The sequence below is a fragment of the Podarcis muralis genome, chromosome 10, assembly GCF_964188315.1.
Source record: "Podarcis muralis chromosome 10, rPodMur119.hap1.1, whole genome shotgun sequence".
In the NCBI taxonomy this organism is placed as follows: Eukaryota; Metazoa; Chordata; class Lepidosauria; order Squamata; family Lacertidae; genus Podarcis; species Podarcis muralis.
This window is the reverse complement of record NC_135664.1, coordinates 30,810,111-30,933,176: the sequence shown is the minus strand read 5'-3', so window position 1 is coordinate 30,933,176 and position 123,066 is coordinate 30,810,111. Positions and strand designations below refer to the sequence as shown.

The following is a 123,066-nucleotide window of genomic DNA, read 5'->3' as shown; positions in this document are numbered from 1 at the left end:
CTCCGCTAACCCAGAAATAGTGCTTCAGGTTAAGAACTTTGCTTCAGGATGAGAACAGAACTCGTGCTCCGTTGGCGCAGCTGCAGCAGGTGGCCCCATTAGCTAAAGTGGTGCTTCAGGTTAAGAACAGTTTCAGGGTAAGAACAGACCTCCGCAACGAATTAAGTACTTAACCCGAGGTACCACTCTAAAGCAACCTGGTGGGATGGAGGGAAGGAAAGTTAGATTCTGGTGCTGATCAGAGTAGAGGTGCTGGGAGAGGAGTCCTTAAGCCTCCTGTCTGTACTCCCTTCCTGATTGTCATTTCTGCACTCTGCTTTTAGCCCTGATGGGAATAATAATAAAAAAAGGCAAGTTGCTGAACCAAGGTGTTTTTCCTCATGTGGGTGGAATTTAATAGTTACTTATTATAGGGGAGGGAATTAATTTACACTAGGGAAATTATATTGGAGCGTTAACCCGCCAGACTGCTTCAAGAGAGCAAATCACAAGCCTCATAGGGCTATTTTAGCCCATTGTCATTTGTGTAAGCCCGGGCTGGGGAATTGGTGACAGGGTAAGGTAAAGGTAAAGGTACCCCTGCCCGTACGGGCCAGTCTTGACAGACTCTGGGGTTGTGCGCCCATCTCACTCTATAGGCCGGGGGCCAGCGCTGTCCGGAGACACTTCCGGGTCACGTGGCCAGCGTGACAAGCTGCATCTGGCGAGCCAGCGCAGCACACGGAACGCCGTTTACCTTCCCGCTGGTAAGCGGTCCCTATTTATCTACTTGCACCCAGGGGTGCTTTCGAACTGCTAGGTTGGCAGGCGCTGGGACCAAGCAGCGGGAGCACACCCCGCCGCGGGGATTCGAACCACCGACCTTTCGACCGGCAAGCCCTAGGCGCTGAGGCTTTTACCCACAGCGCCACCCGCGTCCCGGTGACAGGGTGGTAGTTGCTAAATACTATTAGGTCCAAGGTGGCTTTTCCCCCAGGCGTGGCCACACTGTCACCTCTTCCAAGGTGCTTAGAGCCACCTACTCATGCGATGACTCATTCACCACACCCTGAACCCCCCCAGTCTTGCTACCTTGAATCAGCCATGAAGGTCGAGCATCCAAGCGCCATGTTATTGGGTGCAAATTCACAAATACTCTTGTCAATGCCACCAGGCTGCAGAGCTGAAGCTGGTCCTACAATGCATGGCTTGACGGGGCATTAGAAAGCTCACTCAAGACGGCATCGATCATGGCATCTTGCTTGCGGTGGAGATGACTGATTTTTGTCCTCAAAGCGCCCAACTCTTTGAGGTTTCTGAGGTGTCCTGGTCTCCCTCCCTCAATGTAAGGCTCGACAGCTTATGGATCACGCTTAATAATTCCATGGGCCGATTTATCGAGGGCAGAATGCAAACCGTGAAGTAGGTCCTCTTCTGCCAGCCTGGTCTTGACACAGGGATAGATCAAGAAAGCAATCTTCCGACTGAAGTGTTACTGTTGTTAATCAGAAATATTGGACCGTCGTAGTAAATGGGGAAATTATGAATGCTCACTTTCGGAGAGCTGGTCTGCTCAGGATTTTTTTCTTACGGTATCACTCAACCAGTACTTGCTGTAGAAGGTAATGATATTCAATTGGTTACTATGGTAATGATGCACTAGTTGCCATGGTGCGCAAGTACTGTATATATATATATCTATTTATCAATTTATTTGAAGGCAGCAAACGGCGGGCAATTTTTCATTGTAATCAAATATGCCATAGGTAGTCTAGGCATAAAATGTAGAAATGTACCAATTGCACAAAGAAATGGAGGGACCCCAGAGATAAATTCAACACTTCTTGGCACTCCACATTTACAGAGTTGCTAAATATGGGTGTTTCCCCCCCCCCCAACTTTGTGGAAATTCAACCCTTCCTCCCTGTCCCTTTGTCTAAAATATTCATTCATCTTCACTAGTGCCTGTTGCGACTGGGGTGGGGGCAGAAGTCAGCAGTAGATGGAGCAAGCTAATTCTATTTTTTAAAATAAAAATTGTTTTTTTAATTTGTTTTGTAAAAGAGTTTTAAATTGTTTTTAATTTGTTTTGACATTATGTTTCCCCTTCCCGTCCCACTCCCCGGAGCACAGACTCCTATGAGAAAGCGTTGTTCAAAAGTTTCAAATTTATCTAATGCTCCTGCTGCCTTGCAAGATATCTTTGTGAGAAGTGAAGGCTAAGGAATATACCTTAGGGAGTGGAGTCCCCAAGAAGGCTGGATGGTGCCTTGTATGCCTCCTTCCAGTAACTCCTGCAGCCAAGCTCTAGTGCCAGATACATTGCTCTGCTTTCCTTTGGACCACATCAGCAAGGCAGAGTGGGAGGTCTTGTCGTCTGGGTAGCCTAGGACCTCCATATGCACTGCAGAGGCTTGCATCCCTGAGAGATCACTAGTGCAACCCCCTGCAATGAATCTCAGTTAAAGCATCCATGACAGATGGCCATCCAAGCTCTGCTTAAAAACCTCCAAGGAACTGTCAGTTTCCCCCCAAAAGTTTATTTGGGATCTCCTTTCTTGTAACTTGAAGCCATTGCTTCAAGTCCTACCATCCAGAGCAGGAGAAAACAAGCTTGCCCCACCTTCTGTGTGATAGCCCTTAAGAACTGTGACAATTCTATGATTTTATGATCACCATGGAGAAACGCTTCTCGTTTTTTTGTGGCCCAGCTTCTTGGCCAATAGGATCGTGGTACCCCAAGAAGGGAGAAGTCAGGTCAAAGCATCACTCCTCTCTCCCTTAACCAGGATTTGACCCCAGGTCATGGCAGTTATATGCTGAATCCTCACTACCTTGGACAACTGAACAAGCTTCTCAGGCCTCAGCTTATCATCTCCATAGAATGAGTCAGTTGGCATGTGCTGTGTTATTTGTGATGGCAAGATATCCCAAGCAGACTTTCCAAAGTTTGCTCCAAGTTAAGTAGATGTAAATCAGCTGAGCAGGGATATATTTTCCTTTAACAAAACCACTTCAGAGGGATTCCTTATTCATACCCTACCTAACATTTCCCTGACGCTGTTGCATCCATAATAAGGAACATTTGTATTAGTTAAATATTGAAGCAGGTTTCTTGTTAAGGTACAAAAAGGGATGTGATGGAGATAAAACAAGACAGGCAGGAGATAAAAGGGTTGTGCCTTTGCGACATCAAGATTTACCATTGAACAGTAGGGTGGATATGCAGCTACCTCCCTTTGTAACTCTGTCATGTTGAAGAGGTTATTTCTGGAGACACAGCTCCATGCAAAATGCATGATTTGGCATCAATGTTATATAAAAAGAAATGCAAAGAATGCAATGCAGTGCATGGAGTTTTCTCTCTTAGCATTCTGTATCTCCTTCATGCATATGTTTTCCTGCATTATTTCCTTCCAGAAGATGCAAATAATTCAAACTTGGTATATTCCTGTTCAGTTCTTATTGCCCCCTTCATACTGGAGTTTTATTGCAGCTGCATATTCGTAACACAATAATAGTGCTTTAGTTAGTGGTGGATTTATTCTGCTGAGTTTGTACTGTGCTTCTTCTCCAATGATACCACATTATTGCTGTCCTGAGAGGCTATGGCTCAACCAAAGCGGGACAAAATAAACCAGTACACTTGTGCTATAAAAAAAAGTTATGGGATTTCAGCATGAAGTTACAGGATATGCTACGACTGACACAGCGGAACCACTCCAAAACTTGCTGTCACAAGCAGGGTTGAAAGTGGGATTGTGTGTAACCACCCAATAGCATCATGAACACAAATCATAATGAACACAGAATAAAAAGGATGTTTGCAGGGCCCCTAGAAGGTGTGATTTCCCCCTTAATATTCCAGTGAAAGTCAGAAAATTATTGGCTCATAGCTGTTTTGAAGGGAAAAATAACCTTCAAATTGGGATTTTTTGTGGAGTGCCTTTTGTGTGTGGTCGACACCTCGAAGGCACTCCTTGCAGCTCCACCTCTCCTTGGGTGAGGGTCTCGGATGGCAGATAGCTTAGGTGAGAGCCAGATGTACTAGTGTTATACAGAGTAATCTGCGTGATCTATGGGTAGGAATTTGTTTATATATTTTTATGGTTCTGCCCGTGAATGTTTGGTCTCCCGCCGTTTTTACAGCTCGTTTTTTGTAGAACAAAAATGGCACTAGAGTTGGAGTGAATGTGTGCAAATAGAATAGGGCAAGTGATATTGGGAGGACTACTGGGTATTGTACGGTTTGTGTAGATGTCAAAGAATGTGCCTTGGACGAGAGGTGAGAAGGGAAGGGGTTTCTTATTTTTTAAATGTGCTGCTATCTTAATGTTTTGGGTTTGTTATTGTTTTATATTGCAGTTTTTCAGTTTCATTCTTTATTATAGTTCTTTGTTATTTTTGTGAACCGATCAGAAGTTGTGTTATTAAGCAGTATATAAGTAAATGAATCTACCGTACATTTTGGAAAATTTGTTCTCTGTAGTTTTGGCTGCCTCTTTAGAGTGTGTTGCCAAGCTTGGCACAAGAGTTTCCATAGTGGAGGCAGCCATCTTTGGGAATTTTTGGGCTCTAGCTGCCCTTTAGAATCAAGATGGTGGACCAAAACATGACAAAAAGGTGTGACATCACCTTTTTATTTTTGGCATAGGTTTGCCACCTATCAAAAATTGTCATGAAACGGGTTCCTGAGGTGGAGCAAATTTGATCACTGTTAGGATGCCAGGTGTCATTTTGAACGTCAGGCATCACTTTGGTGTGACTTCACATGATATTTGGCATGACAAGCCGTAACTCACAAATCACACTATTTGGAAACCACAGTATATTTTGCTTTCTAAAAAATACCTGGGCAGTGCGAGACACTCCTCATTTAAGATAAATGTATATGGAGTAATCTGTGTTCTTTGTCTACCATTTCCACTATGCATCCTTGAATGTGTTACAGTTGCTTTCATGAGCTGGAATTGAAAGAGGAGAGTTTGTTTGGTTTGAATCTGGACAAGGAATAAAACGAGTTCTGAGCCTTTTTTTAAATGGCTGGTAGAAATGGTCTTCATACTTTGTGGCTGTCTGGGTTTGCTGTTGGCTTTGGGAGCAGCACTACCTTCATATGAATGACTGCTTGCTTACCTGCTCAGCTTGTACACTTGTAAATAAATGAGATATTTCCAAGCACCACAAGGCTGCCTCCACTAAAGGTAAATATGACCCTGTAAAGGTGTCTTGGAACTTAGGGAATTGGACCTCATTAACACTAAGCCTAGAAAAGGCATATGCAAGGATACGCACGCGTAGAAATATGTTGATAATTAGACATCATTAAAACAAAACACACACAGACAAAACTACCCTTATTTATTATATAAAGTTACACTATGGGAAACAAATCTGAATGTATATTGAAGCCTGTAATGGTACATGCCAAAATGTACAGTACTATACATAAAAGTGCATTGTCACAACAGCTTAACAGTACGTTTTCTTCTTTTAAAACTGTGCAATTGTAACTCTCCTGTTGTCTGAGAATGGAAGGAATGCAATGGGAATGCAGCAGAACATGAAATGGAACTGCAACAATACAAGAGCAAAGTTAAAGCTCCTCTAAAAATGTAAAGGCACTTTCACATGTACATACTACAGATGTACATTGACACAATTAGGTAACAGTCAACAAGCAGGAAGCTACCAGCACTGCAATCTATCAAACTGACAGTCAAGGACAATACTGATTCGATTAGGTACACAGGCGGTTACCCTTTTACTATACAGCCTGTAGCTGTATCAGTCTTTCCTGTTAAATATCCATTCACTATACTTCAAGTAGCTATAACAAACCATCAAACTACACACATTTAACTCGCGTGAATGTTCTAAGCAGAAGCAATCACTGATCACTGGATGCACTGTTTCTAATATTTTTTCCCTTCTCCACTAAACAATCTCTAATATAAGCAGTATGGAGGCCGGTACAGTTATTCAGACGTACAGAGTTTCCCTATGCAATTTCATGATACAGGCACCCACCTTAAGTTTTGCCACACAACCTATTAATAATAATAATACAAAGTCACTAGGCTATAATGCACTTAAAGGAATGGCAACGCTTCCGTTTGTCCCATAGGTCCTAGATTTGGGCTCGTTACAAAAATAATTCCTTGCAGGGGCCACGGCAACACTTCACTATGATTAGCATTAGCTAAAAGCTCACTACAGAGTCCAGGATCTTAGTTAAGCTTCCAGGGTGCAGTCTAGGGATATGGGATCGAGTTCCTTTCTAGATAGTGGCAGCTTTGGTAACATTTCCTATGGTCTACTGTGGCAAACAAAATCATGATACATACTGTAGCGCCAAGTGAATTCTTTGTCATCTTGTTTTTCAGATTTATGAATTCCACCCAGATCTGGTTTCCAATTTAGGTTTGTAAATAGCCCCCAGCTTCATCAACTGAGATGAAAATGTTTGTCTCTCCCCCATTTTGGGGCACAAATAACTAACAGAGATGTGTGAGCAGGGCTGGCTCACAGATGTTCATGTGGGCAACTTCTTTGCAAAGCTACTTAGGTCTTTGCCACGTCCATGCTACGTGTGATTTGGCAATCCCATTCAGCTAAATATAATTAGTAAACAAACTGCAATGGGAGTAACTCAGTCCCAAACAACAATGGTAGCTACGATGTCCTTAGGCAATTCTTTCTGCCTAACAACTAGTCTGCTCCTGTTTGATTCCGCATAGTGCGAAGGACCCAAATGAAAACATTCATTTTGGAGAATGACAAGTTCCTAATGTGACAAGTTCTATGCCAAAAGAAACCCCTTATTTTGATCAAGCTTTTCATATGTAGACAAGTATCAGCTGAATCAATTCCTTCCCCCAACTCCAGTCTAGTACTTATAGTTTTTAGTTAAGTGTTTGCCTGATTAGTAACATACGATAAATTCTCCTGTGGAGTGAGGTGGTGACCTTGTAATAACATTCGCGGAAATGATATAGCTTACTGTTAAGTTTGTGCAAAACACTTGTTAGTTCATATGTAACAATAACAACAAAGATGAAGCACTATGCAGGTTGATAGCTTCACTCACACATAAACACACATGAAAAAAGTAATGACATGTTAATTTGGGGGGGGGAGTGGTTCTGATACATTTTGTTCAGATTCTAGAGTAGAAAATGAGATCTTTGCCCTGTGAACAACCTCTCACCTCAAGAGGAGTTATTCCAGTTTAGAAATCAAAATTCACCTGAATAAATACACTCGAGAAACAGCACACTCTTTTGTACACAGTAGCCCCTTTCGCATGCCACAAGAAGCAATAAAACCATGGCTTACTATGAACGAGCCTTGTACCAGTGCATGCTGTTCAATCTGTCCTACTCTTCTCGGAGCCAGGAGTAACAAACCACAAAACTTGGCTTTGTCTTACTTATGAACCCGCACTGGTTTGTTTCTTGCAAACAAACAGCTAGTGGCAAGCTACAAACAAATGGCAAGAACTAACTACAGTGGTGCCTCGCAAGACGAAATTAATTCGTTCCGCAAGTCTCTTCGTCTTGCGAGTTTTTCGTCTTGCGATGCACGGTTTCCCATAGGAATGCATTGAAAATCAATTAATGCGTTCCTAGGGAACCCGCCTTCAGACCAGGTCTGGGGACAGTCTGTCCCCCGACCTCTTCTGAAGGCTGGGGGGGGCGAAAGTCTTTGCCCCCCCCGCCTGCATTCAAAAGCCCTCCGGGACGCGCTGCGTTTCTCCGCTCTCCCGGGAAGGCAGGCAGGGGGGAGCAAAGACTTTTGCCCCCCGCTGGCCTTCAGAAGAGGTCCAGGACCTCTTCTGAAGGCCGGCGGGGGGCGAAAGTCTTTGCTCCCCCCCTGCCTTCAAAAGCTGTCCGCCCAGGCTTCGCGGACCTCTCCGCAAGCAGCGGCAGCGCTGCCGCTGCTTGCGGAGAGTTGCCGGCATGCGGAAGCCTGGGCGCGCCGAGATCAGCGCGCCCAGGCTTCGCGGACCTCTCCGCAAAAAGCGGCAGCGCTGCCGCTGCTTGCGGAGAGATGCCGGCATGCTGAAGCCTGGGCGCGCCGAGATCAGCGCGCACAGGCTTCGCGGACCTCTCCGCAAAAAGCGGCAGCGCTGCCGCTGCTTGCGGAGAGATGCCGGCATGCTGAAGCCTGGGCGCGCCGAGATCAGCGCGCCCAGGCTTCGCGGACCTCTCCGCAAAAAGCGGCAGCGCTGCCGCTGCTTGCGGAGAGATGCCGGCATGCTGAAGCCTGGGTGCGCCGAGATCAGCGCGCACAGGCTTCGCGGACCTCTCCGCAAAAAGCGGCAGCGCTGCCGCTGCTTGCGGAGAGATGCCGGCATGCTGAAGCCTGGGCGCGCCGAGATCAGCGCGCCCAGGCTTCGCGGACCTCTCCGCAAAAAGCGGCAGCGCTGCCGCTGCTTGCGGAGAGATGCCGGCATGCTGAAGCCTGGGCGTGCCGAGATCAGCGCGCCCAGGCTTCGCGGACCTCTCCGCAAAAAGCGGCAGCGCTGCCGCTGCTTGCGGAGAGATGCCGGCATGCTGAAGCCTGGGCGCGCCGAGATCAGCGCGCCCAAGCTTCGCGGACCTCTCCGCAAAAAGCGGCAGCGCTGCCGCTGCTTGCGGAGAGATGCCGGCATGCTGAAGCCTGGGCGCGCCGAGATCAGCGCGCCCAGGCTTCGCAGCCCCGCCCCCGGCATCGGGACATGGTCCCGATGGCGGGCGGCGGGGGGAGGCGTTCCCGCCCGTCCACCGGCATCGGGGCATGGTCCTGATGGCGGGCGGCGGGGGGAGGCGTTCCCGCCCGTCCACTGGCATCGGGGCATGGTCCTGATGGCGGGCGGCGGGGGGAGGCGTTCCCGCCCCACCGCCCGGCATCGGGGCATGGTCCGGGGCTTTTAAATTGCCCCGGAACAGCGGAGAAGTCCCCCGCTGTCCTGGGGCTTTTTAAAATGCTGGTGGGCGACAGCGGAGGCTTCGCTCCCGCCCGCCAGCATTTTAAGATCGCCCCGACAGCGGAGAAGTCCCCCGCTGTCCCGGGGCTTTTTAAAATGCTGGCGGGCGACAGCGGAGGCGCTTCCCCGCTGTCCCAGAGATTTCCCTATGGGCTTTCGTCTTGCGAAGCAAGCCCATAGGGAACTTCGTCTTGCGAAGCGCCTCCAAAACGGAAAACCCTTTCGTCTAGCGGGTTTTCCGTCTTGCGAGGCGTTCGTCTTGCGGGGTACCACTGTACCACTTGTTCCTGGCTTACCGCGCATGGTTTGTTTCTTGCTCGAGTCAAGCCTTGTGGTTTGTTTCTTCCACCTCTAGAAGCTAGCACACTGCTTGCTCACGGAAAGCAATAAGCCATGTCTTACTGTGACGTGCAGGCCAATGTGTTCATAATCATAAGGATACAGCAGCTTTAAAGTGTAGGTTTTCTAGGAATGTTTTGTTACAAATAATTTGATTAGCTAAGACTATCTGCAGAGACATCTAAACCATCGGCTCATAGGAATGTAAACATATTTTTTGTAGTGATTTGTTTGTGTGAACAGTTGTCTGAAAGAACTGGTGGCTAAAAATCTACCTTTATTGCAGTGCAGCAAGCCTGAGTGCAACCATTAGAAACTATTCTATATAGCATTTCTGACAACAGGCTTTAGCTTTGATTTAGAGAGCTGCCATCTACGTCGGTGTGAGATGCAAATACATTCTCCATATGCAGTACTAACCCTACCAACACACACACAAAGTATTTTGAAGGAAATGTCTTTCCTGATTCACTTAATAATTCTCAAGATACAAACTTTTAGCCCATATAAAAAATCTGATCTATACTGGAGCCAATCACAATATAGAAGTAAACAAATCCATTAATTAATCCCTTTCAAATGACCACTCATAAGTCTAAAAACTAGAGTAAGTGTAACTTATTGAACCTCACGGGATGCTGGCTGTGACCTGTGATGCTTTTATTAGAAAAGGTGCAGCGTGGAGTTTTCAAGTAAAAGCATGTATTCCTGTTGTTTTAAAACGACACACAATTAACTGTCCAGTTTAAAAATTGGACCCATGTTAACGTAGGTAGCTTGGAGACATTACACTAAAAAAAAAAGTTTTTTAAAAAACAAAACCTCTCCCGTTATAAATTAGAAACGAATGGTGTGATGGAACACAAGACATTGATCAGCGCTCCATCCTTTTGGTAGTTCACTCCACGCTTGTCACACAAACTGCTTGGTTTTCACATTGTGCAAGACTTGTCTGCTGGACCTTGGGAAGGAGAGGAAGGGCCCACGGTTGGGTTTGTTTTTGGAAGAACGATGGGCTTTGGCCTAAGGGCAGGCGGTTTCAGTTGCACCCCCATCCTGGGTGCCACCATGGGCTTGAAGGTACTCATAGTATCACTGGAAGAGCTGGTGCTACGCCGAATCTGAGGCTCGGTGCTTCTTAAGAGGACACTGTGGAGAGGGCTCAGGGATTCCGTGGAGGCGGTGCTGGAGGGGGAATTTTTCATTTGTTCCAAGGTATCCAGCACTACATCTGGGGCATGTTTTGCAGAGCTTTGACGTTCCAGTTCCCGGAGTTCATTCAGAGCTGTGTTCATTGTTTCTTCAATATCCTGTTCCAAGGGAAGAAGCAAGTTTGCTAAAGATTAATGAAATACCGAACACCAAAGATGGCACAGACCATTGCATTGAGCCTCCTCCCTACATCATGGTGGAAACCAAATCTCTTTCTCTCTCATGTGACAGTAAACATATTAACCAAGCACCAGTATTACTGAGGCACAGGAATGCCTCAATAACTAACTACATGTTTAGAAAATACCAAGAACACCATGTGTAGAACTATTCAGTCACAGCAAGGTGCAAGCAAGAACAATACCAGGTGTTTCCTGCTTATCTGAAGCACAATACCTATTTTTCAGATAATAGTAAAAAATATTCATGTTTTTATCCTTAGCGCTATACTTGGGGCTAGATGAACGAGTGCTACAGTGCTTATCCTGGGCAACAGAGAAGTGGACACGCTGCAAGAAATATGTGTCATTTGGGATTTGCTGTGCAGACTTGCTACTTTCCAAACTTTAAAAAGTAGTTTAAGAAATACTGATATTATATAAATGCTCTTCGCCATGAAGGCAAACCGGTTGGAATTCAATGCTGGGCCTATTCATGAGTACACCCACTGAAGTTAATAAACATGAAAAACTTAGGTTCATTGGATCTATTCCAAATAGGACTTAGCTGAATAGAATCCCCAAGGTTCAAAAAGGGATGTGAAAACATGTATGTTTTGTAGTTGATTTTTAAGGAGTGGAAGAGACTGGACAACGTGAGTATCTCCCGAGTTCCAAATATAAGGTGCAAACAGCATGAATTTAACATTAATATGACAATAAAAGGAAAGGTAGTGCAAAGATCATATTATGGGCAAGGAAGATTAGATGAAATGCAGAGTGAAGAACAGATATCTGTAGTTTAAGATGAAATTGAGGAATACAGTGGTACCTCACAAGACGAATGCCTCGCAAGACAAAAAACTCGCTGGACGAAAGGGTTTTTTGTTTTTTGAGCTGCTTCGCAAGACGATTTTCCCTATGGGCTTGCTTCGCAAGACGGAAACGTCTTGCAAGTTTGTTTCCTTTTTCTTAACACCGTTAATACAGTTGCGACTTGACTTCGAGGAGCAACTCGTAGAATGCGGTGTGGTAGCCTTTTTTGAGGTTTTTAAAGACTTTGGTGATTTTTGAAGCTTTTCCAAAACTTTCCCGACACCGTGCTTCGCAAGACAAAAAAAATCGCAAGACGACAAAACTCGCGGAACAAATTAATTTCGTCTTGCGAGGCACCACTGTACCAACAAAAAAGGCACTGAAGTAATCAAGTATGGATAAAATAAGAGAATTAGTAAGAGTCTCAGGGCTAACTTCTATCTTGCTCACCTTTATCATTAAGTATATCCAGCCATCATGTAAAGCACAGAATTAACTCAGAGGCATCCCTTTTTGTGTACCTGCACACATTACCAAGCTGATCTGAACACAACACAATCAAGGAACTAGAAATAAACACTAATAGCACAGCCACCAGATTGAGGTTATAGGCTTATTTATCTCAAAAGTTCACACTAACATTCCCTGTAGTAGAGAAAGCAACAACTCCTATGTTAACTCACAAGACACACCTGAGCAATTGCCTCTGGGTCAAGTGGTTTGTGATCATTGAAAACTGGGTATTGGCCAGATGATGTTGATCTTCTAATGGGTGGGCTGTCAATTTTCTTCAGGGATTCATGCCTACTAATATTGGTGAGGCTGCCATGACCAGGTCTTCGTCTCCTTTCTGGACTATCCGTATTGAGGCTGCGGTTTTGAAGGGCAGCACGAGAAGCGCTGTGGCTTGTCATACTGGGGGAGCCCAACTCCAGCGATGAATTGGCAAGGCTGTGCGGTTGATGAACTGGACAGTGTCCATCGCTGGTTCTGCCAGGGCGTCTGCCGGGAAGCGAGAGTTCAGTTCTCTTGCGCTGCCTGCACAGAGAGGCAAAGTGAAGACACAGGAAATCAAACGAAGAACTTACGAATCATACCTGTCAATACATGTTGCCCAACAAAATGTGTTGGTGTGATGAGTGTGAGTCCACCAGTTCAAATATTATCTCACCTATGAAGGTCTAGATCAGTGTTTCCCAGAGTGGGCGATACTGCCCCCTGGAGGGTGCTGGATCGATCTGGGGTGGTGGTGGTAGTAGCCTCAGGTGCAATTGGGGTGGAGCGTTGAATAATAATAAAGGGGCAGTGGAAGCATAAAGAAAGAAGCTAATAAAATTTTGAAAAACTATTTGTATAGGTTTCATCTGTTGTGTAATGACACTGGCCATTAGGTCAGGCACTGTTGTGGGATGACGGTAATGCCTCCCCCTGGATCTGGCGGTCGAGGTGGGGGGCTTTCCTGGGTTTGGGTGAACCCTTTTCAGCTGCACCCAGTCCCAGGAAGTGGATCACAGCTTGCCTACCTATTTGGCCAATGGCAGGCGGGCTGTGGCACCGCCCCTGCCCCTGGGGCAGATTGGACTGAACTGGCAGGGGGGCGCTGAGCAATTTTTTTTTTCTGAAAAGGGGGCAGTAGGCCAAATAAGTCTGGGAACCTGTGGTCTGGATGATCTTTGTCAAGCCGCTATATTTTATGCCTCAAACCTCCATGAACGAAAAATCGACAGTTGTTTCACGGATTGCCAAAATAACACATGTGGTGTGCTTTTAACGTTCTCAAGTGCAATATAAATGCCACATATTTAGTTAATGCTGAGTGCTCAGTTCAATTTACCTTCCAGAATATATTTCGGGTTGACGATCTGTGGGTGAGTTCATATCCTTAGAGGAGGACTTGTCCTCTGTTACTGGTCCACTGCTGGCTTCACTATCTGCTTTCTGGCTCAGTGTGTCTGAAAAGGTATCATCCCTGAGCAGAAAAGACAGGTGACAATTCTTGAGAAACCAATATTATTGGGTGGAAAGAGTAAGAGTGGTTCATGATCTTCCCCCTCTCCATTTTCAGTCATCTCATTCTCGTTAACAACCACTATACCCATTATATTCAAAGGCATTAGGTAGATATATAATCAAATGTCGGCCAATAGCAGGAATGCAATTGAAAAATTAGGAAGCTCTGCGGGGCCAGAAGAATATCCCCAGGTGAGCTTCTCTTTATAATTTGCCTTCTAGCTTCAGCTTTGTAGATGCTCCTAAGTGACATTTTGCCTTCCAAATGGCAACTGAGAAGGTATCATAATAAGGAAGCAAGCAATGTATCTTCCAATTAGCCTAACAACAGTGTTGAGACTTTTAGGAGCTGGAAAGCATGCTTTCTCAAAGAGGGAGCTGTATTTTTATTCAAATAGAATTCTGAAAAAGGCAGAGAAACAGGAATAGTGCAATCATATACAAAAAAACCTGTGGGCTGCAAATGACATAGAATTTGATCTTGAAAAGTGAGGATGGTTTCAGTTAAAACTAAGAATTCTCACCATATTGGATTTAGCAGCCCTCTTCCATTATTACAGCTGCTGTAAGCAGTGTTTCTGCTTATTTAAGTTATTTCTATACTGCTCTTCATATAAATATACTTCACGATATTTAGTGCTTTTTGTGTGTGATGATATTCACCAGTAAGAGGAACAGTCATTCCTCTTTTTTTGCTGCCTGTGGCGGCCATTTTATGCAGCCAGCTACAGCACTTTGATTATGTTATGAATACTAGCAGTTCGAAACCACATCAAAGTGCAAGTAGATAAATAGGTACCGCTCCAGCGGGAAGGTAAACAGCATTTCTGTGTGCTGCTCTGGTTTGCCAGAAGTGGCTTAGTCATGCTGGCCACATGACCCGGAAGCTGTACGCCGGCTCCCTCGGCCAATAAAGCGAGATGAGTGCCACAACCCCAGAGTCGGTCACGACTGGACCTAATGGTCAGGGGTCCCTTTACCTTTACCAGCAATAACAAAAAAGCACTGTCCAGGATGGTTCACAATAAGAAATTACAGTAAAATATATCACTATATGCTACCAGAGGGGAGAGGGAGAGAATGAAGAGATAAAGGAGGAAATGATGCTCAAACACTGATTGGCTCTTGGCAGCAGGAAATTGTCCTAGGGTCCCAGCTTCCACAAGCACTCCTGCCCGCTATCTGGAACCCCACTCCAGGGGCTCGTCCCCACAGCTTTGGTTTATGGGGCCTGTATAAAGTCTACAAATCAACCATCGGTACTTGACTAGACCCGTCTGATTTGGCATATGACAACTTCTAGGACACTGTGCACCACTTAGCTGTTCCTTACATATCTTGAACCACTATGTATTGGTGAGGTACAAGGCCATCAATTCCATTGTGTCTTCCTTCCCACCAGTCATCAGAAGCTCGATGATATAACAGCAGGGAGGCCCCTTTTTTAAAAGACAGCTCTCGTGCAGATCTTCCAACATAGTCAAACTTGGCAATAGCTTCTATTGGTTCACATTCTGTGGAGGGAAGATGAAGCACAATGTATTAGACCGGGGGGGGGGGGGACAGTACTCGGGAGGAAGAATTTCTCATAAGGAACACATAATGGATGCAAGCAAAGGTGAAGAGGGAAAGACATCCAGAAATGACATACTGTTGATCAAGAAAATAAGCCCCAATAGAATCTGTGGAGCTCTTTTTCTTGCCCTTACAATATTTCAAGTGACAGGGACAAAGAGAAGACTTGGGATCTGCAAGAAACTTAAGATTTTTGGAATGGTCAGTCGCACAATGAACAAGTGCTATTTTCTATCAGCTGTTTACAATGGCACCAACAATCCTGCATGAGACTTTTATGGGCTGCCTTCAGAGTTTTGATTCCCTGGAAGAAGCCATTTTAGAAACCAACTTCAGATCCAGATAATACTGTCATCAAGTTGTGGGATAATGATTCTATGATGAATCAGTCTCATGTAGCCAATACCCTTAACTCTAATTAAAGCATGAAGGGGTTAAGACCATAGAGTAAGCTGTGTTTACAAAAAACACCAACACAAGTTACAAAACCCTTTACAGAGATTTGATAAAAATAGGTCTTGTGAGCTTCAGTCAGTGTGAATACAGTTAGACCAAGGAACAAAATAGTTCCACCTTTGCAGCTCCTTTGAAATTACAATGACAGAACTACTTCCTTGACCCTTTTTTTATTTCCTTCACCTATCTATAAATACAGAGGAGATAGCACGGTATTCCAACAAAAACACTGCTTTTCTTTTGTGTGAATTCTACATCAGCCATGATCCATCTGTTTCGGGCTTCCTCAGGAAATTCACTCAGATTTCCTCTGGAAACGGATACTGTAAACTATTCTATTCGATGCGAATTAGAGCAAAATAAATTCTAAAATGCCTCAGATATTGCTGATGAAATATATATTTATATCTAGTTCGGAGGCTGCCAGTATGGAGACTGTTAAGTATTGATGTTTTTGCAGAGGACTTCCCTGGTACCCACAGGGTCCCCTCTCCCAACCCTCCCCCCTGCTGAAATTAGGCTTGAAAAAAGCACTCTTTTGCAGCCGATAGAATAAGCTAAATCTTGTGATGTGTGAGTGGTGCCCACAACAGATTCTTAGGGGGGGGGGGTTGAGGGGAAAGAACCGTTTCTTGTCCACTGTGGTCCAGCTGACCCCCCCCCCCCCAGCTGCTATTAAGCCAAAGCAAAATGCACAAATGGCACCTTCCTTCCCAGGACTAATACTAGCTCCCAAGGGGGAGTTTCAACAGCAACACACACGCCCCCCCACCAGAATCTGAAGCCAGGCTTTCAATTGATGGCTCAAAAAGAGCTGAGTCCCTGACCAGAAAGACGACTTTGGGTAAACCCCAAAGTAAAGCCAGTAAGGAAACCGAGGTGAAAAGAACCCTGACCAGAGGGAAGACTTCAAGTGAAGTTCTCTGTATGGCCTGTGAGTTAACTAAGATTAATGGTCCTTCTACTGGGATGTGGGTGGTGCTGTGGTCTAAACCACTGGGCTTGCCGATCAGAAGGTCGGCAGTTCGAATTCCTGCGATGGGGTGAGCTCCCATTGCTTGGTCCCAGCTCCTGCCAACCTAGCAGTTCGAAAGCACGCCAGTGCAAGTAGATAAATAGATACCACTATGATGGGAAGGTAAACAGAGTTTCCGTGCGCTGCTCTGGTATGCCAGAAGCGGCTAAGTCATGCTGGCCACATGACCCGGAAAAACTGTCTGTGGACAAACGTCGGCTCCCTCGGCCAGTAAAGTGAGATGAGTGCCACAACCCCAGAGTCGGCTGCGACTGGACTTAACTGTCAGGGGTCCTTTACCTTTTTTAATGGTCTTTCTGTAAATAGTGGAGGGGCAGGAAGATGAGTGCGAAGGTCTGGGTCCATGGCACGATGGAGCAAGCCGAGGCCTGAGTGCTCATGCACACCTGGAGCCAGGTGCGCGAATGCCGAAGGAAACGGGCCTCCAGAGACCCTGTTGACTTCCTCCCCCCCTTCCGCATTTACTTAAAAGCAGCAACGCAAACCACAGCACTGTGCACAAAATAGTTTAAAATGGCACTTAGAACGTGACACCGAGCCAGAAATTTGTGCTGAAATGCAGAATTCTTTCACTTGACCTTCCTTCTAACTGTGTTACGCAGGAAAGAAGCAAGGAAACAGCTGGCCAATGACAGGCAGATCAGTGTTAACAACAAAAACAAGAAATACACAAAAAAGAAAGGGGACACTGTGCCAGAGATTCTTCATTTAAAAGGAGAGGTGATGAGGAAAACAGCATTTCCTTCATCAATGACATATACATGGAAGAGGGAGGGGGGAAAGGCAAAGAACACAAGGGGCCTACCATCTTCACTGGTGTGTGGTCCTGTACCAGCATCTAGGTCCACTTCTTCTAAGGTACCATGTTCACTATAAGGACTATCACTGTTGAGACAGTACCATATGGATTAATACCTTATGAATGGACACATTTATCATTAAAAAAAATCAACTAAGCTGCCGTATTATTAGCATCCTGCTCCTGCAAACACCACTTAACATATTCAGTTAAGACAAAGCACTCCTAGAATCTTAAAACACTTATTACCTCTTTTCTTTTTTAATCTAGATGTCAGATAATCTCCTTAGTATTATTTCTCTCTCTCTCTCTCTCTCAACATCATCTTCTTTTTAAATTGGATAGTGTTATGTAACCTGGACAGTGTTATATGAAGGGGTGTGTGTGTCAAAAGGTTGCCTTAATGGAATGCTGCCTAAAGAGACAAACTAGAATTCCTTCTAGTTACAGGCAAACCTGTGTAATATTAGTCTGGGTTTAAAATCCAAAAGCAGTCTCCAAAGAAGGCAACTGGGAGCAGTAGAGAGGTTGTAGGGAAAGGAGGAAGCAAAGAGATCTTTAATCCGTTCCCTGATGTTCATTTTCCTACTCCAAAACAGCTGTTTCTGAACTCTCCTTCCTCAAGATACTATAGATTTTTTTTTAAAGAAAAGACTGTCAAGATAATGTTACAAGCATCTGTGTGTAACATCTAGTTTGACCCTGAATACTGGCGCCTGGTGTCCTGATCTCAACACTCTTCAGTGACAGAAAATCACAATGGAAAAAGAATCAATTTTGCTCTGTGGCATCAGTTTCATGTTCCAACCCACAAGGGATGAACTGATGACACTTTAAAAACGTGTAAGGCCAACTGCACCAGAAAAAGCTCCAATATGGAAATGGTATGGGTCACAAAGTATTACTCTTATTTGATGTATTTTCAGCTTTTCTCATTTTAAAGCCCACCACCTTGTTTTAAGTGACAGGTCTTTAAGCGACAGGGATAGGGTTAGCTGTCTGAATTTATCAGGAAAAGAATGAATTGATGATGTTTTGCCATTTCAGAGATTGCGTCTTGAACACGAAGTACCCTAAAAACTTACTAATTGTTTTCAGATAAATGGGAGAAATTTTATTTTAACTATCACTAGATAGGCCAACTGGGAGTAGCTGATGTTCAATAAAACCAGCCAAAAGATCTTATTTATTTTTAATGCAAATAACAATCATGCTAAATCTGTTCAGCCCTAAAGGACACTTTGTAGTCATCTTTCCCACAAATTGGTCCTCAATGCAGCTTGCAATAAAATAATTAAAGACAGAATAACAGCAGCATAAGCACTAATTTTTTTAAAAAATAATGAAATGGTGCTAAAACTAAGGAAGAGATAACAAGGCAGTTTGCTTAAAAATGACTACCTGGAACGCACAAAATCTGACCAAACTGGCATGCTTTTACGAAAGGCACAAACATCTGCTTTTATGTAACATGGCCATTTATGCTGATACCATTTCCCTGTCAAGTAGACCTTAATCAACTGGCTTTTAAAACCACTAAAATGATATTAGGCATAATTTCACGTAGCTGACAGACTGGAAAACACGTGGGCCACAAGCAGACTTGCTCAACCTGACAAGTTTTATTTTAGAGAAAAAACAGCTGTGGGTCATCAAGTCAGAATACGTTTTAGGTCTAGACCCCAATGCCAGTTTTCTGCTGAAAAATAGGGTTTATTTTTATTTAAGCCATTTTTAAAAAAATATTTTATTTATTTCATAAAATTCATATACTGCCTGGTTGTCAAAAGCCTCCACGCAGTTCACAAAAACCACTTACTTTTAAGACAGCTTACTATCAAGAGATCTTGAAGTAGTTTCCACATAAAAAAGTAAGTAATATACAGGCATACAAATATTTGATAACTGTGTTGTATATTTATGTACTTGGATTTCCTTTTTACTTAAAGGTAAAGGTAAAGGGACCCCTGACCATTAGGTCCAGTCGTGGCCGACTCTGGGGTTGCGACGCTCATCTCGCTTTATTGGCCGAGGGAGCCAGCGTACAGCTTCCGGGTCATGTGGCCAGCAGGACTAAGCCACTTCTGGCAAACCAGAGCAGCGCACGGAAATGCCGTTTACCTTCCCGCCGGAGCGGTACCTATTTATCTACTTGCACTTTGACGTGCTTTCAAACTGCTAGGTTGGCAGGAGCAGGGACCAAGCCACGGGAGCTCACCCTGTCACGGGGATTCGAACCGCCGACCTTCCAATCGGCAAGTCCTAGGCTCTGTGGTTTAACCCACAGTGCCACCCGCGTCCCTCCTTTTTACTTAAGTATACCATAAATATACAACGCAGCACAATATCCATTTGAGCAACAATAAAATTTTAAGATAAAATTCTTAAAAAAGTAAAAGGAAAGCATATTATCACTTGTTTCCTTCTGGCTGCTTGTTGCCCATGGCAGCACTGTTTACTGCAAAAGGGAGGAATCGGGAGCCAGGCAGGGGGCAAATTTCAGTAAAAGACTGGTGTGGACCCTGACCTGGTTAAACAAGTGACTAACGTCACACATTGTTTGGCCCAGAGTTACAGGTATCTATAGCTTTTTTTTTTTTAAAAAAAATGGTAAACGGGTGAAACTTTTCACACACTAAAAGTCATTCATACCAAACTGAAGCAATCCGACCTGGGCAAAAGAATGAAGAGCTTACCAGTATTCGTCACCAGCCATACATTTCTCATAAACGGGGCCATCCAGCTCCTTAGAATCTGGAAAAATGGTTTCATGGTGAATGATGATAGTTTTGATTATTTCGTTCACGTGAGCCTGACACGACACTTGCTCCTGAATGTCTGGAACAGGCATCAACGTTGGGCCAAAACAAATGGCCAGGTTATACGGATCCATCATATTTTCATCGCTGTACTGCGAAAGGCTGTTTTAAAAAAGGGGAAAGAAGAAGAGGGTTCTGGGATCGTTATGTGACCTTCCGAAACAAAAACGCATGCTTAAGCTGCATACACAATATTACTCAACCCACCCGCCACAAGCGGGTTGCTTAATCTTGCACTGGAATGCCGTAAGAGCAATTTAATTAAAAGATCTTTTTGTGACAGGCTGACATGAAGATATATGGGTTACTTGAATGACTGAGAATAATTGGTGAGAAGATGTATGGGTAACACTACACTGGGGCTGAAGATCTAAAGCCGAGATCATGAGATGGGATGCCCAATGTTGAGAGGTGATAGGAACTGCAACTCAACAGTATCTGAACAGTTACAGCTCGAAGATAAAACTTGCAGAAATGTAACAGGCACAAGAGGTTTTCTAGCCCTGAAAACCTTGCACCTGGTGCTGTCAAGGACACAGGAGTTGAACCAAAACTGCATTGAAACCAAACTACATTTTGTTCATGTAAATATAGCCTGACACTCTCAAGGGCTATTTCAAACTTTCAGTTTTCAATCTCCTTTCTATAGTGATGGAAATGAGGATTCATATATTGCTATATCATCCTGAAGCAGCTGTTGAGGATAACTTAAGCGTTTATTACAACTGAAGCTTCAAATAATAATTATTATTCTTCTCCTCAATTATGCAAATATTTTGGGCAGTTCATTTTACATTTGCACAACTGCTGCATTCAAGTCATTCCTATTACAGTGAGCTATCTCAGTTCAGGGTAAAAATTATTCCAGTTTGTTTGGAAATCATGGCTTTGCTGCCAACTGAAATATTCTCCTCTGTTAAAATGAAGGAGAATTAAAGATCAATAGAGTGCTTCTGATCGGAAGTTAATGTACTTACTGATTGAGGAAAGCAAAAAGATATCTTAGCACTATAAGGACTGATCTGGGCAAAGTCAGGAGGAGTTTTCGTATGTGAAGAGCTCTCTCATAGAGATTTTCTATTCCTGCAACATACAAGTAGACAACATACAAGTAAAATCATTGGCTATGTGACGGTACAGTATACGGCACGAAGAAGAAGAAGAAGAGGAGGAGGAGTAGTAGTTTGGATTTGATATCCCGCTTTATCACTACCCTAAGGAGTCTCAAAGCGGCTAACATTCTCCTTTCCCTTCCTCCCCCACAACAAACACTCTGTGAGGTGAGTGGGGCTGAGAGACTTCAAAGAAGTGTGACTAGCCCAAGGTCACCCAGCAGCTGCATGTGGAGGAGCGGAGACGCGAACCCGGTTCCCCAGATTACGAGACTACCGCTCTTAACCACTACACCACACTGGCTCATTTCTAGGGCATCATTTCTAACATTTCCTACTACAGTGGTACCTCGGGTTAAGAACTTAATTCGTTCTGGAGGTCCGTTCTTAACCTGAAACTGTTCTTAACCTGAAACACCACTTTAGCTAATGGGGCCTCCCGCTGCCGCCACGCTGCCGGAGCACGATTTCTGTTCTCATCCTAAAGCAAAGTGCTTGACCCGAGGTACTATTTCTGGGTTAGTGGAATCTGTAACCTGAAGCATATGTAACCTGAAGCATATGTAACCCGAGGTACCACTGTAATATTGCTGATCTCATCAAGCTCCAGCTGATAGCAAATGGCCAATTAAACTCTTTAGCGTATTTTGCCCATATCTGGAATAATTCTAAACTGGGGGAATAAACTCTGCTTCCCTTCTGACCAGAACATCTTGTCACTCAAAGGAACAGTCATCCCCTTTTTCTGCAGGTACATAGGATTCTCAGACACCTTGGCTATGGTCACAAGCCTGTTAAGATGATTTATTCACCTTAAATCTGGTCCAGTTCCTACCCTCACATGCCCTCCATTGGCTGGCGGGGGAGTCAGGATGCATGCAGGGGGAGACGAGAAAATTTTTTCCATTGGGCAAGGGGGAAAAGTTGCACGGACAAAACGTTTGTAGCAGGGCAGCACTGAATTTCACTATATCTCCTGTGTTCTGGAAAGGCAGTGTGCCTGCTACAACGAGGTCAACGGTACATTGAGAGCAGATTCAGAAATATGTATAAATACACATATATTAACTGCAGAGGATAGCAAACTGTCTTACGGAAATTGGTTGGCGGGACTTCTGAGGTGCTAGTGAATTTATTAGTAAGTAACTTTACAAGCTGTTAAAACAAATTTAACTTACTGACACAAGAAATAAGATCATTAAATCTTTCCTTAGGAAAGACAGGGTTCTCCAGCCCTCGGAAATAGAGCTTCAGTACTCCAGCAACTGAGTTAATGTCATGATTACTTTGGTCATCTGCCAAAGGATTTTCACCTGCAAAAATAAATCAAGTTAAATACTTAATATAGGCATTCTAGCTGAACAGCATTTTACTACCTAGTAGGATCCTGAGCTGTATTAAATAAATAATAACTGGTTTAGTTAAGTCCAATCTTCGATTAAAATGAATGTAAGAGAGTAAAATAAACATTCCTCTTAATTGCATAGGCTAGGCATGCCTTGAGTCATCAGCTGAGAAAAAAGTTTAATGGGTCAGACATGCAATAAATCCATATGGTCTATTTATGGACTATTGCACCTACTCAAAACTAGTCCCACTGAAATAAAGATCTAATAAAATGGTCTGAGGATTGCAGCATGCGTCAAGTAAGTCTTTGCAACCATTTGTTCAGTCAAGTCACATACCAAGCAAATATAGATGTCTTCAAGGTGCACATCTTTCTTAGCGCCGAAAAAAGTAATTAAAGAGATTTCAAGAACATGCGGACTGCTGTGTATTGTGATGAGAAAAATGGATTCTAAATGCCATCCCCCAGTGGAAAAGATCGAGATTTCAGACCGTAAAATGTGTTTAAAAGGGGGATGCTAGTAGTTGAAAGGTTGTTGGTTGGGTAACTGTTTTCAGTTTAGGTAGCTTTAAAAGCTAAAGCAAGATGCTTAGCACTTCACTGCAGCTGATATTTGAGAAAGTCAACAATTTATATTGATTTAATACCTAGACTTTTTTTTTAAAGCGACAAACGCTGTAATATTTCCTCATAGGTAGGTGCCTTATGTGTATTCTTTGAGGCACCTGCTAAAAACTGTTCTGTTTCAGCAAGCCTGCCCCAGATATGTAAATAAAGCTGACAAATATTTTAACCTGTAATTTCAATCTATTATGTATATTTTTAAACCACTGTTTTTTCGTATTTTAATTTTGTTTTTTATTGACAATTTAGAATCAACGTATATTTTGTATTATCTGCAAACCACATAGCAGATTTATTTCATGGTTAAGCGGCATATGCGTTTCATTAGATTAAACATCTAATATTTTGTTCGTTTAAATAAATAAAAACACGTGAGCTCCTCCACTCCCTCGATCTTTTTTGTTGCTCCTTTTCTGTATCTTTTCGAGCTCTACAATATATACTTTTGAGGCGAGGCAACAGGAATTGAACATAGTTTCTCCAAGAGTGGTTGCAATGCTATGACACGAGCAGTTTTGTTTCTGATCTCTTTCCTAAGGTAAAGGGACCCCTGACAATTAGGTCCAGTCGTGACCGACTCTGAGGTTGCGGCGCTCATCTCGCTTTATTGGCTGAGGGAGCTGACGTACAGCTTCCGGGTCATGTGGCCAGCATGACTAAACCGCTTCTGGCGAACCAGAGAAGTGCACGGAAACGCTGTTTACCTTCCCGCTGGAGCGGTACCTATTTATCTACTTGCACTGGTGTGCTTTCGAACTGCTAGGTTGGCAGGAGCAGAGACGGAGCAACAGGAGCTCACCCCGTCACGGGGATTCGAACCGCCGACCTTCTGATCAGCAAGTCCTAGGCTCTGTGGTTTAACCCACAGCGCCACCCGCGTCCCTGATCTCTTTCCTAATGATCCTTTTAACACGGAATGTTTCAGTGGGAACTGTTCAAATGAGAAACGAAGGCGGTCACTTGCTTTGGCTGAGGGGGAAAAGTAGCTGCCTTAAGTGAGCAGATGAGTGCATGACCTGAAGCTAAAGCAGTGAAAAAGAGGCATACGTGCATGAAAGGAGAGAGTAGCTAGAAGTGAAAAGAATAAAGTGGTATTAATATTAATGTGCAAAAGAAGAACTGCGTAGGAAAGAAGTGGCATGGAAGCTACAACACAAGTAAGGTTTTGTGGCTGACAATTTTACAGAAATTTACCCATGCCACTTAACATGTAAGGTACTGGAAGCAATTATTACTAAAGTCTTTGGCTGCTCACATGACCTTGTAATAATTTAAAATGTACAGTTTGCACAAGGACTTCCACTTGCACGATGGAATCGTCCCTCCCTCTATATTTCCTGAATGTGTTTGGGGAGTCTGAAGAAAGTTTTGGGGAATGGAGAGAGGAAGGCGAGGCAGTTTAAGTTCCACTGAAAAAGCAGGAAGTCCTTGTGCAAGTGGGACAACTTCATTTCATATAACCCTTAATAATAAGGAGGGCTTAGCCAAATTCATTAATTTAAAAAAATGGTTGTGCAAAAACAATCCACAAATAAGTGTTTCAGCATGATTTGATTCTTGTGTATTCCTGATTTGGAGACCTGAACTGATCCCCCCCCCCCTCATTTTATTTAAAGGACTGACTTTTCTCCATGGATCTACTTGAATAAAAAAACAATCTGTAAATGTCTGGCTGTAAATTAAAATGTGGGCAGCCATATCCCCAAAGAGGGCACACGTTATTATACTTTTAAGTAACTTTCACAGTTCTATCAGTATCTAAGATAATTGCTGGAGCCCAAAGGTTCAAATCCTGACGTGGTCACACACTTAAATTTCCATGTTGACTTTCACAATCACATTTCAGTATGCATACATATGGGAGATAAAACGCCTGAAGCCCTTCTCGCTATTGTTGAAAGCTCCTTGTTGCTGAAAAGCTGGAAAGGTTCTAGCTAAGTCCTGGGACGAGTGTACCATATGCTGAATTTATGAATGGGGTCATTTTTTTATTCTAGTAAAAGCCATGTCTTGGAAAGCCACTTTGTGGGACTTGACCCTAGTCCTAAGCAGAGTCTGAAAGACATTAAGAGAAAGTCCATACCTTGCCCATGGCTGGCTTTGGATCTGCTGAACCAGTACACTAAACTGCTGCCACCTGAATGTGTTGCACCCATGAACTGCTTACACGCCTTCTGCAGGAATCTGCATGTTACCCTAAGGTATTACAGTATCCGTATTGCTGAAACAGCCCCCCACAAGGACAGAGATGCAGAATCTGTCAAACGGGCCGCCGTCCGGCGTATCTGCTTATCAGGACACACCACTGTGTGCATTAACGATTAAGTTTCAAGGAACGGAAGCATTTCTGTGTGGTTAAAAGGTTTAGAACGCTGGCTCTCACGTTACCGAAATGGAACAAAATACAATTATGTATGCATGGCAGAAAATATAATTACCTCTCTCAAATGAATTTTTAATATCATTGACTTCCACCTGGGAGCCAGATACTCTGAAAATGCCCTGGTGCTGGAGACCTGAAAAACAAGAGCAAGAAAGAAATATGCGTCATTAAATTGGGTACCAAGTTATTTCAAATCAGGAGGAAATACTGACTTGTTACTGATTTATTAGACATATAACCTGTTTTGTTTCTTGTTTTTTTAAAAAAGCAGTTTACACCATTTTGAAACACAATTCTGACTTCTAATGCCACAATTCTCACCATGTCTACTGAGAAGTAAGTCCTATTGAATTCAGTAAGTGGAGGTAGGACTGAAGCCATACCCTCCTCCTCTCTCTCAACTTCCTCTCTTAGCTTGCTCCTGACCCTTTTCCCCTGCCCATTCTTTGCTTCTGCCATTATACTGTGTACATTCTATTCATAATTCCATTCTTTTTGCTGCCTTTCCACAGCCTCACTGTCCCTGTTGTTTTATGAATGTGTTGTTCCACACTAGGCTTTATTCTAGAGCTCCTCACATTGCCATACTGTGAGCCTCCTTAATGCTGGATTAAAGCTTTACGACCTTCTCTGGCTGTAATTAGAAAGTGACTTAAACATCAGAAAAAAGCATAATTATTAATAAGCACAATATTCTGAAGAAACACCAACTAGGATTAAGTAAAATTGAATTTTGGAACTCACCATACAAGTTGATAAACCGGATGCAGCTTTCTACAATGAGGGGGATTACTTGCCCAGAGTCCTATGAAGGAAGAAAAATCACCCAAAATATACCACAAATAATATAAGAGAGATTATCTCTGCAAATAGGAATTATCACTATTAGGAATCAGCCTCAAACTCATAATGATCTGTAAACACAAACCTCACTAGAACCATGCTCGTTCCAGTAATGCATTTGAGAATCAAAGGCTTTATCTTAAAAAAATAAAATCTTTCCAAACTGAATTATCTTCCTCAGTTTGTCAGGAGCAGAAAGTAATGCACAGCCTTTATAAGTATGCATTCTGTATGTTTTTCTTGAAGGCAGCTGACCAAATGTGATAGCAAGTACCTTAAAAAAACTGGACTCTTTGCTAACAGTGACAAGGAAACCACATTGGAAATATAGAATCTTGACTTGGGAGCATGAAGAGTTGTCAGCATTTTTCAGAACTCCAGTTCAGATGTAACAACCTTGATCTAATAAATCTTACCAAGAATTAATGTGCTTCTGTGTTCCCCCCTTTTTCTTTCTTCTTTTGCTTGTGTATTTCTAGGGTTTCTCAAACTACAGTTTAAGAACCACAGTTTCCTGTTACACCTGAGCTGGGAAACTGTGGCTTGATCTCTGTTTATTAATCAGAATATAAAACCAGGAGCAAGAAAGATGTACAGAATCTTCAAAGATGAAGAGTATGCAGACACTACACTCAGCCTAATACAGTCGTACCTTGGAAGTTGAACGGAATCTGTTCTAGAAGTCTGTTTGACTTCCAAAACGTTTGGAAACCAAAGTGTGGCTTCTGATTGGCTGCAGGAAGCTCCTGCAGCCAATCAGAAGCCGCAGAAGCCCCATCGGACGTTCAGGTTCCAAAGAACGTTCACCAGCCAGAACACTCACTTCCGGGTTTGCGGCGTTTGGGAGCCAAAACGTCCGAATACCAAGGCATTTGGAATCCAAGGTACGACTGTAAACCATAGTTTATTAGGTTATTACACTTGAACTCGTCCTATGTATTAGATTACAAATGTAGTGCCTTATGCCTTGTATTAGTTTTATGCCTTAATATAATTTATGATGATGCTATACTGCTATGACATATGGCCCAAATAAATAATAACAGAAAAAATTACTCGTAATTAGTTAAGCAACTGCTTTGGCCACTGGGCCCCTGTAGCCTAGGGCTGCCCTCGCTTCAACATCCTTGCAGTCCTAAGAGCATCTTCATTAAGCTATTCAAGGGAAATAAACAGCAATGCTATAGTTTTACAAAATTAATAAATGCATATATATAGAGAGAGAGAGGGAGGGAGAGGGGAAATTTATATAAACCACATTCACCTTTGCAAAGCTGAAATATGCAAGGAATGTAAAGCAACCCCAAGGGTATTGTTTGCAGTAAGAAATTTCAAGATTAAAATGAATGCACCGTTAAATGTATTTCCATAGCATTATGAAATGGTTTGCTAAAATTTCACCTAATTCAATGCAATCACAAAAGCTGTCATAGATTTTTCAGTCCCTTTACAGGAAGTTACTACAAGAAGGAATCCATTACTCAAGGTTACTATGGGATGACATGAACTGAAATAATGCATTTACCATTTTGTTAATGAGAAAAATGTTCTCACAGATGATCCCTGGGGTTTTTCCACCACCCCTGGAAAGCCCGGTGTGCTTTTTTTAATGGGCAAATGCCAGGAAGTACTAAGCACCACCCCCTGCCCCAATCACTATAAGTTCACCCCAAATTTCAGCCTCCCACAGCCGATTTTGTTATCCAAGCAAAGAAGCAAACAAGATGCAGGAGGGTCTGCCTAGACATAATTTGGCCTCAATTTGTCAGAGTATTACTACAGCTGTTCTCCTGCCGCTGCTATGAAAACTACATAGTTAGTATTCTGAAGGCATATCTGTGTTCTGTCACTAGCTCTATGGGGGAAAGCAATTATCCTCTCTCTTTTTCTGATTAATAGTTTTCACATCCATTGTCTCCTAATGTTTTTTACAATGTTTGGATTTTGACTTTAGTACAAGAAGGCCAGGATAATTTTACCTCCTGGGTATTAGAGGCTAGTCATATGCCTGCTATTAAGCTTCCGTCTATGCTTTAGTTGAAATTCCTGCATTGCAGGGGGTTGGACTAGATGACCCTCAGGGTCTCTTCCAATTCTATGATTCTGGTGGCTAGCATTTTGATAGAGTGCCTGTACCTTGTACGGACCCCAAAGGGAGCAGACAATGAATCTCTGTGTGAAAAGAAGCCCTGCACATTAATCCTAGGGTCTTTGTAAACAGAGGCCAAATCACTCAGAGTAATTAATGAACACAGGCTCATTTCCTTTACTACAGACACTTCCAGGTGCTACAACTAGCAGATAAATAGAGCCAAACTGGAAATGAGAGACGTGACACTAGGAAGGAGCAAACTACTTTGGAGTTGCCATCACAAGTTTTTGTATGATGCCTTCTGATCCTGCCAGCTTGTTTGGACTAGCATTAGTTGGTTAAGAAATCAGTACAGTCCCCATGTGAATGACAGGAGTATGTGGCATGCTGATGAGCCACAAAACTGATTTGAAGAATTGCTACGGTCAAGTTCAGCACCTTAAAATCCTACTGAGGGCAATGGATCTTAAAAGTTCAACAGGGTATGCATTTATTTCAAAAGGATCCCATATTATTTGGAAAGATGACCTCCCATTTGTCCATCATGCTGCCAAAGGGATAAAAAGAACACATGGGCCAGAAAGCCCATAGTAAATGCATACCCTGGACCCAATCGCAGCTGTGAATGACTTATGGTTAAAAATATATAGCTTATTTTATAAATTGAGAGAAGATCCGTATACAAAGCATGGCCTTTGTTTGCTTATTCTAAGTAGCAGTGTTTTATGTGATACTACAAGCTGTTTGTAAGTCTTTACTGGGTTTAAAAAGCAAGTTACCGTGCTGTGCTGGGGGGACAGGTAGGCAGATCTGGCATTTGGGAAATGGTAACAAAAGCCAGCCTGCATCTGTCAACTTCCTGCACACCTGCGAAAGAGGTACTATGGATCTGGGAGGTTTCACCTTTCATTACATAAAGTGGATTCCATCAAGACATTAGGGATAGCTAATTTCTCTAGAGATCCACTAGAAAAACACCAGGAAAGTGTGACATGCCCCTCTCATTTCTTAATGCAGACAGTCCCCAATAATCAAGAGATGGTAAATGTTCAATTTAATAGCCTTATACCTGATGCCTTGTGTGGGAGTTCCTTCGCCCTCGGCTATAAGCGTTATCAGAACAGGGGGGAAACACAGGATGAAGATGTAAATACAGCAGTCAAAAAATAAACAGAACAGTACTTTAAGTAGCATAAGGAATTCCTGAAAACTATACAAGCATTGGGTTTTCAGAACCAGCATATTGTAACATAGTCTTTTGAGTCAATCTGAGCAACATGTTAATCAGAAAATGTTACATACCGACAAAAAAAAATTACCGTCTTTTAATAGACTGAAAATGCTAATCATCCTCAGAATTCTGGTATTCCTTCATCACTGTGTATATACTGTGGGTTTATTTGTCCTGACTCCAAGAAGTATTATACTGAGCAGCTAGGAAATAAGACCCCCCAGGACATGTCTGCCTCAGAGTAGTATAAAAGACCTTGGCCATTATGATAAGGTGTTGAAATGAGTTGCTTGGGGATCAAGGTGAACGATTCCAAATCACCATTAAACAAATTGTATTTCTGATATTTAGGAGGAAGACTTTGTGGTCTGAGATAAGGGAATATATTTATTAGACAAAAGGTAAATAGTAACAAAGCACAAAATCTGAGAGGATGTTAAGGAATTCAATAAGATTTGTGTATTAATATTCATGGTGGGTGTAACAAGAATGCAACAAAGCTGCTAACATTAATAGTGCATGTTTATTTTTGAAAACGTATGGAACAACATTGCACTCATCATCCACAACATTTATTTCCCCTGATTGTGAACGTTATTATAATTACAGCTTTTTGTAATACAAACCACGTAAAAAAGTTTCACTGTCTTACCTTGTAGTCATATATTCTGCTCTATGACCTAAAAGATAAGGAAACAATAATCTGAAAACGAATGGAACTAAAAGTGGATTTTCCATGAAACTATACATATACCATCTAGTTCCTCTTCAATCTTCAATTATTTTTAACTGCGCAAGAGTTATACTTGCATGCCAAGGGAACTGTTTTACCACTTCCAGTGTTAAAATGTTCGAAAAGCAAAGCCAGTATGTGAAGCTGCTGTACTAAAGCTTCTGTCTTATGGGAGTAAAGAGTTTGTTTGTTTGCTTGCTTGCTTGCTTGCAAGTAAAACGAAACAAAATTTCAAGCAATCTTGAAGGCTTGCATATTTTAATGAGCTATTCAAAGTTTACATAAAGAGAAAGGGCTGGCAAGGCTGGAAGGCATATTGCCAAAGGCCGTAGAGTTTAAAAATGCATCGTCCTTAGATGCAGATGTACCGTATTTTTCGCCCCATAGGACGCACCGCCCCATAGGATGCACCTAATTTTTTGGGGGGAGAATAAAGAAAAAAAATTTTCCCCCTCCCCAGGCACGGGGCAGGCGCGGGGGAAGCCCGAGCTTCCCCCGACCCCAGAACAGCCTGCTATCCGCAAGCCTAGGGAGCCACACTGGTCTCCCCAGGCGTGCGGAGAGGTGCGCGAAGCCCGGGGGCGCTCTTCAGCGCGCACCAGGCTTCGGGATGCAGGCAGCTCTGCGCTACCCTCCGGAGCCCCGCGCGGCTTCGCGCCAGGATCCAGAGGGTGGCGCAGAGCTGCAGGAAGCCCTGGAGCGCAGGCAGCTCCGTGCCACCCTCCGGAGCCCCGCGCGGCTTCGCGCTGCGATCCGGAGGGTGGCGCGGAGCTGCAAGAAGTCCTGGAGCGTGGGCAGTTCCGCGCCACCCTCCACAGCCTCCTACGGAGGGCGCCCAGTGCTCCGCGCTGCTCCCCCAGGCACCCAAGGCTTGCGGACAGCTGCGCGAAGCGCGGGGCGTCCTCCGAAGGGCGCCCCGCGCTGCAGGCTGCCGCCCGCAAGCCTTGCGCGCCCGGGCGGAGTTCCCCCAGGTGCCCAAGGCTTGTGGACAGCTGCACGAAGCGCGGGGCGTCCTCCGAAGGGAGTTCCCTTGGGCGTGCAAGGCTTGCGGATAGCTTCCTGGAGCCTGGAGAGCGAGAGGTGTCGGTGCGCACCGACACCTCTCGCTCTCCAGGCTTCAGCGAAAGCCTGCATTCGCCCCATAAGACGCACACACATTTCCCCTTCATTTTTGGAGGGGAAAAAGTGCGTCTTATAGGGCGAAAAATACGGTAGTTATGAGAGTAAATATTTAAATGTGTGCTGCATAAGAATGCTTAACTGCATATTACGTAATATAAGCACCTGGTGCACATCTGCCCAACACGGCTACTATGCACACTTCATGCATTTCAGGGGCAACAGCACAGCAGTTCCGCAGCACTACCACTCATGAAACAAATGGAGGATGCACAGCAGCAGAAAATGTTGGCTTGCACCCTAGGACAGGAAGTTCAATCACACATGCATAAAACAGATCTGTAGTTCAATGCATTCTCGTTTACCAAACAGATGCTAGTTCTATATTATTCTAAACAAGCACAATCAAGGCACGTGGGTGGCAGAACATTTAAAGTATAAATTTTCACTCTTGCATTTGCTGCAGTTTCTGCCAGAAAAAGTTTAGCACATGTGTTATGAAACGGTGATTTGAAAACAGAAATCTATCTGTGCTTTTGAGGGATGGGATGGTTCTAGTTGCACTAAAACTCAACTCGACCCACTTTTGAAATAAAGGCTTCCATTAGCGTGCAAAGTTGCTAATTGGGCTCAGAAACAACTATCCAGCCTGTTTCATAACATTTATGATTTCACATAAAGGGAAATGTCACCACTTTCTCATATTATCTTGTATTATCTGCAAGGGGGCGGGAGAGGAAAATAAAGCACAGAACCAAGCAAAGGGGTTGGCCTTAAAAAGCTGCTAATATATATTTGTGATTCTTACAGCCTGATCCTGAGCTCTGCTACGGAGAAAGCCAGAGGATATGACTATGCAGAGGGCAGAAAATATAGGCAGGCATGTATTACATTCTGTGGGTAGCAGATATTTATAAACTTGTTTTTGCAAGCCTGCAACAGCCTGATTATTAATCCCACTGAAAAGTATGAAAGAGAGATTTTCTGTGATTCATGATAATACAGGAAATCCCACCGTTACAAGGATTACTCTACAAGGAGCACATTTTAAAATGCAAGGCACATTTTCTCAATAATATAATGAACAAACTGATAATAACATGCTGGTGCATAGAAAGTTTATAATGCATTCTGTTCATAATGAGGCACTATTTCAGCCCACAGGGAAGTAGTTAATAAATTCGGCAGCAGAAGATGCAAGGTAATGCTATTAAGAGACAGAGATACCCAGACTCCTAGGAGTTATAATTTAGAATGTTTCGCACACAAAATAGGTCACATATGACCTTGCACAGTGGGCTGTCTAATTCTGCCAAAGAAAGATTTCTCCATTTTCTGTTCTATTCACCCTGCCTGCTTTTTTTTGTTTTTTGTTTTTTTTTGAAACAGTGCCATGTACTCCCCCAACCCACCAAAAATACAAGCCAAATTGAGACAATCCAGTACGTAAAATAAACTGGCTTTCAGGTCTCTGGGGTTTTATATTTTGCTTTGCTTTTGTTTACTGGTAAAGGAACCAGAATATTTCCTAACAGAAGTATAGATTCTGTGATTAATCTACTATGGTTTCAGGACAAGCCAGGTTCTGAAACCATCGTTTGATTCTGGCTTGTTTATACTAACTGTAGTTTAAACAAGTCATAGTTTCCTGAGTTTAGATATCATGGGCACCTGTCGTTAGTTCCAAAAAAGGAAGCGGATGCATTCAATCTCTTTCCCATATTTGCTAAAGTGGAAGAAGGGCAGGGAGTACGTGAGCCTCATGATCATTCACATAGCTTAAAATCATGGCTTCTGGCTACATCTGAACCATGGGTTTAAATATACGCATTGTAAATATTTTAGCAGATTTATTCTGAGGTTTATTCCGATTCATTTACCTTCTCCAAGTGTTCGCTGCAGTAAATCATGCTTTGCTTGGAGCTTTGTGATGAGATTACTTCCCTCCAGATACTCTCTGAATTTCTGCAAAGACACAGATCAATGCATTTCGCATCTGAAGAGGTGCTATCTACATTTCAAGAACGTTGGGGGTGGGGGTGGGGAGAGCATATCACATGGAAAGCAGGCAACACACCATGAAATAGAACTGTTCCGTCTCCTGCTGGTTCGCTCTTCTCTTCGCAATGCTAGGCTTGCTCAAGTAGGTCTCAGAAACTGTTGACTTCACAGACTCTGTTGAACGACTGTGCTGGAAACATTCAGAAACGTCGTAGTCCTCAATGGTGACCATATCTTGTATTGTCTGTAAAGTAGCTTCAGTTGTCTTCTTAACCTGGAGTTAAAAAGGTGCACTTCATAGTATCAAGCAGAAAAACAGACCAATTATGTTCCACCATCAGTAGGAAGAAGGGAGCTGCTGAATGTACTTGTTACAGGTGCTACATAATACTTGTTTTGAATTAGTAAGAAATCCATATTTTACTATGGCAGTGCCAAAACATGGAATGCCTATTGACACCAGGCAGCCCCCTTCACTTCACTGTTCAGGCAAGCCCACCCGGAGATTTAGATTGCCGACATGTGTTTTATTCTCCTTTTTATCTTATCGTCGATTTTAATTATTTTTATTGAATGTTTTAAACAGCTGCTTTCAACTGTTTTTATTGATGTTATTGTGTTGGGATTTTTTTGTGAGGGTTTCCCCCCCTTGCAATCAAGTAGTTAAATGCATTTTATGAGATAAGTGCAAAAACTAAACAAACTAGTTCCTGACAGCCCTTTTTGCTCAGTGGGTCCTGAGCAATTTCCCCTTTGAGACTCCCCAAACCACCCTGGCAGCACCTCCTCCGTATGTCTCCCTGGTGGTCTGGCCCTCCCTGCCCCGTGAGCTTTCTGGGAAGGCTGCTGAAGGAAGATGCAGAAGAAGAAGCCTACTATGGAGCTGCCAAGCGCTGCTCCTTTTCGCTCTGGGTCCTATGAAAAGGAGGGGAGGGAAACAGCGCTGGTCCACCCCCTCCCTTTTTAAAAACTGGCCCTAAGAGGAGAAGTGCAGGGCCAGGTGTTTCTGAAGGGCCCAACTGGGCCTGCCAGGCAATCTGGCCTCTCTCAGGGCTACAGCAGCCTCCCTCTGAGTGTTCTGGGTGGCAGGGCAAGCAGCAATCTGCTGAAACAAAAGCTGATTCAGAGCCACCTGATCCAGCGCATCCCTTTCAGGGCTGTTTCCTTGAAAGAAAAAGGTCATGTCAGCCTGGGCAGTACCCTTGCCTAAGTGAGTGTTACTTTATTCCCCCTGTGGTGAAGCGGACATGCCACCTGCATCTTCTTTCTTCCAATGGCATCTGACCTCCCAACAAAGCATGTTTTGAGCACGACACTAAAGTTGCTTCAACCTTCCATGCCGGTGTTTTGTTTGGTTTCCCTCCCAGGAAGGACTGTGGCTCAATGGACGAACATCCACTTTGCACGTGGAAGATCTCAGGTTCGATCCTGGCAGCTCCAGGTAAGGCTGGGGAGGTCCCTTGCCTGAAACCCTGGAGAGCCACTGTCAGTCAGAGCAGGGAGTACTGAGCTATATGGAACAACGGTCTGCCTCTCTGTATATGTTCTCATTTTCGGTGCCAAATATAATATTTTCAAAAATCTTGGAGTCATTGTTAGTAGGCCCTGATATTTGTCAGACACTATGTGGAGTGCCAATGCTACGCCTGACAAACTGCAGTCCATCTTACCTCCTCATTTTCAATTTTCAATGTGGCCAGTCGTGACTGGAGCTGCTGATACCTAAGCATGAGTTCCCCTTGGACTGGCTGCTGGACACTGACCTGAGAAACCTGAATATGAAATATCAAATGAAGAGATTAGGTAAACATTTGGGGGAGGAGCAGGGAGGGAGTTCACCAACACATGTATCTATGATTCTGTGGATCACTTCAGCAATTGTCAGGACAAGAATAAAATAAGTGATGCAAACTATGCTGCCTTACTTAAAGGCAATAAATATTCAAACCAAACTAATGGAACCTGCAACATAATGTTCAGGATTCCAGCCACTGCATTCCGCTTCCCACCTGGTGTTTCTTTACTCCCTCAGCAGTCAGCCAGCACTGAGCATGCTTAGTCTTCACTGGGTTGTTCTGTCCAGTCAGTGGTTTTGTTCCATGTATTATTATTTATTAAATTTATATACTGCCCCATACCTGGAGGTCTCAGGGAGGTTCACAGAATAAAATCAAAATATAAAATCACAATATACATAATCAAAAGGAATCCAACAACTCAATAACACCCCCCCAAAAAAACCCCACACATTTTTAAAGGGCATAGGATGTCAATCAAATCAAGCAAACACCTGGTTAAAAAGGAATGTTTTTGCCTGGCACCTAAAGGTGTGTAATGAAGGCGCCAGGTGAACTTCCCTTGGGAGAGCATTCCACAGACGGGGAGCCATTACAGAGAAGGCCCGTTCTCGTGTTGCCACCCTCCGGACCTCTTGAGGAGGAGGCACATGAATAAGGGCCTCAGAAGATGATCTCAGAGTCTGGTTAGGTTCATATGGAAAGAAGCGGTCCTTGAGGTATTGCAGTCCTTTATAGGTCAAAACCAGCACTTTGAATTGAGCCCTGATACAAATTTGTAGCCAGTGTTATCGGACCAGGATAGGTTTAATATGCTCAAACCCTCTTGCTCCGGTGAGCAACCTGGCCACTGAATTCTGCACTAGATGAAGTTTCTGAACTGTCTTCAGGGGCAGCCCTACGTATAACACATTGCAGTAATCTAACCTTGAGGTTACCAGAGCATAGAAAACAGTAGTCAGGCTATCCCTGTCCAGATAGGGGCGTAGTTGGGCCACCAGCCAAAGCTGATGGAAGGCACTCTGGGCCACTGCAGCCACCTGAGCCTTCAGCGACAGCAAAGGATCCAGGAGCACCCCCAAGTTATGAACCTGCTCCTTCAGAGGAAGTGTAACCCATCAAGACCCATCTCCCACCCATCCAGTCTAGGGAACCACCCACTAACAGTGCCTCAGTCTTATCTGGATTGAGTTTCAGTTTATTGGCTCTCATCCAGTCCATTACTGAGGCAAGACACTGGTCCAGTACTTCCACTGTCTCACCTGCAGATGTAAAGGAGAAATAGAGCTACGTGTCATCAGCATACTGTAGACAACGTACTCCAAACCTCCAGATAGCTCCACCCAGCGGTTTCATGTAGATGTTAAACAACATAGGGTATAGGATTGAGCCCCGTGGAACCCCACATTGAAGGTTCCATGGGGCTGAAAAGTATTTCCCAAGCAATACCCTCTGGGAACAACAATCCAAGTAGAATTGGAACCACTGCAAAGCGGTGCCAACCACCCCTAGTTCAGACAGTCGCTCCAGAAGGATACCATCGTTGATGGTATCAAAAGCCGCTGAAAGGTTGCGAAGAATTAACAGGGACATGTTTCCCTTGTCTCTCTCTTGACAGAGGTCATCATACAGGGCAACCAAAGCAGTTTCTGTGCCTAAACCCCAACTTGAAATGGATCTAGAAAATCAGATTCTTCCAAAAGCACCTGGATCTGGTCTGCGACCACTCACTCCAGAACCTTGCTCAGGAAAGGGAGATTAGCAACTGATCAGTAGGTAGTTAGGTTTTCCAAATCCAGGGCAGGTTTCTTAAGGAGTGGTTTTACTACTGCCTCCTTCTAGCAGGCAGGGACCACCCCCTCTCATAAAGAGGCATTGATCACCTCCTTGGCCCAGGCAGCTGTTCCCTCCCTGCTGGTTTTTATCAGCTAAGAATGGCAAGGATCTAGAGCACAAGTGGTCGCCCTGACGGATTCGAGCCCCATGTCCACATCCTTGAGCCTTACCAACTGAAACTCATCCAACACAACAGGACCAGACTGTGCTCTGGACATCCTATGAGATTCATCTGCTATAACAGCAGAGTCAAGGTCTTGGTGGATGCAAGCAATTTTATCCTCAAAATGCTTTGCAAACAAGTCACAGCGAGCTACCATTGGTTCTCCCACCTCCTTTGGGCCAGCCTGTAAAAGGCCCCGTACAACCTGGAAAAGCTCTGCTGGACATCATAATGGGATGCAATGGACGCAGCAAAGTATGCTCTCAGATTCTCAGCAGGGCGGCTCCCGCTGGGATGTATGGTTGTTACTGTGTGTTTATGTGTTAGTTTGTACATATGTTTATGAGAAATCCATATAAGAAAAAGAAATAGCGGGAATGACGGCAATCACATGGATGTGTAAAATGGAACTGTTTTAGGCATGTGTATTTGACGCACAGATGGGGAGTTTACAGTAATAATGGACACATAGGCAATACCCAACAGCTTCCCTTTAGAGCCACATATTTACACATCTATAACAGAAATCGGGATAAAGCTCTGGATATTGGTTTCATCTTTTTCCCAGCATTGCTTGACGCAGCATGGAAATTTGCAGGTATAGAGTCTGACTAAAGGCCATGGGAAGACACAAAAAATGGACATGTGTACTGTAGGAAGATGGTTCTAATACCATCTCCAAGTTTCTGAAAAGTTGTATGTTAATAGGCAGTGTCTCACCATACTTTTGAAGATGCTCAGGGATGCTCTAGAGAAACATGAGCAGCATAAGAATGCTATAAAAACAACTTTCCTTTTGCTCTGTTTGTATGCCGAAAGCTACTTGGCCAAGCTGCAGAGAGTTTACCCATGTTGTGGCAGATTTCAATGCGCAGTAATGAAGGGTTCATTTGGCATGGGATTTGTTTAGAGCAGCTGGCAAATTAAGTTCTACACAAAACATTCTCTTGGTGTAGTTTGTTTGCTGATCTTCTTGCGTCTGTATGAATAACGTTGGCTCTCGTTTTACCCTAACTAGACCCTTTGTTTGAGTGGATAAAAGCTAGACACTAACAAAAAGGAAATCATAGTTCACAACAGAGGGAAGTGCTCATCCAGGCACAAACAAAAAAATTGTTTGGATTTTTATCCTTTTCTGTCTATGGAAAGTCAACAGCTACTGACCTCATCACCCATATGGGGCTGGAACTCAAATCTCATTGGAGGGCAAAAGGCTGTCGGATACATCTCCATGAATCTCTGCTTGTCACTTCGTGGTTCCAAATTGTCAACAGCATTTTCAATGATGTCCAGACCCTCATGCCGAGAGGTTTCAAGGTTATACTCTGCAGAGAGATATGTTCTTAAGGCTCTGTTCAGGCTTGCATGATATCCAAGATCGCAACACTAACAGAATATGAAGGAGAAGAAGTTGTGTTTTTTAAAAAAGCAGAAGGCAAATTTCAGCAGTACTATCTAATGAACAAACAAGCACTTAATAAGAGAAACCATCCATAGTAAAATTCTTTATCTTTCAATGGGGCTTGACAAAATGTTATTTAATCTTTACCACAGCACAATTTATTATACCATTTTGAAGACAGAAAAGTTGGATCATATGGAACTGTGCACTACAATTGATCATTATGTTATTCCAACTTTATCTTATGCTTCTAAACAGTTTTTTTTATTTAAAAAAACATAATTCTTGTATAAGGAATGAGGATATTTAATGAAAATGGGCTACCCATCGTATAATGCATGCCTATTATCACAAGAAAATTTTAGGAGATATGGTCAACCTAATCATAACAGTGAGTTAGCATATAGACCTGCAGTGCCTGTGCATAAGGGAAACACTGTGTGTTTCCCACACAAATGGTAATATTCATTGAATATAATAATAACAATAATTTATTATTTATAACCCGGCCATCTGGCTGGGTTTCCCCAGCCATTCTGGCGGCTCCCAACAGAATATTAAAAACACGATAAAAGATCAAACATTAAAAACTCTCCTAAACAGGGCTGCCTTCAGATGTCTTCTAAATGTCAAATAGTTGTTTATTTCCTTGACATCTGATGGAAGGGCGTTCCACAGGGCGGGCACCACTGCCGAGAAGGCCCTCTGCCTGGTTCCCTGTAACTTGGCCTCTTGCAGTGAGGGAACCGCCAGCAGGCCTTCGGAGCTGGACCTCAGTGTCCAGGCTGAACGATGGGGGTGGAGACGCTCCTTCAGGTATACTGGGCCAAGGCCGTTTAGGGTTTTAGAGGTCGGCACTAACACTCTGACTTGTGCTCAGAAATGTACTGGGAGCCAATGTAGGTCTCGATAATAATCTAATGAAACTTTAGTTAGTATTAGTTCATCCAGATGTTAAGGGATGCCCTTCAGCAACAAACAACTGCTTCTCCAAAAAAAAAAAATAAATGGCTTGCTTCCCAACACAGCATGAAGAAACACCTGCAATTTCAGCAGTGTGCACCCGCATGCCGTGTGTTCACATTTAAACTGTAATTTAGTGTAACTCTGCTTTAAAGTGATGTGTGAATCAGGCCACTGTCTTATGTCCTTCCAAGACCCTGGCTCTAATCAGAGCAGGATACTTAAGAGTCAAACTTTTTTTAGGCCCATGGGCACATCTGGATTTTTGAACAGTAGCTGCCTCCACTGGTCACTTCACTCTCTCCTAGATCAGCCTTGCCCCAGAGGGACAGAAAAAGAGAAAGTACATGCACACACATGTACACAACTATTTTCAAGAGATCTGTGTTCATGTTAGATCCAGCAGAATTAATGTGAGCTTTACCCTAATGTGACCCACCCTAACCATGTCAAGGCCAAGGGGGCAGTGAGTAGGGGGCTCAGAGGCTTTGTGACCCCTTCATGTAAGAATTGCATGAATACCAACTACTTACATCAATCAGATCTGAAAGGTCATGAATGTAATACTTGAACACAGTGCCGTTTGTTGCTTCAAGGGTGAGCAGATACTCATTTCTGGCTTTAATGGATTTCAGCTTGTTTTCAGAATATTTTGCTTGACGCTGAGGGGGAAAGAATAGCATTAAAATATGGTAAAAATGCACCAGTTATCTCACTTAGCAAATTCTAAACGAATGAATGTTCAGAAAGTAACAGCAAAATGACTACATGGTCAGTATGTATTAAATTGCTGCTGCTTTCCAAAATATGCCTGTATGTTGCTATTTTCAAGTCTCCACTGTGTACGCTTAGCTTCATTCTGCCTTAGATTTAAGACTTAATCATAATATAAAACAACAAAAGCACTAATGGGAGTTCCAATCCCCTTTCAAGTCCACCTCCTGTTGACTGGCCATCCTTACAACAGATCTATGCCCCCACCTCAGAATATTGGAACTACAATTCATTAACTTCAAATGATTAAGTGGTATTAATGGATAAATGTACTTTTTCCTTCATCTTTTCAATTTTCTTCACAGAGCTGCGCCTCTGGTGTCTGTCCTCCAGCCGAATGTGAAAAACAGGATCTCCCGACCTCCCAATTTGCTTCTCTTCCTGTTTTTCAGCTTCCTTTAGTTTGCTTTCTGCACTGATGCTTTCTGTATGATACATATGGTAAGTTTTCATGACCTATGACAGAAGAAGTTAATGGTGAGCTTAGAGAAAATGAATTATTACCTGTTTTAGTCTTTGGACTCTGGGCAGGCTATAGAATTTTTTTTTAAAAATCCAAGTGATAAATAAAACTTCTAAATGGGCACCAGCTCAAACATCCAAGCAGCTTATGAGGAAATAATCTAATAATGGTGGGGCTCAGAGAATAATTCCCTATGTATCTTCACTATCTACCTTGATCAGCAAGGCACACATGGTTGATCGCAAGAACTGCAGAGCTATGACCAGGTTAACAGAGATGAGTTACATGCCATTCACGTCTGTTACTCTGAAGCTAGTATTTTTCTAAGTTTACAGAGATAGTTTTCCCTCCCCTCCTGAACATTATGTTGTTCCCTTCTAGTAGACAATCATTACCCCCCAGACTGCTTAAATAAGAAGGACACTTTGCCCCTTAATTCGAAATGCCCAGGAAAGTATAATAACCCTTACAAAATTACACTTATGAAAATTGCCTCTGGGAGCTTTTTGGCTGAAGAGAGAGACAAAACTGTTTAAATAAGTAAAATAAGACAGCTGGTAGAGACATAATTAAAAATAATAAAAAAACACCTGACAGATAAGGAGCACAGTGAAAGGAAATGAAAGTACTTGCTGTATTTAATTTGTTAATTATACAATAAAACTCAATATTTTATCCTTTTCAGAAAATGTTTTGTAATCTTAAAAGTAGGAACGGCTACATCAAACGCGTGGAAATGCAAGGCCTTACTTTAAAGGATAAAAAGAAAGTCTATAAAATACACTCCAGTACATTTATGGGCATGATTTATTCAGGAAAAACAGTCCCATCCAGACCTTGGTTGATAAATACAATTTTAACAAATGAGACTTCCAACAAAATCCTGCAGTGTCTTCATAACTCCTAGCAGGAGTGTTCTTGCTCAGGGTTTCTGCAACCACACATGCCCACCTGCAAGTATTGTAAGCAAATGGAGCCCAACTACAAAATTCAACATCTCTTTCCATTGCCCTCCAGTTACCTGTTTTTCTTTTCCCATTAACAGTCAACCATTCTGTAGCTACTCAGCATGTTCAACCCACATTGGGCAGGGTCTTTTGTGTATGTTCTGCCACATTAATAGTAGTAGTAGTAGTAGTAGTAGTAGTAATAGTTCTGCATATCTTGGAGGTCTCCTAAGTATGTCGATATATCCCTATTATTTTTGCAGTGGTCCCATCCTGGCTCCATTTTCTGTCTGCTCCCAACACATGAGTTTGCTCCTAGAGGAAGCCATGGCTGCTTTCTGGATTGTTTTCCCCATCCCCAAAAACCACACGGCCTTTTGTGTAACTGCTACAGGCTAAGCTTATTTGCTGCTGTTTGTTCACTGTCTCAAGCCTGATCATAGGTCAAAGCAGTGAAACTAAATGCATTTAAATGAAAATAAAATCCATTGAAATACGTCTTGCCTAGTTACTATGCACTGTGCTTGGCTTCATGTTGTAGCTCTGCTTTCGCAAGTTCAAATAAAGCCCCCAAACTGAAGTGTTTTCCTATTGAATGAATAAGCAAGACAACAGTGAGAGGGTGGACTTGAAGAACATACATACATATCAGAGTGTATGCTTGAACACAGATATAAACAGAGTAGCCTTTCAAATCAATTGTGTCAAGGGACACAGTTCACTTTTTAGAATACTAAAATCCTGCAAAAGGCCTGTGGGCCTAAGAATATTTTTAAAATATTCTTAGGAAGAGGTGGATTTTGGAGATACTTTTCATTCCATTTGCATGCTTCACATGCTATTTAGCTTTTTACTTTTGTACTGAACATGCTGCAAGATCACTTTGTAGTCCATCTCAAAGGATGGGATTTTTGAGCTTCAGAAAGACGCAAGACTTTCAACTGCGTAAAGAACCCTTCAGCAAAAGGAGATATTTTTCAAAATCAAAAAGGCTTTTCATGCTCCAAGACCATGTTGGCAGGAGGTGGGAAGCACACTAGACTCCAGCAACCTCTTCTCCTTTAACCTGTTCTTTTTTCCTTAAACATATGACATCCCTTATCTACTGATTGCAAGTGTGTGATTAAATTCTCATGTCAGTGATATGACAATTCATTGTCTAATAATGAGGTGGCTAAAATGAGCTGCTGGCATGGGGAAGTAGTCAATGCATGACCCATTAAAATGGCTTTTCTTCAACTTTCAGTCTGCACTGAGGCAAGGAGAACTATTACAATAAAGATATTATTATTATTATTATTATTATTATTATTATTATTATTATTATTATTAGGCAACTATCAGGATCACCACTGTGAGAGAGCATGGATCTCACTGTCACATGTGCAGTTGTGCCAATGTCTTGGAAACAAGTAATTACAGAAATCAGTATACTTACAGGTAAGAATGTGATCCTGGACACTACACTATGTATTTTGTCTATTAGTGATAAAGGCACTGCAGTTAATCGTATATATTCTGGAAGTTACTTGATTAGCAATCACTGAAAAGAATCTTCATACTATACCTTACACCAGTGTTTCCCAACCTTTTTCTGACTGTGATCCCCTTCCGACATTGTTTCCTTCCTGTGGCGCCCCCCATGGGTGTAGCCAAGGGGGGCAGATGCCCTCCAGTAAGTAAAAGTCAATACAAATATGAGATTCTGAACCCCCCCTAACAAAAGCCTGCTGCCCTAACAAAAATCCTGGCTATGTCCATACGCCCCTTTCTACCAGCAGAATGGTAGCTATTTAAATGTTTTGTTTTTAAATGGAACATGTTTTATCTATACAATTTATACAAAATACAAATACATAAAATAATAGGTGCATAATGAAATATTGTTGAATCAGAGGAACACAGAATCACAGAGTTGGAATGGACCCCGAGGGTCATCTTTCTAGTGCAACCCCCTGCAATGTAGTTAACTCAGCTAAAGCATCCATGACAGATGGTCATTCAGCCTCTGCTTAAGAACCTCCTAGGAAGGAGAGTCCAGAACCTGCCAAGATGTATAATACATCTTCCATGTATTATAAAAAGTAAACAACACTTATTTGACCCCAGTTATCTGACACAGAGGGGGAAAGCTACAGAAACAGTCCAAAAAGTGCACAGGGAGTTCTGTATATATGTGAGAATTTTGAAAAGCAAGTGCTCCTCACTGACCTGGTGCAAAAAGATCTTGTCATCCAGAGGACTCCTGGCTGCCTAGATTAAACACTATAGCCCCACACATCCTTACCTGGGAGTAAGGTCCACTGAACTCAGTGCAGTTTTCTTATGAGTAGACACTTAGATATTTACCGTATTTTTCACACTATAGGACGCACTTTTTCCCCTCCAAAAATGAAGGGGAAATGTGTGTGCGTCCTATGGGGCGAATGCAGGGTTTCGCTGAAGCCTGGAGAGCGAGAGGGGTTGGTGCGCATGACCCCTCTCACTCTCCAGGCTTCAGGAAGCTATCCGCAAGGCTTGCGAGCCCGGCGGAGTTGCCGCGGGGCTCGCAAGGTGTGCGGGCAGCAGCCTGCAGTGTGAAGCACAGGGCGCCCTCCGGAAGGCGGCCCGTGCTTCGCGCGAGTGTCCGCAAGCCTTGTGCGCCTGGCGGAGTTGCCGTCGGGCTCGCAAGGCTTGCGGATAGCAGCCTGTTCTGGGGGCTGGGGTCGGGGAAAGCTCGGGCTTCCCCCGGCCCAGCCCCGCGGCTGGGGGGGGGGGAATAATTTTTTTTATTCATTCCCCCCCAAAAAAACGAGGTGCGTCCTATGGGCCAGTGCGCCCTATAGGGTGAAAAATACGGTACTAGATGCAGGTCAGCAGCAGCAGATGACCCCACTCGGCTAGGCCTGGGATGGATTTCATTCCATGCCTTGCAGAGCTGGGTCAATGCTGCCAATGGGCCCTGTGGCCCTCGGCAACATCTGAAGGCCCTGATCCACTAGGCGCTGGGGGGGATTGCACCCTGAGCCTTGCAAAGTCAGGCCCAGGCTGCCCCTGGGCCCAGCACTGGTAGCAGCAACAGCCACCTACGGCTCGCCCAGCCCTACCCATCACTGCACTTTCCTGACCTGGGGTGGTCGCAGGCTCAACTGGTCAAAACGTGAGCCTCAGCGATCGCCCTCTCCCATCAGAAACTGTTCCAAGAAAACGTACGTGGCAAAAAGGAGAGTTAGGCCCTGGTGGACTGCTCCCTTACCCGCTTGTGATTGGTCAAGCCAACAGCCAGCCAATCAGGATTTATTTTTAAAATGATTTTGTTCCCTTCACTTCTCACTTCCCTCTGTGGTCCCAACCTCGTGCTGTGGCTCCCCATTTACGTGATTTTCACCCGTGGCCTCCTTGGAATATACTGGGGCCACCCAAGGGCCCACATGGCCCCCGGTTGGGAAACTCTGCCTTAGATAACTGGTTCAAGAAAGTTATGTTCATTGCTCTCGCAGAGAAACTGACACGTAATCTTTGTGTGGTAATGAGTAAGGCTGAGCCTTCCAATTTCATTCCTGTTTAGGAGTTACTTATTAAATATACGACAATGCAGTCACACAGGTAGCAAATCCCTTCGAAGTATGCTGTTATTTGGCGGCATCTGAAAACAGGCAAGACCATTTTCTTTCCCTCTATTTCCTTCATTGTATAATGTAAGCTGTGATTTTATACTCCTTTTATAATATCATAATTTTATATAGTTAATTTACTCCTGATTTTTTATCTTTTTTATCACCAAAAGCTCCTTGTGTTGTATTTATATTATTTTGTTGTTAATGCCGGCTTTTCTTTTTGTGTGTGTAGTTTGCTTTTGTTTTGAATTTTTTAGAAAGCCTTATACACAGTTTAAAAATTACGGTTTAACCCCATTTACCAAATGGTAAAAGTCTTACTAATTTAATAATATTGCCTATTGGCTTTTTTTGGGTGGGGTGGGTAGAAGCTTTTGCTTGATTTATAAATTCTGAAGTCATATTGTTAGCTATGTTCTCATATTCCACAGATGGACAAATGGACTGGTTCACACATGTCACTAAGCCATGGTTTGTTCATCAAGCTACTATGAGTTGTTGTCCCACAGACAAACTAATCAACTATGGCTTGATTCTCAAAAGTTTGATTTGTTTTCCAGCTGCCTCTGCCTTGTGTCTTTGAAAATGGAAAAAAAAACCTGGCACAAAGGGAAATGCACAGTCTAAAGAACACAGTGCAATTTTTAAAGCAGTGAGTTGTTAATAGTCCAAATAGCAACAACAAGTGGAGCAAGAAGCAATTAGTACCACTTGCAATATAACACTGTGCCACAAATTAACAGGATTCGAATGAGCTGCACTAAATACTAAAAGGTAGATATCTATAGGTAGTAGTGAAATTCACCAAAACTAGTAAGTATTAGACTGAAATATGGACACTGCTTGTGTTTAAGCTGAAATCCACACAATATGCATCTGAGAGAATCCATTTTGCTAATTTGGTCCCCTTTAAATAATTCAACCAAGACTCTTACAAGCTATTTTATCTGCACGCTGGCCTGACTTCTCTTCAGATTTTAAGTCCCCTTGTAATTTACTTTCCAAATAGTGGTGCATAATGGTGTCTGCTGCCCCTGGGCAGAAGAAATTTGCTGCTTCCATTTGTCTGCTCCTTCTTCCAGATCCCAGCTCTTCAGAATGTGCAGGGTCTCTTGACTTAACCCCAACCACACACACTGTTAAGTCACAGTGGACTCCACAGGGCTGCCTGGAAAGAAAGGAGGGTGGGCGTGACTTGTGCCCAAGCAACCACCAAGCAGGAGGTGGAGGAAGTGACAGCACACCCAGGATGCCAATCATGCCAGCAGGCTTGCGGCCACAAGAGGTCAGTCAGTGCTGATTTTTGATGCTCTGCCACCCACTCCCCAGCCTTCCTCCTCTCTCTCTTGGTAAGGCCACTGAATAGGCAACAAACAGACCTCAAGGTGATGGCATGGCCGCCCATCGTTGTCCTGTTCTGAAGCTCCAGAAGAGTCCATGCAGCTCTGATGCATTGGCATGGTTGAGCCAGGAGAACAATAATGGCCGAGGTGCAATTCTGGGTTGAGTGATGCTAAGCCTTGAAAGCCTTTATCCCCTGCTCCTGGTTGTGTGAAGAGGGAACCCCCAGCCACATATGTACCGTATTTAGGCAAATCTAATGTGCCATCAAATCTAATGCGCACCCTAATTTTTGCGATGTAATTTGGCTAAAAAAGGTGTGCATTACATTTGAGTAAATATGGTATTTATGTGATGGCAAATCAGCTTGTTCCCTCCTCAAATTTGCCATTCTGGGCAACTGCCCAAGTTTGCCCTCCCATAAATATATTCCTATTTCAAACTGGTATATTCTTCTATCTACTTTCAAGTGGAGTAACTTTTTAATATCATAGAAATGCTTACTTTTACAGATACCTTTGAACAAAATAATCCACTATACTGTGGCAGCACTGAGATTAAAAATCTCTCCTCCTCACTCTGTTGCAGTAGATTTAAAACTTTAATCCTTTTTTTCCACCAAGTGACTCCACAGTTCTATGGCACACCTGAATGCTAATCAGGAACCAGTAATTTAAATTTTAAAATAGGTCCTTTTGGGAACTGTTCATTTCATCAAACAAGTACAAGAAACTGGGCAAACCACTGGGGCCACGTACTGCAGAAACAGATATTCACCTTTCATTTACTTGAAACAAATTTCTATTACTACGAAGGCACTGTGCCAACAGGGCTCTGAGTATTTTCTGGCTTTTGTTACCAATATCCATGGGCTGTAGCCAATGCTAGGCATACTCGAGAGTAGACCCACTGGAATTAATGGATGTGACTTAGGTTCATTCACTTCAATGTGTCTAGTCCAAGTAGAACTTAGTTGGATACAACCCTTTATCAACTGCTTGGTAGGACATATGCCTACACAGAATGTCTCAAAACGCACAAATTAATAGCTGCTGGAGTTTTATTTTACTATTCATTTTAGCTTTACATCAATTTGCCTCCAAATGTTCAGACAAGGTAAAACATATTTACGTATTTAAAGTATAGTAAAACCAGTTAAAAATAAAATGCATTGTCAAAAGGATCCCGTCTCTGGGCTCCAACACTTAAATTTCTAGGCGAAGGAAGAGTGGTATTTTAGGCATGGGTGTTCTAGAAGCACCCACTTGTTGTTTTGCTGTTTTGGACCACTGATGGAATAGCAAACTCTGCTGCCCTACCTGGTAGACAGGTGGGCAGTCTCCTTTACTTGCCCCAAATGGTGGTGGTGGCAAAACTTGAAGCACATCGGACCTACCTACTTAGAGGTTTATGTTAGGGCAAATATAGAATTTTAGTCTGCAAATAGTTAATCTTTTTCTCTGTTTTACTCAGCTGAGAATAATGGCAGGCTTTTATTTCGACTTGTATTTCATTACACCTGTAACCCACAAACCACAGAAGCCACTCTAAATTACACAGCTAACCTTGATTTTGCACTGTTTACAAACATTCTTATTTACATTATAAAAACAATAAAAAGGGGAGTCAATACTAAATTATCAAAAGGAATTACTCCAAACTCTACTAAAGGGCTAATATAATATGCTTTATGGAACAAAACATTAAATTATCTTTTCCTGCTGAAATAACACAATTTTATTTATAAACTGTTTACAACTTTTCTTTTGAACTATTTAAGGAGGGGGGGGTTGCTATGAGACATGGGGTGGCCCATAGCTTAGAGGTAGAGCTCCTGCCTTGCATGCAGATGGCTCCAGGTTCAAATCTCAGCATCTCCAGAGAACCTGGAGAGCGATGGCCAGGCAGGGTAGACAATCCTGAGCTAGATGGGCCCAAAAAAGGTCTGACTCTGTATAAGACAGCTTCCTAAGTCTGGGGTGAGCAAAGCTTAGGACAGCGAGCATCTATGAGACGACAAGTGAAGCAGCACCCCCAACAATGTCAGGTGTTTTATTTATTTTCCCATTTGTTGAACATGGGTCTTGCTCAGAATTTTCATACAGATTCATGTACTACGTTTACTGTAAAATGCTCTGTTTTTTCCATGAGATTAGGACATATAACAATTAGAAGCCAGTGAGCAAGAGTACAGCAACCTCAGAGGCTTAAGCTTAGCTCTTCATATCAAAAAGTCCCCTCTCAAGAGTAGTAACTGGGGTGAGGGGAATAAAGGAATTTGCTCCCATGCAAGGAGGACAGAGGCAACCATATTATGCATCCATGTAGGTCAGTAAAAAGCTCCGATTGACATAGCACTGTTTCAGGTGGGAGGAGACGCAAGTTTAAGTCCAGGAGCACTTAGAAACCACGGTTCATGACATTGCTGGAAAGGTGAAATTACAATGAATCACCTAAGTGAACTAAGCATACCTAGGGAACTCAAGACACCATCCAAAGTCCAGTTAAGCATATGGCAGATTTCAAAGGAACAGCGAGTCTTGAAGATGATTAGACTCCCATAAGAATGTCTCTTTTGAGACCACCTCAACAGCCTTATTTGTCAAGATGTCACCAAATGAAACACACCGTATTCTTCTACGACGTGTCAGCTCAATTAAAAACATTCAAACATGTTAAAATGGATTTTCGATGAACAATTCTTTCAAGCAAAGCCAAATCAATATGCTTACCGTATAAAGCTCATTAAGAACCCTCATTAAATCCTCATGAAGCTGGAATGCAATCTCTTTGCTCTGTAATTAAAAATAAATTATTAGGAAGAATCACTTAAAACTAGAACCGAATCAAGAGGGTTAGGGAGGTACTTTTTTTACTGAAGTTTTGCAGGGAACAAAATTTGAGCAAACACACACGCACACAAGCTTTTTATGCCTCCTTGAGAAAGGGAGCAAAGTTGTTCTTCAGGCAGGTATAAGGGAACAGAATACATACCGGCTAGAAATACAACTGAGCCAACAGTCTTCATTTTGCTAGTCTGCAGCAAATAAATCAACAATGGGCTGCCGTTTCTTTTTCCTGAAGCTGATTCAGGGTGAAGGCATTGAGGCTTTGTTTGGCCCCTGGTGACATCACCCTGTAGGCTAAACCTGATTGCCTATGTGGCACTGTGATACCATTACATCTCAAAGCAATCTCTAAGAAGGCTGCAATCGCTCAGGGGAGCCAGGAACACTGGAGAAAAAACTAAGCAGCAGCCCAGAGAGGAATCAGTAGCTGAGAAGAGCTGTCAACAGTCATAGAAAGGAAGAAGATGCTGCCCCCCCCCAAATGTATGTATTTTAAAATTTTGGAAATGTTTCAGGATGAAAATGTGATGCAGGCAGTGTTTTTTTCCAGGGGTTACTCAAGTGTGCCACTGATGTCGTTGTGAGTACCGACACCTTTCTAGAAAAAAAAAGCACTGGGTGCAACCATACTTCAAACCCAACCAAAATTTGCTCTTGTGCCTTTTTATACCATTCACTCATATTATCTGAAGGGCTGTGCAGTGGAGAGCTTGGCATTTTCTCTTGACAGCATTTCAGTACTCCAAATATTAATGATTCAGTGATGCATTGGCAGACAACAGCTGGAGAAAAAAATGCTCTCACACAGCTGAACAGCATAATTAGAAGACAGGGGCCAAACTGAAGGGCTAAAGTTCAGGATGTAATAAGCCTTTTGAAAATTAAAAATACGCTGTATTAGACAGAATGATTGTGCATCTAACAGATTCACAGGTGATTCCATTTTATAGTCAAACCTGCTTTTATCTATGAGTAATACTAAATGTTAGCCAATGGAACTCACACACTATCTACTAAGATGGTAGTGGGCTCCCTGCAGTTTTGTGTAAACTACTTAAAATAAGGACAAAACCTAGACTGCTTGTGTTCCATCAGCCTCAGGATCTCTTATCCATCAGAATTAACCATTCTGTGTCATGTGATCCTGAGAAGTCACTCTTGCCTAAGAACATAGGGATACCTTGATGGACCAGACCAAGGCCTACCAAACCTGGCATCTTTAACAAGACTCTCAGATTTGTGTAGTCAACTAGAAACTGGCCAGTGCTTCACTAGTGGACCCTGGTCTACTTTCTAACCACCTTCATATTAAGGTAAAGGACCCCTGGGTGGTCAAGTCCAGTCAAAGGCGACTATGGGGTTGTGGCGCTCATCTCGCTTTCAGGCTGAGGGAACTGGCGTTTGTCCACAGACAGCTTTCCAGGTCATATGGCCAGCAAGACTAAACCACTTCTGGCACAATGGAACACCGTGACGGAAACCAGAGCACACAGAAACGCCATTTACCTTCCCGCCGCAGCGGTACCTGTTGATCTACTTGCACTGGCGTGCTTTCAAACTGCTAGGTTGGCAGAAGCTGGGACAGAGCAATGGGAGCTCACCCCGTCGCGGGGATTTGAACCGCCCACCTTCTCATCTGCAAGCCCAAGAAGCTCAGTGGTTTAGACCACAGCGCCACCCGTGTCCCATCTTCATATTAAGGCCTAAAGCAATACATGTAACGCTTTCAAAAACGTAATGTTATTTATGATAAACATGTGCAGCCTTGCATACTTGAGGTTTTTGACATGTGGGTGGCAGCAGGGGCACTTATGCACTTATGCAACAACCCTGTGCACAACATACTCCCCATAGTCTCTGTGTTGCTCAAGGAAGACCTACAGGCAGCTGCTATTTGCATCTGCTGGAAAACACAAATAAAGCCATGTCCCCAAGCACACAGGGGTGTCTACCTGCATTCAAGTGAAGGCGAATGCAAGTCCCCTGCTGATTTTCACTGTGCTATGTAGCATGACATTCACAAGGATGTTGGGGGGTGAGGCTTGCATGTGCAATCCTGCCCCTGTCCGCACACAGAGCATTTGTGTGTTCAGGCAAATGCCTGAAAATTTAAACAAACTTGCTGATGACTTCTAGTTTAGCAGGTTGCACAAAGTGCTTAAGTTCTTTCGCCGAAGAATGCTGACTTTCAGGTCAGCAGCAGAGTGTTCTGAGAGTGTCCTGGAATCAGTGGAAGGGCATTTAAATCTCCTAGGACACTCTGCTGCTGCCTGAAAATACACCATTCTTCAACATTGTTCCTAAACCTGGCTCTCCATGATCTTAGAAATTAGCTGCTTTACAATCCTCTCACACTCTCCGCTCTCTAGTCTTGTTGCTGTGCCCCTCCACCACACTGCACAGAACTGCTTTTCCATCCGTACTGGCAGTTTTAAGTCAATTCAACATGCAGGGGCTAGCAGGATCTAACTTACAAATGCTACATTTTTTGTGTGCTATTAATTGGAGACCCAGATGTCACCTTATAAAGAATTAAACAATTTCTCACTCTCATTATCTCCACTTAATCTTTTGGAAACAAGCAATTCGCATTTGCATGTGCAATCAAATTAATGATTACATCTTTGATTGTGTGGGCTTCTCTATTTGCAGACTTGCAGCATGTACAAAGGTTAGAAAGGTTGCCGAGAAGCCTGGCTTGAAACCAGTGCCAAAGCATACAAAGAGGGGCCAAAAGAAGCCTTCTGCATTATCCCGACTTTCAGTGTAATTCTCTCCTTTTTTTAGCTTTCATTACTTTTTGCCCTAACTTTGCGTTTTTGTGCCTGTACCCCAGAAACCCGCACCTATACCTTTTAGTACTTCCCACAGGCAAGCCAACTGATTTCACATTAAACTTGGTCCTGTTTTTTTAAAACAGAAATGGGCAGTATCCAATTATTAAATAGTGCCATTGTGCATATGCGGAGAACACCCAGCCCTCTGACATTTTTGTTCAAGGCCACTAAAAGTCTGCTGATCAAAATAGTTCACCAGAAAAAGTGCTTAGTAAACGAATACATACTTGTAGGAACTATGATGACGTACATTTGTGCTGAAATTGTAGGATTTGGTGTTATATTTTATTGGTGTGCCATAGTCCATAGGGCTGTTGGCTACATCTCCCTGCAGGATGTGTGCATGTAAGGAAATGACTGTTTTCCTTTGGCAAATATGTGACAAGACCCTATGAGGTACTCAGTGTGTTTTTAGAAAGAAAGAAAAACCTTGCTGATATAGAATGCCTACTTGTATTGATAATTTCATTAATGAATACATTTAGGGATTTAACAGAGATGACTCGTATTAAAACTTCATTGAAGGAGATTAAACCAATCTTCTTGTATTAAATTAAGGCCACTATATTCTTCCTAATTAATTTTCCCAGAGTTTACACTATTTTATTAATCTGTTTGCATTGTATTTCTTTTTAAAAATATCTAGTAATAAAAAAATACACATTTTCTGTCAAAACAGTAACTGGCTTCATTTATTAATGCACTGAGGAGTTTGAGTGCAAACTGATACTTGGTAAATTAAGTAGAGTGACACTGCTTCTTAATCATGTCTACTCAGAAGTAAGTCCTATTAAAATTCAGCAGGTAAGTGGGGTTAAGACTGCAGTCTAAGATCTTCTGCCATTATAATACTAGAATGACCAGCTGGCACATTTCAGGGATGGGTGGAGCCTGACGGAGCTGGTCTTTCAGCAAATCTGATGGAGGGAGCCCTGCTTCCCATCTCTCCTAGGGAAGTAGTCTGATGAAATGGCGGTCCCCAGCTTGGATGTGAGAAGAGAGGAAGCCCAAGATGCAAAGTAATGTTTATGTGTACCTTTCTGACGCTCTGCCTCCCTGCCTCTTTCGAATGAGGGCACCAGGCGGCAGCCATGCCACCTGCACAGTGACCCACTCCCAGTGTCTTCCAACACCCTGGCCACCCTCAGTGAGCAAAGCAAGTGGTAGCAGCTAGGACCATATTGTGCCCCCCAATTCACTAGCTGTTGCTGAATATATCAAAACCCTGGAGAGTCACTTCGATTCAAAGGCACTAGTACAGCAAAATGGGAAATCTGGGAATCCAGGTGCCTAATATTGGACGCCTTTCTCTTGTCTGACAGTGGGGGAAGAGACTACACATAGTGGATTTCTAGGCCACTGTGACCTAAACCAGGCATAGGCAAACTCAGCCCTCCAGATGTTTTGAGACTAGAAGAGTTTGGATTTGATATCCCGCTTTATCACTACCCTAAGGAGTCTCAAAGCAGCTAACATTTTCCTTTACCTTCCTCCCCCACAACAAACACTCTGTGAGGTAAGTGAGGCTGAAAGACTGGTCCTGTTAGCTAGAGATGATGGGAGTTGTAGTCCCAAAACATCTGGAGGGCCGAGTTTGCCTATGCCTGACCTAAACAGTAAAAGCTATTCTTGGGTGTTTTTTACAGCATCTTCAATACAGATACAAGTTCTCTGAATACAACTCTGAACAGCACCTGACTATCTTTAAGCTTGGCATATCAAAAGATGCGCCACTGATCCTGTGCCCTGCTGACAAGACAGTTTTAACTCTGAGCATCATCTACCCTTTTCCTTCTCTGCTTTTCTTTTTGCAGGTGTATTTCAATTCTACCCAATGAAATCAAGTTCCTGGGCCCAGTAATCTCAAACACTACCCACAGCATAGATTCAAAAGATCACATGCATTGTACTGTAACACTGCCTTTGAGTTAAGATCTCCTTGAGCTTGTACATGACCTAAAAGCTGAAGGAGAAATTGAGTTTAAAAAAAAAAGTTTTATTGACTTTTAGATGGCCTGAAAAGCTTTCACAAATACCTACTTGGCATTCATGATGAAAAACAAAGGCCAGTGTTTCCAGCTAACTGGATCCAATAGCCACTGTACACCTCACAGCACTCCTGGCAAGACAGCAAATGGAACGAACGTCTCTTCCCCCTGATCCTAATCAGAGAGTAGAGACAGATTTAATCTAATTAATCCTTTAAAAAAAAGAAAGAGAGAAATGTTTATCACTGACATAGAATTAATAGTGCAACTGTGGTAAACATCTTAATTGAAAGGAGAGCTTATTCTAATTAAATTAAATGTGAAGTGATTATATAGCTGTTTTATCTCCCATGCCAAGGAACAACATTAGATGCCTTAACAGGCAAATAAGCAGCATTAAGTGTGAACTAAAAGCTATTCTGCAGTGTAACTTTTTGTCTGATTTATACCACAATCCTATGCATGCTTACTCAGAAGTAAATCCCACTGAGTGCCCTGATGTTTAATGCATAGTACTGCAGCCCTTGACATGTAAATATTATTTTGCATTGGATTACATATTCCAAATGCTGTTAGGAAACCGTAATCAGGAAGGCAAGAAACGTGGAGTACAGACAGATGGCGCATGCAATGTAAGTCTGACTTTCAGCTATGGAGTAATTTACATGTAGCTGAAGGGTGGATTTTTAAAAGGCTGATCTTCTGACAGCTGGAAAGCCCACTGGAAATGCCCAATCAGTGCTTGCTCTGCCATCTCTTCTGTATAAAAATGGAAAGCCAAAAATATCTTCAAAAACTAGGCTATAGTTATATGGCTGGTGGACATGCCACCATCTAAAAATACTTCTTCAGTTTGCAGAGAAAACAGAATAATATAAAAGGCAACATGCTGGAAGGCATCTAAGCTTGTGATATGGCAAACAGAGGTTCCTCTGACCTTGCTGCAAGTTTTGCAATAAACACAATTAATAGCTAACTACCGTATCTCCTAATTATAACACAGAAATAAAATAAAATAAAATGCCCCAATTCAGAGAGGCTAGGCACATATGTTTCTTCTTCTTCTTTCTTTGGAATACAAAGAAGAGTGTTGTACTTCACTATGTTGTGTAGCTGCAGTGGAGCACAGAACTGAAGATCCCCATTTTAGAGCAATTCATTCTCTTTGCCTCAGGCATTTCACTCTGCCACATAATTTTATTATATTTTTATCCCTCTTTTCAGACTAGTATTGTCTCCCAATGTGGCTCTCGGCAATGAGGGAGGGGGTACATCTTCAAGCAGAAGGATTATGTTGATTTAAGAGAGACTTCACACCCATCCACCACATGGTCCATTTGGTGAAAAATGGGCACACACACCCTCAACCCATTTTATAATCAAATCAGAAAATGTGTATTTACCATCTGGTCTGGTCTGGCCCTGAGGACAACATATACAGACTGTAGAAAACCCATAATAGTTTAATATATTGTCATCTGGACAAGAAATAGCAGCTGAAGCTTGTAGTAGTAGTAGTAAGGTAAAGGTAAAGGCACCCCTGATCATTAGGTCCAGTCGTGACCGACTCTGGGGTTGTGGCGCTCATCTCATTTTACTGGCCAAGGGAGCCGATGTACAGCTTCCAGGTCATGTGGCCAGCATGACTAAGCCGCTTCTGGCGAACCAGAGCAGCGCACGGAAACGCCGTTTACCTTCCCGCCGGAGTGGTACCTATTTATCTACTTGCACTTTGACGTGCTTTCGAACTGCTAGGTTGGCAGGAGCAGGGACCGAGCAACGGGAGCTCACCCTGTCGTGGGGATTCGAACCGCCGACCTTCTGATCGGCAAGTCCTAGGCTCTGTGGTTTAACCTAGTAGTAGTAATAATAATAATAATAATAATAATAATAATAATAATAATAATAATAATAATAATTCGCACCCCGCCCATCTGACTGGGCTGCCCCAGCCATAAGCTTATAGCACAGCATGGAGATTTCTTGCTTCAACCAGTTTTTTCTCAATTCTCTACAAATGGAATCTCTTTCAAGTAGTTTAAGAAGAATAGAGTATTATTCTACTTTGGTAGGTTGAATCTATGAACTTCCCTCCATATTGTGAAGACGACAAATACGTCTCTTAATAACAAAGTGTAGGTCTTATTTTTAACCCTTCCTGTATTTAAAAAAAACCTTCATCACGAAAAGCACTTTATGGTCTACATTTACAGTAAGAAATGCTGTCAGTGAGACAGTAATATCATAATGGAGGATATTACATCCTCCTGCACAGTATTCATTTAAAAATTATGTATTTTAGGCTGCAATCCCACACATGCTTACCTAGGATTAAGTCTCACTCAACTCAGAAGGGCTTACATCTGAGGAAACATGTATAGAATTGCTTTAGGGCACAGCACTCTTAAACTGGGGGGAAGAGTGAAGTAGTGGATGGTTTCCTAAGCCCTGTCAGCTAACACCAGTCACACATTTCTTTTTTTGACAGTAAGTTTTGCATATCTTTTTGCAGTCGGTTTGTTTTTTTAAATTATGGTAGATTCAGGTTGGGCTTTGCAGGGAATGAAGGAGGTTTGGATAAGCTAACAGCTGTAGATAGCTCATAAGACAGAGTTGTTCCGCCTGGCCTTTGGCTTGGAATCAACTTGATCCCTTCCCCTCTTTCCTTTTTCCTTTCTCCTTCCGCGATGAAACTCCTATTTGGGGACTTCCCCGGCTTTTTTCTGTCCCACGTAGGACCAGTCTGGATAGTTGGCCTTGGTCAAGATTTGACGTTTTCATCCCCAAATAGTTTTTGATTTCAGTTTCTACTGAAATGAGGATGCATTTTAATGTTGTACTTAATCTTGTTTTTAAGTTGTATTTTAATCAATTGGTTTTACCTGGTGTTAGCCGCCCTCAGCCCCGTCTTGGCTGGGGAGGGTGGGGTATGAATATTTATTTATTTATTTAAATTAATCTGTGCCTGTGGAGCTTTCTTTCCATGGCTGTAAATGTGGCCTCTAGAATAGAAGCACCCAGCTACTCACAGGCTCCAACCCCATGCTGATCCCCTCCAGCTGGGATCTAGGGGCCAGGATTGCTCTCATAAACTACCTGGATAGCTCAGTTGGTTACAGCGTGGTGCTGACAACACCAAGGTTACAGATTTGATGGGACAGCTGCATATTCCTGCATTGCAGTGGGTTGGAGTGGATGATGGTCGGGTTCCCTTCCAACTTTACAATTCTATGATTTCAAGATAAAACCCGAGCGATCAAAATACAATACCTTCTTGAACATCCTTGTGGAATCTTCACTTATCTGCATAAATCGCATGATGACGTTGTTCAGGTAGATATCACTCAAGGTTGCATGATCTTTGCTTTCTCGTCTCACTTGGTTGAGGAGTAAATACCAGCAATTTACTGGAGACAGCAGATTCTGGTCTTTCCTGTTGAGTACAGATATTTTACATCATTTGTATTTACTACCAGTATCGATAAGAACATAACCACAACCATTTATCTGTATAAGTACATTAAGGAATGGGTAACTTAAGGAAACATATCCAGAATTGTATTACTATATGCAGTAATAATTTCTTAACACTCTTTAAGCAACCACTGACAGTGAACATCAGGGCGACTGCAGGATTGCAAAAGGGATTAGTACAATGCATATATAAGGGTGGTGGAGATTCTAATCTTTCATGGTTGTCCTCAACCAGGATATGTTAAGAATCTCAGATTTACTTGAAAGGGGTTGTCTATTACATTAGTAATAAAACAAAAGTATGCATTTTAAAGATGTAACTATTTAAATGACACTCTCCATTTGCCAGCATCATTCATATTCATGCAGGAAATCACCAAACAACAAAGTACGATGCTTCCAGTTGAACGTTGTAGCATGCAACCGGAAACAAGGACTTATCTCAGGGACAGGATGTCACCACACTCCTTTGTGGAAAGCAGGTCACATCAGGTGGAAAGACTAATAGTATGAATGAAAAGGAGCACAAAAAGGCACACGATTGTTTCACGCTTCTGCTTTCTACACTCTTATTTCATGGAGGGAAATAATGGTCCCATCCACTACACTACTTCCCAACAACCTGGTTATAGAATTACTGCAGAAATAGTGCTTTGGTTAATGGAAATGTTGTAAATTTATGTACTACTTAAATTATAGCCAGCAGATACAGCTAGTACAGTCAATTAGATGGTGTTTAGGATGCAATCTAAACTTAAACCCATGACCCCCACAAGGGCTTTATGAGAGCGGCAGGGCCACTGCCACATTTGCAGACGTGGAAGCAGTAACATAGCTGCGCCGGCCTTGAGCTGCTGCCGTGATCAGGCCCAGATCGGCTATCATACCACTGAATAATGGCAGCGTGACTGACTTAGAGCCAACCATCCCAGACCAGATCAGTTCCACCTATGAAACACCCCATTTCGGCACCTTCCACTGACTATTGCCGTCAGGCACCTGCTGATGGCACTCCTGCCCTGCCCACATGTTCGATGGTGGAAAGATATGTGTGATGAAGTGGATGTTTGCATTACTGCATTGGTGGTAGTCAGCTGTCTTACTCAGCTGAGCTGCCCAATCTACTCCCTTGCCCAGCTTAGTGCAAGAGATTTGGCTGACAGGAACCTTGGGGATTCGGTATTTGGATCATTGTTTAGTGACCATAAATCACAGAACGGCATCAGTCACTATCTTTCTACCTCATATCTCCTTCTCTCAAATGGCAATCACAAATAACTCCCAGAGTTATCAGGAGGACCAACCAATTCTATGGTAATCACACACATTAAAAATCAGAATACAAATAAATGCATACTGCTGTTTTAATACTATATAAAACTGACTCTTCCCTCCAACAAAAAACAACTGATCCCCAAGTAATTTCATTTTAAGAAAAAAGCACTTAAACGACATTGAAATATCATGGTCTTGATCCAAGCATAGGTCACATGCCTGCACACTTCCTCCTTGCCTGCCTGGTTTTACCCAATAGATTTTGGTTTCTTTAACCGGTTTCCTGTGACACTGGTTTAAGGTCTCCCTCCAAACTAGGATATGTAACCAGAATACAGTCTTGGTTTCACATTGGAAGGAGCCCTTAAAACAGTTTCCTCATTTGGGGATTCCAGCTAAACATTAAGAAGAACTTTTTCACAGCAAGAGCTGTTTGGTAATAGAACAAACAACCATCTCTCCTTCACTTAAGGTTTTAAAACAGAGGTTAGATGGCCATCTGTCAGAGACTATTTAGTTATGATTCCTGCATTGCAAGGGGCTGGACTAGAAGATCCTCTGGGTCCCTTCCAACTCTACAATTCTATGACATCATAAGAAACTGATTAATTTTTTTTAAAAGGAAACCAGGATATATTTGCCAAAGCCAGGTGGGCAGGAAGGTGGGCAGGCACATAGCTCGTGCCCACTCCAATGAACCATGGCTTATCAGACTTTACAATAGCTGAACTGGGCTATTGAGTGTATAAGGTTTCTTGGCTCACTTGTATTGTTGATGGTCCTTAGTACTTCTTGTTTTCGCCATGAACCTTTCTGCTAATTTTTCTAAATTGCGAGAATATTCAGTCTCTATTTCCGCTTTTTTGCGAAAGAAATCTTGCAGGTCTTGAAGAAGTTGCACCCTCATCTCCGTCTGCTGCTCCAGACATTTCTGTTGCTCTATTAGCTGAGCTCGAATCTCTGGAAAGAAACACACAGAAGGTGGCAAATTAAGTACAAATGCAGCAACCCTCCCTGCAAATAATGTTTTATAAAATCATGAAGGCACTGCATTATACTTTTACCACACTGTACATTACACCACTGAGCAAGAATCACATTATAATATCCTAGCACACTCAGAATATGGCCTCAAGGGGAAAAAAAGTTAACTGGGGCTGGTCATGGGAAACATGTTGCATTTGTGTTAGAAAGACCTCACTGGTTCCCAGTTAGTTCCCAGGCGTGATTAAAAGTGCTGGTTTTAAACTTTAAGGAACATCTTTTAAATGAACATATATTCCCTTGTGTGTTCTGGTCATCCCCAAAAGTCCTGTTTTGAGTACCATAGCCAATGAAGTTTGTTTGGTGGCTATGGGGAATAGAATTTGTTCTCTCAATTTGTGGAGAGCCCTCCCAGAGGATTTTGTTGAACTTACTCTTATTTTTATCCCACAGGAGACAGGACTGGTTTCATTCTAGAATGGTTTCAAGTGAGTTCACTTCTCAAGCTTTATTCATCTTTTAATAGGTCTGGAAATCTCTTACTTTTGATGGGGGGATTATGGTTGTTATTTTTATTTTTTCTTTGACAGCTTTCAAAGGAAATTTCAGATTCTGTTTTATGTAGTTTTTAGTGCTTTTGAGCTATACCTTTTGAGTGTACCTCTGCAGAGGAGGGCAGAGGAATGCATAGTGCAATGAATGTCACATGCTGTTTGTAATTACAGTGGTACTTCGGGTTACATATGCTTCAGGTTACATACACTTCAGGTTACAGACTCCACTGACCCAGAAATAGTACCTCGGGTTAAGAACGTTGCTTCAGGATGAGAATAAAAATTGTGCTCTGGTGGTGCGGTGGCAGCAGGAGGCCCCATTAGCTAAAGTGGTGCTTCAGGTTAAGAACAGTTTCAGGTTAAGAACGGACCTCCGGAACGAATGAAGTACTTAACCCGAGGTACCACTGTACGTACAAGGAAGCAAGAGAAACGAGACACGAAGCGGGTGGCAGCTCCAATCTAGTTTGGCCTGAAAGTGCATGAAATACATCTAGTAGGAGAACTTGATGGATTTATCCCCTTTATACAGACTGGAAAGGGGGGAAAACAAACGCGTGCTTTGCATTTCCCACTACAGTTTCACCCTGAAATCTGGCACACAAACACACATTAACATCTGGAAACCTTTATTTAGCACTCATATTTCTGTAGCAACCGAGTGCTAAGTATGTCTTTGATTACGCGAGACCACCTAAAATTAAACCATTAGGAATGCTGTTGCCATTAAAACATATTTTATTTTTCATTTCTTTTCAAACACAATTGAAACACCCAACAGGGTAGAGGAGAAATTATAAAACTAAAGACTCAAATTATTTTCCTCCATCTCTTTCCCCCCCACTCTACTGTTGTCAAGCTCTGTGGATACTGGCCTCATTGGTCCAAACTTAATTATATGTGTATAATATATATACACACAAACACATACCCCGCCCATCTGGCTGGGTTTCCCCAGCCACTCTGGGCAGCTCCCAACAGAATATTAAAAACACGATAAAACATCGAACATTAAAAACTTCCCTAAACAGGACTGCCCAGATGTCTTCTAAAAGTCAGATAGTTGTTTTATTTCCTTGACATCTGAAGGGAGGGTGTTCCATAGGGTGGGCACCACTACCAAGAAGGCCCTCTGCCTGGTTCCCTGTAACCTCACTTCTTGCAGTGAGGGAACCGCCAGAAGGCCCTCAGTGAATTGAGTGAACTGGGATTAGAGTGAATTGAGATGTGCATGTTGCAATGACTGAAACACCAAGCAGTCACACTTCCAGGAGCAAAGCAGCTCGTAGTTCCAAAGTCTAGAGAGCTTTCCCATATCACCTGCCATCACCTGAAGCACAATATTTCTCTGTGGAGGCAGCTGACACAATTCAGCTGTAAGTCACTTAGTGATGAAACACAGAGTAACACTCATTAATGTATTAATCAACAGCGTGCGCAGAAACAGATCCAGCTCCTCCCCTGCTTATCCCTAGCTTGGCACCTGCCCTTGATACTTCTGCCTACTCTCAGCTTTCAACACTGCATGCCTGTCTTGCGTGTCTCCCGTGTATCCTTATTGTTCTGATTTATCTTTGGCTTTCTGCATCTTAAGTCAGAATTTCGCTCAGGCAGCTCCTTCAGCACTCTCGTTTTCGGTTATTTGAGCAGACTGGTTGCTCAGCAGGTGCTGAAAGCATTGTTTATAACCTGCAGTGCACCTGGAGAAAGACATTCCTATGGGAGTATTACAGTATTCCCTTGGTTTCTCTTCTCTTATATCCCCTATTGCACTAGGAGCTGGGAGACCAGTGTCCAAAAATCCCCATTCTGCCGTGAAGTTCACAGGGTGGCAGCCAACCAAGTTTTACTTAGACCCACTGAATTTAACAGAGCTAACTTAGCCATGCACATTAATTTCAAGGGGTGTACTCTTGAGTAAAACTATTTGGAGACCACTCACTGTCTCTCCACCTAACCTACCTCACAGGGTTGTTGTGAGGATAAAACGAGGAAGGAAATAACCATGTACTGCATGCCACCTTCAGGTCCTTGCAGGGAAGATGGAGTATAAATGTAATCAAATAAAAATAAATAATCGAAATGGTTGCAGAATGTTAAGCTAGCTTACAAAAACATATACCAGCAGCTGAAATAAGGTGATTGTTTTGGGGTGGGGTGGGGTCTGACAACCTGTTTTTCTTTAAATGCTGACACAACAAAAAGCAAACTGCAGAGCCCTGTCATTACTAACGGTAAACACCAAATTACTGCTAATTACTATGGGGATTTTATGGACCCAGAATTATGTTTAACTCCACCAAGACGACTGTATTCCCATCAACCAGTCCACTTACCAGCAAAACAAAATCCTATGAGTATTCCTACCCTCTAAGAGCCTGAAAGCAACAGCTTGCTGTGAGTGGTTGTTTACATAGTAATTATCATCTATGACTAGGTGCTCTCCAAGAGCTGTGTGATGCACCTGAATCTCCTTTTACTGTGTGGATCTGTCAAAAGATTTTGTAATAGCAGGGTCATTTGGCATCTGGTAAGCAGCAGTAAAGTGTGCTCGCTCATTCATCGTACATACAAGCTCAAACCAGTCTAGTCTGACACACATTCTGCCTCTAGGACCTTAATATTTATGCTGCAACCCTATACACGCTTATAGACACTTATCTGGGAGTGATACATAAAAGGATGTCATATAGAGGAGGGAGAAAGGTTGTTTTCTGCTGCTCCAGAGAAGCGGACACGGAGCAATGGATCCAAACTACAAGAAAGAAGATTCCACCTAAACATTAGGAAGAACTTCTTGACAGTAAGAGCTGTTCGACAGTGGAATTTGCTGCCAAGGAGTGTGGTGGAGTCTCCTTCTTTGGAGGTCTTTAAGCAGAGGCTTGACAACCATATGTCAGGAGTGCTCTGATGGTGTTTCCTGCTTGGGAGGGGGTTGGACTCGATGGCCCTTGTGGTCTATTCCAACTCTATGATTCTATGATTCTATGATACTGAACACAACGGGCATCACTTCTGAGTAAACATGAACAGAAATGCATGTTTAGTTTGTGTGTGTAGATTAAATTCTGTCACATTCATTTGCCAGATTGTCTCATGTGGTGGCAAAAACTAAAACTTATTAGCTGAATATTAGCTTACACGTCTATTTAAATACAAGTGGCTTCAGTCCTGCAATGAATCACACATATGGAATAGGGACTGCCGGAAGTCAATCGGACTTGGTAATTCTGAGGCAAAGATAGTTACCATGTTTGATGGTCTGAAAGCAGTCAGCACACAAACTAGGCATGGAGTATTCTAGGCATTGAGTTTCCCAACCTGGTGCCCTCCAGATGTTTTAGCACCAGATTGTTAGCTCCTAAACATCTACTGTAGAAGACACCAGTTTGGGGAAGGCTGAACCACTTTCCTGCTGGTATTGGTTGTTTGAAGACCTACTTTGTCTCTAGGACTGTTGTGGCCTACATCTTCAGGCCGCAGCTAGTAGTGGTAGTGGTATTCACCAACTTCACCTTGTGGCAAAGATTCAAATTCTTGTCCTGGATTTGGATCCATCAACCATCAAACTTGCCTTTATAATAAATTGTTCAGGAAACCTCAGGGCCTGTAAGCACTAATAAATCTGACACCATTTCTGAGGGTCTGCATAAGGATTATTGGTGGCTTTCTCGCTTCAAAAAGTTTCTCAACTGAATATGGTACTCCTACTGTGCTTAGTACTTCTGAAACAAAGACTGCTACATTATCTTTTTTTCTAATTTTGATAATTTGGTTTTCAACCCATATTTACATTGGCCTAATAAGGCCACAAAAGTTACTAGCCTGCAAAAAAGAAAAGAAGGCAGGGCAGGAGGAAGAAGTATTGTCCTGCTGGAGGCTGCAAAAGGAGGAATGGACAACTTCATTGCTCAATGCAGCAGCTCCTTGCATTTCTATTCTGGGCATGGGGAGGGTTTCCCTCCTCTGGTAGCCCACTTGGTTTCTATGCTGTGCCCAGAGGCGGAACAGAGTGATCCATCCCTCCTCTGCCAGCTCACTCACTCACTCACTCACCTGCCTGCAGTTTCTTGTCGCCTTGGGCTACCAGGTGTGTGCTGAAATATGACGTTGAGTTATATATACTGTATCACCATACACATACTTCTCAACCCATTTCATACATCTATTATGTCGAGTTGGCCATGGCCTATGAAAGGACTTGCCCAAGTAAACCAGTCAGTTGCTGGAGGTCCACAGAACTACTTTTATTTTTGTTGCTGCAGACAAATGCAGCTACTCTTCTGAATTAAATATGGATCTTGTATCCCGCAAAACCAAATGGATCCTGGCATGCAAAATCCAAAACGGTTGCTTAGAGTATATTAAGATGCTACTCACTAAGGTATATTAAGAGTGCCAAAATGCTCCATGTAGCTGCAGGAACCTTTGGGGGTTTTTATTGTTGTTGTTCTTGGCTATTCATAATTACAGCTGATAGTCATTTGGCTGCCTACACCCAGAGGCATCTGAATTGATGGCACTCTGCCTGCCCACAAGTTGGTAGGTCTGAAACATCACAGCGGCTATGCTGAGTTACAATTTGGGAACCATCCCCCCTGCAGAAACTGGCCATCTGTGCCAGCAATTAAGTGCTGGCATTACATCTGTCCTTCATGTTGATCACACAGAAAAGTCTGTATTCTGCTCTCTGGCTGGTGGGGTCTGGGAACTTGAGGTCAAATCAAGGGAAGGAACAGAGTCTTCTCTTGCACTGTCTTGATTTCAAAGTGTCACTGCCCAAACAAAGCAGAGATGCATTCTAATATCCTTTCATATTTATCTTCAAATTCTCAGCTTGAGGTAAGAGCTTGGGTATCAATAAAGAGCAAGGTTTTTGCCCTCTCGCATTCACACTGGAAATAAAACTGGAGTAGGTGAGATGATGCTTTGAGAAGGAATAATGCTGCATAGAAGGACCCTTTCACACTGCTTCCATGCCAGCTAACAAACTCAGTTCCCTCCTTAATCTCACAATGGCTGCACTGCGCTCAGGTAGGTACGGCATAATGCACTATCAGCAATGTTCAGAGACATAGTGGACTAGAATGTAGCCTCCTGTTTTGTCTAGTGAAGATAGACTTTTGGATATGACGAACACATAAGAGCACAATTCTCCAGAGATATCTAAGGCTCCTGTCAAGGTCAGAACTATCAGAACTCTTGACAACTGTTGGAAGGAAAGCTGAAAAAGCACAGCTACTACAGTATTATAATCAAGTCCCTGTAGAAACCTCTGCCTACAGCTAACTTGGCTGAATTGCAATAGATGCCTAGCAAACACAGGAGAGCAGTCAAAACGTACTTGACAATCTGCTTTCAGTTGTGAGGTGCTTTAGAATTAATATCTATCTATCTATCACCCCTCTTATGCTCTGAGAGTTCTAAAAGCAGGAGAGAAAATTACTTCAATAACTCTCCTTCAAATGACTCTCCCCCCCCCCCTCCTTTTTTTGTAGCACTGTTAAAAATACCAAGCACTTGGAAATCTTTTGACAAGAGCATTTTGGAGGACAATCTTCCACTCCTCTGCAGTGGTGTGCCGTAAGATTGATTTACATTTATTAAAATATTTAACATATTTTGCTGCTGGTTCTATTCTCTCCAAGGGATAGATACTAAATCCTCTGCATTTGAGGCACACTGCCAAAGACAATTAAAATAAAAAGGGTAAATAATGGCAAAGAGACGAGACAAACCATACTGCATAAAGCAGTCTTAATGACAGAGCAATGACACTAGGTATAAAATAAATTATCGGGGAAGCTAAGAAATTATTAAAGTCACTATAAAGCACCAGTGAGACCAAATTTGCAAAACTCCCCTAAGCACTTCGGTCAGGGTTGTTTTAATCAGTGCTTGAGGTGGCAAGCCTATGCAGCCTTAAAGCCCAATTAAACACAGTGGGACTTGCACCTCATGTTGGATTATCAGACTGCAACCTTTAACTACAACCTGTGGGACCAGCTTCCAAGTAAAATGTGTTTAGGGTCATGATCTTTTTTTTAATCAGGAGCCTAAGGCTGCAATACTAAGCATGCTTACCTGGGATGAATGCCAATCAATTCTATGAGCGAGCTGCTCTGAGGCTTTACAATATGGGGGGGGGGGTGCAGTTCCAAATGCCTCCCCCTACCTGCATGCAGTGCCTCCACCACATCCCATAGTATTCTAGAGGGTCTCCAAGAGTGGCTTTGGAGGGGGTATAGGGCCAGTGTTAGAAATTAGCTATAAGGCCAGCCTAACTGGTATCTGAAACATGGTGCTGTTATCATCAGATTTCTTTAAGTTCAGCATGGAATTTCAACCTATTTGCTAGAAAAGCTACTCTTTGTGGACCGTAAGGCAGAATAATGTATCGGGTTTTGTTCACACTAGTAGCTTGAAACTCTGCAAGGTGGTGGGTTTCCCAGTTGCTTTTTCTCCTGCCACATCATAACAGGAGCAGAGATGCCTTCACCCAGTGATTTCTTCTGAGTAAAGCTTTCGTCTGCACATGCGCTGTTCACACCACAACAGAATCACGGCTTCCATTTTCAAATCAGATGGAAGCTGGTTTGAGGGGAAGTGTGTCAAAGAGGAGTATTTCTTGAAAAGCCACAGGATACAGAGTGACATTCTCCCTTGAGGGAAAAGCCTTCTCTGGCAAGAAACAATATCTAAGGTGCAGAAGAATGAGGATCCATCAACAGTCCTAGGTATTTTTGAGGTTTCATGAATCCTTTGATATGAAAGAAGCAAGACAGCTCTTGAACATGATGCAGGATTGCTTCATTGCCAGGGTTTGGGACAGAGATGAAGGTAGACGCCTGATGTATCATATGGGAAAGATTGTATTAATTTGTTTGTTTCTGTTGCTACAGCCTAAGGTCCCAGTGTGGGGTGCAGCATTAAAACACAACATTAAGATAAACAAAACAAAACAATTCAATGCACCATCTCTATCTCATTAATCCAAAAGTATAGCTTTTGCATTGGGTTGGACGTGTGCATCTTATCTCCCTCCCTGATTCCTTCTTGTTCAAATTATGTTTTTCCCAGGACATGGGACTTGGACTAAACTTTCAAATATGCAGAAGTGCATACTGAACTCCATGCACACATGGGTGGGTATGTTGGATTAAAGGTTTCTTTTATCATGGGATGACAATCTCCTAGCCTAAAGGACTTGCAAATGGTTCTGCCAAACACACTGTTAAAGACTTCCCCCTATGATTATCTTACAGACACAAATCCAACATCAGAAGCAGCAATATTCAAAAACTAGTAGGGCAGCATTTCAACCACCCAGGATGCTCTGCTAGTGACCGTAAGATGGACATCCCAGAATAAAGGAACTTCAAAGGGAGACTGCATTGTGAAACTGCTGATTTACAATTTATCATGAAGTTCAATTCTAATGACTGTGGTTTGAATCAGGAGAACAGTTTTTTTACTCACTACATGTGATAATTAGTTTACCAACGTCTGTGAATGGTCACTGTCAAGCTCTAATGTAATTGTCTCTGTACTTTTTTCACCTTTTTTGCTGACTCTACTGCTTACAGTTCCCCCACATGCCCACCCAGGCACAAACATACCTGCCACTTAGGGTAACACTCCATGCATCTGATGAGGTGGACTTCAGCCCATAAACGTTTGTGCCACAAGAAATTTGTTGGGTCTTCGATGTGCCACAAAACTCTCTTGTTGTTTTCAAACACACACTTAACTTTTATTGATGTAAGAAATGAGAACTGGGAGACTCAGACATTGAGCTGACCTCATTATAGTTGTGCATGCCTCCAGCTTTGCTGGCAGAGCAGCGGCAGAGCAGGCTGATCGGGCACCTGGGGCGGCATGTGTGCCCTGTGACGGGGCCAGCCAGGGCAGGACGCTCTGCGGGGCCTCTGAGGAGTCTGCCTGCCTCCTCCTACTCAGCCGCCCTGGGGCAGTGCGGAGCCTGTGGGCGCTCAAGCCACCGCATCATTCCCAGGAGAGACGCATGGCTCGGGCACACTGCAGGCCCTGCGGTGAGTGCCACCCAGCATTTTGTCACCCCCCTCAGTGGTGACACCCGGGGAGACCCGCCCCCACCGCACCCCACTTCCTCCACCCCTGGGCAGGAGAACAATTAAGATCGCCTCATGGAAGAAATCAGAATCTTTTAGAAATGTTGTTTTGGGGACTGGAGATATGTACAGTGGTGCCTCAGGTTACATACGCTTCAGGTTACAGACTCCGCTAACCCAGAAATAGTGCTTCAGGTTAAGAACTTTGCTTCAGGATGAGAACAGAAATCGTGCTCCGGCGGCGCAGCAGCAGCAGCAGGAGGCAGCAGCAGGAGGCTAAAGTGGTGCTTCAGGTTAAGAACAGTTTCAGGTTAAGAACAGAGCTCCGGAACAAATTAAGTACTTAACCCGAGGTACCACTGTAACCAAGTTAAAATAAAACAAAACACCACAATGTAACTGCTTCCTTGGAAACTAATAGTAAGTTCTGCCCCAACAAAGCAGAAAGCTGTACACAATTTGGATAATACAGTACAAGTATGGGAGCCATGTTACAGCAGAAACTAGTGGTTTCTAGATGCTCATTGCTGTTTATGAGAACTGTAGTGTTGTTTTTAAATAATAAAAAACCCCTGTAATATTACAGTTTGCTTGCTAAGTTTGAAAGCACAACTGAACTGTAGCACACATTTAGAAGGCAACAACAAACCTAACTGCAACTGAGACGTATTTTATTTTAAACTTCCTCACAAATCCCTTCCTCAGAAATCCCAGTAACTGTAGTGAGATTTGCTTAGGAAGAAATCAGCATAAAACCATGCCCTTCTCTAATTATTTTAAATATTTAGGGCTGACAGATCTGCCATGCTTTCAGAATTATAAAATACTGTACTTTTATTAACTTAATAAAGATGTTGCAAGACTTGAGTGGTTTCTGAGTCAGAAAGCCAGGTTCTGAACTCATTTAGAGTCTAAAATGAAACATGAAGGGTAGGTTTGGACAGTCCAAAAATGGCTGCTGAGAGGATAAAGGAGCTGGTGAGAGGATGAAACACTTTTGATTATTGTTGGGAAGGTGCTTAATTCTAGCTTCCCACTGCTAGGGAGCTTAAATTGGATTGAGGAGCCTATTTAATTAAATGTAGCTTTCATTGTTATAAAGGAAGGAGAGGATGTCCCCTTGGGTGCTGGAGTTAATGGCATACACAGGAAAAGAAAGAATTAGTATCCAGAACTTGAGTTTTTATGACACTGGACGCCCAAAGTAGAGGTCAACAGGCTGCCCCCTTCTTCTCTCATACCAGTGACCTAAATAAGGTATTGTTCATGTGCAGTTTGCAAGAATATTTTTTTTAAAGAATAAACTAAAAGATGTTAAACGTCAATGCAAAACTAATGGAATATTAAGAGGAGTAAACTGAACCTCAATCATCTCACACATATCACATCTTTTTCTTCAAAGAGGCATACTGCACTAACCGTCCAACTCTCTTTCCTAGGTAAGTAATTGCCAACCTGAATTCTTTTCTTGAAATGGCAGCCGTGTTCAGCCTCCGTACGAAAGGATACAGCGCAGAATATATGAAAGCACGGAGTCCAAGTTGGAACAATATAAATCACTCCTGTCCCTGTTAACCTATGACACTGTGACGAATTTTTTTTAAACATAAGGTGCTACATAGTGCTACTGTCCCTGTTAACCTATGACACTGTGACGATTTTTTTTTAAACATAAGGTGCTACATAGTGACACTCTTCGTTTTGCTTTATTAAAACATTTTAAATTTGTTTTATACCTAGAAAGAAATACAAAAGTCACCATTTGCAACCTAAGGCACAATGAAACAATGCAGAAATGAATAGAAAAGCAGTAGCACACTTGGTTTTATTTGTATGTGCAACTCGCTGGAGTGCCATTCCTCCCACATATGCAACAACTGGATTATTCAAGCAAGAGACATCATATTCGACAAAGAATCGGACATGGGAAAGGTTAACACACTCTCACCCTGCATTAGAAGCCAGATTGATAAAGGACAACATACTTCCCTGTCTGTCTGGCGCTGAATGAAAGCAAGCCTTGTCATATGCAATACTCCTTAATCAAAGGCAAGTTTATCATAAAATTGTATCACCTCAGATGCTTGTGTGAATGGGCCCTTAGCCACACCACACACTCTTTATTCTTTATTAAATGACTGTTAAATTTCCAAGTCACCTTCCTCAAGACTGATGCAATCGATGTGAATTCTGATTTGCAGGCACCCTGCATTTATAATTAAAGTGCACCTATGAGCATGTATGAACTGAAACAGGCATCTTTATTGAAGGTGTCCTTGGTATTCTGACTACTCCCGGAGAGATCACCTAGCCAGAAGGATCGTTCTGCTCCCTGTCATTTCCAACCTTGCATAGCACAGACATATTTTGTGATGCAGACTCTGTTTCAGGTTACGTGCAACTCATATCCTCATAAATTATTGGAAACCTGCACAGCTAAAATTCTTCTACTGAATGTTAAAAATAAAACGTGCCTTTGAAGGAGATTTAGATTATCCAAGCGTAAAATGCAATGAACATTGACTGCATACACCTTTCTTTAAGCCAGGGATAGGAGATGGACAATGAGATGAGAAAAGAAGAATATATTTGTGTCCTGCTAATATCTGTCAGCTTCTCCACTGACAAGAGAGAAAGCATCAAAGATTCAAAGGAGGGCTAAGCGTGTGCGCGCACACACACACACACACACACACACACAAATAAAAATGTGTGGGAAAGCAGCAAGAAGCCATATGACCCCATCTCCAACACCTGTGCATTTAGCATTAGACTGAAAGGGTCCTACACAAGTAGTTGTGCGTTGTTGTTTAGTCATGTCCGACTCTTCGTGATCCCATAGACCAGAGCACACCAGGCACTTCTGTCCTCCACTGCCTCCCACAGTTTGGTCAAACTCATGCTGGTAGCTTCGAGAACACCATCCAACCATCTTGTCCTCTGTCATCCCCTTCTCCTTGTGCCCTCCATCTTTCCCAACACCAGGGTCTTTTCCAGGGAGTCTTCCCCTTCTCATGAGGTAGCCAAAGTATTGGAGCCTCAGCTTCAGGATCTGTCCTTCCAGTGAGCACTTGTTGGGCTCCTCCAATTGCACATGTATGCATGTATGTAGTAGGTCCCTTTTACACGGATACTAAAATGTGGAGATGTAATATGTGTGGCCCACTTCCCCCTCCATACATTCAGTGAGCATGTGGGAGTTCAGAAATGTATGCAGTTCTAAAGTTTGCCCTTGTATATGAGGAAGGGGAGGTTGCCCACTCCAAGCAGCAGGTTTCAGAGAACAATTAAAAGTGGGGGGTTGTGAATCAGTTTGCTTATTGCCATGTCTTTACTCTCACGCGGTCACCATTTAGACATCTTCAGCATCATGTTCCAAGAAACACACTGAATCATCTCTGGGATAAAAACCCACATTAGCCAGTGTGATTGGTTCACCAATGAAAAATCATGATTTTACACATTCTTAAAACCATGGATTTTATTGAATCTGTTGCAAATAATTTCCCAAACCACTAACAGTCTTTACTACCTAGCTGCTGGGGGGGGGGGACCAGTACCCTCATAAAATATCCTCACAATATCACCCATTTTGAAATACTTTAATTTTAACAGACTAAAATAATCAGCAATTACTTAGAAAAGCACTTAGACTGGCTGATTGCCCAATATAGACCTCGTTGAATTTTCATTATCTAAAATTCAATGCTACAAACAGCAAGCCAAAGACATGTAATTATTAAGCCGAGTGAGGAGACCTCCTTAAAGAGGCAGTCATTTTAGTGCTCGGTGCAGAGAGTGCTTATAAACCTGTCACTGCTCCTAGGCATTTCTTGATCTTTTCCATCTGCATTTTTTTTAAGTTGAATGATTTGTTTCACAGAACGAAGGAAACCACCCCCTTGTTTTTCGAACTGTCATTCACCCTGTGTTTAATCATTCCAAAGTGCTCTGCCATATCTCAGGCACTAAAGCCTGAGTATTTGCACTTGTTCTTCCTTTTAAGTGTGTGAGAGAGAACACAGCCTGGCAGCTGCTTAGTTAGAATGCCAAATTTCTGTTCACTTGCTGGTTGTAATTCACCCACGGTCACGTTTCATCTGGATTACAGTAAGAGCCATTTGCTTAGGTAATGTACTTATTTAAAATGCCACAAAGTGATAAGGGGCATGTATTACATTATTCAGGCTGAAAGCCAAGGCCTGCAGTACATGAGGGCCCAAAGATTCGGGGGGGGGGCACCAAACCCAGAAAGCTTTTTAAAACAATCATATACAATACTTTACTTGTATGCAACAGTTCTATGACAATTCCAGTTTGCTTTTATTTTTCTGTCACAGAAATGTACCAGAGAGGCCCACAGTGGGAATTTGTAATATATTCAAATTTGTAATATATATTCAAATTTAACTTTGTCATTTCAATTAATATTATGTATAAAGATGCGTGTTTCTTCTTCTCAAAATCATCTTTCATATCCAATGAGAAAATATGTACAGTGGTACCTCTGGATACGAACGGGATCCATTCCGGAGCCCCGTTTGTATCTAGAATCAAACGTAACTAGTGATGGCACGTCTGCGCGCGTGGTTTTTCGCCACTTCTGCGCATGACGTCATTTTGAGCGTCTGCGCATGCGCAAGCAGCAAAACCCAGAAGTAGCACACTCCGTTACTTCCAGGTTGCCGTGAAGCGCAACTCGAACATGCTCAACCCGAAGAGCATTCAACCCGAGGTATGACTGTAACTGGTTACTTGGTGTATCATCAAAATAAACTGGGGCATATTCCCTCCACCCACCCCCCCGCAAAACAGGTGGAAGGGAAGGAAAGGAGGACATTGGCAAGTATTGCCCATGGCACCCTTGACTATCATTCAAGACACTGCAGGGTGCCACAGCACACTGGTTGAAAACCACTGCTCTAGAGCATTGTAAAACAAGCTTTATACATGTGATATTTGAAGATGGCTGGGGCTTGGTCACTGGGTGAACAGAAAAGTCAAGCCACAGTGGTCACCCGAATTGCTGCTGATCTCAATGTTTCTTCACTTGAACAATCTTCCCGTTTCCCCTTCCAGTTCTCTTTCCTACCGAACTTTCAACAGGGCTCCATACTTCAGTGGTAGAGCATCTGTTTGGCATGATGAAGGTCCCATGTTTAATCTTCAAGTGGGACTGGGAATGTCCAAAACCCTGGAGAGCTGGACAATATTAAGCGTAGACAATATTAAGCGAGATGGACCAGTGGCCTGACTCAGCACAAGGCAGTTTCCTATGAACTACCAGGTGCCTCTTAATATGATTTCCCTGCACCACCCAACCAGATTTCCCTGAGAGGCAGATCCCACCACACTCCTTGCCAACTTCCATAACTCCCTGCAGAGACATCATCTTCATGTAGCTGCCTTAGAAAGAGAACGTTTCAGCCAGCACAGAACCCTTGGAACTGTCCAAGGTTCTGCTCTTGTCTGCCCTCTGACTGTGACCTGCCTTGGCTTCATTGGACACTAAGCCTTAAGCCCTCATGGAACTGGATAGCTTACGCAGCTAGGCTTCCTCCTTCCTAAAAAACACACCAAAAAGACTCTCATAAAAACGCTGTATCTTTTAATATCCATGCAACAGTATTGGTTTCCCTAGCCAAACTTGAACTCTCGTAGGTTCTCCATGCAGCCTGTCTCTCAATAGTGTAGGGCTACAGGAACAACTGTTCTTCCTACCCTTTGTGTTTGCCAGTCATATGCTTTCTTCTGGTTATGCTCCCCAGGAAATTAAACTCCTGTCCTGTCTGTTAGGGACTGGGAGTTGTCAGCTGTGGGCTCTTGCGGACTCTGCCATTGTCATACGTACTTGTGGTACCTTTGTGCCTACTAGGTTGTGTTTTGTTTGCGTACGGCGTTGGATCACATCACGGGGCTGTTTTGTTTCTCGTTAAGTCTCTCCATGCACAACATTGTAATTCAGCATTTGTCAGTGTCTGTGTTAATATGTCAATTCTTCTTTAAAAAGGTTTCATTTTGCCACCTACTTTGTGGCTGGGAGTATGCAGGATGTAGCCAACGAGACCCATGCCGGATGTGCCAGTTGTTAAAAACTACAGCTTCCATGCCCAGTGTCCACGCTGGCCAAGGTCAATGGGAATTGTAGTCCACAATGTATGGAGGGTACCGCTTTGAATACTGTCCTGATCCAGCCCATATTCAGCAGAGCACAGCAGCTGCCTCGTATCATGGGACCATAATACTGCCTTGCCCAAGTGTGATATTTTTATCTGTAGCTTCAAAATGAATTGCTATGGATTGGACAATAAACGGTTAAGACAGAAACCTGCTGTTCTTGGAGGCTAATAGGATGGCTGGTTGGGGTAGGAAAGAGAGGATGAATAATAGAATTGTAGAGTTGGAAGGGACCACAAGGATCATCTAGTCCAGGCATCCCCAACCTTCGGCCCTCCAGATGTTTTGGGCTACAATTCCCATCATCCCTAACCACTGGTCCTGTTAGCTAGGGATCATGGGAGTTGTAGGCCAAAACATCTGGAGGGTCGCAGGTTGAGGGTGCCTGATCTAGTCCAATCCCCTGCAATGCAGGAATATTTTGCCCAATGTGGGGCTTGAACCCACAGCCTTGAGATTATGAGTCTCATGCTCTACTGACTGAAGATGGCACTAAGCAGGTTCTGTAGAGCTGAAATTAGAGTTCCAATGCCCTGAATCTCACTAAAATTGGAGTTAAAGTGAATGCTGCACAGTAAAATGAAACGATTCATTGTCACAATAGGTATCAGATCCTGATTGTGCAGAGTCTCTTTGTGTTGCTCAATTTTCTACAGAACAAACTTTCCCACTTTTATTTTCAGTGGTATGTGGCTGAGCAAGCTGTCACGCAGCGTATGTGCTTCCTGTATCGATTTTTTTTTTTTAAGGTGCAAAGAAATAAGCGTCTCTGTAAAAAATGTTTTGTCTTGTGCTGCTAGAAAACAACCCGCAGAGAGGCCCAGCAGCTGTCATTGGGATTAAGTACTGAGGAAAAGCGCAATCATATGAAGAAGAAAAAAAAGCTGTAAAAAGCAAAAGCAAAAAAACCCCAGCACCACTGTAAGGAAGGAAGAGGCATGGTCACATTTGATTTCTCTCTTCTTGTGTTAGGAAGAGGAGTATATAATAGTAATCCGCTGAATTATGAGTCATTGAGGAAAAGGGTTTTCTTTTTTTTTTAAAAAAAGTGTCTAATTTACAACAAAATATAATAGGGAAGCAAAAGCAATAGGGAATCAAGCTAGGCATTCATAGGCAGAAATAAATGAAGCATGAAATATGTATTAATATGTTTGGGCAAAACCCAACCAAAGTTAGGCACTTTGAAGACCTATTTGTTTCAATGAGTATTCAGCACAAGCTAAATTTTGTCTCTATTCATATATAACGCCAAACCACTGTTTGTGCTTCTGCATTGCTTTCGGCCTAGCTTCCTGTTTAGCAGAAACCACTGTCTTTACTCTTGAACAGGCACATTATGGTCACTAACCCAGAACTGGAAAACACATTTTGATTTGTGGTTTCCAGTTGTGGCTAAAAGGGCAAACCACTTTTTCCTAATTCAGATGCAATAGAAAACTATGGCTTACACTCCATGGTAAGTCAGGGAGAGACTCAAAGCACATATGCAGATAAGGGAATGAAAGGAAAAGTGAGTGTTCAGACTGTCTCACTCAAGTAAAAGGTAAAGGTACCCCTGACCATTAGGTCCAGTTGCAGAAGACTCTTGGGTTGCGTGCTCATCTTGCTCTATAGGACGAGTGAGCCAGCGTTTGTCCACAGACAGCTTCCAGGTCATGTGGCCAGCATGACTAAGCTGCTTCTGGCTGCTTCTGGCGAACTAGAACAGCGCACGGAAACACGTATACCTTCCCGCCGGAGCAGTACCTATTTATCTACTTGCACTTTGATGTGCTTTTGAACTGCTAGGTGGGCAGGAGCAGGGACTGAGCAATGGGAACTCACCCCATCGCCGGGATTCAAACCGCCGACCTTCTGATCAGCAGGCCCTAGGCTCTGTGGTTTAGACCACAGCGCCACCCACGTCCTGTCTCACTCAAGTACTCACATTAAATGTCACGGCTAAAAATTGGCTGCTGTTTCTTTAAGGCTAAAAGAACTAAGTCAGCATGAGTCAGCAGCCTACAAGGACTCCTGCAACCTTTCACCTAATTGTACCTGTATATATAGGGTGGGTTAAACCACAGAGCTTAGGGCTTGCCAATCAGAAGGTCGGCGGTTTGAATCCCCGCAACGGGGTGAGCTCCCGTTGCTCAATCCCTGCTCCCGCCAACCTAGCAGTTCGAAAGCACGTCAAAGTGCAAGTAGATAAATAGGTACCGCTCCGGTGGGAAGGTAAACGGCATTTCCGTGCGCTGCTCTGGTTCGCCAGAAGTGGCTTAGTCATAACATACATCATAACCTTATTGAAAATAACAGTTATTAACTTTTTAGAGCGACTTCCATATGATGTATGTTTGTTATGTTTGTTCGTTTTGTGTGACTGTTTGTCGATAATATTGTAAAAACCAATAAAATTTTTGAAAAGAAAAAAAAGAAGTGGCTTAGTCATGCTGGCCACATGACCCGGAAGATGTACGCCGGCTCCCTCGGCCCATAAGGCGAGATGAGCACCGCAACCCCAGAGTCGGCCACAACTGGACCTAATGGTCAGGGGTCCCTTTACCTTTATATAGAGTGGTTAATGTTGGTGTGGTGGTGGGTTGGTTGGTTAGTGAAAGCTGGTAGTGTTGATGTGTGTATAGTTGGTCGGTCGTTTTGCAGATAAAGACTTTTAAGAATAAAAGCAGAAAGTACTCTGCAAGGACACTCTTCTCGTGGACTCTTTTATGCCAACAAGGGTCTGAGGACCAGGCTGAGGAGACAAAGGAAGTCAGAACCTTTTCTTTTTCAAACACTGACATTAAATGTGAACAGAGTCTCTGCCACTGAAATCTAGGATACAAAGAGGTGCTTAACTTTAGCTAGGTCATGGCCTGTCTTTCTAAAAATGGTATCCGTGAGAAAAACCAACTACACAGGCATGCATGCCATGCCCTTGTTTCGGAGAAGTATTGATTTGAATGTCCTTTAGATACCACCCAGGGTTGAAGATTGAGTAGATGCCCATTTACTGGATACCTCCTCAAAAGCAACATGCCCTCGTACATATTTTTTAACACATACATTCCAAAATACAGCACAGTCACAAGAAATAGTACTACTGAGTGAGCCATAGTTCAATACTTAGAAAACAAAAGATAGGGTAAATGATCCGCAAAACACATTTTCAAGTGCTTCTACTGTTCTACAAACACATTTGCAAGATCTAGCGTTACCTGTTTACATTGTTCTTCTCTTTCAAGAATGAACACGGGAAGCCTTTCCGCTTATGCACTCAAATTGACTGTCACAGGGACAGATGAAAACTGTCCTCGATGCTTCCTTTAGTTTAACAAACAACAAACATCTGGCTCTTGAGAGCTGCGTTGTCTAAACTTTAAAAGGCAGGAGTTTCTAGCAGCTGTCTATACCTGCACACTCAGAAACTGCACTCTCAACAACTGATATGATGTGGTGGAACTAAGGTTATTACACAGAACAAGAGTGTCTGTTGTGAACAGAAATAAAGAAAGGCTGCTTTAAATATCAAAAGAGTCATTCTGGACACATGTATAGGGTTGAATCCAATCATGTCCTTCTTGGAGCAGACCTACTGAAATTAATGTACCTAAGTTAGTAAGGTTAATTCACTGCAATGGGTCTACTTTGAGTACAACTAATGTTGGATAGTCTGTAAAATGATTTTGTTGCTTGTTTGAAAATAAAACAACTCAATAAAATATGTATCCGCTCGTTTTAAGAACTGTCTACAGCTGTTTTTTATTTGTAAACAACATTTGTTCCCCAAATTGTCACCCAGAGATCTCGAGTTTAAAAATCTATTTGTGATTATTATATCAAGATGCTGAATTATTTCCACATAACTTTGCATTTTCAATGTTACTGACTCCAAGCCAGAAACAGTGGTTTCTAACCTGATAAAGAGTTGGTGTTTATCCTGTAACACAAGACGGAAGTGAATGCAGTGCTAACAAGGCTTGAATGGGGTGCTTTATGACCCTCCATATGTTGTTGGACTCTTAATTCTCATCCGCCCATTCCAGCATGACCAATGGTCAGGTATGGTGCCAGCTGTTGTCTAGGAACATCTGGAAGGCCACATGTTACTTTCCTTCCTTTGTAGCCAGATGTGCATCTCAATGCAAACACCTTTTTAACCTAGTTAAAGATGTTCTCCACGAATTTGGTCAAAATGTTTGGAGCTTTCAAAGGCTGATAGGTATTCAAAATGCTACGGAATCATGTCTGGCTGGAATTGCCACCAACCTCTAAACACACATTAGGACAAAGGTGAGAAAAGGCTGTGCGACTGTAAGCCCTATATTTATGACAGGAAATCCTGTGGAGGAAGAAGTCGGGGACAGCCACGATCTTGCTGCCCTTCCACATGATGACTAAATACTTGGAAAAGAATGACAGCATAGAGCTTCTGATCCCCATCTGCATCTGATATGCATATGTGCGTTCTCATCCTGAAAAACAAACTGCATAGGGGTCTGTTTCCCCTTATTTATTCGTCTTGCACAGGAAAGCTTCTTGATAGATTGTGTACAGGCTTTTAAATCCTATGGAATATTCAAGTTAACTACCTTTTTATCACATTCCGGCGCATTTTCACAAATCCTCATCTGCTTCATCAGATGGCTGTGTTTGCCTCATATCTCAGGTCAACACTAATTCCCATAATGATTACGGCTCCCCTCCCCCCCCCAAAAAACCCCTCCAGTCAACAGAAATACCCAATATTATTTGCCTTTGTACATGTGCGTGACTTCATTCCAAAAATCATACTAATCTGAGCTACTACGAATCTACACCAAATTTAATTTGTGCTGACACAGATGCTACCCAATTCTGGTTGTTCTTGTTGGAACCTTTTGAACGGTTTGCAGAAAACCTTTCCTTTTCCCCAGTCGCCCTTTATTTCCAAGTGCCATATTCAACATGTGAAAAGTGTGATGCTATAAAAGAATTCACTTTGTGGACCTGCACAAGGAAGTTCTTAGGCAGCAAAGGGGAAAGCAGAGGGCTTTGGAAGTGAAAATCTCAATGCTGAATGCAGAGCAGAATTGCTAAAAGTCAGGCACCTGGTGTGACAATCACATATTTGATGGCCTGTCCAACTCACCCCACATCAGAAACTTGTATATCTCAAACTGCAGCAGAGGAAACAGCACTCATTCCTTCAAGTCACCACTGTCCTTGCATACATTTACTGTATAAAACATAACCACCGTGACAAATAGAAGTAGCTGCAATGACCTATGCTTTGAACATGGACAAGCAGAACTGACTACTCAACCAATCATTGTTTGGTAACTGGACCTATATTCATACGAATGAATACAATGGTGTTTGGGCTCAAAACATTTTTGGGATTAATAATTATTCATATACTTTTCATATATTCTATCTTTCCCCATTCCTTATTTGCTTCCAATTCCTCAGAGTTCAGCAATAAGAATAACCATATTAATAGAAAGAGAAAACCCTCTAAACTGGAATGTACAATACATTTGGGAATTTTAGTATTAATTCAGCACTGAAAATATTCTTATCTTCTTCCAGTGTCACATTAGGAAAACCCACCATCTTCCAACACACTCTCAGGACTATAGAGGTATTTCAGAAGCTCAGCTGCACTAGAATTCCATAACTAATTTTAAAACAATACATAAAACAAAAACAATTAAACTGGGTAAATGAGTTGTTGCATTTAATAACAAACACAAGCATGCACACATTACAAATATGTAATCACCCATTATGAAATGAACAATGTAAACTATTATTCTCCAGGGCTATAAAACCTACTCCATAAACAAACTTATTCCAATATTTCAGGATTACAGATAAACAAACATTTTATTAAAAAGTGAAAACTTGATTTAAGAACATTTAGTTCTTCACTTAAAAAGGCCATTCCTAACAATAATCAGCAAATGAAAACTTGCATGATTAAAAGCTCCCCATCTGGATTGCAGTTTTAGTTAGATTATAACTATAGGCTTTAACACAGATTGAAAATAACCCCCCCCCCAAAAAAAAAAGAATCAGGAAAACAATACAACAAAAAATATTTTTAACGCTGCAACTTTTAAAAAAATGCAACGTTTAATCTTCAAAAGCGCATCCCAACCTTTTCATGAACTGTGCTCAAAGCTAAAGGATATTAAAAAAACACTACCTAATCTTTCAGACATTAAATATTCATATGAAATATTAGCTATGCATTTGGAGTCTACCATCAGTCTTGATCTATGGCAAAGCTTCTTTATCTAGACATGTAAAAGCAATATATAACTACTGCTATGATAACAGGTCTAATCATTCCCTCCATACTCTTGCTATTCACCATATGCCGAATGTGCATAATTCATAGGTTACACCAGATGCTGTCTTAAGGAAGCACCCTTTAAAAACATTCGCTGCGCTACTGAAGACACGCCACTGTTAATTACATGCCACAAAAATACGATTCCACAAAACTGCAGTCTCCTAAATATTACACAGATGTACTGATCCTCAAGTTATACTATCAAATCACCCATGTAAGCCATTAAGCTAATACACCAGCAGTCCAATTTGCCTTTTGGATGCATTCGGTTTTATTTATTTTTAAAAAGGTAAATCAAGTCATCTCTAAAGTTAAGGAGGCCAGTTCGAAAGCACAATGGAGGCTTGAGGAGACTTTGAACGAAGTATGAGCTAATAAGAAAGGGCGCTCAGGAGTAGCCACACAGAAATTAAGGTTTGGTCTGGAGGATCTGTTGGATGCTAGAGGTAGACAAGAATACTGAGCTACAGATGGGCCAATGGTCTGACTCACTAGAAGTCAGATTCCTATGTTCCTATTATCACTCTCTGCTCACTAGACTGTTCTACCAAACAATTATGTCCATTACTCTGCTCTGCAACAAATGGATTGGGGGGGGGTTAAGTGCCTACATTTCAATGTGCTAAAGCAAGCTTAACTTAAGTGTTAGATTTAGGCCAGGGTATTTTGCAACTGAAAACAAAATGGTCCATGAGTCAAAAGGAAACAGCATTGTCCTTAACAAAAAAACAAGCTTGTGTACCATCAGGAAGGATAATGAAAGGGGATGGGGTAAGACGGGGGGGGGGGTAGCAAAATAAGAATATAACATATTGCAAACTTCATTTTTATTCTCTTATGTGTTCATTATGAAGTATTAGACAAGAGTCGACAATCAGACATCATGATAAACCATTATGGGGATGAGAATGAGACTGTGGGAGTCTTGGGCTTGCACGCTCCCCCTTCCTTTCCCTCCTTCATTGCAAACATGAAGATTGGAAGCTTTCATTTCCATTTTTTTTTATTAACCACATTTAGCATTACATACAAGCACCAAACGGTGGCTTGTTGAAACATTGCAGCTTCATAACAGCCCAGTTCACACATCACAGTATAATAAAAAATTTAAGGTCACACACACACACACACACACACACACACACACACATATATATTATAATGTTCATAAATGTACCAACCAAGCACGTACATAGATATGTGGACCACATGTCTGGAGCAGCACAGGAAGACCGTTCTGAAACTATTTTGACTCCCAAACTGACCAAATGTTTTCTCTGCAAGGAGGGAGCGGGTGAGGGAACCTTCCCATTGTCTCAGGAATTGGGTAATCACCATCTCAAAGGAATGGCCAGACTACCAGGAAAGGCAATCAGATAAGGCATTATCAGATAACCTGGCAGACAGGAAAAACAACATTCAAATTTCTGTTGTAGACCGCCTTTTCTGTGATGCAGGTATGATGTTTGTGGGGGGGTCTTGGGTTACACCCCTTCTGTGATGTATGTATGATGTATGAAGGGGTGGTCTTGAGCTCCAGGGCAGGGAATTTAAAATGTCTATATAAGGGCAGGAACACCTTTGTTCTGGGTCCTCCTTCTGCGTGTGAGGGGAGCACCCTGTTGCAACAGCTTTAATAAAGATCAGGCTTACTAGCTGCTTTGCTTCTCAATATTCTCTGGTTGGCCTCTGTTATTTTCTCCTACCGATAGGGAACCCACTTAAGGACTCTATACAGGCTCTTGGATACCCCATAAGGGAAGAAGGACAGATATTGTTTACAACAACAGCAAACCAGAATTCCATAGTGGGTTCTCTTGCTCTTGGGTCTGCTAAAGCATGAAAGAAAGAAACCATGATCCCTGGCAGTGTGTTATGGCCAAACGAGGGTATGTGATTTCTTTTGTCTAACAAACCATTACCAGTAATCCAGGAACAAACCTTGGCTACAGACTGTGGTGTTGGGAGTGAAGCAATTCACCACTCCCAGTTCGGACACAATCCTAAAGCAAGTGATTGTTTCCTTTTCATGCTAACAGGGAGGAGCAAAATGGCCAAGACTGGTGCACTCATGGTAAACCTCTCAAAGTTAAGGTTAACTGCAGTTTATCATGATGGGCCAACAATATCAATCCATGGTTTTATGTTTCATTATTTGAAACAAATCATAGTTAAGATTGACAACAGTTTAGAAGGTTCTGATCACACAACAAGCCACAGTTGATAAAAAAATGAAAGTGAAAATTGCTTTTCACAGCAACATCAGTAAAGACAGAGGTGGGCATTCATCCTCAAATATTGCCTTGAGGTCAATGAATAATATATTCATTTTATTCTTCCAATTTAGTGCCTGAAAAACTGGGAATATTAGAAGTAAAACTGCATAACTGCGAATAAATCCATTATCACCTGGAACTCTTCTCACCAAGCGTTGCAACTCACAGCTGGAAAGTTTCTGATTTTGGGAATCTCTGCCCTCAAGAGCACTGCAGTGGAAACCCCCCCCCCCCCAAGATTATACAAATTGTTTCAGGTTAACAAACAAAAAGCAAAAAAAAAGAGCTTTCACCTTTCTGAGCATAGCCCACTTGCAAGTCTTAGCTTTTCACACACACAGTTCGCTACCTTACAGAGATAAGCTTATAAGAAATGGCAGACCGTATCTATCTTTAACCAACACACATTTTACAGTACCCATAGACAACAGCTGTGGGGCTACTTTTAGCTAGTGAAAGCTTCATGCAAAGAAAAGAGCAAAATTAATGGCAAAGCCACCCTGAGTTGCAATAACTTCCGTGCTCTAGAGTCTAGGCAAAGTATAGCCCCAGATAACCTTAATTCTATTCCTCCGTTAATCAGAGGAATAATTTACACTTCTGTAACCTAACTTCCTGTTTGGATTTTCCTCTCACTCTTTAAACTGCTATGCCAATATCGTTTCAATGTTATTATCAACTCATTACTTGATGCCTTGGTGACTCACCGGCGGTACAATCCAAGTTGTATGATTGCCTCATTAAATTCCTGTCTCACTTCCATTAGCATTTTATAAGTTCCATGGGATTTTGGTACGTTGTAGTCCAGCTCCATGTGGTTAAAGTTTTCTTTTCCTTGAATGGCTTATTTTAATGATTACTTATGTCCTTTTATTGGAAATGATAGAAACAGTTTGCTCTAAGAGGTATGTCATTAACGAAGCTAAAAGAAGATTGCTTCTTGCCTTTGGACATAAATTTGTAATACAAGCTTGATCCTTTTAGCCATAAAACACACACTATGTGTTTTCATATTGCTGAAGCTCATAATGTGTTATGAGTCCCAGTGTGATGTTGCATCAGGCCTCTGGAGGAATATAGCTGAATAGATATATATTAGTTCCAGAAGATATATGTAACCGTCTCAGAAGACAAAACACATATGAGCACAATTCTTCACTTAGGAAGGCTTCTCTGTTCACATCAATTGACAAGGCAGCTTGTTTATGACCTCTGGTAAAATAGACCTCTACAGATGTTACTGGTGCTCCTTCATCTACTAAATACAATACTCTGGGCAGGCAGAGGCTTTCATCCCATATGCATGTTCTTTTACATGTCTGCAACATGTGTAGATGCTCTGCAGATGTGTTTGGGAATCAACACACAGTAGGGTTCAGAACCTGCCACTATGATAGCAGAATCTGCTCTACGTGTATTGTTTGCATATATTATGAAGAACTGGGTGTGGCAGACTGGAGGAAGTAAAATTCAGATGCAGACCACCACATGCTACAGGTAAGATGTCATACATGCAATGTCCCCATGAATCCTTTTAACATAAAAATGCACCCCTGACCTGAAGACTAAAATAGAGCACACAAGAATTCTACCCACCTGCTTCTGCATGGAAACTCTAAAACAAAGGTCAATTGGATGCTTAAAAGACAAGAATATGGTCTTCTGTATATACAAAGGAAGCAAAACTATTGGGTAACAGGAATTAATTTTCACGTATGCATTATTCAAAGCACAACCACAGAATAAGCCACATTGTGGATGTGGTTTACAATACACTTTACCCACGAGATCATAACAAAAATAGGTATGTTTCCTGCTGCATTGTGGATAACTGGCAAAAATTGTAATTGTCTTAAAACGGTTGTGCAATGTGTTAAGTGTTTGGGGAATAGGTATGGAATGAAATATGGGACTTGGTTAAGCTTAAACTTTAATGTAAGTTAAAGCTAAACTGCCACATTCTCTGAAATAGTATGTTGAAGCTACCAACATGAGTTTGACCAAACTGCAGGAGGCAGTGGAAGACAGGAGTGCCTGGCGTGCTCTGGTCCATGGGGTCACGAAGTGTCGGACACAACTACACAACTAAACAACAACAACAATAGGAGTCATTATAGAATCACAGAATTCTAGAGGTGGACCCTGAGGATCATCTAGTCCAACCCTCTGCAATGCAGGAATATGCAGCCCTCCCATTTGGGGATCGAACCTGCGAACTTGGCGTTATCAGCACCATGCTCTAACCCACTGAGCCATCCATCATTGTTATCAAGGTATTATGTTCAACAGACCAGAATAAAGACCAAAATTGTATCATGATTATAAGAAGTACAGAGCAAAGTAAAAAAGCAAGGTATCAACATAAATGCCTTTGGCTTAAGTCGACATAGATGCAAGATAGCAAATGCCCCTAAGGAGCTTCCCAAAATGATCCTTCCAGTTGGAGATGCTTAACTGCCTCCTTGTTCTCACTTCCACTGATAAAATTTGACTGCTACTAATGACACCCATGGGATTTTATCTCCCAGCAAATATTTAACATAGGAGGAAGAGGACCTTTGTGGTAGCTTGGCTAAGGGGCAATCATTTGCTGACAAGCTGTAGTGTAACGAATTACAAAACAAATGAACATATCCCACAGATTCCAGTTCCTGGAGTTACAAGGACAGACTCTCAAGGAGACAGGAACACCAGCATTATCTATGCCAAAGCAATGGAGAGAAGGCAACACATTAAATCTGGACTGAGTAAAAGCCCTGTGATACATGCAAATTTGTAAAATAAGCAGCTAACTTAAAAGGATTATCATAAGAACAAGGTGAGGTAATGGAAGCCTTTCTACATAACATTTCCTGGCAAATAAAAATTGATAAATGACATGATACGAAGTCTTTAAACATGCCACGAATCCTATAAATTTAGGGGAAGAACAATAATCCAATGAGTCATAATGCTATAGAACTCAAGTCTAGAATACCAAACGAGTATCAGCCTTCACAAGGACAGTGGGCAAATGCTGGCTTAGATGGAGCAAAAGCACTTGCAAATTAAGCTCCAATATTTCCTTCAAAAGAAACAGCTCAATAGCAGCATGTTTTATAAAAAAATATAATGGGACAACTATGACCATCCTCTTAATACACTGATGCAGAAATCCAAATCAGGTCATATAACGGTGCAGGTATATCTAAATGGGTATGGCTATGCCAGCTGTGGCAGATGTGCACATTTCTAAAAGACAGGTACCTACCCATGTTGAGATTCAGGAAAGCACCCGTGATAATGAGGGTAAGGAAAACGAGAGGAAGTCAACGTGGCTTAACAGAGTGTTGACACGTAAGATATAGAATCATACAATTGTAGAGTTGGAAGGGACCCCGATGGGTGATCTAGTCTAAGCCCCTGCAAGGCAGGAATCTCAACTAAAGCATCCATGACAGATGGCCATTCAACTTCTGCATGTGAAGCTCACTGAATGACCTTGAGCCAGTCACTAAGCTCAACCTACCATGCTTTGGTTCTTTTGAGGATAAGGGTGGTAGGTATAAGAAACTCAGTAGTGAAAGAATGGCATAATGGTTGGTGTGTTGGTCTAGGACCTAAGAAAGCAGAGTTCAAGTCCTCACTCAGCTGTGAAGCTCACTGTGCAATCTTGGGCCAGTGACCATCTCTTAGCCTAACTTGCCTCTCCAGGTTGTTGTGAGGGTGAAATGGGGGGAAAGAACCACATACAGCACCTTGAGATCTTTGGAAGATAAAAGCGGTATATAAATGTAATAACTAAATAAATATAAAGTATATGTTACACAATTTATACCAGGCATAGGCAAACTCGGCCCTCCAGATGTTTTGAGACTACAACTCCCATCATCCCTGACCACTGGTCCTGTTAGCTAGGGATGATGGGAGTTGTAGTCCCAGAACATCTGGAGGGCCAAGTTTGCCTATGCCTGATTTATACCATGCTGTTTCCTTCTAGGACTTTTCTCATGACACACATATATGCCACCCATCCCTAATCAGGAGTTGCTCTCCCTGTCCCCAAATAACTTAGCTACCTCTAAGGCAGGTATGAATAGTAGCTCTGCAGACATGTGGCTGGACTTCATCAGGCCCAATCCACATTACCATTCATCAGAGATGATGTCACAAGTTCCCCATCTCTGTCTTAAAAGGAAGGAAGTGTGTCCATGGACCTGAAACTCTCTCTGGCTTACTCTTATTTCGAAGTCCAGAAACTAGCAGAACACCTACAGCAGCAGCAGCAGCAATCAAAGCTAACCTGAGCACCATGACTGACACACTTTTCATTTTTGTACCTTAAAAAAGCAACATCCCTAACACATCACACTATTATTCCAATGTGAGCTAAAGATGACTGAAGAGGAGATCAGGCGCTGTGCACGAATTCTTTTGGAATGACATTGGGGTGACAGAAAGGCCAGAGATATTGTGCTTTTTGCAGACTCAGTGGAGAAATGAGAGAAGAGGGCTGGGCTATTTCTGCCAGGGCCAAGGCAATAGGGCTATGGGTGGGCAGTCAAAGGAGATTATCAAAAGCACAAGAATGGAAAGATTTGTTAGACATGCCAGTCGCAGCATGAGAACCGTGGGAGGATTTGATAGCCTGCAATCAGCTAAACATTAAGATTTAAGAATCCACAAGCATTTATTTTTATAGCATCTGCCACATAACCAAGGTCAAAGGAAAGAGCTGTGAACATTCATCTGTTTGTATTGTTTATTTTGATTTATTTTGACTGACTAATTAGCATGCTAACTCAGCATTACTATGCGAAGTCCTCATCTTGTCTGGTATGTAAAATAATAATCTCCAACATAATTCCATACATGCATTATATGAATGCTGCACTTGATAGTTCAATTTAGTAAAGGTAAAGGGACCCTGACCTATTGTAATAGATGGCACGCAACTTTATTAAGGAGCTTAATTATTCAGGAAAAGCATATGCACTGATCATCTTTTGTCTACAAAGAAACAAAACAAAACTGTATAAAACATTTTCCAATTGTTGAAATTATGTTTGTATACAGTGGTACCTTGGTTTACAACCATAATCCGTTCTGGAGGTCCGTTTGTAAACCAAAACAGGTTGTAACCCAAGGTGCGCTTTCACCAATGGGGCCTCCAAAAAAAATAAAATTGTTTGTAATCCAAAAAAAATGGGTTGTAATCCAAAAAAAGGTTGCAAACCGGGACACGCACTTCCGGGTTTTATGTGTTTGTAATCCAAAACGTAAGCAAACCAAGACGTATGCAAACCAAGACACCACTGTATTTAAATCTAACTTCATTTCTTGCTTTGAAGGCAGACACCCGGTTTTCAGTTTTTGTAGGAATTATTCTGAGGATGCACAACCCTATACTTGCATTATGCCATATCTGAAGAAGCCCCACTGCTATCTTAGTGGGATGGCAACCAAATTCAGCGTGTGCTCAGCCCAGGAAAATGCACTCACCAAAGGGCAGAGAAATGAGAGGGACACTCAAAACATCCCTGCAAACACTTCCATAGCACACCAATCAGAGTCTGCACTAGTGGTGCCACCCCCAAATACCACCCCCACGCGGAGGCAAGCAATGAACTCATGACACAGCAGCCCCTTGCATTACGACACACACAACAATGCCAGAGAACCACAACTCTGTCAGCTGCACTGGCTAAGCCAGGCGTCAGGAATTCCTCCAAGGGGTTCAAGTGCCATGATACCACACCTCAAGGGAAGGAATGGGAAGACACACAACACAACACCCACATTGTTTCCTGGGCACAGTGTTCACACAGAGGCCTATGGGGGTGGGAGAGAAGATGGACGACAAGGTTCAAGACTGACCCTGGAAGAAAAAGATATTTTTGCCAAACAGCCAAGGGAAGGGGCAACCAGGACAAGAAACAAGGGTGGCGAGAGAGAGAGAGAGAGAGAGAGAGAGAGAGAGAGAGAGTGAGTGTAGCAGCAGCAGCAGCAGCAGCAGCAGACTCCATTGGCTCAAGGCAGCTGTGGACTATAGTCTTTCAAATCTCAGTGGTGCACACATCATAGTTGCAATTCCCCACTGCAACCCACTCGGCTTGTCACCCAGTGTGGGGGAACCAGTTGTGCTGCCTAACTCTGCGTCTATTTAAGCCACACAGCACATGGTTGCGAAGTAGGGAATGGATGTTCACGACTCACAAGGGCAAAGGGTAGAGAGAAATTTAGCCACACAGATCTTTTCCAAAAGAGAGGGAGCTCCTGGAATGCAAACCCCACATTGCAAGGCCCCTGGCCAGCCAACCACAGCAGCAAACATCTATCTGACACATCATGGGCCTTTCCCCATCCCAGAGGAACTCATGAATGCCAGCAGCACCGGAAGGAGCCCTAGCCAAGTAAACAGGCCATGTTTCACATGCAGGGGGACCCTGGTCAGAATAAAAGGTAAAGGTACCCCTGCCCGTACGGGCCAGTCGTGTCCGACTCTGGGGTTGCGCACCCATCTCGCTTAAGAGGCCGGGGGCCAGCGCTGTCCGGAGACACTTCCGGGTCACGTGGCCAGCGTGACAAAGCTGCTCTGGCGAGCCTGCACCAGCGCAGCACACTGAAACGCCGTTTACCTTCCCGCTATAAAGCGGTACCTATTTATCCACTTGCACTTTGACGTGCTTTCGAACTGCTAGGTGGGCAGGAGCTGGGACCGAATGACGGGAGCTCACCCCGCCGCGGGGATTCGAACCACCGACCATGCGATCGGCAAGTCCTAGTTGCTGAGGTTTTACCCACAGCAGAGTAGAAAATCCCATCAGAGAGAAGGCCCCGGTTACGCAGGTATATCTGGGCCAATAAAGAGGAGTACTGCATGGACAATTTGCTTGATTCCTGCATGTACCAGCCAGTGCTTTGGGCCCACAGCTTCCCTTGGCAAACCTCTCAAGCTTCCCAATAGGCCAGCGCTGCAAAGAGGCACCCCAACAGACCTAAACGCCTATCCCATGCCTCTTTGTCCCTCCTTCTCCCCCCTCACGTCAACCAACTGCCTCATTCTCTATGACAGCAGCACCCATGCTTCTCGCATACCCAGAGAGGCCTGCACCCTTCAACATCCTGGGAACCTAAGCAAGGAGAGAGGAAAGGCCACTGCCCCAGAGCCCATCAAATCTCCCCATTCGGTCTACCAACTACATTCACTGGCAGGAAGGGGTCCACCAGTGGAGTCTTGCAGAATATGCTGTGGGACTTCCACGGCTGCATCTAGCTCAGTTGGTAAGAGCATGGTGCTGATAATGCCAAGGTTGCAGGTTCAATCCCTGTATGGGACAGCTGCATATTCCCGCATTGCATGGGGTTGGACTAGATGATCCTCAGGGTCCCTTCCAACCCTATGATTCTATGATCTGTCATGCCAGCTGCATATCTCAAGTTCCATTGGCATTACCAGAACCAAGACTCTCGGTCAGCAAATCTTTTCTACGAGGATTGTGCCCTATTTCAGCAATCCTGTCCTGAAAAGACTGATAGATCTTGAGGCAATACAAAGAAGATGGAATCTCTCTCATTGCTCTTGCCAGGCCTTTGCATTTTTGCAGTCTCATTTGTTTCCCTGGCAATAGTTGCTAAGATCACTTTCAGTGCTCAGAACGTAGCTGTCCTGCAGAACAACCTCAAGCCTCACCCCCTACAATGCTGCTGTCTGGAAAGTAAATCACACAATTCTTGTGTTTTTCATTAGATTTAGCACCAGGAAGCTGAATTTGTGCCAGTATTTCAACATGGCTGTTAAAACTCTTATTTGTTTCCAATGCATTCTGTAAAAACATTCTGATTTACTGTCTGGTTTATAGGTCTGATTCATCGTATACAGCCACCTTGCACGGCTGAAACTGAAGGCGTTTACACAAGCTTGGGATTAGTTTGTGTGCTTGTCAAGACTACCCATCAAAATTCCTGATCTTAATCCCATAGAACCCGATGGGATTATTTATTTCAGTTAACTTGTTGAAACTAGTTCCATACCAACATCAGCCTCTTGAACCTTCATTGTTCTCAGGGCAGATTCTCAAACATGTGGGACAGGAGTTGTTCAAGTGATAAGTGATCATCACTTAGATAAAATAGTTTCTCCATTGATAGTCACATTTGGATACCTATTCGAGATAGGTATCTGTGATAGCTATTTCACACAATCAAGCTTTTGTGTGAAAGTTGCAGTTATCACTTGATAAATATCACCCCTCAGAAACTGAAGCACTGATATGTAGAATTTGTTTGACTTTAGTTTGGTTTTTCAAAGACCTGATGCCTTATAACTATTGACCATTAACTATTAGGAGGGTTGAAATATACTAAATAAAAGTATATACCTATTGGTAAACAGAAGCAACAGCTGCCAATGCCTGAGAGTTTGGAACCCGTAACACCTAAAAGGGGGGAAGGGACTGTACTTTCAAACGGGGGACACTATTATTATTTTTAAATGCAGGAAGGCTCAGCAAGGAAACAAGCATTTTGTCCAAAATAAATAGCACAGCCCAATCCTAAAATTCGGGTGCAAGTCCTGTTTATTTTAACGGGACTGACCCCCAAACAAGTGTTCATAAAACCACACTCAAAATTTAAATTGAATTTCAGATGGACATGCAGGTAGCAATAAACAAAAAACTCAATTTTGTCAAAGTTAGCCAGTTTTGTCTCTCAAATGACATCTGAAATGAAAGCATTCATTCGGAAGACAAACATAGCTTGGGTTTTCACAGATTTTTCACGGAACTGCAATAAAGAGTCTAAACAGACAACCATTTGTGTGTCAAGCTGTCGATGCTCATATGTTTGTATCTGGATTAAGGAATTTCCCTTGATTGAAACAGACTAAGTGCTAGGGAAAGTTGAATTACTCTGTGGTTATTTGAATAGGATCAGCAAGCCAAAGGCTGCACAGGGCAAAAGAGGTAAAGGAATACTAAGCTCTGTCATTCCACACTGTAACCTTCTTTTTTTAACCTCCTGAAAAACAGGGCTTGAAAGGATGCCAGGTGATGCTGAATTTATGAGAAACAAAAATGTAGCTTTAATTTAAATGTTGCTTTACTATCATGTAAAGCCCCCAAATGTGTGGGGGGGGGGATTAAGATTATAGACTAGGCAGTACACAAACCTCTTACTACAGACCATGCAAGGGAGCCAGAGGGGGAAATGAATTTCCCATTTCACTAGAATAAAGGATTCCAACCTCCACCCAAGCCCTCCCTGTTTATGCCAAGATCTGTTTCCCTAAGAACACAGGAAGAGGCATGGGGAAAATACCCAGAGACTTAATTAAACTATAGCAGGGCTTGTAATAAATACAGTTGTGTCAAAGAAGAACTAAACCATGTCATTTTCCCATTTTTGACAAGGTAGATGAGTCGTAAAGTTTGTTCAAGGATATCATTCTTATACCTTGATAGAAAACGGTCTTCGCCCTCTTGCCTGTCTTTCATTTGAGCTGCCAAACAGGGAAAGAAATGCTTAAGTTTCCTTTAAGGAATCTTTTGTGCTTCCTCTACCCCTCGTTTCAAAGTGTTTCTTTCACTATTTGCTGCACAGAAAGCATCTCCATAACTAATGTGATTTTCCTATTTTTAAAGAAGCCTATAAAGGGGAATAAACAAAGGCTACTAGGTCTACTTCCCCCTTTGGTGCTAGCAAATAATTTCTTTCTATTGTTTTCAAAACAAGTAAACACTAGGCAGTTCCCCCCCCCCCTAGAATTAATTATTAAGGAAAAGGTCAGGGAGAAAACAGTGAATGATTAATTGCTTTGTTTAAAAGCACATCCTTAAGAAGTACCACACAAGTATCCCCAAACCATCTAGGAAACATCACTCAACAAAGCATCACTGGGGTCGGGGAGGAATACACTTTCACAGCTACTAAAAGGTAAAAGGTAAAGGACCACTAGACAGTTAAGCCCAGTCAAAGGCGGCTATGGGGTTGTGGCGCTCATCTCGCTTTCAGGCCGAGGGAGCCAGCGTTTGTTCACAGACAGCTTTCCACCACTGGCACAAAGAAACACCATGACGCAAACCAGAGCACACAGAAACGCAGTTTACCTTCCTGCCACAGTGGTACCTATTTATCTACTTGCACTGCCGTGCTTTCAAACGGCTAGGTTGGCAGGAGCTGGGACAGAGCAATGAGAGCTCACCACGTCGCACAGGTTTGAACCACCGAACCAAGAGGCTCAGTGGTTTAGAGCCAGCATGGTGTAGTGGTTAAGAGCGGTAGACTGGTAATCTGGTGAACCGGGTTCGCGTCTCCGCTCCTCCACATGCAGCTGCTGAGTGACCTTGGGCTAGTCACACTTCTCTGAAGTCTCTCAGCCTCACTCACCTCACAGAGTGTTTGTTGTGGGGGAGGAAGGGAAAGGAGATTGATTGTTAGCCGCTTTGAGACTCCATAAGGGGAGTGAAAGGTGAGATATCAAGTCCAAACTCCTCTTCTTCTTCTTTAGACCACAGCGCCACAGCTACCAAACCCAGCCAGTGACTGTGTCTTATGGAGCTGCAGTGGGAAACCCCTGAAATTAGACAGAGAGATCTTACACCACCAGAGTGTAATATCCCTCCCTACAACAGTCAGGTAATCCCCGCTCCCACGGCAGCCCCACAGGACACAACCTACAAGGTTTTCTGGCCCAAAGGCATGGAAAGCTGCAGATGGGGAGGAGAGCACAGAAAAGACTTTTTGTGCAAGCTGCCTTCCACTTGAGAGCTGGGGGATGTGTTGTATCTCAGTGGAAGAACATCTCCAACATCTCTAAGTTGGACTGGCAATGTCCCTTCTAAAACCCAAGAGAGCCACTGAGCTGGATGGACCAATGGACTCAGTAGAAAGCAGATTCCCCTGATATATGTGGACAGCTGTTCAAGTCCTTGTTAAATCTCTAAGGCAGTAGGATCCAACACAGGAGTGAAAAATACAAGGACATGCCTATGAATGAAACAGAAAGGCGGAAGGGATGGAGGCAGGACACAACAAATAGGAAAGGGAGCAGAAAAACACCAGAGTAGGCCCTCCAGCTGTTTTGAAACTACAACTCCCATCATCCCTAGCTAACAGGACCAGTGGTCAGGGATGATGGGAATTGTAGTCCTAAAACAGCTGGAGGGCTGAGTTTGGGGGTGCCTGCACCAGACAGAGAGGCTAGGAAGTCCACGTTAATTGGAGTCCCCCTTCTAGGTCAGGGTGGATTGGAAGGTCGCAAAGGGACCAGAGACTGGTATACAGTTAGGATTCCTAATCAAGATCCTCTCTCTCAAGTTCACCATTGACTTTCTATGGCTAGTGCTGCTAAATAATGCTAGGACGAAGGATAGAATGGAAAGCTTTTACCAAGCCAGGAAAATAATTTAATCTGTGAAGGCTCTTAGTTATTTGCTTTTAAAACTGTGCCCATATGGCTATAAAGCACTCTATCTTGTTCTTCCAAGTTAGATGGACTGCCAAAGTATGAAAAAGTTGCAGATTACAGTAGTCTTCTAAACACAAAATTAATCATGCTTGCCTAATAAAAAAAATGGTTGCCTTAATTTAATTCAAATTTACTACCCTTTCATGATATAAAATCACATTTTGGGGGTATTGCTATTCCCTGCTGTTGAGTAAAGAAAGGACAGTGATCTTGTTAACAGTATGGAAAACATCTCTCTTTCTCTCTGTTTGTGATACAGGGGAAAGGGTGTGTGTATTTGTGTTTGCAGCCCCGACCCACCAATGTATGTGCTCTGTCTCTCCAAAAAGGTTACCCAGCCCTGCTATAAATGTTAGGAGGAGGAAGTCACAAATGATTTTTACTTTCCAGGCAGTATCAAGGATTCAGCTCTGTAGCACTGCATGCAAGACATGCAGAAATCTATACGGCTTTTGATACACAATAGGGTGTTTGTTTCTTTGCTGACCACAGGTGCACCCTGAACGAACACACCCAAGATTTGCATTACAAATCGCATTTCTGCGCAGCCTTTTCCACAGGACAGACATGAAGCAACACAGCTGAACAAATCTTACAAGTTATCTACCTCTATTCATCTACAGAATATATTTACAGTCCTCAGCCCAACAGAGAGTATTCCTTTACAAAAAGTTTTGGGTTTGGTTCTTTTAGAAAAGCAGTAATAATGCAAATTGCAGCAGCTCTATTATATAAAGATACACACACACACACAGAGAGAGAGAGAGAGAGAGAGAGAGAGAGAGAGAGAGAGAGATACTGGTATATAACAATACTCTCTTGCAATCCTGCTGGTGTCACATTGCATCTATTAGCAATTGATGAATTAAGCTTTTAGTAGCAACAGTAGCAACATCCATTCATGCTGCTGACCTCTGCTTTTCTGAATGAATTAAGAGGAGGAAAAGAAAAATGTGACTTCCACAAAGCTTCCCTTCCAACACAGGAAATCCTGTGTAGTTAGACACAGTATGTGTCATGCACCGGGTTTTCATTCTATTCCCCTTTAAATGCCCACATTAGTAGCATGTCACAGGAAATTATTCCTTATTTTCAGTAGTTCCAGAACAGGGCTTCTTTGGATACAAGGTCAGCATGACTACATCACTGCCTCCTTATCATTGCAAAGCAGCTGTGCAGAGGATGCAAGACACAATATAGCCTCACGTTGCTGAATACCTCTTTTCATAGAGCTCAGGCACCAGTTTTGGGGTGCCTTTGTGTCTTCTGAATCCCCCCTTCCCGTCAAGCCATATCCAGAAAAAAACCATTAAAACAGAGTAGTCAATGGTATGCAGAAGGAGGATCCAAATCTAAGACACAGCAGCATTTAGAAAGAAATAGTGACAGGCGGTCATCAATGAGCTCAGAAACAGGAAGGGAAATTTACAAACACAGTGAAAATAAGGTTCAATCTCTGTGGGAAAATATGTCTTCCTTCTCCTGGAAAGAGAAGGCCTGAACAAAAAATCTGTAGCCATTGAAGCCCTTCCACCTTGTACTGCAGCATGCTTATTTCCAAAAAGTCACAGATGAAGCCTCCTGTGCAGATAAACTAAAACAATATTTTGGCACTGTTCTGTTTATGGCTACCGTCAGAAGAGCTTTTGTCCAAGTGCAGAGAAAATTGAAAATGCATTTGTTGAAAGAAAATGACCCTCTACGTCACTTGGTATCCAGTTAGCACCAAAAAAAACAACAACCCCATAGTCATTGGAAGCTTTACTTAAGTAAACAGTGAAAGAAAATTATCAAAACACTACAGAAACAGCACACTGGCTACTGCCCAAACCACTTACAGTACTTGCAAATATCTGGCAGATTGACTTTGCGAAATGTCAGTCTTGAACTTGGAAACCTGTAATAAGGATTAGTACTGAAGGAATTGTTTCTATCCCAGCCTCTCTCTGTTGGGATGGTTAGCTACTCTGGATGCCTTTGCCATTCATAAAACCAGTTCACATATGCATGTTCATCACTTAAATTGCATGTATGAATGAGTCATCACAAGTCAAAGGCCACTAACAGAACTTTCATATTCTCTCACCTGACTTAAAAAAAACAATGGTTTTCGGTTCAATCAGCTTTCATACCCAGCCCAAATCAACACATGTGCAAATCAGCCTTCACGGGGTCCAGCGTATATCCCAGTTACAGATTCTTTACTGACTTGCATGTAGCCATTTTGGGGTACAGCTGTTTTTAAATACAGTGGACGCTCGGGTTGCGAACGGGATCCGTGCAGGATGCACATTCGCAACCCGCGTCTGCGCACACGCGGGTTGCAATTTGGCGTTTCTGCACATGCGCAAAGCATGATTTAGCACTTCTGTGCATGAGTGACTGCCAAAACCCGGAAGTAACCCATTCCAGCACTTCCAGGTTTCGGCAGTCCACAACCCAAAAAAACACAACCTGAAGCGGATGCAACATGAGGTATGACTGTACTTTGGTTTTATGTTGTTAATTTTGGTGCTGTTAATGTACTAACTCTCCTGAGCCCACACAATATCATGTAAGGCTTCATTAAATGCCAATAAAAAAATACATAATGATGCAAGTTTAGTCACCATTTGAAATAATCATTCAAATAACAAGACGTGCATGACGAAGAACCCGAACAACTGTAAACGTATATCTCATGAAAATTTTTCCTTTGATGAGTTTTCAAGAACAGATATACATTCTGTTTTAAGCTATGAAAGAAACATATCTTAGCCAGACATATCTTAGTATAACAGTCATCTCCGCTCTGAATGAGAAAGACTGCCACACAGCCACTGCACACTTAGTCAGAAAGTATTATTCACCTCAGGAGGAACTCTGCATTTAGAAATAAGCACGCATTTGTCAAAAAGCCATTTTCCCCAGGCACAAAGTCTTTAACAATGTTGGCTACACGGCAAATAGACTTATTCCAATTTTAGGTCAAATAAATATCCTTTCCTGTCATAGGTTTTGTTTTACTTGAATGGCAGTTTTGGTAGCAAGCTGGGTGGGGGGACAATTGCTGTGACCATCTGTGACTCCAGAATATATTCTTGCAGCTTCTATAATAAATTTGAATTCAATGCCACCACATTCTTTCCTGCTGAGACTTTCAGGCCCTTTGAAAATGTAAAGAAAACAGATATATTCAGGACATGAAAGAGAGAGGGGGCTCATCAAGCCTGACCCTGAATTTAAGCAACAGCAGACATCATTGTAACAGCATGGCAGATGTTAGTCTTTACTAACTTTCATCTCCAGACAGATTTGTACAATCTCTGATTCCATCCTGTTTGCTGTCTCACATGTGCAAGTCTTAACAGAATATACAAAAGTTTCAACTTAGCTTTTATTTATGCTACCAAATTACAGAAAATTGTATAATTTTTATGCAGAGCATTTCATTATAAATTTGATTGTGAACAAACTAGCCTACGGAATATTTTGAATTCCCAAACTTTGCAAAGTCGGTATCTTTAGTTACTCTTTTAGAGTGACAGCCTTAGGATGGAGAGTTATACTTTAAACAGTTAAATGTCATATTAAATATTTATTTATTTAAGTAAAAGATTCATACCCAGACTTTATATTTCAATACTGCAATAAAAAGAAACACAACCCACTAAATAAAAAAGTAAAAAAATACAACCGCACAAAAGCAACAGATTCAGAAAGATTTAAAAAAACCCCACATAAAATATAGTGGAATATAGTTCAAGTTTGGTGTTCATTTCTGTGTTATTTGCTTCCAGAAAAATTCTGTTGAAATGACTCTTAAATGAAAATGACTCTTAAAGGTGCATGATTTTCCATTGTATTTCTGGAAGGGGTTTTTATGACATGTGAAAGCTCAAATATAATGCAAAGATTAACAGCTAGGGAAACCTCAGGAAAACGGAATAAACTGCTGTGTGAATTTAACCTATGTCTGCTGGCATTACAGTGGTACCTCAGGTTACATACACTTCAGGTTACATTCGCTTCAGGTTACAGACTCCGCTAACCCAGAAATAGTATCTCGGGCTAAGAACTTTGCTTCAGGATGAGAACAAAAATCGTGCTCAGGCGGCACGGCGGCAGCAGGAGGCCCCATTAGCTAAAGTGGTGCTTCAGGTAAAGAACAGTTTCAGATTAAGAACGGACCTCTGGAATGAATTAAGTACTTAACCCAAGGTACCACTGTAGTCAGTTAGTTTAGACAACCAATCTCATGGAAAAAATCTTATATTAAGTTACAGATTCTTGTGCATGTTTCACCATAATAAAACCTAGCAAAGTAACTACAGTGGTATCTTGGTTCTCAAACGGCTTAGTTGTTGAACAAATTGGCTCTCAAATGCCACAAACCCGGAAGTAAGTGTTCCAGTTTGCAAACTTTTTTGGAAGCCAAATGTACGACGCGGCTTCCGCTTGAGTGCAGGAAGCTCCTGCAGCCAATCGGAAGCTGCGCCTTGGTTTCTGAACTTTTTCGGGAGTCGAACGGACTTCCGAAATGGATTAAGTTCGAGAACCAAGTTACCACTGTATTCAAGTTTAGGACCTCAAATGTGCAGACTTCCTGTACAGTGGTACCTTGGGTTAAGTACTTAATTCGTTCTGGAGGTCCGTTCTTAACCTGAAACTGTTCTTAACCTGAACCACCACTTTAGGTAATGGGGCCTCCTGCTGCCGCTGGAGCATTTCTGTTCTCATCCTGAAGCAAAGTTCTTAACCTGAGGTACTAATTCTGGGTTAGCGGAGTCTGTAACCTGAAGCATATGTAACCTGAAGTGTATGTAACCTGAGGTACCACTGTACTTGTCTGGGCTTCTAAAATATTCATTTTAAAATAAATCAGAACCAAGCTACTGCAAAAGCTGATCCCATGCAAGTTTAGTCATAAAGGGGCTTACTCATCTCCTTTCACTTGCTGACGTGCATCATCTCATGATGACACACCAGTGCTCTTTTAACCCTAAACCTGATGCCCTCTAAAGCAGGAGCTCCCAAACTGTGGTCCATGAACCAGCAGTGGTCTGTGAGCTTTATTCAGGTGGTTCGTGGCATGTCTGCATTAAATATTCCATATTGCCACTTAATTGTATTTTTATTGCTTCCTTATTGCATGGAATGAGAACTACAATTCAATAATAAAAGATAATATATAATAGAAGCAATAAAAAATATACTTAAAAATCATAGCACAGCACATTACAATTGCTACGACAGGCAGAAAAATCATTAGGTGGTCTGTGAAGACCCTTCGTCAAGTGGGGGGAAATTTTGGGAACCATTTCTCCATGGAGCTTCTATCTACTAATCTTGACCCTATCCCAGTATCATTGCTAATTCAAAGCAGAGGATGGCCACTTTCTCAATAGCGTTCTGAGCTTTCAAGATGGAAAACTATTGGGGCTGAAAGACCAAGGAAGTGTGGGAGCCTGGAGACTATGTTGTAAGTGAGAAAAGAGAGCAATTTAAGAATATGCCTGCTGCTAACATAAAATGAAAGTTAAGCTTGGGTATCTTGCTATTTCCATACTTTTTAGTGCATGAGTGGAATTTGCAATTCTAAGTGCCTTAACTCTTTCTGTAAGCCAAATATGTTTTCTACTTTTTTGAATATTAAAGAAGCAGAAGGAAATGAAGTAATGTACTCTTCAAGGCTGTCAATCTGTACTAAACCTCTGGCTATAGTGCCCGAACAAGAGAAATACAGTGATGGAAAAGTTACATCCCCTGCACGTAAAAAAAGGAATTGAAGATTACAGTATACTTGTTACCCATCTCAGGCAAATGACATTAAAACCAGTGCCATTAACATCAAGAAAACTGAATGGAAAGGGTTGTTTAATTCATTAGCTGGTTATTTATGAAATTTCTACAGCGGAGAAAAATGAACCAATTGGTTGCTGGCTTTTGGGAAAGTGAAAACCACAATTCCCAACCTTTAGACAAAATGCAAGCATTTTGCAGGACATGATCAAGACTTTCCAGAGGCACCCGAATCAAGAAAAGGCTAACTAAACTTCTGTTGTTTAGTTGACACAGTAATCTATAAGCTAAATACATTTTATCAAAGAGCTCATTGCTGACTTCCTTGCCAAAATGAAACATTTCTAGCATTGTGGAAGCTAACCTGTCTCTTATCACCGTATTTCCAAATTACGGCACTATACCAACAATACCCAAGGAATTATGGCATCAAAGACGGATAGCCCAGTTCAAGGGGTTAAGATTTGAGTATCAAATATGTGGAAACAGAACAGATTCCAAATCTTTTGTACAGAGAATGAAACCACTGGTCTGGGGTTTCCCAAACATGGGTCTCCAGCTGTTTTTGGACTACAATTCTGATCAACCCTGATTACTGGTCCTGCTAGCTAGAATTCATAGGAGCCAACTCCTAGGGGATGTTGGGGCCAAGGCTCCCACAATAAAATATTTGAGGGGGCTGGGCCCTACAAAGTTTGTGGGCATTCCCATTCAAATGATGTGTGTGCACTGTGTCATGTGATCGATTATGCAGGGTGGGGCTTACCTGGGCCCCCACAATATTTTATTCAAGTTGGCAACCCTGCTAGGAATGATGGGAGTTGTAGTCCAAAAACAGCTAGAGACGAACGTTTGGGAAACCCTGATCTAACCCAATACTGTCTACACTGGCTGGTAGCAGCTCTCAAAGGTTTCAGATAGGAGTTTTTGTTTTTTTCAGTCCTACTGAGAAATGCTGAGAATTGAATGAGGGATATTCTGCCTGCATAGCAGTTCCTCCACCACTGAGCCACAGCCCTTCCCCAAATATACACCACCATGGACTGTTTTGACAATATCTGCAGTCATAATGCACTGATTAGCTATATGAAGTCACTGATATATTTCCATTAATGAGCACGACATATTTTTAAATTTCCTTATTTGTCCTTTTTGTTTCATAAAACTTTTCTGCATCACATTCATTGTTGCACATTTTTGTTCTGGCCGTATTGACATTTCATGTGTTAATGGAGCCATAAGCATTCCGATTATGCAATAAAGACAGTCAACGCAGCTGACAGAATGTTGTTAACATTTGCCGACAGCAGCTGGAAAGGAATGGCCATGTATTTGTTTATGTAATAGACCACTATGCTCCATGCAGTTTAAGCTTTTATCTGTAACCATTTTATAGCGCTGTTCTTGAAGCAGTGAAAAACCTTCCAGTAAATGCAAAAGTAGGTCTCTTGATGTTACATAGGTTTTAAAAGATTAAAATGTCAAGATGTCAGCCTTTTTCGGTTGGTTCGTAGGTTTGCATTTTATACATAATTATGTGCAGATAAGCAAAATGGTTTTCCCACGTTTCATCTTCCTTACTGTAGTTCAGTTTAAAAACTTGTGTGGCTAGGCCTGTCACAGAAATCTTTTGCTCTATTTAGTATTTCATTAAAAGTCACAAAATGTAAGGTGACACATTTCAAGGGAACACCATGCTTCAGCCAATATGGAAATCACACAATTGCTTTGTAGCGTTTTACTACAGGAGGCTGAATGGGATTTCCATGGCTAGGGGGGAAAGAACAGCACTGGTTGGTGTGGGTAGGTACCACCATGTTTCTTGAGAAGGAAAGAAAGCAGGAAAAGCAAAGCTGGATCTTGAGGCAAACAGCTTCTTGAGGCAAACGGCCTGGTGTGGGAAACCCAACCAGATGGCATTGGTGGTAGGTGGGCAGAGGGTTGTGAGGCAGAACGTGAACACTGGGAAGCCTGCGTGGCCTCAAGGTCCCTGGACCTGCGCAAAAAGTCTTCTTCAGGCTCCTTCTGAGGTCAGGAGGGCTGAGTTAGAAAGGGCAACGGATATTCTGCGCCTTATATAACTTGTGTAGAATCACATGAAATATGCAACTGAAATTTGCAATTGATTCCCCTTGTCAAGAGGATGAGCACAAAAACCCAAAAAACTATGTAAGGAATTATACTCTACATAGGTGCATGTAGGGAATTAAGGCGATGACGTTTACTGGGTTGGCAACCAGCATATTTAAATGTCTCTTCTTAAACGAAGAAGGAGGCGCAAGGCAGATTCCATCTGGATGTTGTAGTCAGAGAGGGTGCGGATATCTTCCAGCATCTTGCCAACAGAGATCAGCCTGTCTGGTCATGGGGAATGCCTTCTTTATCTTCAAGGTCTTGGCCCTGATGTTCTCAGTGGTGTCACCTCCTTCCACTGGAAGACTGCTTACGCCACTTCATGAGGAAACATCTGTAAACTTTCAGGCATATATATATATATATATGCAAGTATGATGTAGCTGGGGATGACAGCAAAGCAGTTTGGCTTCTTGCCCACGGCAGCTGTTTAGAATGAAGTCCAGGTGTGCACAAGGAGTGTGGGGTGGAAGAATATAGAGACACGGGAGGGGCTGTTTATATGCAGCAAAGAAATCACTAGGCAAATTGAAGAGAGAAGTAGAAAGGATTAACGAATTAAGAGTGTGAGAATGGTTAACGGGTGTTTAAAAGGGATAGGCTGTGCTCAATCCTACCTGATGAGTTGTGGTTCTTAGGCCCAAGAGCAGAGACCACAGGTGGCTGAGAACAGTCTGACAGCTGTGATCTTGTGAAGAACATAGTAGCAAGCCTACAGACTAGAAACTTGTTTACACATATGGAAGTAGAATGTTCATACCTGTATGCTGCGATAGAAGCAGAACTGAGACGTAACCCACAATCTCTTGTGGGTGCAAAATGGCAAAAGAGAACAGACTGTAGGACTGAGCAGGGCCTTTGCCTCCGCATGATAGTAAATGCTGTTTAAATATTGTGAAAACAGGTCTATGGAAACAGATTATGCAATATTCTGGAAGATTCAGCGAGATGTTGTTTAGCATCTCTATGAAGCCACTGAGTAAGATAATCTGAAGCATTGAGTGAAATGTCATCAGAGTCCGGATGAAACTTGCTTCTGTGCTTTTCATTAAATAAGCATTCAGGAGCAAATGACAAATCTAGATCAGCAGTTGAAGTTAAACAAACAAATTGGATCATTAAGATGGAGGCAACGCTGATGGGCAATTCCAATGCTCAGAAAGAAAATATTATTGTCTAGTGTTTGAAATGAGGTGGTAGTAATCGCCCCATCTGACTATATATAGTGTGGAATTTGGGGGTGGCTCCTGAATCCTGCTCAGATCAGAGTGGCTATGGTTTTGGGGCACCTTTTACCACTTGCATTTGTGTTACCAACAGAGATCTTGACACACTGATCTTATACATGCTACTGTAACATCAAGGACCGAATACAACAATATTCTTGACATGAGGCTCCCCTTGAAAATGACTTACAATCTCCAGGTGGTACAGAATGCTAAATCTTACATACTGGAAGGAGATTATTTATTCTGTCACTTGTGTAGCAGCTGCACTAGTTGCCTGTGATGTGAACTTCTGGGCCCAATTCAAGGTGCATGTTTTTACCCTTTTAAAGCAATCCATAGCCTGCATACAACATTCCTTAGATACAATCTCTCCCGACACATTATGATAATTTGATGAGGACATGCTCTGTGTATCTTTGTTACACGAGTTTAAATAAGTCTGCCTCAAGCCTCTGGAATAATTGCCCAATCGCTGCGAGTGAGAACTGTAAATCCCACTTAATTCATGGGTGGCTTTTTGGCAAGGTAACTGAAGGGCCGTTCTGATTAATTTAATGTAAGAACCAGGACTTGTTAACCACCAGCTATTCACAGTTCTCTTAACTGCCAGGCATGAGCCGTGGGCAGTAGCCTAGGTGAGTCAAGAGCCATGAGACAGCTCAGAACCGAAAAGCAAATCTGATTAGAAGGAGCAATGGAAACCACAAGTCTATAGAAGGAAGATGCACTTACAACACCCATCAGCTGATGGGCTGCAGAAGCATGCCTTACTCTAGCAATCAGGAGCTTTCCTTTGTAGCCACATTGGTACCTGCCCCATACCTGACATCACATATGGTATCAAGTGTGGGGCAGCTGTGTGTGATTTAGGGAAAATAGCCTGGTGGGACAAATGGGGAGACATGGTAGGCCCAGCTTGACCCATGCAGCAGCAGTTCCCCACCCTTCACTGGAGCTTGAGCAAGGCTCAGTTGAAAGAAGAAAGTACTTGTGTCTTCCTGCCTGCCCAGAAACGTTCTTTCCTGATAACTTTCCCACATGGAGCAATAGTCGGTAGTTCATGACACCTACATTCAAAGAACGTATAAAAATACGTGTGTTTTGAGATTAGCATTTAAACATGCCTCCCAGAACAGCTTATCTTAACTATTTTTCTTAATCACAGGAATAGGACAGAACAGACTTAAGAAGAAAATATGCAGAAGTGATAATGACTGATCAATCCATTTCTAACCGTAAGCCAGTCTTTGCTGTCCCATCTTTGTATCTGGAACACAAATTTGCAGATGTATCTACAAATAGAAGCCCATTATCCACTTGGTTCATAAGCCTTCTGTTCTCAATATACTTGCTTTGCAAGTATATACATGAATGCATAACCCTCTACTCATCCAGCCGGAGGGATTGATCATTATTCTACCATGTACATATGGGCACTGTGAATGATAAAAACTTGCCTGGGATACTGGAGTGCAGAAAGAGACGACTATGAAAGCCAATGCAAAACCATAAACCTGTAAAATGCAACTGTGAAATCCTGTGATACAGTGAGCCTCTGATCTATTACCGACCTAAGCAAGACTCTAGTTGGCAGCCTTTAGCCTATATATTCCATGTCCCGTCACTAATCTCCCCCAAGCCGTTCTGGAACTATCTTATTAGCATTCTGCTTCACAGTCCATAAGGGAATTAAAGATTTAGCGAATTCTCGTTTACCAAATGTTTCACTGACTTTAACCTTCTGACCCACTGTGGCTACATTGACCCATTAACATTATTAAAATCAATTGCAAGGGCAAAAGGTCTGGCAGAGCAAGTTCCCTCTTTGTACAGGGCACAAACTACCCTACTCCGGGTAGCTGAAGTCAGGACACTCAGCTACGCACATGCTGTGCTAGATAACCAGCTCTTTAATTAGCAGAACAGCTGTGCTAAAAAAAATGGTGTTTGAACTGTGGTAGCTTTCTGTAAGCTATGCAATACATAAATACAAATGTGATCAGCTTGAAAGAGTATGTAAACACATTTCTTGATGAGCTGCAGGAACTTAATATATAATAAAGACATTGGTAAGTGAAAGGGAATTTAAGCTTGTTAATTCACAGGCTTTCAGGCTAATAATCATCCATGATGAAACGTCAGCATGCCCTGGCTCAGCCAGTTTCTGCTAGGCAGAAATTTTAAGCTAATGCCATACAAGAAATATATATTTATATATGTGTGTGCGGCTCCACTGGGAGACACTCTGGGTTCGAAATGTATCATTTCTTTATCATCTCTAATGCTCTTGCTCACATCGCATAAAAATATAAGCTTTCTTGATCTGTTAAACCACAAGTGTGTGACAGCAGTCTTTTGAAAGTGTGTCAAATCTCAAATTAAGAAGGAAACAGAGGAAAAATGGGAAAATGCAAGACAATTTTAGTATAGGCTCTAGAGTGCCCATTATCTACATTCTGAAACACTCAAATGCTGCTATAGTTCAGCTAGCTGCGCATCTCCTGTGGAGCCTGATGTTCCTATAACTCTTTCCCAAACAAGCTGCCATTATAATCCTACAGTATTTCTAATGCTCTGGTATATGTATCTAGACATGACTTCCCACAATGCACTGGCTGAGGCTGGAAGGAGGCACAGTCCAAAAGAAGCCTTTTGAGGGCACCAGGTTGGTAAAGCCTATTCTATCTTATACCCTTTCTAACAATGCGTTTTTAAGAAGGGTTGCAGATTCCATGAAGGCCATGAAGGAGTCAGTGTGGTGTAGTGGTTAAGAGTGGTGGACTCGTAATCTGGTGAACCGGGTTCGCTTCCCTGCTCCTCCACATGCAGCTGCTGGGTGACCTTGGGCTAGTCACACTTCTTTGAAGTCTTTCAGCCCCACTCACCTCACAGAGTCTTTGTTGTGGGGGAGGAAGGGAAAGGAGAATGTTAGCTGCTTTGAGACTCCTTCGGGTAGTGATAAAGAGGAATATCAAATCCAAACTCTTCCTCTTCTTTACATGCATAACCATATACATGAAGGTGTCCCTGGTACATATGCTTGCATTGTATGTCCAAATACCAAGGAAGGAGCTTGCAATGTCCATACTCAGGGATACTCACAGATGTCAAGGAAGGAATGCACAACAACAGGGGTGGGGTTGTTCATGAACCTACGTCGCTCGACACGGGAGCAAAGAATGCTGAAACAGGGTTGAGGTGTATGAAACGCAAGTTCCAAGAGAAACTTATTTGGAAATGTTTACATAGTAGGCGCATAGGCAGGGCTTACTCTATTGTTTTGTGCAACGCTTACGATATAGAACCTGCATTATTAAATTACAAGAGTAATTTATAGTGAAGCCAATAGATGAACTTCTAAAGCATTGTGTTTAGGATCCAGGTATGAGAGAGAGAATGTAATAAATACCGTATTTTTCCCTCTATAACATGCAGATTTTTTCTCCTAAAAAGGAAGGGGAAATGTCTGTGCGTGTTATAGAGCGAATGTGTGGTCCCTGGAGCCAAAAAAATCAGGCAAAAAAAATCGCGCTTCACGGAGAAGGGAAACCTGAAAAGAGGAAGCGGCTGCTTTCCTGCATTCTGCCTCAGGGTCTTACTGCCCACCCTTCTCTGTTTCGTTGCTGTGTTTGCTGAAACGGAACAAAGAGCAGGGAAAGCCCCTCCCCTCCAGGCAAGCAGAGTGTCTTCTTTCTAATTCCTCTCTGTGCTCCGGTGCTGCTGGGGGAGAGGGAGAGAGAGTGGGGGAGGGAGAGTGAGAGGGGGGGAGGGAGAGAGGGGGGGGAGGGAGAGAGAGGGGGGAGGGAGAGAGAGAGAGAGAGAGAGAGAGAGAGAGAGAGAGAGATGGCTGGCTTGGGGGGAAACTTTTGCCTTTTTTTCCCTCCCTCCCTTTAAATCCCTCTCCTGCATTCTTAGCCAGCTGCTCCTCTGCACACTCCTCTCATGTCCCTTCTTTGTTTTTCCTTCGCTCCCCACTTAAAATGTGGTTACAAAGCATAGATCAACATGGATCCTCAGGATCTTTGCATTGGGTCACCCCAAATTCACCATCAGATCACATAGCATGTCCATGGCTACAGCCTGCCCCCCCCCAAAATCACGCACCCACTGTTGCCTGGGGCTGCAATGGTGCAAAACGTGGTTACAAAGCATGGATCCACATGGATCCTCAGGATATTTGCATTGGGTCACCCCAAATTCACCATCAGATCACATAGCATGTCCATGGCTACAGCCTGCCCCCCCCAAATCACGCACCCACTGTTGCCTGGGGCTGCAATGGTGCAAAACGTGGTTAAAAAGCATGGATCCACATGGATCCTCAGGATCTTTGCATTGGGTCACCCCAAATTCACCATCAGATCACATAGCATGTCCATGGCTACAGCCTGCACCAAAAAAAGCACGCACCCACTGTTGCCTGGGGCTGCAATGGTGCAAAAACGTGGTTAAAAAGCATGGATCCACATGGATCCTCAGGATCTTTGCATTGGGTCACCCCAAATTCACCATCAGATCACATAGCATGTCCATGGCTACAGCCTGCACCAAAAAAAGCACGCACCCACTGTTGCCTGGGGCTGCAATGGTGCAAAACGTGGTTAAAAAGCATGGATCCACATGGATCCTCAGGATCTTTGCATTGGGTCACCCCAAATTCACCATCAGATCACATAGCATGTCCATGGCTACAGCCTGCACCAAAAAAAGCACGCACCCACTGTTGCCTGGGGCTGCAATGGTGCAAAAACGTGGTTAAAAAGCATGGATCCACATGGATCCTCAGGATCTTTGCATTGGGTCACCCCAAATTCACCATCAGATCACATAGCATGTCCATGGCTACAGCCTGCACCAAAAAAAGCACGCACCCACTGTTGCCTGGGGCTGCAATGGTGCAAAAATGTGGTTACAAAGCATGGATCCACAGGGATTCTCAGGATCTTTGCATTGGGTCACCCCAAATTCACCATCAGATCACATAGCATGTCCCTGGCTACAGCCTGCACCCAAAAAATCACGCACCCACTGTTGCCTGGGGCTGCAATGGTGCAAAAACGTGGTTACAAAGCATGGATCCACAGGAATTCTCAGGATTTTTGCATTGGGTCACCCAAAATTCACCATCAGATCACATGTCTGTGGCCACAGCATGAAGCACAAAAATGATACATCCACTGTTTCATTCAGAATGTTTTTTCCCTTGTTTTCCTCCTCTAAAAACGATGTGCGTGTTATGGTCAGGTGAGTGTTATAGAGCGAAAAATACGGTATGTATTAAGCCACAGCCCGTATGTATGGCATTATCTTTGGTGAACAGTGATTTGGAAGCATATATACATGCTGTCAAAGTAGCAAGACTCCCAACTCAATGCTCTCTGCTAATAGATATTATATGCAGTACTTTAGAAGAAAGACTGCATCTGCTTAAGAGCCCAGAGACACAATATTCATGGATCTACTGTACTCCCGTTATTTCCCCACTGTGGCCAAATGTAAAGAGTTACAATTATTACTTCATGGAAATCATCTTCTGGCAAATCCGACGGTGTTTGTAGTAATTCCAAACATGGTTTACAAGAACTGCCACATCATAAAGAGTTCAATTACAGCACTCTTCTTGTAAACTACTACTTCTGCCTTCCCTGCAACAATTTTATAGAGGGCATCTTTAAATTCTCTTTTAATCACTGCGCTCAGTAGCACCGCTTCTTCTCTATCCATCCACAACATAAAGTGCACGCAATTTCAGTTAGCAATGTTTGTGGGCAAAAGCAAAGGATTCTGCCGGCTAGAAACAGGAATAGCATGCATCATAACTTAGTTCCAAAATTCTCATTAATACGTCTATAAAGTGTGACGTGTGTCAGCTATAGTGAGGAAATAGAGGCCCAATTCAGATTTAATGGGGAAACATGACTTCCTACCTTCTGAATAAACTATGGCAAGACTTGGGTACTCAAACTTCCCATCTTCTCTTGCACACCCAGGATGGAAGCATCCACTTTCTGTTTTAAAGTTAGGAAACTGCACTTTAAGTGCAGTCCAAGAACAGTTCAGGATATGGAATCATTGATTCAGATACTGGCTTGTTTCTCAAATGGTAATTTACACAGTTTCCCAAGTCTGGATGTCGCAGAGGACCTGTTGCTTCTGAAAGAGGAAGAGAGTGGAAGGTTGAACATGTGAGCCTTGGCGCACTGTGACTTGTTCACAAGGAAATATTTCCAATTTGAAACCTCTGAACTGGAACCAAGCGCTCTTTTTATACTCCAAACTGGCCACATTCTACATGTAGATGGCAATTCAACTGCTTATAGCGAAACATGATGGATCAGTATGGCTGGGTGATAGCAGCATCACCCAGGTTTTTCCAGAGCTGCACAGCATATCCACTGCTTCCCCAGTATTTCTCAACCATCTGACGCCATTATATCCACTAAGTGTGAATATAATAACATTTTCCCACTCTCTTTCACTATGGCATGAATAACTAGGAGACATGTAATGTGTGGGTCTACTGTGGTTTATGTGGCAAAATGCTAGTATGATAGCCAAATGCTAATTTTATCTTGGGGTGCTCCAGAAGGTAAAATAATTACCTTCCCTTCCAAAAAAAAGGGGAAGATTATCAAAATGTAAGTTTTGCTTAATCATGTTTGAAGATACCATTCATTTTCATCTTACAAACAATTCAGGAAAGATTTGTCCTCATTCGTATTTCTTGCCACAATACTACCCACAGAATCAAGTTGGTTATTCTTGGTTACAATTTTGTGCCAAACCAAAACTGTCACCTAGAGATCCTAAATATCTTGGGACAAATTTGTCTGAAAACATAAAGCACAATTTTATTGCTGCAAAAAAGCCAGAGACCCTGGACGTCTGAGACAGCAGCTGTGTCTCTCACCCAAACACAGCCATAAAGAAATTCACAGCTCTCCCTTTCACACTTCTGCAATAAGTGTTAGCAAATGTTCTCCCTACAATATGTGTTTACTTCTGAGAAGCAAGCTTAAGAAGTATAATATAAAGCAAGTGTGAAATATCAGCACTGCCTTTTAAACAATCAAAAGTAAGAATAGGGAAAGATAGCTTCTGTGTTTGATGTCTGACCAGTGGCTGTGGCTACACACAACACTAAATAATTGTACAGTGGTACCTTGGTTCTCGAACGGCTTAGTTGTCTTTACAAATCAACTCCCAAACGCCACAAACCCGGAAGTAAATGTTCCGGTTTGCAAACGTTTTTTGGAAGCCGAACATCTGACGCGGCTTCCGCTTGAGTGCAGGAAGCTTCTGCAGCCAATCTGAAGCCGTGCCTTGGTTTTCAAACAGTTTTGGGAGTTGAACAGACTCCCAGAACGCATTGAGTTCAGGAACCAAGGTACCACTGTATAGTGTAACATGCATGAGCAGAACGGACCCTAAGCAAAAATTCAGGCTCTCATTCCCGTTCCCACCTCCGAGTCTTCTGCTGCACAGCCAGGAGGAGGACTTTGCTCACATTTAATTTCACTTTCCACAAATTCTGGCTTGGTGTGTCCTATGAACCACAGATCATTGTTTAAAACTGACTCAGAACAATGGGTTACATGGCTTGCTTTGCTTAACTAACTAGTTTGGTTTAAACCATGATTTCCAAATCATATAGCACAACAACCATGGAAGCTAAGAACCGGTGAGGTCCTTCTGCTGACCACATGGGGGTTGTAAGGAGGAGTATGCAGACCCAAGGCTTTGGTTAGGCTTCTTCTTAGTCATGCATGTAGGGTCAAACCATGGTTTAGCACCACAGAAGAACAAGTGTGCTATTTTGAAATGCAGCACACAAACCTCTTCTGGAGCCTAAATGAATGGGCACATTACTTAATACAATTCAGAGGGACAAGCAGAAACAGAAACTCCTGCACCTCATTGAATAGAGAAAATTTGCAGGTTTTCTCAAGGTTGCATGTGAAACTGTCCATTGCAAACTTAAGTGGATTTTTTCTGCCTTCTCACACATGATACATTTGACCAAATTTAACTGTACCACAATTTTATTTTCTTCCCTGAAAAAATGATAGCTCTCTTCTAGTTTAAACAAATTTTCATCTACTTTGAGATTCTTGGAAAAAGACAGTTACATAGCATGGATTTTGTATACTTTGTTCTGCTAAAACTTCTTTCCTAAACAGCTGCAGCTAATACAAAATCTTTTAAAAAGTAGGGCACGGAAGATTCAAGTAAATATTAATTATTACACTGAGGCTTAGGCAAATACTAAATGTTCCAAGATCAGAAAAAGCAATATACTTTAATGTCACTTTTCAGAATTCTGCAATGCAGCTTTTGGATGTTATCATTTAGAAGTAGGTGTTTTGTGTTTGAGAGAACTATCATGGTGCAATGACTAGAATATTAGATTTGTATATAGAAGCTCAAGTCCGTTCAGATAATCAATGGCCAGCAATTCATCGGGTGACAAAATGGGCAAATCACTATCTCTCTTGTTTCACAACACTATATCATGAAGTGGCCTGGCAATGATGACACAATTACAAGCAACTTATCCGGCGAAAATCCAGAAAAAGAAACATCTGCACCGCACACCTCTGACCGAAGAACCTGGCCATTGTTGTTAGACAAACTCCAGCTATTTAAACAAATTCATTTAATGGTGCGTATGATAATATGCATTATTTCTTGGGCTCCATGATCACTGCAGATGGTGACAGCAGTCACGAAATTAAAAGATGCCTGCTTCTTGGGAGAAAAGCAATGACAAATCTAGACAGGATCTTAAAAAGCAGAGACATCACCTTGCCAACAAAGGTCTGTATAGTTAAAGCTATGGTTTTCCCAGTAGTGATGTATGGAAGTGAGAGCTGGACTATGAAGAAGGCTGATCGCCGAAGAATTGATGCTTTTGAATTATGGTGCTGGAGGAGACTCTTGAGAGTCCCATGGACTGCAAGAAGATCAAACCGATCCATTCTTAAGGAAATCAGCCCTGAGTGCTCACTAGAAGGACAGATCCTGAAGCTGAGGCTCCAGTACTTTGGCCACCTCATGAGAAGAGAAGACTCCCTGGAAAAGACCCTGATGTTGGGAAAGATTGAGGGCACAAGGAGAAGGGGACAACAGAGGACGAGATGGTTGGATAGTGTTCTCGAAGCTACCAACATGAGTTTGACCAAACTGCGGGAGGCAGTAGAAGACAGGAGTGCCTGGCGTGCTTTGGTCCATGGGGTCATGAAGAGTCGGACACAGCTAAACAACAATAATGATAATGTTCCATCCCTCCCGGTCCATGTTGTGTTGAGTCTACACTGCCTCCTGTACCATCTGCACTGTGACTGGAATGGATACCGGATGGGTTACAATGGCAAGTACAGACTGCATGGTCAGAAAAGTATTTCTAAACTACACTGCTCCTGTTTCTTCCAGATAATTCCTGTTTCTTCAGGAAGTACAGGAAACTGCTATGCAAAAGCAGTATTATAATCTTGGGATGTTTTGTAAATTAAATCGTCACGCACACCGATACTGCCTTGAACAGCAGTTACCAAATGTGAAACACAGCATTTCACCATGTAGACTTAACAATATTCACTACAAACCTTTCTTTTTCAGGAAGTTTGCAGTGACCTGGAGAAGACTGCCAAATCAGCACCTCGAATTACTGAATAAATAGAGCTTGTTATATGCCAACAGCTGCCACATGGAGTAATCTGAAACGTCTTTCAAATGGCAGCTGTAATGCATAAATTGGCCTTCAGAAGTATAATTGCTGGGTTCCTATAAAGATTAATAGATAAAAGTTTGTACTCCATAGGTTAGGCTAGGCCTCGGTCTGCAGTTAAAACCTAAGATTTTTTTTAAAAAATACTAATAAAACACCAGTGACCTATGGCATTTCCTTGTGCTCAGTCCTCCAACTGAAACTTCTCACTAAATTATCCAACTAGTTTTAATGAAATGCAAGGCACATTCTCTCAACGTGTCATGCTAATTATTTTGGTGTTTCTTCAATAAGTCAAAATACAAGACTTGAACGAAGTCAAGCTCTAGCAGCCCCTGTAGAACACAGATAATCTTTTACATATTCTAATACTAGTAGATCTCATACACAATGACTGACTTTGAACTCTGTTTATATATTATTAAGGTTAAATATCATTGAATTGTTACATGTTAACAATGGTTCCATGCTGTTCTTCTTGAAGTATTCTTTTCAAGTTTTACCAGGACATGGAAAAACACAGATGACTGATTTGAAGCAGAGTGGCAAAATGAACTTGGTAAACTACCAGTCTCATCGCCCATTCGGATGCAGAGTTCAGCATGCCATACCTAATTCTGCATACAACAGCAGCCTTGTATACTTTGGCTTAGACCCAGCTACAGTCATGCACATCTAGCCAAAGACAATCAACAGCTTCAGGATGTGGGCATCCATCCCCAAAACACACCCCTACATATCCAACTGGTCCAACAGGGGCTAGCGCAACCATGGATCAAGATACACATTTCCACCTGCCTTAGTTGAAGGCACAGAAAAATATCCCTGTACACATCTCACTTGCCAGATATGGCATTTATCATCATAGTTCTTTATTAACAAAAGCTATTTCTGCAAACTGAACACTTCATTTTGTCTACTCACTTCTTGTGGCCAAATAGAAGAAAAAGTAAACCAGACTGCCATGTTGACATGCTACAGCCATGTGAGTGGAGCTTATTCTTCATGTGTTTTGTAAGGAAAATAACTAAGGAAAAATAGGATAATTATTTCCACTGGGATAAACTACACATTTGAGACTGTTGTTTTTATTAAAAGTGTACTGCAAAGAACAGCCCCAGCAACCACTTAATTGGCCCAATTTATTTACCATGTTTCTTATTCCTGAATTCAATGATATAGCCAGTTATCTAAAAACATGACAGCCCAAATCCTCTTCCTTGCATGGTTATTTTATTATTATTTATTCCTACTTTGGGAGGAAGGTTGGTATATTAATGTATTAAATATATACATACATTCCTAGACCACCCTTTGGCCCAAGGCAACACACAATATTTCCAATAAAATTCGTAACATATTAAAACCATTCTAATACAAAATTGTCAACCACAGACCAGCAGCCCTTGGGTCAAACTCTCCCCATAAGCCTGCAGGGGAAGAAATGTCTTCTTCTGACTTCACAAGCCTGGAAGTGATGAGACAACTGTGCCTTCAATGGAAAGGAGTTCCACAACAGAGAAGGCCCAGTTTCTCATCATCATAAACAAATCATGGCCATTGATGGGAGCACAGATAGGGCTCCCCTGCAGATCTTAGGAGCTCAGACTAGCAGATGCTGGGAGAGGTGCTGTATCAAGTACTTGGGACCCAAGTTGTGTAGGACTTTATGTGCCAAGTCAACATCAAGTCTGGTATTCCTCATAACAGAATATTTTCTTTTTAAAAATTGCCCAATGATCTGTTCAATCTAGTATGCTCACAGAATCCAAAAATCATTTGGTGGTTTAGGTAGTTTGATGTTATTAGTTGTCAGAGAATTTAGTACCTATGTAGCGTTTTCTTCTTTCCCATATTTATCAAATGCAAAAACAAAACCCATTAAACTGTACATAAGTTTGTTTCATCTGAATAACGTATACTTTTCCCACTAAAGTTTGTTTTCAACGCAATACACACAACCATTTAAATTATTTCTATTTTAGTACTGCTACTTTGTATCTGTGTTCTGATAGGTGTCCCATATATCCCTTCCAAGCAACTGAATTCCTCAGATGGTACACTGCTGAGAGTATAGTTATGTCCCAGAGGTGGACTTGGCTTGTACAAGAACTCCCAGGCAGTTTGTGTTACAGAGTTCCCTAGGAAAAGAGATTGATGGTTAAACCACTCTACAAGGGGTAGAACAGTATCCTAACAACTCTGAGCATCCTTAACAAACTACAGTACCAGAGTTCTTTGGGGGAAAGGCACAACTGTTGAAGCAATAGAATAGTGTTTTAAATGCATAGTGTGGAAGTGGCCTGGATTCAATTACCAGCTGAAACTAGATAGGCTCCTAGCGTTGCGATATTTAGCCACCTATTGAAACTTTTTGTTTAAGGCAGCTTTCCTTCGAGATCTGATTCAGTAATCTGTGCAGCAATTGCATACAGTGGTGCCTCGCAAGACGGAAAACCCGCTAGACGAAAGGGTTTTCCGTCGCGGAGGCGCTTCGCAAGACAAAGTTCCCTATGGGCTTGCTTCGCAAGACGAAAACGTCTTGCGAGTCTCACCATTCTCCCCCCCCCCCGCTTCCCCCCCTTTTTCAAAGCGGCTAAGCTGTTAATAGCCTTTTAACAGCTTAGCCGCTAAGCCCGCTAAGCCGCTAATAGCGCTAAATCGCTAATAGCGCTAATCCGCTTAGCCGCCAATGGGGTTGCTTCGCAAGACGAAAAAACCGCTAGAAGAAAAGAATCGCGGAACGGATTCTTTTCGTCTTGCGAGGCACCACTGTATCTGAAAAAAGTGGGGTTTTCATACCCCCATACTCTGGAGGCACCAGCTAGGCACTCATCCTTCAAGCTGAACACAGTCGCGTAAGATTCTGAGACAGTGCTGGCAAAGAAGGCCAGTCATACATTTCAAAGACACGTGTGACTGTACAGTAGACAATGCATGCCTGGTCTTTTTCTGGCTGCTGCTCCACATTAAAAAGCTAGTAGGGTGGAACTATAGCCATAGGTACCCAGTTGCTTGGCTGGGAACCCTTAGTGTAGAGATCAAGGTTTCCCAAACTTGGGTTTCCAGCTATTTTTGGACTACAACTCCCATCATCCCTAGCTAGCAGGACCTGTGGTCAGGGATGGTGGGAACTGTAGTCCAAAAACAGCTGGAGACCCTTTTGGGAAACCCTGGTGTAGATGAACAGAGTTCTACCAAAGCCAACAGGACACTATGTGAAACGGAGTTCCTGATGACATCACATGTTGGATTTGCATATACAAAGGGTATTTCATTGCCATGGACAAACTCAAAATTGCAATATAAACTTTTATTATGTACGCACGTCGGAGCAAATTAATCTGTATGCTTCAATATAGCCCACATTAGTTTTCAACCAATGAAGTGAAGACCTTAAATCAGCACATACAAGGAACATGAACTAGCATATTTCTAGAAGGAAGATCTTGTTTGTTTCCAAGAGACATTTTATTCAAAAGCTGCCAAGTGCTAGAAAACAGAAGCTGCAGATATAATGAAGCTACAGAACAGGAAAGTGAAACTCTTAAAATATTATGTATGATTGTATAAACACCGTCTTCCGCTGTCACATTAAAATAAAAAAGCAATCACGGAGAAACAGAACTGATGTACAATATAGGCAGGGAGGATGTTGTAGCATTGCTTCTACTGTTAAAAGACTGCTTTTTAAAAGGCTATCGAACATTTGTAACTGATTAAACAGAAGGTGCATGGTCTAAGCCAGCCATTCCAGATACATGGGAGCTGTCAATCAGTTACAACCCTCCCTTTGCCAAATCAAAGGGCATCCTGGAAGTAAATTAAGTGTAGCAATTGCAATCTACGCTGTTAAAACTGTGCAATCAAGCAGTATTTTTAAAAAGAAAAACAAGAAAAGAGTCCTCACTTCCAGTTTAACTGTGGCTTGGAAAGAGAGGGGCTGGAGAAGGCTATTCAAATCCCAGCTTCCCTCTTGCTGTGCAAGCCCATTTCCCTTTCCACACTGGATACTGTGACTCTATTAACCAGATGACTCTGTGATGAGTCTTCAGCTGGAAGCTGGGGCACTTATCACCTAAAATGGTTTAAGCTTATCCCCCATGACACACACTCGCCTACCAATTTATCACACTCTCAAATCAGCGAGTGGCCTGAGCGGTACAAAGGTGGACTTTCCCCCACCCTTTCAATTGGGGCGTGGGGGGGATCGGATTTAGCCAGGATTGTAACCCCCGTTATAATCTGAGGGTGCCAGATTTTTTTTTGGGGGGGGGGCAATTACTCGGAATGGAAAGATGTGCGCTCGCCTCCTTGCATTGGAGTTAAGGCAGGGTAAAAACCAAGAGGAGACTCAGCAAAGAGGAGGCGGCTTCCCTGTCCCACCCCGACGGCCACCTCAAGACTTCTTACCTTTCACTTGACTTTCATATTCGGCCACGATCTCCTTGTCCTTCTTGAATCTGCTCGGGGTTGACATATTATCCGCCCGGTTCTTCTTTCAGGGTAGGGAAACACTTGGCAGAGTTTCGCGCGGCACAATTTGTAATTGCGGCGCTTACAGCAGAGATCTTCCTCGAGGTGGGAAGGACTTCGCCGCGCGTCCCAAGCTAGATCTACCGGCGATCGTAGCTGGAAAGGCGAGAGAGAGAAGGGGGGGGGGGACTTTTAGGCTAATCCGGGAGCAGGCACCATCTCCGGGGCGCGGCAGCAACAACCAAAGGCTGGGCGTCGAAGCGGCCGGGACCAGCCCTTCCCCTCGAGTCTCGGCAAATCCCTCGCTCTTTTCTTCCTGCGGCCGCTGCCTTTCACTCAGTCCGCGCCAGAGCCTGGACGGCAGCCCGCAGCATCGCGGGACCGAGGCAGCGAAATTTCGCCTGCGGGTCAGAAGTTTCGCCTGCGGCTGCGAGCGCCAAGCAGGCGGGACTCGGGCAGGGGGCGACTCAGAGCAGAAACAAAAGTTCTCGCTCCCCCCTAATGGCTTCTCCGCCTTCCCGCTCTCTCCGGAGCCAAGCCCCTCGCGCCGCCGCCGCTGCTGCTGCTACCACGCCTTCGCCGCCTCAGCCGCCCTCTCCGCCTCTTATCCGCAGCTGCTGGCCTGGGAATGCAGGCGAAGGCGCGCAGCCCACCCGAAGCCGCCGCGCGCAGGCAAGAGACTAAGCCGCCAGCCCGGGAGCTTCCAAGCGCCTCGCGGGTTCTCCTTCTGCCGCCCCTCCCCTGCGCCGAGCCGACACCCCTCGCGGCCAATGGGGGCCGCGCCGCCTCGGCCGCTGCCCAATGACAGGCGGGCGGAGGGCGGGGCTTAGCGGGCCAGGCTGCCCGGATGCCTCCCGGGGTGCGCGAGGAGCGGACCCTGCCCAGGCTCGCGCCTAAAGCGCCCGCTTTGCCGGGCGAGATGCCGCTAGGAAGGAGAAGGGAGGGTTATTGCTAGCAGCTGCAGAAGGGGAAGCGGCTAGCCGAGAGGAGGGGGGTGGGGTTCTCCTCCCGGTTTCTCGCCCCAGGAGCATATGGTGAGCGGGGCTTTGCTGGGGAAAGGGGTGCGAGGCAGAGATAAGGTGTTGCAAGAGCCCTTGATCCTGGCGTGGAAAGTTAAACCCGCCGCTGTCTGGCTGGAAGTGGGAGGGGGAAGGCTGCTTAGTTTGGGGATCACGCTTTTGCAACCTTGCCGCGCGGCCGCCGGAGCATTGTTTCTGTTCTACAGGATTGGCTTGGAAGCCCCAGTTCCTCAGGCTGGTTCCTGCTTGCATGGCTTGCCACCAAGACGTTTCGTTGAAACTGCTAGAAGGCGATAGCGGGGCTCAAGGGTTAATCGCACTCACCCAGCTTCGCTCCCTCTGTATAACCTGAGATGCGGGCAGCTTTCCATCTGATGTGACCACAGTCTCGATGCGAAGTGACCACACCCATCTTTGTGGAGGGGACGCACACAAACACACACACACACACACACACTGTCTCCGGTAGACTGAAATCTGAATAGGAGGCGAGGCCCTTCTTGCCTGTGGATCTCTAAAGTGTGTATTTTAAGCAGCACGGACCAACATAAAACAGCTGGGATTTCGCTATTGTTGCTCAATAAGAAGCAAAATCAACCAAGCCTTTCATAACGTTTTTATTCAGGCTGGCTCTGGCAGTGACTGAACATCAGGTCAATAATCGTTGTTTTTTGCAGGGGAGAGGAGTATTTTTTTGTTTTTCTCTCACTCAGTATGTATTTTTGTATTTCATTTTTATCCTGCATTTGCTCCAAGCAGCTTCCAAGGGCAAACATTTGCCTCCCCCTCTTTTATTCTCACAACAGCCCTTGGTTAGACTGAGAGATATAGCAACTCGTCCAAGGTCAGAGTGGGGAAGTGGACCCAGATCTGCTAGTCTGACACTCTTAATTTATTAGACCTCAAGGGTTCTCTAATATAAACAAAGCATTGAAATTCCATAGAAAGTTCAGGAGTCAGATATGGGCCGGCCCAGGACATACAGTGGTACCTCGGGTTACATACACTTCAGGTTACATACGCTTCAGGTTACAGACTCAGCTAACCCAGAAATAGTACCTCGGGTTAAGAACTATGCTTCAGGATGAGAACAGAAATCGTGCTCCGGCGGCGCGGCAGCAGCAGGAGGCCCCATTAGCTAAAGTGATGCTTCAGGTTAAGAACAGTTTCAGGTTAAGAAAGGACCTCCGGAACGAATTAAGTACTTAACCCGAGGTACCACCATGGCTGCCACCACCTCCCATCCCAGAGGGCACAGTGGTGGGAAGAAATCTGGGTTCAGAGAAGTCAGGAGTGAGCTTTGCCTTGTGCTTCCACCAGGAAGCCCATCTCATGCTTTGAGTCACACCCCGCCCCGGTCCATATAATTTATAGCAGTGGTTCCCAATCAGTGGTCTACAGACCCCAGGGGTCAACGTAACTCACCCAGGGGGTGTGTGGCACTATTCACATAACAAAAACTACCATAGACATAACATTTTCTAAAAAGTAAGCAGTCCACGCACTGGCGGAGGAACAGGAGTGTGGAGGGAGCAGACTGCCCCCAGCACCACTATTCCGGTAGGGTGCTATCGCGGCAGGCCCCCCCCCAGACACGCGCCGTGCACCATGCCCCCACAGGTGGCATGTCACGCCCCCAGAATGTGACCACACCCTGCGGGCGGCACGCCCCCGGGATGTGCGTCAGGTCCCCATCTGCTCTACGCCCCCCCACCCCCGTAGCAGAGCATGCAGCTTCGCCACTGAGTTCACAGCTTCACCCTAGAAAAGTAGTGGGTCTGCAATACTTGGCTAATTGAGAACCACTCATTTAAAGCAGAAGAAGATTCATTTATTTATTTCAAAGTTCCATCCCTACCAGAGAGGAGTGGCAAACCAAGCTAATGGACTATGTCGAGATTGCAAAACGGAATGGAAAACTCAGAAATCAAGAGGACAATAACTTTATATAAAAGAATGGGGAAAATTTATAAGTTAGTTAGGAGACGACTGTAAGCAGATGGAAACATTACCAGGATTTTGATCTCACTTATAGTGTAACAATTACCATGGATAATATGGTTTGATATAAAAATCAGAGTATGGAAGAATATGCAGTAATAAATGTTTAAAATGGGACTCCATGGAGGAGGAGAAAGTCCTGAGATTTGGAGGAATCTCTTTATATGGATATGTTTTTCTTTTCTTTTTTGTATATAACTTTGTACTTGTAAAACCAAATAAAAATGATTTAAAAAAAAAAAATTTGAAAGTGCCAGATTGTTTATGACGACAGAAATTTGACAGCCATTCTGGGATCTCTAGCTTGCTTTCCTGCCTGATGGCTACTTAACTGTGCAGTACTTTCAGCAGAGTTCCTCGTGTGTTACAGCGGAAGCCACGTTCCATATATGGCCATTAGAGTGACGTATACATTCATGTTTCACAGTAAGCTTGGGAACATGCCAGAGGTCGAAGCTTTCTTTGAGCAACAGAGATAAATGTTAGTTTCTGGATTATATCTGGACTCTAGGGCAGCTTGGCTGAATTAACCACAGTAACCATTTCCCTCCCCTCTCTTAAGGATTGCAGAAGGATTGTACATTATTACATTGATGTAATCTTCTTCCAAGATGTTTGAAGGAGTCAATAAGCTCAGGGCTTCAGACTAAAGTCGTCTCTGACTTACATGCCACGCAATCACATTGCGGTGGCTTGGATCACAGAGAGTAAGTCCCAGGAGCATTTAGGCTTTTAAATACCAGAGGCAAAGATGGGAAGAACTTCTAAGGACACATGCAAGATTATTGCAGAAAACCTATTTTTACATACGCAGGCTCAGGAAGGCACTTCATTAATGCTTTCATTTAAAACACACCGAGAGACAGAAAATTGTTGTGTTTTGGTTCCACCCACACCCAAGTTGGTCTTGAAGCCTCACTAGTTAAACTTTTTTTTTTTTTAATAGCGTTTTTGGTCCAACATCAGACAATGCAAATCTCTTCATTTGCCCCCGAATCCTGCTTACTTAACAAGTAACAAAAGGAAGTCCATCTGCCAGCAGGCAAAATCTAGAGCAGGATAGTCTGTGCCTAGTCATTAATGCAAATCACATAAACACACCATAATGGGAATGAATGAGGCTGCAAGAGATAATGAGGCAATAATTATCTAAAACTGGACAGCAGGACTTCTTAAGTTTCCTCCTAGAGTAAGTGTCACAGTCTGTCACATCTCATGGGCTAGTTTCCTTTTTACTAACTGCGGTCTTTCTTTATACATGCTGTATCCTATTCAGAATATAGTACATAGTATATAGTGGTTCATATACTTATTAAACCTTTCTGCCGTATAAAAAGAATGGAAACCGAACAGGAGCTTATTTTCTAAGATGCAATACACAGTGCCCAGAGATAACTTATTTCTTCTACATTTCTGTGACATTACATGTAGCACAACTTACCCAATCTAATAAATTGATCTATAAATCTGTTGTGATTTGTACCAGTG

At 42.8% G+C, this 123,066-nt stretch overlaps 1 protein-coding gene across 3 annotated transcripts; it reads right to left on the bottom strand.

Annotated features, from left to right (window-relative positions):
- Positions 1-9,231: 9,231 nt before the first annotated feature.
- On the bottom strand, positions 9,232-119,918 carry SRGAP1 (SLIT-ROBO Rho GTPase activating protein 1). 3 transcript variants are annotated; one of them, XM_028745350.2, is made up of 23 exons: positions 119,902-119,918; positions 118,496-118,714; positions 60,125-60,320; positions 57,882-58,044; positions 49,670-49,732; positions 40,864-41,046; positions 40,350-40,478; positions 38,616-38,837; positions 35,327-35,428; positions 33,733-33,930; positions 33,536-33,620; positions 30,456-30,483; positions 29,642-29,675; positions 26,382-26,442; positions 25,693-25,770; positions 22,461-22,595; positions 21,148-21,253; positions 20,048-20,272; positions 17,358-17,437; positions 14,819-14,999; positions 13,310-13,444; positions 12,168-12,513; positions 9,232-10,599 (listed from the first exon to the last, which is right to left on the bottom strand). In XM_028745350.2, exons 2-23 carry the CDS (start codon positions 118,560-118,562, stop codon positions 10,222-10,224), a joined length of 3,195 nt encoding a protein of 1,064 aa, XP_028601183.2. In that variant the 5' UTR covers positions 118,563-118,714; positions 119,902-119,918; the 3' UTR covers positions 9,232-10,221. The 3 variants fall into 3 exon arrangements, with proteins under 3 accessions (XP_028601183.2, XP_077790811.1, XP_077790812.1); XM_077934685.1 differs by lacking the exon at positions 119,902-119,918 and having other exon boundaries at positions 118,496-119,286; XM_077934686.1 differs by lacking the exons at positions 49,670-49,732; positions 119,902-119,918 and having other exon boundaries at positions 118,496-119,286.
- Between the last annotated feature and the right edge of the window lie 3,148 nt (positions 119,919-123,066).

Bases quoted from the DNA above. Each gene is read 5' to 3' on its own strand.
- SRGAP1 (XM_028745350.2), bottom strand. From the start codon at position 118,562: ATGTCAACCCCGAGCAGATTCAAGAAGGACAAGGAGATCGTGGCCGAA. The intron at 15,000-17,357 runs GTAGGCCCCTTG...TTCCCTCCACAG, and splicing joins ACCACACACCAGTGAAGATG to AATGTGAACCAATAGAAGCT. The intron at 13,445-14,818 runs GTAAGGAACAGC...TTTTCTGCTCAG, and splicing joins TACATAGTGGTTCAAGATAT to GGATGATACCTTTTCAGACA.